The sequence below is a fragment of the Ciconia boyciana genome, chromosome 2, assembly GCF_034638445.1.
Source record: "Ciconia boyciana chromosome 2, ASM3463844v1, whole genome shotgun sequence".
Lineage (NCBI taxonomy): Eukaryota > Metazoa > Chordata > Aves > Ciconiiformes > Ciconiidae > Ciconia > Ciconia boyciana.
The window spans coordinates 65,588,069-65,732,247 of record NC_132935.1 but is presented as its reverse complement, the minus strand read 5'-3'; the positions used below and the strand labels follow the sequence as shown (position 1 = coordinate 65,732,247).

The 144,179-nt window shown below is 43.1% G+C and overlaps 1 protein-coding gene across 3 annotated transcripts; it reads left to right on the top strand.

Moving 5' to 3' along the window:
* Positions 1 to 25,131: 25,131 nt before the first annotated feature.
* Positions 25,132 to 130,155, top strand: ZNF516 (zinc finger protein 516). 3 transcript variants are annotated; one of them, XM_072852847.1, is made up of 7 exons: positions 25,132 to 25,296; positions 43,050 to 43,163; positions 71,725 to 73,755; positions 116,216 to 117,694; positions 122,599 to 122,703; positions 123,611 to 123,678; positions 129,933 to 130,155. In XM_072852847.1, exons 3-7 carry the CDS (start codon positions 71,850 to 71,852, stop codon positions 129,990 to 129,992), a joined length of 3,618 nt encoding a protein of 1,205 aa, XP_072708948.1. In that variant the 5' UTR covers positions 25,132 to 25,296; positions 43,050 to 43,163; positions 71,725 to 71,849; the 3' UTR covers positions 129,993 to 130,155. The 3 variants fall into 3 exon arrangements, with proteins under 3 accessions (XP_072708948.1, XP_072708946.1, XP_072708947.1); XM_072852845.1 differs by lacking the exon at positions 43,050 to 43,163; XM_072852846.1 differs by lacking the exons at positions 25,132 to 25,296; positions 43,050 to 43,163 and adding an exon at positions 25,303 to 25,444.
* Positions 130,156 to 144,179: the final 14,024 nt, after the last annotated feature.

The window sequence follows — 144,179 nt, the reverse complement described above, 5'->3', positions numbered from 1 at the left end:
GTAAATGTGATTTTTTTCTAACAGTTAAGTTGGTGGAACTAGTTGAAAAGCATTGAAATTCTGCCGCATAAATTTCCATTAACAATGTGGTTTATTTTTGTTTGGCAGTTGAAATTTTAATGTAATTTTCTGCTGAAATTCTGAGATTCAGTCAGGTTTTAACAAGCTACAGCTAGAAGGAGATTGCATTATTTTTTATGTATTTGTTATTAAAATTCTTGATAAATGTTGCAAAGATTCTACCTGTGAGCTGTTTTTCACTCTAGCTGATGTTAAATACTTGCCACCAGAGCTGCATTTTTGATAGTGATTTGTCACATGGTATTATTTCTGCTCCTGGAGTGGATGAATGCAACCTTCATCAGGTTTCTTGTCTGAAGCCTCACAAGAAATACATTTCAAAATGAAAGTCTTCAGTATGTATGTGCATAAAATTTTCCATAAAGATGTGGTAGTACTATTTTCTTGCATGAATGTTTATGACAAGGGGATGTGAAGACTTTCAGGATGGGTGAAATGGATACATATTTTAATACTGAGCAAAATTTGATAGAAAAAGTTTGTTGTTCACCCAACTGTGTTTTGTTTTAATCAGCATTTTTCCAGGAAAAGCTACTCAGGAGCCTTAGAAAAGCCCACAGACAAGGTTCCTGTGACCCACAGTGGCCTTTGGCCAAGCCACCCAGCCTGGGAAGATGGGCATGCGGGGCTGTGGGATACTGCTCCTCAGAGCACGTGAAGGTACAGTTTTAGATCTGAAGGGGAAAAAGCTGAATTTTCTTAACTTTTCTCTGGCGTGCTTTCCAAAGTCTTAAGCTAACAGGATCCCAACTTGCTTGAAAGCCTGGTTGTGGTTGTTCTTTAGGGGTTAAATGAACCCCGGTGCATTTCTTGCATGCAATACTTTCTGCTTTCTTTAAAGCATCAAGTAGTCCTTCAAGAAGTCAGTATAGCGGCACCGTGCAGCCTCCACATGTGCCAACCTGACCCCAGGCCCTCCAGCCAATCGCTGTTATGGGAGATGCTTGCACATCGGTGGCTTTGTGCACCCAGTTGTCCAAAATGAGTGCAAAAAGATGGGTCAGTGATTCTATGTCTGAATATGGGCCTGACCCATCTTCCCTGCTGGGTCCTGTGAGCGTCGCACTTCTTTGAGCTTTCTAGTGATTCCGTGTAATTAATCTTGGCACGCTGTGCTTAACCCTCGGCAAGGACTTGCGGGTGCGGATTAAGTTGTTTGGTGGTAAAACTTGTAGAAAGGGACTGCCAAGAAAAGAAATCTCCCGCACGGTTCTTCCCTGATCACATAAATGGTCACGCAAACTTTAACCATCCTGGGAGCCCAGAGGGAGTACGGTCTGTGCTCTCTCTGACTCCAGTCACCCTTTCACGCTATAGTTTCAATGAAAAATCAACTTATACCAAGGTGGCTGTTCCCAGGATGGACTCCTGGGAGTGCAGACCGGAGTCACAGAGGTATCTGCCCGTGAGCCGTTTCTCCTGCCTGCCATGCCAGGTGGACCCAGGGGGTTTCTGTGTTATCCCGGGAGGGTGGGCAGCTGGCCAGGGGAGCCTGACCGACAGGGGAGAGTGGAGAAGCCTGCAGCATCCTTTCACATGAGTATCTGCTGCTACGCTCTGACCCTTTCCTGTAACTTGTATTAATATGTGAACACGATTAAACGTTTGCTTACAGGTTTTGTATATGTGGCAGCCAGAAAAGGGTTGGGTGTTGGGTTTGAGTTTGATTTGAGGGAGGAGTGGGATCTGAAAGCTATAGATGCTGTTTTAAAGCTTTTCTCCGGTAATGATGATAATGAATGACGTAAGCCATTCCTTAAGACTGATGATTAATCCTAATGAATATGTTGCATACATATGTTTCACAGCTGTCATTAAGCTTCCATTTTAACTGCTCTTCCCCTTTCCCCACTCCCACCCATGCCTGCAATCTGCAAACTCTTATTCCCTGTAGGTATTTTGATAGAGAAACAGACAGGTAACGATCCCGATGTCAGACTATAAGCCATGCAACTGTCAGTTCATATTGTGTCTGACAGGCATTGACAGCTTGCTTCTTCAATTTTACTAAGATTAATATTCTTCACATGTTTTATTTATATTTACTGATCTTGCTGCAGTGAATTTTTAAAGAGACATTTTCATGTTAAAATTCCCTGTTAAAAATCAAATCTGCCTTTTCTTCAAAATTTTGATTTACATTTCATCAATATTGCTTGTGGAATTTTTGCACGTTGCTAATGGCCTGATCACCTGCATGATGCTTTATTCATACAGTGGTCAATAAGACTTATTCTGATAAAACCCCCAGGATCATCATCCTGGGAACCTCCTCATCCTTGGAAACACATCCGCACATGGTTAACTTGACACAAGGCAGTAGCTTCACAGCAGAAGACTACTCAGATGCATAAAATTATTCACACGTGCAAGCATTTGAAAGATTCAGTTTCTGTAAGAGTAACATTGTCACCAGAGTAATGTTACTGAGCTCAAAAGTATTCAAATGAGTAAATGATTGCAAGATCAGCCTTTGTACTCTCTGGTGAAACTCTCGTACTGTTCTGGCCGTTTGGGCCAGCTCACCAGCTCTCTAGATGCTTGAATTGAAATAGCACCACACTGGGATGTTGGGATTGTAAATACAACGGGGGAAATTATACTTAAGCCAAAAGAATTTTAAACACAAAAGATAGAAATAGTTGGAAATTTGGGAAAAAAATCTTATTTTATTACCATTTTTATGTAAATAGCAATAGGTTATTTAACTAAGTTATATGCAAATAATGTTTGAAAAATGTAAAATTATATATCTATGTATATACACATATATTTTTACATTATTTAAATACAAAGACAAAAGCTGAATCTTGATTTCTCTGCTATGTCAGCTTTAAAAAGTGCTCGCCAAATCGTCCAGTCCTTAGTCAAGGATTTTTACTGGGTGTCCTATCTGAGTGCAGGCTGACTTATTTGACCCAATTTAGGGAAATCCAGATCCTCACGTTAAACATCTTTGTATGTTTATGAATTGGAAATTTTCCACTTCAGGACTCCTTTTAACCCCTCTGATCTTTCAAATTGCATGTCTCTCAACTTCACGGATAAATTAGCCAATTCCGACCTCATCTAGCCTTGAGATGACAGCGGTGTTTTATCTCTTTTTTCCCTTCCCTTCTCTCCAAATCTGCATCATCATGTTTTTCCTATTGCCATGGCAATACGGCTAAGTACGCAGAGAAGTGCAACAAGCCAATTGCATGTAAAAAGTTTGCACAAAGGCAGAATTGCTAACTAAACAAGGGGCACTGCTGATACATGACTCCTGCAGGGATACTGGGGGGGGGGTGTCCCTTTTTATCTTCTCTCCTTATCAAGCGATTACAGGTGAAAACGCAAATGGGGAGATGAAAGACGACACGTCAGGATTTCTAAAACAGGTATAGGAGGGGAAATCGGCATAAAATAATAGTACAGTAGGATGAAAGGGTGACGTTTCATTGAGATCATATGGAGCTCTGGCAGCCTCTAATGAAAATATGGGTGATTTAGCACTTCTTTGCTGAAAATAACCCTGCCCTGGACCTCGGAGAGGAGGCGTGTTGTTAATGAAGAAACAGTGGCACAAACAATCAAGGGGACAGAAAAACCACTGAATTGGTGAAAAGCCCCTCCATTTAGCCTGGAAATATTCTCCATATTCTTAGGTGTGAAATGAATAATAATTTGCCTTTCAGTAAGACTTCAAGACAGATTCTTTTTTTTCCAAATAATAGTAATAAAGTAGTTAAAAGAAAGATCCCTTTGATTTTTCCTAAAGTGGGAGGAAACGGCAGATGAACGAGCTGTAGCTTTTTACTTTTCTGGCTTGGTTTCATTTGCATTTAGTTCATTAATTATTTTTTAGGGAGAACAGGTTTGTCTTATTTTCAGCAAAAGGAATGCTGATTGTTCTCCTAGGGATATTATAAGAATGTCAAGGAAAGCCATAAATATTTTATAAAGGCTGATAATAGAGTTTTCTGTGCTAAGGAAAAGTCAACGATTTTTGAAAAGGGATACATAATGATTTTCTGACTAACTGCAAAAAATGAGATGGCAGTAATTTTAATATTAGTTAATAAATATTGACATTAGTATTTCAATGAGTGTAATCAGGCTTTGGTTGGATATTGGAAAGTCATGATTTGTTCAGCAGTATTATTATAAAAGCTTGACTATTTCCACTGAAGCTATTAAACAATCTTTGCAGGAAGCCTCAGTAACTTCTCAGAACAAATCCAGTAAGACTATGCAAGAATTAACATGTGCTCTCTGCATCATATTGTGAGCTCACCTATTTTGCCATCTGACTTAAAAACAATATTGTGCAATAGGTTACGTGTTTATGGCATCCTCATACAAAATCAGCCTTTATGCAAAGCGGTTTGCTTAAAATGACAACACCAAGCATACAGGTAATCTGATGTCTTCAGCATACTTTACCTTGTTGCACCTCACAGTTATTCAGAAACTTATTGGTTAGGAAAAAAAAAAGAGCTAGAAAATATACCCAGGGGTCACCCAGAGTGTGAAATGTCAGCTGTTATTCATGTTGGTAGCCTATTATTGCAGAGACAGTCACGAAGTCATTATTCCGTGATGACTTTTGAGTTTTCAAAAGCTTTTGGTCCCAAAGTTACCATCCCCCCCGCAAGCCAAAATCCAAAATTGGTTTCAGAACTGCTACATTTCTGGTGAAGGATACCCCTGGGATACCCGGTATTTGATGAATTGAAAATGACATCATTCTTGTTGGCTTTAGGGTTGATAATTACTGTCTGCTGAGAACCCACAGCACTGAATGGTGGGAGAGGGAACGGAGGGAAATGAATCCTAGTGCTTTGGTTAGAAGTTCATTAACAGACATATCTGCAACAAACAGACCGAATTTAAAAATTGACTTTTTTTTTCAATACAGACCGTTTTCATCAGAAAATTCCTTAGCAGCAATACTGTTTCCTCACAAAACAGTCCCAGTCGCTAAGCAGTGTATTTTTTAGGGGACAGCACATCCTTGTCCCTGGATGTCCACTCTTGCTTCCGCTCTTCAAAAGCCTCTGCTATGCTGGCACAGATGCCCAGTGACCCGGACTGGGGAACAGATCTGGCTTAAGAATAGCCTGTTTTGGATAATCTTTAGCTGGATTAATTTCCTGATCCAGGTGAAATTGCTCAAAATAAACGGTGAGAGCAGGAGAAGCTGAAGCTGAAGCTGGCTGGTGTAAGAAACGCTTCTCACTGATGGGGGCGATGACCCTGTCTCAGTGAGTGCTACGTGCCATCCTCACCTTGGACTTGGTGACGTGTTCCCAGCCCCTGCCCTTTCGCTGGCCCTGCTGCTCCCCTGACCTCTCTGTGACTCAATTTAAAGTCTCAAACCAGCTGAAAAGTAACCCAGGAGAAAAAAAAAAAAACAAACCTATTTGTTTAAATTGGCTCAATAAGGGGTCAGATAAGCAGCGGTGCTAATGCACTTCTGTGCATCAGCAACATGTGGCATGGCCCAGGGAAGAGGGAGGACCCTCACTAGCTCCACCACTTTAAACTGTCTTGAAACTGCTCCCTGGGATGTCTTGCCAGGGGCTGCGTAACACCAAGAGGAGCGGTTTTCTGCATTGCAATGTTCAGTCCTGGCTAATTTTAAAACGTCATGTAAAAAGGCTTCCTTTCTTTAAAAAATGGGGTTTGTGACACTTTCCTTTATAAATATGCATGCACACAGACAGTATAAATTAATCTGGAAAATGCGTTGATTTATATAGTGGGGGGAGCAGAGGGGAGAGGAAAATTAAATTATCTCTTTTAGTCTTGCTAATATCAAGAATGCCAAGACTGGTTTTCCCCTGATTGGGGATGAGGAGGTTGGAGGCTTTTGAGGAAGGGACTGGGATCTTATTATGAGCTTTTTCACAGTTTAGATGAACTGAAAGGGATACTAGAATTTTAAGAAAGGGGTTTTTTCCTCCTATATGATTTTGCATGCTGAAGTTTAACAGCTGTTGCAAGCAAGAAGAAAACATATTTTTCCCACTACATCTTTTGATTCCACCAGATGAACTGAATTTCTTTGGCATTATTTCTTTTAAACAAAAATTCAAAAAACTAGGCAGTTAAATTTAACCCAGATATAATTCCGCTGATTTAAAATTACATTAAAACAAAGGTCGGATTTGGCCAAACCTTATGACCACGTTATTTTCTGTCCCCCTTCCCCCCCCGCCCCTTAACTATTTGTCCCATTGTTTCACTAGGGCTTGAAGTTAGATTTACTGGCTGGCAATTACAAGGATTGCTCTTTTGCCCCCTTGCCCCTTTCCCTGTTTTAAAAAATAACAAGGGAGGGGATGGGGTGGGGGGGAGGAGAGGGAAGCCTCAGAGGGGTTTGTTTGTTTGTTTTTTCCCAGTCTCCCTGTAGGTTGCTGGTGCTATACCGTGACTTTTTAGGAAAAGTGAGAATACAAGCCAATCGATCCCCTTCAGCTCCTTCTGGGACCGCACTTTCCTGGGACACCACAAATATCCAATTGCCCTGTGAACCGTCCTCTCTCATTTTATTAGATTTGGGTTTCCCTGTGCTATTGTTTATCTTCATTTTTATACATATTTGCCCTTATGTTATATTTTTGCTGTCAGCTAGAGCAACAAATGGGCTTTTATTAGCCTGTAAGCCACATGCAGGGGAGCAGGAGTGGGCAGCACCCGGCATACAATCTCCCCTCCTGCATTACCAAGCCCCCCATGCCACAGTGGGATTCACTCCCTAAAGAGATAAAGTTCCCACCGGGTCCTCCTCCCCCTTCAGACTTTCCACTGGCATGAGTGCAGGCATTTGCTTTAGTTTATGACCATTAACAGAGGCTGCGGGGGACGTGCCGGGTCAGCACGCCCTGTAACTCCTCCGGCCAGCAGAACCAATGTCGGGGGCTGCTGCAATTCCCAGCTGGACCTGGGAATGGCATCAGCCACAGAGGGCTTATGGTTGGTTTTGGTTGTGGCAAATTCCTCTACCAACAGAATTCCCACCTCAGGGGTCACCTTTGGGGGTTTATATCATCATAAGATAGCACCAACTGGGATTGTATCTGACCCCCTATTTATGTCCAAATAGCACATAAACCGGCAGTAAAACTGCAGGCAAACATAAATAACACATGCTTACACATACTCTGCTGCATTGTGATCCCAGTAATGCTGAAATTGGTGTCTGAGCACTTCAAACTCCAGTTTTAGAGAATTTGAAATGCATCTATTAAATTGCAGCCTTTGCTGAACCTGTCAAGAAGGGTTTCTGCCCCAAATGGAAACTGTCCAAAAAATTATGCATGGCCATTTTAAAGTTATGCAAGGTCAGAAAATACAAACAAACCAAAACAAAACCAAAAAAAAAGCTGGGCGATTGAATGGCCGCAGGACAAAACTGTGAGCTAGGAGAGACCTTTCCCTTCAATCATGCCCACTTAACCACGTGAAACCAGGGCAGCAGTGAGTTACACGGGACTGAGGTGGGGGTCATCCTCCCCCTGAACCACAGAAGTTTAGATTCCAGTTTTCTAAGTGTTTTCCAAGTGTTTTCCATCCTGACTTTATTTTAGGCTAATAGCTGGGGCGAAAACAAATGCTTTATTGAACTGGGTAGCCTTGAAGGGGTGGGTATGTGAAACGGTCCCTTCTTTCCTGCTATAGCAAGAGCAAGCTGTGGGGAAAAGGGGAGACAGGTGGGGTTTCAAACCCATGGCTGGCTGGGATTCAGGGCTCACATCAGGACGTGCTGCTGCCTGCGCTAGCAGACAGGTGTCCCAATACCAAAAGCCCATCCCTTTTTTCCCCCAAACACTAGCCACAATAGCTAGGCTGAGGACGCAGCGAAATATTAAGTGTACTCTGATTCATAGGTGCCTTTTCGGAGTTGGGTGCACTGATGAGTTATGGGGGTGGCTAGGAGAGGGTCGTGATTCCTAGCTTTGCTGGATCTGTTTTCTGGGATACTTCAAATGGATGAGTCTCCAGAGCCATCAGCAGCCCTTCCTTCCTTGGAGCCCCCCTTTCCCCACCCCAGTCCCCAGACTGGCCCTCTGACATACATTGCAGTTCCTGGTTTTCAGTGATTTTCCCTTTTGTTAGTTGAATTCTAAGCTCAGTTAACCTCTGCTCGGTGGATTAGTAAAAACTTTTTTGTCTTGTTGTGAGCTGCACTTTTTGTGATCTGTATTTTTGAATTCCCAGCAAGCAAGTTGGAAAGGAAATATTGAAAGTTTACTGGCTATGGCTGTGAAATCAAATCAACCACAAGTGACTTAAAGTTTTATCGATGAAACTTGATAAATGCAAGGTCTAATTTTTCTTTTGTTTTTTTCATTTAAGTGAACTCTGAAAGGGTTTTGGAGAAAATCTAAAACAACCCATCTCTCTATCTAAAAACATATCTCCAGAGAAAATTATCTCACAATACAAAAAAAAGGGTCAAATAATTTAGAACTTGTGGGTTTAACTTCCACTGAACGTGACAACCATTTTGCAAGCTGAAGGCACTCTGGAGCCAGTGTAAACCAAAAACACTGGGATGTTGAAAGTTAAAGCTCCAAGCCTGAGTACAAAGTGCTTCCCTGTGTACATCTGACAGCACAAACAATTCCTTGTGTTGGGAAAACATCACTCCCCCTCTGTCCAGGGAAGCCTGGAAGACATAGCGGCAGCAGGACACGAGAAGGCTGGAGTCTGAGCCATAGCTCTGTCGTTACCTCCCTGCCTCTCATGGAAGGCAAGTCCCTCGCCAGGATTTACAATACTCCAGTTTCTCTTGGTGTAATTTGATGAACAACTTTTCAGGAAGGCTGCCAGCAACCTCCTCTCCCCTTTTCCCTGCCACTGCTTCATGTTGTCCTTGGCCTTGTACTAGTTTGTCCCACCATGCGGTGAAATGGGTGAGGGAGCTGAATCCCTGGGAAAATCACCATTTATTCTTATATTTCCTATTTATTTGTGTATTTTATCTTTTCTGGGTGGTTTTTTTTTTCCCAGGGGATCAGGTCCACCATCCAGCCTGCTGCACAGCCAGGACAATACTGCAGGAGGACACGGGGAACAAGTTGCTGGCCAGGGCCAGAAATTGCCCAGGGCAGCTAAAGCATCCTCTGGCCCATCGGGTGCCAGATCACAGCTTTAGTCCATTTGGAGACCGGCTGCCCGCTATGGCTATTGAATATATATTTATCAGCACATCTGCAACCGCCGATTCTCTGCTGAACTGTCCCTAATTTACACCAAAGCAACGCGAATGCAGCACATCCACAGAACACTGCTTCCTGACTGCTGTTTTGACTTGCTTTGCACGGCTGTGAATACGTGGTAGAAGGCAGTGGAAAATCAGGAACAGAATAGCTAAGGATGTTACAGACAATGTCTGTGAGGTTAATTAAAATTTAGCTTATGTTTCTCAAGAGCCATTAATGATACATTGCTTTGTATTCTTAGAAATGGGGGGGGGGGTGTATCCAAGTAAATGAACACTGTTATCAAAACAACAAAAGAAATCCCTGGAAGGGGTTTAGAAGCAGTTTGAACCAGGTTTCCCAAATAATGTTAATTGTGTTCTTCCCTGTTAGTGTGTTAAAGCATGTACACGAAGATACAAGCAATAATAACAGAACGCATGAAGTCGCGTGCACGTGATGCGCTGCATATTCTTCTTGCTCTTCTTCCTCTTCCTTCACCGCTCAGGGTACTTATATACCTGCTGCTCTGACCTTACTCCTTTCAAAGGAATAATTGCAGACAACAGGCTTCACTCTTTGGTTTATTGGCAGCTTAAGGCGCTCGAGTACTGCACGGATTAAGTCTTACATTTTGAGGGACACCTTTCTGTTTCATGTTCTTGGGAAAGGCAGTGGTTATTAGAGATGTATGGGCAGGTGTGTGACTGCCTTAAAAATGAAAGACTTTTTTGAATGACTCAGTGTTTATTTTATTTTTATATGTTTTGACTTTCATTTAACTTTCCCTCAAATCCTTTTTCTTCCAGATACTCTAAGAAAGGTGCAAGTTTCTCTAAATGTCACCTTAATCCAACGTCTCCTCCCCGTGCTCCGCTCCTCGGACACAGCACTGCCTATCACTGCAGAACATAATGGACAAATGCTTCTTATTATACCATAGTTTAAAAGGTATTTTCCAATTACACGAGTATATAACATCTTCTAAACAAATAATCTAATTTTGTACATGTAGGCAGCTTTTTAATAGGATGCCGCAATCGAAAATTACCATACAGTTCTTAAGGCCCAGTATCGCAAACATGTTATTCATCTCCTAATGAAAGCATGTGAACTGCTCCATGCTTCACTGTAGAAATCCCTTTCTTTTTTACTTTTTACTAAGTGCAGGTAGCAGATTGTTTTGGCCCATTGGAAACAATTAAATCAAAGTCCATGGGGCTTTCTACAGCTGTATTTAATAGAGAGGGGCAGACTCCTTCCTGCTGGTTAAATTGGTTGCTGCGATGCACAGCTATTTTTATTTTTGTGTGAAAGTGAGGTTTTGAAACCTTAAAAATAAATGATGGACTTGGCAGGGGAAAAAATACTTGGTTATAAGTCAGCACAAATGTAGTGCTCTGTATTTACTCTGTGGTGTGTATCTAAATTTCTATTTTGATTCAGGAATTTACCCTGATAGATTAATCTATGTTTAGTGAGAGAAGCAACTCATGCTACCTGTTTCAACAGTGAATTTGCATTAAATAAGATGGGTAAGAGGAAAGCTGAATACCCCATTTGCACATTAAAAGCTGATCATTAATCCTATATTTTAACTCTACAACTGTCAGGAGCTATTATTTCCCAGAGAGCCTGACAGTTCAAGGGATAAACTGGAGAGGGTCCCATTATAAAGGTCTATGAATAGACGTCAGAATAGTTTGCGCATCAAACCCCAAAGGCTATTAAACGTGAAACTTTAAGAATCAATTTGTAGCTAAATTGAAGTGGAGGGATGTGAACCCTAGGACAGATTTTAATAAAGCAGAAAATGTAACATATAGAGAGGCATTTTAAATACAATTAGGCAGATGTAAAGATTTTAAAAAATATGTATTATTAACCATAAAAAAACCTCAACATTGATTTTCAGCCTAGTGCTTGGAAGACTGTGCCACAGTTCGCCACAGCAAAGAGATCGAACGAGGAGAGGTGCTGAAATGCTGTTTTCAAAATTATGTTTTCAAGTGACTCTAGAGCAGATCAATAAGAGAGCTGATAGCTTATGAGCGTCTGAGACAATACAACAAATGCGATGCAAGAAAAGAGGACCAAAGAGCTGTCTTTGTACAAAAAATTTAGTTTCTAACAGGACATCCTGCTGAGTTTTATCTGAGTTCATTAGGCTTGAAGACTGAGATCTGCTAATTCCACATGAAAAGTTCCAGACATTTGCAAAACCAAATCAAATGTGATGCTGTACTTAAGCCTGTTAAGAAGTTGAAGTTAACACTAAAACCTACTTAAGTGGGCTATCGGGAAACACCGCTGCACAAGCGGTGCCATACTCAGCTTTTCAGCAAGGCAAAAGAAATCATGTAAGCTCAATGCAGTTCTTGTGGGGCTTTTAAGCACCACACTAGGTTGACCCCCCAAAAAATAAATGTTAGGAAAAGAACATGATTCTCCAGTATGTTACTTCTGTTTTCCCCAAGGGGTCTCAAATGAAGTCAGGGAATCAGGCCCAACATATATAATTACAAGGGCAGGAGTGCAGAAAGACTGACAACCTCACTGTACTGGGAACAATTCTGTTCTCTCACACTTATTTCTACAATTTCTTTCTCTTAAGTAGTTTATATCCTGAAGTCCATGAAACAGGATGTGCTTTAAAAATTGTATGTCTTTCTCTGCGCTCTGGAAGTTAATAGTTGTTTATTATTCGAACTAGGCTACTGAAATAAGATCTTATAAAAATGAAATCACAGTTAATTTCCATAGCTGAAAGTGGAGCTCCTCGCTGACTGCAGCTGGAAGAGGTGAAGACAAAGAGAAGTTTATCGCAGACAGTTCCCCCTGGTTGTTCTGTTTAGAGCTAGCTGAGACATGAATGGAAACTCCAGAAAGCCCCTCACTTCGTACTTCACTGGTTATCACAGATTTTAATATTCCGAGGGGGGATAGCTGAAAGCTCTATGCTGTGGGTTGACCATAATGTCTAGTAAATCATTGTCTCCGATAACTTCAGATTAGTTATTCCTGCCTTTTTTATATTGTCAAATGCAATTAACTATTAACCACTGCATGGTCCACCAATATTTGATTATTTTGAACTGCAGGCAAGCTGTCTATAAGCATGCGTTTGTGTGAATGTATAAACACACATTAAAGGAACTATGTTCTTTACTGTGTTCTTAAGTTGTGTAGACAAAATGATATAGAAAGTGCCAATACTGAGGATGCCTGCTCACTCAGCCCCTTATATGTATGCTTTATGGCATCATCTTTAATTGCACAGCCACATACTAATTTTATTGCAAAGCAGCATTTAAGTTTCAGAAATTAGTAGTAATTCCATATTTTGTTATCTTCAAAGCAGCTTGTTATCCCATGCCTTATTTACCGTATGCTTCTGTCAAAAAGGAATAATTAAATTCCTCGTGAGATTTTCTGTGGTGACCAGTTCTGCAATATTTGAATGCTTCATGAACATAAATTAATTTACCTTCCTCTTAGCAGTTGCTGTTGGAACTGATCCCAACCTTACTGCTCTGAGTTCTTAGTATAGTGAAATTTTGGCTGTGCCCCTGTAATCTATCCTAGAATAATATATTCGAGCATGGAATAGCGAGGACACTAGTCTATAACTGAGGACGTGGCATATGTGGTTCAGTTGGCGCTACCAGCTGTGAGAAACCTGAGCATCCTCAGTTACAGCAGAATCTTCTTAGAATTTAGCAACTCCAGTTGAAGAGGTAGTGATGGAGCATGTGCAAACTGTGATTTTTCACAGACTTATAACACAGCCAAATGTATAACGAGAATAGCAAAAGGCAAAGCCCTAGCACAGGGAGCCTCTTCAGATTTTTCAGACTCTGGCTTCAAATTGTGGAGGTGCTAGAATAATTCCCAGAGAAGATCCAGAATGTTTCAAGGTGGGCAAAACAACCTGGTTTCTGTTAACCTCAATCTCAGAAACAGCTATAGTTTTGGCTGAAATTTTCATTAAAATTTGAGCCTGAATCAGACACTCTGCATGCAAATTACAGCACAAATGGCTAAATGCTGATAAAATTTAGCTGCCTGCCAAGACAGGCTTATAAAGGCAAAGTGTAGGGCAATTTTGCCTTTTAGCACCCTGCATATACACAAATGTAAAATCTCATTACGCGTAATGCCATGCATGGGGTATAAATGTGTAAGTGCCGTGTGGGTGCAAATGTGCTTGTGCAAATATCCGCGAAGATCAAACGTTTTGTCATGTTCAAGATGATCGCCTACAGAGAGTCACCACGTGTAATTCGGGATCAGTTATGCAAGCACACAAGCATACTGCTCGTGAGCCACTCGCCAGCAGCGCTACCTCTGACTTCGGTAAGAACAGGACGGTCAGCATGATCATCTTATTAAAGGAGAATAGATTCAGAAATCATGTCCTACTTTTGTTAAATGCAGCACCGGTAGGTTACATGGATTGCTTATGGTTTGAAAAGCTACTTACATATCTGGCTTGTAAAAATTATGTGATTCATTTGAGAAATATTCTAAATATTACCATTAAAAGAAATTTCTTCCTTAGGCCCATAAATCCAGGTATCTATTAAAAAAAAAGCTTGCGTTTATCTCCTGTGAAGAAGTTCTTGTTGTCTTTTATTGCAGAGAGCCAAGTGTAATCGCCACGAGAGGAAACAATCCAGTTGAGCAGCAGCCTCAGCAGGAAAGCTGACTGCCAGGTGCGTGAAGTGTAAGAATATCTGTGCTAGCTCTGGACATGCCAAGGGTTTGATCTGCATTAAAACAGTGCTGAGTTGGAGGGAAAATAATGACAGAGAGGATAGGTAGGCACCTACCCCACCACTCCGTCTCTGCCTGCTGAAAAGGTTTGGGTTTCATGGCAGAAACACAAATACAGCATGAAGCTAAATAATTAAAGTCTGGCATTACGGGCCAAAGTCATTTCTTGTTATCGGGAGGGTATTTTTTTGTGCGTAACAGACAAAGCTTATTCTGAAAGATTTTAAATGCGTTCCTGAGAGAAAACATAATCTCTTCTAGCATTCGCAAAACTTATATTACCCCGGGAAAAAAAAAAAATACCCGACACCCCTGAGCACATGGGCTTATCTGCAACCTAATACTGTTATTGTAAGCGTTTGTATAGCTCACTTCCTGCCTTTAGGCTTACACAACAGGATATTTAAATTACAAAGACAATGAAGAAAGGAGGCAAAATGCTCTTGATATTAAAAATATTCTAGTTGCTTTACTGCTCTAATTCCCCACGAAGTGACTCGCAGAATTAATGAGTAAACACAAGGTCACTCCTAGAGTCGCGCTGCCTAAACAAACTACAGGCAAATTAAAGGCAGCCAGCAGGCAGGTTCGGCGTTTATCAGCTGTCCCACTACGCTGTGAAAAACGTATAACTTACTACTATAATGGCAGCCACTGCCCCTTACTACTGGTAACTGCCTGTCACTGTTTCCATTGTTAACTTGGTCTTCGGGGTTTAATATCTCACCTGTATCCAATTGCATCAGGTTGAAACTTGGCACACAGGTGTGTCTGGATGGTACGCCTTTTTTTTTTTAAACAACAAAAGTAAATTGTATCAATCAGGGCTGAGGAATATTTTTTTTCCTTTACTTTCAGGCACTGTTTATTCACTTCCCAAATCTGAACACAAACAAAATTTTAACTTTTCACTGAAAAAGTCCCTAAGCAGAGGTCCCAGTCGGTCCATTGAATCTGTTGGTTCCTATTCAGTTTGCATTGACAGGGCTATTTTTATCCTAGAGTTCTTTATCTGAGTGGGCACTTCTCGGCTTACGCTTTCCTGACCTACCACCCTGGAGTACTAAAAGAAACCAAACTAACCCATACTGGATTGCCATTAGCCCCTGTTTTTTCTCTGGCTTGCCTTTGGGACAGACTTTGTGCTCTATTCAGCCTAAATTTATTCTCTTTTAGCTGGGTGAACGCCTCTCTCCAATTGCACAGCCAACTCAAGGAAGGTGCAAAACTGCTCTGGCAGAGATTGCTGAATGGATATAATCCTTGCTACGCACTGTGTTACGTCAAAATGCCAAAACACAATTCCAAGCACAGGTACCATGCATGACTTGTGCCGTGGCTTGCTCTGCCTGGGTCAGGAAAGGTGTCTGAGTATTTCATTACAGCAGGAGTGAGTGCAGCTCTCTCATAGTACCAACCCATTTTGCAGCTACAAAAAATGAGGCTCAGAGAGAAAAGCTGACTTATTCAGCGAGTGAGTGGAGTGCCCCCGCAACCCGTACATACGGCTGCAACAGGGGTCAGACCCAGTGCAGCGCCTTGCGAGCAGGGGAGAGATGCGCTCGTCCTGCATCCCACGCTGCGGCAGGCTGCAGGCAGCGCCCGCAGAGAGGAACATGGTGCGTGCCGTACCGCAGGCAGGTAGGCGCAGGTGCAGCCGCAGTCAGCCAGTAATCGCCTGGGATCCCGATCAGCCACATCAGCTCTGCCGGGTGGCACAGTCCTTCCTCTCTCCTCCTTCATCTGCTCAGCAGCGGGCTCTTCGGCCGGGCCTGCCCCTGCGCTGGGACCCAAGCTGCGCGGGGTGAAAAGAGGACAAGTCTTACAAACCCTCGGTACAGACTGAGTATCTACTCGTGCGCAGCTCATGTGAAATTCAACTTAGATTAAAAGTTGGAGTTCTAAACCCGTTCTGCATTAGCGATGAAAAAAACGCGCTAGTATGTGGATGAATGTAACTCATTCATGGGTTTATGGGCCCAAAGGTCGGAGTGGAGGACTCTGCAATAGCTTTGATCATTACATTCTTCCATTCATATATCTGATTAAGTTTAAGTGTAAAACTCACAGAATTTCCCATTAACTGTACATCTGAGGAAGCTGCTGAATGCACTTATGCGAGTCCAGATAAGCAGAAACTTTAGGTTATACGAAGTAGTCACACATCCCCTTGCTTTTGGTAAAGCAGAAGGAGGACAGTGGGATTGTATGTGTGCTAAATAAATGGCATTAGATGAAGTAATGCCTTTTTTGGACATTTTTCACTTTGCATTTGGAAGTCAGGAGGATCTGGAAAACCACTTTTTTTTGAAATATGGTGGGAAATGATTACGTAAGAAAGTTGCTGTCAGTCTCTTGTGTGCAAATCTCACAGGGTCTGGAAATCACCAGCAAACTTTGGAGATAATTGTACCCTTAATATGGACTAAACACATTTGGTAGTCAAGGAGAAAACACTTGGCTACCAACCAAGCAAATACTTCCTTTTAAAAATGTTCCAGTGAGCAAGTGAAAAATGAGGTCATTCATGCAAATATCCCATTCACTGGCACTTTTTTAATAACCAGATTATGGCTACTATGCCTGCCCTACAGCAGAGTGGTGTGGACTCTGAGTAGAAAACTCTGGAGGGTAAAACTAATGTGGTTACAAACTCCTTGCAGAAGCACTTGTGCTCACTTCCATTCAGTTGGAAGGGGCCACACGGAAATGCGGAGCGTGCTAAGGTACTGTTAACGCTGTGCCATGCTGCCTCCTCCAAGAGGCAGAGGTGGGAACAGAGCAGGTTTCAGGAGCAGACGTCGAGCCAGGTGGTGGGCAGGGGTCTGCAAAACCAGCCGGCTTTGTCCCGGGCCCCGCAGCAGAGCAAGTCCCCATCCCCTGGCTGAGGTCTCAGCAGCCACCCGTCTCCGGTTCTTACAGCTGAGGGCAGCGGGGGAGCATGGGTTCATGTCCAGCTGTTCACACCAGCTTCCAGTCGCTGACCTCACGTGGATTTGGCGCTGGGACCACCGTAACGGTGCTTGGGCTTACATGGCAAGAGAGCGCTGCCAGAAGGCTCCTGGCCTCTCTTCACAGTCCCTTACCTCTTCTTCCCATCTATGCCTCATGCTGTCTCTCCTATGGACCACAGACGTACAGACGCATGCGTTAGGTCAATTCTACCTAGCGGAGCCTTCAGGGAGTTAAGCACCAAATGGTGAACCCAACTCTCTTTAATTCTGTAAAACAAACAAACAAACAAACAGAAACTTTAGCTTTAGTGACTATGCAGGCACACCAAATGGAGTTGCCAGTACACACTCATATGCATCCTTCTTCTCTGGAGAGACAAAACATTGGCTTGGACAGTACCGACAGCATCATTCTGTGAGCATTTTTGGCAGCATTGTTACCACACTTATTTTGCAATGTATTATTTTTATTACACCAAGTCCCACCAAAATAAATAGGATCCTGGACTCCTTAGGTGATAGAGGGATTTGGCATGAAATGTTCTAATGTCTTGGGGAAAAATATGTGGGATATTACATGGCACCATACTTCATAGCAATAAAAGTATGACTAGTGGTACATCTTGTATTACGAGAACATTGTCGTACTACTGATGTGAAGAGCAGATCTACCACATTTGACTTTATTAAGCGTAACCCTTTTATTATATAAAGCCCCTAGGAGTGAACAGGATGCTTGCACCATTGATATTAATGGGATCTTTTGCAATAAGAACAGTACTCGGGAATCTTTTGCACAGCAGAAAGAATCTAAGAGTTGCTGGCGTATGTGATAACTGCTTTATTGAGTGAGTACATGGCTGCTTTTGTCAGAGAAGCAAATGAAAATGTAAATAGAAAGAAAAAAAAGATGAGGTATTTCTCCACAAGAACAACATCTAAAACGAAGCAGTATCTTCCAAATAGCCTGTTCAGCTCCTCAGGAAGCGAGATAAATATTTTAGAATAAAAGTGCTGCTTATTCCCGAATGAGGCACCCACATAGGGAACTGCTTTAGTTTGGTTATTCTGCAAACAATTCCGATAGCAAAAGCTATGCCAGCCGGCTTCCTCGGAGAGGCGGGGGGAGGAGGTCTTAACTACATTAGGAGCCTTTTGTTGGTCTGATATGGCTATATTCCCCGCCGCACTGGTGTTCAGCAGGGTTTCCGGGATAAAACAGAAATCCAAATACCCCTTTCTGTCTGCTTGAAAGTTTGTTCTGATTTGAACAGAATTTGTGTACTTACCGGACAATTGAATAGTGTAGTTTAACACTCGGCCTTTTCTGTGCTCATTTTAAAACATGGGGGGGGAAGCAAAGGGGATTATACTGTAGGAAACAGAGAAGCAAAAGTGCGCGTTCAAAGTACGCTGCATATGACTAAAATATCCTCAAATCCTCACCACAGAAGTTTCTCAAAACCTCGCCGTCTCTAAGTAAGGCCTTTGTTGACATGAGTGCCTCACTTGTTACTGAATGCTCCGGGTTTATTAGCTTTGGAGTTTAACAGAGGAAAAAGGCAAATGCCTCGCAAAGTCTGTAGCGGACCGACTTCCCTAACTCACTTCTGTCTTCCGAACCCAATGGAAGCAACAAACTAGAAGACTTCTGCAATTTTGTTCTTAAAAGTGCGGATAATTTTATGCCGATAATTTTATGCTAATGATCCTGGGTGTTTGTTTCAGCCTCTTTCTCTCAGTAGAGTGAATTCACTTGGTTGATTTGTGGATCCAAACGTGGAAAAAAGAGTCGTGAATTTTGCGTGATTTATGGGGAAATTAGAAAAGTAGCCAATTTGGCATAAAATTGTACAGGGAAGAAAAATGGTCTATCAGCAATGAAAGAAATAGTGGGAAGTTTTTGGAAGAGTTCCCATTCTCAAAATAATTTTCTCCAGAATTGTGCATCTTTATTATGACTTACACTGTTGCAAACTACTGCATCTTCAGACGTAATCGTAGTACTTTTACTCATTTTTAATTTATGCCCGTTCAGAAATACAGGCTGGAACACACAGTTTTAGGAGTAGCAGATACACAGCAACATCTCAGCTACCCACCCTAACCTAGGATTGCGTGATTTGACTTTAAGAGGTGTGCAGCAGTGGCTAATGCCACACATTTCTGATTCAAATGAGATGCAGAAGGTGGAAAAAAAGTTTGGGAGCTTCTGAATCCCGAGTTTTTGTCTGGCTCATTGAAAGGTTAGAAAGCAGTGGCAAACTTTTTCTCCAGCCTGTGAATGGATCTGTACGGATGGACCTCAGTACAGGTTGCAGCATCTCTGCAGTGAGGTAATAAAATCTGGGGTTTAGACTTGAAAGCATCTCTATTTCTTATTTGCAAGTTCTCGTGTGCTTTCACCAAAATAAATATCTGATGCCGGTTACGTTTTTTTGTTTCTTCTGCTGCTCGTCATTGCAGATCCACATCCTAGTACTTACGGCATATTATGTTACAGCCAACCAACTAACTTCCTCTTAAACATGTTACTTCTACTCTGTTGCTCGTGATATTGATGGCTATTTTGACCTTTGCAGTTCTCTAATTACTGAAGCCTTAAAATAGTACACGTCAGGTAAAATATTCTCTTTTTGAAGTTCCTTTTTCCTCGCATGCCTGAGCTGAAAGACCATATAAACCGAGATTATTCAAACACTTAGACCACTGCACAGAGCATCAAGGGAAATTTTGTTAGTGAGAACAAGTGGCTGTTTTGTTCCACTTTTACTTTTGAGGTATTTTTCACTCAGCAGAAGATGATAGTACATCAATGCATTTACCACGGTGTTACAAAAACCGTTCAAAGCCTTCCCCTTACTAAACTCCAGAAATGAACATTTGTGGAACTATTTTTTCTGTATTCCTTTATTTCAAGTTTGTGAAACAGCACCAAATAACACGTCGTTTTAGAGCTAGCACCCAGTTTCCCCAGTTGTATCGAGCAGCACATTCGCTGTCTCATCAGAGGTCATTTTTAGATATTGTACCTCTTTGTCTGGTCCAGTTAGAAAAGCGCACAAGCACGCCAGTACTATCAGTTATGCTTGGAGGAACATAAGAAGGGCGAGGGGGAGGGGAGACGAAACCAACTCAGAAATAGCCCGTTTCTTTGCTTCGAGAGAGCACAGCCCGCTAACAGCCAGGTCCAGCCTGCCAGAAAATCAGTGTACTGCGCTATTACGATCGGGAGACAGCATGAAAAATACCCAGGCCACAGAAATATGCCCTCCCAAAGATCTCTTAAAAAAAAAATCTCTTAAAAGTGGCATCCTTATTGAATTTGTCTTCCTTGAAATTAATTGTACGTTGTGGCCTAGTTCTTTTTTATTTCTGAACCTATTATGGGCCACATCTGTGGAAGTCTGTATCAGCTATTCTGAAACCAGCTGCTGCTGAGATTCTTTCAGTTAAGCTGAAATTAAGAACAGGTTTGTGGGCTCCCTACCTGCTGTGAAGCCGTGATGTAGTTTATAAAATTACATATGGGTGAGAAAAATCTGACTGCCAGGGCTGGAAAAGTTGGTACTATATGCAGCACTTAGCATGAACCCAAAATAACCATGTACACTGGGGCTGTACTTACTTTGCAATATTAACTTTTTCTGCTCTCTTCCTCAGTGTCTTTGTAAAAGTGATGTTGAATAACGCAATGTAAAAAAAAATGTGGGTTTGAGAGGATCAAAGCACAAAAATCAAAATCAGGCCATATCCTAGCAACTGTGTTGACGGTCGGGGCAAATATGAAAGACATTAGAGTTAAAAATGTTGATTTTTCAAGAAAAGTCTCCGGATTATTATTCATTAAAAGTCTCCTCTGCCATAAGGAAAAGCTCATTACGTGCCATAAATGAGATGATGGAGACAAACACTGATCATCTTTTATCATTAAAGCAATTCCATTAATAGCAAGGGGACAACTTGTATGAGTAGAAGGTAAAGAGGATATGACCACATCTCGACACCCCATACAATTTGTCATCAGATATGCCCAAGTCGCTTACTGTGGTTACATGTTAATAGGTTCTTCAGATCCCAAAATATGTGCAGCTCTCCGAATGGAAAATTATTTTCAAACCCATTTGCTAGATTTATGCCTGACTAAATTAACGGGGCGCAAGAGCTTGACCTCAATCCATGCAGACCCAGAGTACACCGGCGTGCAAAACTTTGCCGGGTCGTGGTGCGTTTTCAATAGTACCAACTGTGGGAGCAGCCTGACACCGCGCAGCTACTGAGGCACGATTGAAGAAGAGAGAAAGATTTTTGTGGTGCACATGAGAAGTCGATGTATTTTATCCAAGAATATACGCTTGCTATTGATTGAAACCATTTTGTTTCAGAGCAAAATTTGTGCCACCCACATAAACTCTGAAAGCACACCCGCGTTAGAGTGGCCCATTGTAATTGGAGTCAGAAATGCTAGTTTCTTGTTAAAAAGCATCACTGGGAATGTTTCTGTGCAGTGATCTGCAGAGGTACAAGGGTATTAGAGCCGCCTGCGCCTTCCAGTTTGTAACTGCTGCACATGCTCTTTGTATTTCCAAATATACCAAGGAAAAGTCCGGCTTAGAATGTAAAGACCAAGACAAGATTATTTGTCACCAGGCTTTGCGTGCTCTTTTTTTCTGACCCACGCACACTTTGAAAGCAAAATCTCTGGTTTAGATTAAAATAGATACATACTATTTTATTGGCAGAACTGGAGAATTAACTATAAAGCTAAGGGCTGTGTTTAGAAAGGGTCGTTGAGAGACAGATACGACGGGAGACCCCAAGGAAAATGCTGGTCCGAGTCTGGAGATGGAGAGACAGATTCCTTAAAAAAATCAAGAGCCCTAAGCCATCCTGGATCAGCATTATTTAGATACATTCTCTAAATTTCAGATAGATTTTTAACAATGAAAAATATTCATCGGCGCAAAACCTGAGTAACTCTGAGCAAGCATACAGCGAAAGCTGAAGTGACTGACTCCTCCAGGTTACATTTCACTGAATGGATCTGTGTATGTGACATGTATACACACACACACACACACACACGCGCACATATATAAAATGTAATCCAAACTTGGCTTGTTTGCCTGCCTTGAAGTATTTATATATGCTTTCAGCTTTGCTTTTAGAGAGACGGCCTTTTTTCCTTGCTATTCGACGATGGTGTTTCTCGGGAACCTTTTCTTATCTAAACTTCCACCAATCATTCCTAAGGCTAAGTTATGCAGACAAGTCATCGCACAGACTTTCATCAAAATGCCATTTTCCTTAACTTGAGAAAGCCTGGTCCCAAATGCTGAACAAATAATTTATTAGACCATAGCAAAAGTAAATAAATGTTTTCCTGCTCCAAGTATTTCATTAGCCAGAGTTATTATACATGCGAGTCTATAAATAGCAAAACACGTATTGAGCCATTAATATCGCTGACATTCTAATACGAAATACTGTAATTTAAAGAATTTGAAATGGGAGGACATCTCCTGGAAGATTCCTGGCAAAGATAAAACGGGTAAACAGTGTCTGTGAACAGATTAATCACCCATGGTAATGGTACGTTACTAACGATTTGAAAATTAAGAATATCTTCTCTACCTGAAATTTCTAACAACATTGACGACATTATGCAAATACATTTTGCCTATCTTTTAAGTCTATTAAATTCTTATACTGTTCCAGTTTTGCTTTTAAAACCCAGAAGTGCTGGACTCAGCAGAAGAAATGTGAGAAAATCTCCTATTTAAAATTACATGGACAGAGGAACTCTGCTAGTGACTTTCTGTGAAATTAATATACCGCTTGATTGTTTTTAAAGTCTCTGCGTCTTCTGAATTTTTAATTGCCTTTCCATTAAAGTGGAATACCCCTCTCTTACTAAGCCCGAGATGCGTTCTCCAGTCCTTTCACCCCCGGTAGCCTCAGTATCCTATTTTTTTATGGGAACAAGGAGTGCAAGACTGGGCCCTGTGGAAGCAAATGTGGAAAATATTAAGCATTTCAAGCATTATGGAATAATAGAGCAAGCACTATGTTGTGTATTCTCGTGTTTTACTGTCTAAGGAAGAGAATCTCGACAGAGTATGAGAGAAAAGGAGTAGGTCGTAAAAATCACATTTTTACGTAGAGGAGTTGGGAAGTCTCATGCACCTTTCATTGCTCCGACTTGTCAATTTTTGCCATATGGAAATTATTAGCTTAATACTGTAGTTCTAAATACTGCCCAGGAATGCTGATTTATAATGGATTTCTTACTCTTTGTGTAAAGAAATGCTGAAGTGCTATATAAACTGTGATTAGAGAATCTACACTCTTGTGTTACAGGCGTGTGCCTGGGGTGAATTCTTCAAGTTTAGAGAGGCGACGTCCGCTCCGGTCCACTCGCAGGTAAATCCGGCATCAGCGAACTCAGAATTCCCGCAAAACGCGGCGAGTCTGGAGTAACTGGGAACACGGTTTGGCCTGCGATTGAAAAAGCGTGCAGGAAAGATGCTGATGCATAAGGAACAAAATCCAGACATTCCAGATACATTATTTACTATCGAGGCATTTAAAAACACCGCCTTCATGCAACGAAGCTGCCTTTGAAGGACAGGCAAAGCGCATTTTTTAAAGCGCGTCCTCTCTATATGTTGACCAGCTGCTACGCACGTCCGATGATTTTTTTTTTCCCCCTGTGAATTAGAATTAAATTTGATTGTCCCAAATACATCCCACTCAGGCATTCATGCTGAAAGCAGCAACAATTGTCAATGACCTTTAACACGCCTGCTATTCAAATTAGTGCAGATCATTAATCACACATAGCTTACATTTTATGATTCGTGTATCCTTCATTACCAACTTTCCCTCTCGCTCGCCGGCCCCCACCCCCGCCCCTTTCCTTTATTCCCAGGGTTCTGGTAATAAGCACTGGAAAGGGCAGGATTTAAAGCCTCCCCCCGCCGCCCCAATTCTGTGCTCTCCTCCTTGCCGGCGGTGCCGGAGCGGTTTGCGTCCCAAGCGCAAGACGGGGCTGGAGGGGAGGCAGGAGCGGGGCCGGTGCGCCCGGGCAGGGCCGGGCCGGGCCGGGGCAGCCCCGGCGGGGGGCTCGGAGCCGGGGTGCCCGGCGGAGGGCGGAGGGGGGGGCTGCGCCGGCCCGGGGCGGTGGCCCAGGGCGCTGCGGGGCGTCGAGATAACACCGACCCTCCGTCAAAAGTCCTCCTTGTCAATTCTACGTCATCGCACATTACGAGACAAAGAAAGAAGGAGAAAAAAAAGCCTCCACACCCTTGATGTCTAGCACCGAGCTTTAGCAGATTAAATTAGGCTTTCCAGCCATAGACTAAACATACTCCCCTCGCCTATGGCACGCATATTTGGCGTGATTAAACCGGGCTCCGCAAACACGCAGGAAAACAAGAATTGAACTTTTCAGGCATAGGAGCGGTGGCGGTGGGTTTTTGTTGGTGTGTGTTTTTTTTTTTTTTTAAAAGCCATATGGCAGATTGATTTGTTCGGAGGTCTTTCAACTTCCCCAGCGTGGCTGTTGAACAGTATTCCTCTTTGATCTCGATGGAGGACTTTAATGTTGTTGTTTCTGCGCATTTCAATAGATCCATAAATATTTTACCAGCGGAATTCGCCCCCCCCAAAAAAAAAAAAAAAAAAAAGAGCACAAGGGGAAAAAAAGTTTCTAATAGAAACGCGTCTGGGGCAACTCCAGCCCGCACCTTTCGCGGCGGAGGTACGTGGGAACCGGGGCGGCGGCGGGCAGGAGCGCGACTCCGCGCCCGCACAACGCGGCGCCCGGCGGAGGGGCGGCGCGCCCGGCTTCGCCCCCCCCGCTGCCGCTGCCGCTGCCGTTCCCGCTGCCGCTGCCGTTCCCGCTGCCGGCCGGCGGCGGGGCCCCGGCGCCCCGCGCCCCAACTTTGCGCCGCGGAGACAATAGTGGCCGGCGCGTGGGCTCCGCACCGGCCAGACCATTGCGGCCGCCGGGGGACGCGCGGCGGCGGCGGGGCGGGCGGCGGCGGCGGCGGCGGCGGCGGGGCGGGCGGGGCGCGGCGGGCGCGGGCGCGGCGCGCGGGCGCGGCGGGCGGGGGCGGCGCGCGGGCGCGGGGCGCGGCGGGGGCCGGCGGGCCGCCCCCGCCCGCGCCAGTGGAGCCGCTCGGCGGATCATGTGCAGCGCTGCCGCTCGCATGCGGCGCGTGGTTTCACCTTCAGGGCGGCGGGTGGCTCGGCGCGCCCTTCCCCAAACGTTGCCGCCGGCAGCGGAGGAGGTGAGGGGCGGCGGGGCGGGGGGCTGGCCCGGCCCGGCCCGGGGGGCGGGGGTCCTCGGGCTGCGCCCCTGGGAAAGAAAACTTCGCGCCCCCCCCTCCCCCCGGGAGCGGGGACTGTCCCCCCGGTCATCGGAGCGGCTCCAAAATGGTAACTTTGCGCTGTTTCGCGAGGAGGAGGAGGAGGAGGAGGAGGTCGGTTTTACTGCAGTGGTGGTGTCGGGGGGGGGCTTGCGGGCTCCGGGAGCCTTTTGGCTTTGTACGCGCCGTCAGGGGCGGGGGGGGGGGGCGGACTGCGATATTAATCCATTAAGAAACAAAGAACAAATTGCCTCACTTCAAAGTGAAATGCTTCGGCTAATGAAGGTGGGTGATGGGTTTTCGAGCCCCCAGTAGCCACTTAAATTATTAAGCGGGTCTTCTTTTTTTTTTTCTTTTTTCCCCCTCCCCGATAGTTACCGATTGAGCGTGTGCGTGGAATGCCCGATGCGTGGTTGTGTGTGTCGTGTGTGCCCCCCCCCGTTGTTTTTTAGCCACTCTCCGCTCCGTTGCGAGTTGGTAGCTGCGTGATCCCCGTTAGAGAAGTACACAGTTTATCAAAGGAAGTTGGGGGTGGGCGGGCAGAGAAGACAATTATTCACATACAGACAGCGAGAAGGGCTCGAAGGACAATGTCTCCGTAGCGATTATTTCCAGAAGAGGAAAATAGCCCATTTGATGCGGGTGGGGTGGGGAGAGAGGCAGGGAGTTTGTATGTTAAAAAGCGGGGGGGGGATCGAGGGGAGGGGGGGAAGGAGAGCGAGAGAGAGAAGAAGAATAGAAATAATGCAGTTCCAGACATTTTGTGCTATAAAAGCTTTCCTCCTCCTCGTCCCTCCCTCCCTCCCCCCGCTACTATCTTCGGTGATAATTAGCATAGCGCCTAGTCGCGATCCTAATGCGACTTAAGTACTTGGGCAAGTTGAGGAAAGTTTGGATGGGCAAACTTTGCTGCGAGGGAACAAGGTGGGGTGCTAAAAGAGGCAGTACGTGTGGGGAGGCGTGCGGAGCATGACAGCCGGCCGTTGTTTTTCCCCTCCAACCAGCTAGCCTCTGCACTTAACTGCTGGAGGCAAACCCTGTGTTTTAAGCCGAAAAGTCTCGGTTTGGAGTCAGCACCATTTATTAGGAGCGTTAATAAGCTCCCAGCAGCAGACAGGGACCTTCTGGGGAATGCGCATTGTGTGTGCCCGCAGCTTATCCTTTACATTACCCCTATAGATACGGAGGCGCTCGGGCACTGGGCGTGCAGATATAATTTTGCTCGGACTACTTTCTAAACATTAATTCTGGTCTTTATTTAATCCAGATGCAGGGTTCCCCTCCCCCCCCCCCCCCCATTTGCTGCCTTATTGTTGGTTTACATTTTCTGAAAAGGCGACTGGTGTAACCTGTGGAATTTGAAATGCAAATAAAAGCCTGTGGGAGTTGAGGCAGAACAAATCAGCATTTATAAAGTGAAAAAAGATTTAATGTCTTTGAAACCATTGCGAGGTTGTTTTTTTTTTTTTTTTTAATAAGAACTGAATCGTGACGTCAAGTCGTTTGGGAAAGATTTTATTATTATTATTTTTAAATGTCTGAAACGCGGGTATGCGAAGTGCTTACAGGAAAAACAGATTACAAGATTAACATCTGTTAACATGATCGTTTATCTCCAGCCAAAAATAGGTCAGTCCTTTCTTAAGGAAACACGATTGCTGGGCGCATGATTAAATAATGAAATTAGGCTGATGAGTTCATAAACTAGACGCTGTGCCGACGTGCGTTAGGATCCGACCTGTGACAAAAATGTGTAATTCGAGGTCCGCCGGAGAGCGGTGCGAGGTCGAAGTCCCTTTTTGGGGAGAGGCGCAACTCTCTCGCCTCTTCCTCCTCCTTCTCCTCCTCCTCCCGCCCCCCCCGCTCCCCATGGCCAGGCGCTCCCCGCCGCCCCCCCCGCTCGCCCCCAGGCCGCCGGCAGCGTCTCCTCGGCCGGGGAGCCGAACTCTTTCCCTGCGAGCGGAGAAGTTTCCTCGGCGGGGAGGGGCGCGGGGGGTGCTGGGGGGGGGGGAACGGACAGACGGACGGACGCGCCGCGGAGCCCCCGCCCGCTGGCGGTCTCCGCCCCGCCGGGGCGGCCGCAGCCCGCGGGCCCGCCCCCCGCCACCGCCCGGCCCGGCCCGGCTCCGCTCCGCTCGGCCCCGGGCTGTCGGGGCGCGGCGAGGCGAGGTGGGACGAGGAGCCGCCGGGCCGGGCCGCTGCCCGCCCCCTGCCCGCCCCCCGCCCCGGCGCTGTGCGCATCCTCCGCCCGGCCTCGTTAGGTGTATCCCCTCGCAGTTTGCTTCTGGGTGGTGGGGTTGGGCTTTTTTTGGAAGTGGGTGCAAAAGTGCCCTTATGGAAAAATGTCCTCGGGCCTGGCGGTGCCATCGATATTTTAATTTTCTTTTTTTTTTTTTTTTTTTTTTGAGGCGGGTTCACTGATTTCTAGAGGACGATCGCAGCTCTTCAAAATTGTGGGCTGGCTGCTCTGCTCTGGGCTGGCTCCTCGGCGGTCGGGGAGAGGTCCCAGAAGCCTGCCCGGCAAAGGGCTGCTGCGCTTTGGCCCCCTGCCATGGACTTTATTTCATGCTTGCTGCACTAAATGAGTTAACAGCCAAAGGGTTTTTCATTAACTCGACTTGGCAACCGTGTATTTGGTTGGCTCTCCCCCCCCCCAAAAAAAAAAAGAAAAAAAAAAGAGAAAAGCATAATTTCAAGCAGAAGCTGAATGGCAAAACGTGGGTTGCTTTTGGGGGGGTCTGTTTTTCAAGCTCTTCTGTCAGATTTGCTTTATGCCCCCCTCCCTGTGCATGGCGTGTGGGTAGGTTGATAGCTGAGAGTTTTATTTTGTGGGGGGTGCGCGTCTTGATTTTTGACCATTGCTTTCCCGCGGTGCATTAAGGCCCCACATGTCCTGGAGGGGACCAGGCAGGAGGATGCTGACCCTGAGGGAGGGCAGTGACCTGCAGCTGCTTCCCCTTTTTATCCTCCCCTCACCCCCACGGGAGGTGTGTGGATGGGGCCGAGGGGTGTGTGTGTACGTACATGCGGGGGGCACGCTGTCGGACGCAGGGCAGGTGCACGCGGGGCCGAGGGGAGTTGTTGCAAGCGGGACAGGTGTGTGTGCATGCATGCAGAGCCAGGGATGGGGTATGTTGCATTGCTGCATGTGGGCCAGATCTGTGTGCCTGTAGGTCCTGCTGGGTATGGGGGGGCCGGGTATGCGCATCCACGCTGAGATGGGGATCGCATGGGTGCAGGTGTGTGTGTGCACATGTGCAGGGGCGAGGGGGTGCTTCGTTGAGGCAGGTGCATGTGTGTACTCATGCACGTGTGTGTGTGGCGCTGGTGCTGTGCCCCATGGACGGGTGTGGGTGGTAGTGGGTGCTTGGTGCAGTGGCATGCCTGCTCCTCCAGCGAGGCCCCCGCTTTTGCCCCCCAGGCCGGCTGCTGCTAGTGGGCCAAAAATAACTGTATTGCAAGAGGTGTTGGGTGTTTCGGGGGGAGAGCAGCGCCGGCGAGGGGTGGTGGTGATGAGAGCAAAGTTTTGTCGGGGCAGGGAGTATTTTGGGAGTTTCGATCCTGGAGTTTTGTCTGCGGCGGCTGGCCGGGATGAGTTGTCTCTCAGTGAGCGCTGCTGCTTTGTTTCCCGCCAGCATGTCCTTCAGCTCTGCCACAGCAAACCCACGGCCGGCCGGCCTCGTCGTGCGCTGCTCTGCACACCCCATCTTGTCCCGCCAGGCGGTGAGGAGGGGTGGGCCGCGGTGGTTTTCAGAGCTTTCCCCTTGGTGAAATGGGAAGCTGAAGTTGTGTAGGAGCACCTGTGGTGTAATCAGTGTTATGATGCAGTTACTCCAGGAGACGTCTTTAGTTTCACAAGAGTAGCTGCCATAGCCGCCTTGAATGAGCTTTGTACAATAAAGTGATTTGTGTTACTGGCATGGTGTACACCTTCACTAGCTCCCAGTGTAACATATTTTTCAGGTATCTCCAATAATTCTTGCCTGGGATTTGTTTTCAAGCCTTTAGTTCCTATAAAACTGAATGATGTTGAAGTGACATCTAGTTAGTGGTAAATACTGTGTGGTCTGTGTGAACAATAGGGCATTATAACCCCCCTCTAAACTGTTAGTGTAATATGCAAAGATAATGCTTACCAAAGAAAAAAAGAGAAAAATTAAACATCGGTGAGAATAACATTGTCTTAAGGAATGATCTGACAGAAGGGCATCCAAAGACGTTTAGGGGGAGGAGTGGTATTTGTTAGCACGGCTCCTATCTAAGCTCAGCACGACCTTCTAAATTGCTGTACACGACTAAAACAATGTGCGCCAAGAGCTGCATACCGTCCCTCTGTGAATGCGAACGACTACTTCTCTGTGCATCATAGGAAGGAAAACAGTTTACATCACTAAGGTGAAAGCTACCTCTTGTTATTTGCAAGTGACCTCGGTAACAGGATAGCTGGCTGCCATGGACCAACAGCAGTGGCGTTCAGCTTTTGTAGATTAAAGTTTTCCTGTGACAGGACTCATGTCTTTGCTTTAAAAATTAGGTTCATCATATGTTTTTATAGTTTGTCATAGTATCGTGCTGTCACCAAAAAGTAAAATAGCAATTATCAGTACAGAAATGCACGTTGAAGGGGTGAAAACGATTGTGCCATCGTTCTGAATCTCTGCCTGTTCAACTGCCCCTAAGTGCAGCCATCCCTCGTTTTAACAAAAAGAGATGTTTCTGTCTTAACATGTTACAGATCTGCTTCGGAAGCGGGGATGTTGGCTTCAGTTGACTGAAAAGTGAGTACCCTTTAAAATGCACCTTGCTGTGGGTGCTTGTGTAGCTGGTACCAGAGCGGGCAGCCTGGAAGAGTATCATCGGATGAACAATGTAGTCACCAACTCCTGCAAACTTCGGGCAGTCTGTTTATTCCGATTTTTTTTTTAAAGGTCTTTACATGCAGGTGACTTCAACAGAGTTACCTATAGGTAGCTGTGGTCTTAACTGGCAAGTTTTACACTTGAGATCCCACCTAATGGGGGGATCTATTTTTAGTATGATCCAAAACCTGTCAACTTTGAAAGACCTCACTTCTGTGAAGACTTAAATTCATGCCAAGTACTTCCAGGACTTCTTAGGGATTACGTACAGTGTGCAAAATGAGCCAATGCATAAGCTTTTGTGAGACCAGTGACGAAGTCTGTATGTGTGTACTCAAACTGGAAAGCTGGGTTTGACTGTATTGTTTCTTAAAGTCATCAAAATAGAAAGCTGAAATACAAAGTGATTGCATTTTACAGGAAGCAACTTGTCTGAGCTTGCAAATTTTACAAGTAAAATGTGCCTGTCTAAGTTTCTGAGGCACAAGTATGAATTTGTAGATACATACCTTTTAAGCCTGAATGGGCATAAGATTTCTGCTCAGAAAGGGGAAATGGACTACTGCTGTTTTTCATAGCTGTGTGATGTTCCTCAATTGGGTAAGAGTGTGTACAACCATCCTATAAATTGACTTGTTGCTTGTGAGCCCAGTGCTGTCCCCTAATAAGCGTGCTTGCCACTCCCATTGACTACTGGGAGTTGCATGAGGGTGTCTCTGGGTGGAATTACAGTTTCTGTATGTGAGTCTGAAATCCTTAACAATATTGGCGGTTAATCAGCTAGAACTTACTACAGTGTGGTTTTTAATTTTTTTCCTTTTTTTTTTCTTTCTGTAGCCATAAACTTAATCCAGATAATTAATCACGGCATGGCAAAAAAAACCAGGAAAAAAAAAGTCGCATTTATTTGATTACATATCTGCAATATAAATATTTGAACCTTGGAGCAACGTTGCTTTTTCAAAGCAGACATCTTACATGCTGCAAATGTTTATACACTTCAGTGCTAGGATAAAGCTGTTCTGACTTAGTCACTGAAGGCAAAATTCTGTTTTTCAGTTACCCACTGTAACTGCACAGTAACTCTCTGGGCATCATCAGTACAGTACTTGGGAGTTAGAAAGACTTAACAAATAGCAGTATTTCTTGATTGTCACTTGTATGTTAAAAGTAAGTGAGACTTCCTTTCCTTTTCCAGCAGGAGAGATTCTAGTAAATATTATGTTAGTGAGCCCGCATTAAAACATGCTAGTGGATTATGGTCCAGGTAGTTAACATTGCCATGGCTTTCATTAGGATGACGACTTCATTGCAAATGTTTACTTTCATTACCTAACTGTTAGTCAGCAAATGTTCCGTCTCTTGATCTGCTGAACCTGCTTTGCTATTTGAAGCCAATGAGCTCTGTTTTTTTTGATGCGATGATTACTCAACTTCAGTTACTCATTTTTTGATGTTGTTTACATCTTGGTTATCTGTAGGGGCCCATCAGCGTTGTTACACACTTCATGTTAGCAGTTTCTCCTTGGGTTCCTGAAACTGTGTTATGGCAACAGGGCTTATGCAAACGGACTCGGGGCACTAAGCATGTGTTCTGATATTAAATTAGTGTGCGGATGGACAACAGTTGCATCTCTTAAGTTGCTGCCAAATTACTTATTGCCTAATAAGTTGTAGCAGGTATTTTCTAGCAGTAGCACTGGGCTGCTGTAAGATAATGCATTTGTTTACTGCTCCCGAGTTGTGAGCTAGCATTCCAAATAGTGCCTGTTGCAGGGACAGTGGCTGTTTACAGGGTGACAAAGTCACATCTTAATGAAGACACTGGTCTAAACTGTTTTAAGTCTTATGTCGTGGAGGAACAGAGGGTTTTTACTCTGGATTCAAAACCACTTACGTTCTGATGACTACTTAAAATCCATTTTTGCTAAACTTCATTAGTGATTGCTTACGGAAAAGCATTTAATTTGTATCAGCAGGATATTGCGTAGTTTAACGCTTGTTCAACGAAATCCACGTTTCATTACGGGCTGCTACAGAAGCCAAAGGCCAGGCGTTGCTGTTGTACAGTTGTCGTAAACCCACGGTAACTTCAGTAGAGTGACTCTGAATTTACAGGGCTGTGTGCAGGGATGAATTTAGCACACAGCACTTAGCTTCTACTTAAAGCTTATAGTATTACATCCGTAATCAGGGCACTCTTAGAATCTCTGAGAAATTACTTTTTTCTTTGTCTACTCTTCTCCCTTTCCTTTCTTGCCACCGTGCTGTATGGCGTTGGGAGCTTGCTTCACCGTGTTGGGGCCGTCATATGTATGTCCCAAAGGAAATGTTTCCCAGCAGTGTACTCCAAATTGCAAAGTAGAACAATTTTGTGGCTCCCTGAATCTTTAAGGCCAGTTTCTAAAATGATCTAGCTTTTAATCTTCTTTTCAAAGTAAAACAGAAACTACAAAGCATATGTAATTACAATTTGTAGCTATTTTTAGACTCCTGACGTTTTCATTTATAGTATAATGATAAAAACAAATACTCAGCATAGAGGCTAGACAGACAATTTTCAAACCAACAGCATCCGCTCCAGCTACCCTGAGTGTATTTCATACATGTTTGCTTTGGTCCTTTTTTTTTATTTTTGTTCTTTCTGGTTGGGAGTGTACCGAAACTGGATGTTTCAGTACATGACTAGGGGCTGCAGAGAAAACGAGATTTCTGTCTATCGGGCAGGTCCTGTCGGGAGTGTTTGCTGAAAATTGGATCCTATGTCAGTGAGTTTTAAGGTATTGCATAGACACACGCATGCTTTGCTTTTCCGGCAGGTAAAATAAAGGAAGAACGGTGAGTTGGCTTGTCACTATTTTTACACTGCATGGAAATGCTCATGTTGGCTTATTACAGGGATAAAGCTGACTTAATAGTAATTTTTCCTTGTCTTTTTTAAAAAGGTGGTGAGCAGTGAAGTGGTATTAGTTCTCAGTAAAGAGAGAGAGAGAGAGACTGGTGGAAATTGAGGTGTTTTAGTCACAATCGTAGCCTCGTTTTAAAATAATCACATTTATTTATTTAAAAATAGATTTGGGAAAGAAATTAGCCATGTTCTTTGTTTTTAAAAGGGTAACGTGTGTGCACTCACCATATAGTAGCATTTAACCCATATTGTATGCGCTGACAACAAGTCACACTTATGCTCTGATTTATTTTAGTGTTTCAGAATGTTCTTTTTCTGAAATCTAGTACAATAAATGATGCGTTTAGGATTGTGCAATGTGACTGTGTCTTTAGCTGTTTTGCTTCATTGTTATAATGATACCAGGTTTGTGAGTAAGAAATTCCCCCCCACCCTTCTGAAATAATTTCCTTAAGAAATAGTTGGGCTCTGAATGTTGAAATGATTTGCGGGAAGAGTTATGAACAATAGGCAGTGACACTGTGTGTTGTAAAAGGATCGCGGGGCGAGGTGTTACGGTCTCTGCTGGCTGAAACTAGAGCTGCTCCTTTGATGGTTGAGGATGTGCTTGGAAAGACATTCTCCCCCCTTCCTGCTCCAGTCTTTGCACAGAGGTTGCTTAGTTGTCTATTTTAATGGACTCATTCTGGCTTCCCTTGCGGTAGACTGTGAGGCACCTGTATTGGTGAGCTGGTACCAGTATTGGCAGCCACAAGTATGATAAAACCATGAATTAGGCAGCTTGAGGATTGACTTAAACTATGCAATTAGGGAAATAAGGTCTCTTGTTTTCCCTTTGGATTTGGAGCCCCTGGGAGTTGTATTTTTAGGCTTGCTTTCCCCCGTGCCATCCTAGCTATGTGTATCTTAAGGGTTTCAGGAGATGGGGTTCTGCTCGGAAGTCCCAGGGCGCGCAGTAAATAGGAGTTAGCCCCATACGGTGCGTCGCGTGAGAACTTCCACAAGTCGGTGGTATTCCTCGGTGAGGTACCAGTTGCTCACCATCTGTCTCTTAAAGTCGTTTCTTTTAACCTTGGAATACAAAAATATTTAAGCAAGTTTATTCACGTGTTCGTGTGAAGTGTCTATAAGCGTACCGAAAAACTGCTAAGCTTCTAATTTCAACGTGATGTTTGAATACTAATGTATACCAATTAGGAATGGCTGACATTGTAATTTATAGAAGTTGAAAGGAGCATTAAACACCACCCTTCCAACACTAAATACAGCTTTTCCTCCTGTGTGTAGCTGCTTACATGAAACCAAGGGTCTGTCTTCCAGATTGTTGTGCTAGCACATTGATGCATCCTTGGATAAACTACCAGTCTCGTGTGTTATCATGTCAACCCCTTTGCAACATCCTGTGTATAACTGTACCTTCAGCTGATTAACACAATACTTTCTTGGTACTGTTTTTAATGACTCTGTGAATGCTTATTTTAAGACCATTTTTAGAGAAGTGCTTTCATCACTACTGAGAAAAGCTGTACAAAATCTATAAGTACTTACTTTAATTAGATTTGCTCTGTTTGTCTCTTTTTTTCTTTCCCCCAGATAAATTTTACCTCTGTAATGAATGCTGTGATCTTCAATGCATAATTTATATTGACATTAATAATGATATGTGGAGAATGTTTTAATGCCAGTTTGAGAAAACATGACAATTTATGTTGATAACCCCAGTCCCATTAAATTTGAACAGATTTTAGTAGAGAGAGCCATGACTATCGGTGGTTTAATGAAACAGTCCACTTCTCATTGTGGCAAGCATATTGGAGAATTCATCTTATCATGAACGATACATACCAGGTGTCAAGTGACATGCCAGACACACAGCTTTGCTTCTGAATGACTCCTTCCAATTAGAAAGTAATGGCTTCAACGGGATCAACTGTGTAATCGGAGTCTCTCAGTTCTCCAGTGCCAGGAGGTGTATATTTGCAAATGTTATTTATTTATCTGCTCCTTAATGAGTTGCAAAATTGTTGGTAACTTTAGGTGAATTTAGTGGGGGGAACACTATGTGGAAATTGCGGGATTAATGGTTTAGCACTCGGGATTAAAAATAGTCTCAGCAAATTACCCTGTTGATACTGAAGCCAGAATCTGTTAATGGGGTTACAAGCAGATTGGTTTATCAGTCATTTATTTTCTAGGTTGATTAGGGATTATAGGTTGCAATGTATTTGTATCACAAAAGTAAGTGGTGCAAAAGGCAAGGATTGCTAATATTTCACTTCAAAGTTTCATGCACTGAAGAGGAGGGTGTCTGCAGCTCAAAAGTGTCTTCTAGGCTCTGGGCCTTTTCCCCCAGATTTTGATACTCTGAAGTGGATGTCTAAGGAGCCTGGGTATTGTAAAGGGGTGCCTTCGCTTGTTAAAAGTCTGAAAAAGGGAGTGAAAGCAGTAAGGTAATCTGTGAAATTCATGCAGGCCACTAAGCACCAGGCCACGAAATTTTAAATGCCTGTTGCTGAATGATCTGCTGTTATGTCTCCTACAGTTTCAGTGCAGAACCTAGGGCATTTTTTAGTCACGATAATGTATGTGATGTGCAGTCTGTGTGATAGACTGATGACTTCTGCGTGTCCTGTTCTAACCTGCAAACAAACTGTCTTCATGTGTACCCTGCATAACAAAATCTTTTAACTCCCACCTCTATATTGCAGGTCACGCATTTGTCTCTGAGCTAGGCATAGAACTGCAAACAAGGGCATCCCCTCTGAGTCTTCATAAAAGATGAGAGCCACGATGGAGTCCTTTAGATATTGCTCTTATCTTCTGCTATCTAGCTCAGGAGACACTGTGGCTTTCACACCCTTCGCTACCTTGGTCTGGTGTACAGCTTGAGATAACCTAGTGGTGTTTATTGGCTTTTCCATACTTGCCAAGTGAAATGCAATGAAATGGCAGGTGAAGATGATTTCTGCAACTTTTTAGCTAGATCTGGAGGACTGGAGAGGATTGGTGGAGAGACTCGTAACTGTTTTTACTTCCTTGGCTCTGATGGAAAATAAGGGGGAGAACAAAAAGTTGAAGAAGAGAAATGCTGAACTGGTTTGAAGGAGGAATGGAAGATATTAGCTAAAGAGAAATCCACTGGGGACTGGTGAGTCTGGCAGGCTGAGGAAAGGGAAGGAAATGGGATCCTGCAGATGTAAGAAAATGGGCTAATTCCTTACCCCTCTAAAGCCTCAGTCCTCTTCTCCCTTTGCAAAAAGCTTGTCCAAGCCTCCTGCAGGCTCTGGGACTGGTGTCCAGGGGTCAAGGCTTGTATCACCAGACTGGAGAGGAAGACAGATGGTTATCCCCTTAACTTGGCTTTTCTGTGTGTGAGTTTTGTGCTCCCGGAGGACGGGAGATGGGAGAGAGAGTGTAATGGACGTGGTGAAGGACGAGCAGCCCAGGGCAGTGGCAGGATCCAGAAGTTTGTCTGAAGTTTGGTTCAAGTCCTCTCTGTTCCAGGTTGTTTTGTAGACCAGCGCAGGTTACCCTGCAGCATGTAGGGACCCTTGGCCGTCCTGCTGGCTCAGTAGGGTCTGGGAACACTGCTGTCAGAGCTGGTACTTCCCCTGCACAGGAAAAAAACCCACCCGTCACTCAGGAGAGTCTCTGTCCTCTGTTGTCCCCATGGAAGAGGATACACTCTCTCTTAACTGTCTTCGACATTTAAGAAAAAAGACAAGATGATCAGAAGCGCGAGTCTGACAGCTAAGAAGATGCTAGACATGAAACAGATTTTTGTTGTTCTTACAAACCTGGTTTATTCTGCTTTGTTTAGTGTATTTTACACTGTGGAGAAGAGAACAGTATTTGAAGGGCTGAAATCCCAGTTTCTCATTCTAATGTGCAAAATGAAGTTTTCAGTTTGAATTTTCTCATTAATCTTTTAAAGAAAATATCTAGGTATAAGAGGTATATGAATGTGGAAAAAATATATGAAAAATAATTTTTGTGGAGGAGCAATAAAAATGCTCTTCACACAGTCATCCCTACTTCCACGCTGTTAGGGTCTAGTGGATTTTTACTAGCATAACTCGAGAGTTTTCTTGTGGAGTCTTACAACAGCTCTGCGAAGTTTATTGAAGACCAGATACACAGAATTACTCTTCGTGTAATTCTACCCACAGGGTTACACCTTGCGTTCGAGATAGCAGAGCTGTGGCAAGATGAGCTGGTTGACTTGTTAAGATGTCTCAGCCGTTTCAGGGCTGGCATCATCGTTGGTCTCTGCAGAGGCAGTGAAGAGCTGGTGTGGGCAGCAGCATGGCAAAAGCTGGGGGACAGGAAAAGGCAGGGTGTGAAGAGCTGAACACAGCATTAAAGGAAGGGAGGGTGTAACAAGACCATACAGAAATAAGGGGAGAAAATGGGTGTTTGAAGGAGCCGCGGATGTCCAGGAAGGCTGTGCAAGGCGGAGAACCAGTTTCCCCTGTACCTAGGGACGCTGGGTTTCTGTAGGTGGGCGTCTTTGTTCTTTGCTTCATCAGAAGTCACCATGGCAGGAATCTGGGGTTATCTGTGTTAAGGCAGTAAAAGGATCATTGCCCCTTGGTGATGCTTTTCTTCATGAGCGGTGAGGCTGAGGTGGCAGCTGGAGCTCCCTCCATCATCATGTCCCTGTACAGAGTCGCTGGATGCCACTGGGATGGGTTAGCATGGTCTAACTGAGATCTTACTTGTTTTATTTCCCATGGCACCGGCCTGCTGGGTGGTCTCTGCCATCCTGCAGCAGCATGAGAAGAGACAGGGAGTGTGCAGAGCTGTGGAGGAGCAGGCTATGGAGATACCTGGTGTTTGTCTGGTGCCTAGCATGTGCAGTCCTGGTCCATCACCAGGGGTCCTGGGAAAAATTACGGAGCAAATAATGGTGGAAGGGGGGGTTATAGAGAGGAGATGTTAAGCAGAAGGAGAAGAGGAGGTTGGCCAAGCACATGTGTTTGCATGTGCGTGAAGTAACTGAATTTTTGTTTTGTGTAGTTACTTAAGACTTGGTTCCCACTGCACAAATCACCATTTATCATAGACCCTTTTCCTGCCTCTCTGTCCCCCAGATCTGCTTTGCTCTGCGGTCCCCCTTTCCCAGCTGCTGTCCACTTCTGAACTTGAGCTGGTGTCAACATTCAAAACCTGAAGGTGGCGGAGACTTGGGATGGGTGGGTGGATGTGGCATGTTGAGCATGAGAGTTTTTGGAGGAGGAATATGAAGCGGAGCAGGTTTGCATTCAGGATGAAAATGGGAGTGATCCGAGCATTGCAAGCGGCCCGGGAGAAGGATCGGGCTATGCTGAGAAACCAGGCTGTGGGCACTGGAGGCTTGGGAGGGTGGCAGGGGGGATGCTGACAGCCACCTAAGGCTGGTTAATTTTTAGCACTGGCAGCAAACTTCCTTAAGAAAGGAGACAAAGAAATTGCTGTGAATGAGTAGAATTTGTTAGTACCAGCTAGGTTTGTGAAAGATGCGTGTCAGCAAAACCAGCCATTAAAAAAAAGCACTTGGGAAGTCTGTTGTTCATCCCCTGACTTTTCTGTGGCTACTCGTGAAAATGTGCCTGAAAGCACATTTTCTAGACGTGACTTTTACTGCTACGACCTTAACTCTGATTACTTTTACAAAGAATGTGCTGGGTATAATGTTTCTGATCTCTTAAAAAGAAGTAATAACTTTTATGTTTTAAGCATTATAGAGGAGATAAAATGAGGACACGAAGCAGTTCCTTTTTCCGAACTTCTGTAGTTGTATTCAGTTCCTTTTGCTAACAGTCGTCCTCTAAGTCAAACCACAACACGATGATCAGCTAAAGGTGTGTGGGAACATGCCGGGCATCTGTTTTTATCTGACACAAAGTCAGCGGTTTAGGCTTACCAAAGATGATGATTTATCAGGACAGTATAATTATAGCTGTTGTCATATGGTGGCACCCAGTAGCAATGATGATCTGTTGCTGTTGTTCCAGGATGTGTACAAACACATAGTAAGAATCGGTCCCTGGACTTGATTGTATCTTCTCTGTGTACATGTGGTTGTATGGATCCATTAATGGGTCATTAAAATTCTTCAAAGCATATTTACTGTCAAATTAAATGCTAATAAATGCCTGTTAATTATCACAACCCTTTTCACAGTAATAAGTTATTACAATTGAATTTACTGTGTGTTTTACTAGAGGAGGGGGGAAGCCAACTTCAGCATTTGATCCTCAGCTGGCGTTTGAATGTGTATCCACAATACAAGGCAAAAATTTGGCAGCAGTCTTCCTGGTGCTGAAGGCTGCCTGTGTGTTGATGCTGTGGAAGTGCTTTCTGCTCTCCTCCAAACTTGGGTGGTTTCTGTGTGGGGACCATCGGCACCATCCAGTCCTGCCCCCGCCTTGCAGGAAAGCACCACCGGTTCCGCATCGCTCTAGGGGTGCCTAGAAATGTGATCAATGCCAACGCACCTGGGTCATCACAGAAATTAACCTGCCAGCTACCTGGAAAAATAAAGGTGGTTCACCTGTATGTTAGCCCTCTTTGTATCTTTTACAGAGGGGTAGTAGTGAAAAAATGAGTGTGAAAAGTCACACAAGAGGTGAGAGCAACCAAGGAGGAAAAAGTTTGGCATGCCATGTAGCATGGGTGTATTCATATGAGTACAGCGCTCGCCTGTGGAGTAAAGTATTGTTTATGCAGTTTTCCTCCACTGCAAAGATATTCTGCTTTTGCAAACAGCAATGGCAACTTTTTGGTTTTGGTAATTCAGCATATTAGTAAGAGCTGTGTGGCATAGTAAATATGCACAGATACAAAGTGCACTTTTATGTATCTTCTGAGCAGTGCAGCTAGGAGTAAAGTGGTGCCGTATCCCATGGACATGTAAATGGCTTCGTAATTTCTTCTAGATGCTGGTCAGAGAATGATGCAAATTCCATCGCTTTAGGACCTTGTATCACCTTGACCCCAGAGACTAAGCCTTGCTCAGTTACTCTGAATTTCATTGGTGTTTCTCCACTGACTTCAGTCATGTTAATTTAAACTTACATCAGCATATGTGAGACCAGAGGTTAGCATGCAGTGTGCTAAATACGCACTGTGGCATAGAAAGCATAGCAGGATGGAAGGGGAGTGAGCCAGCAGAAGGAGAGATGCTAATGGCATATATCTTGTGCCTCTGTACAGTTTTACTTCAACCCTGTACTCCCCAAGTCATGCTTAGTCCTGGTATGGGTAGGTACAGCCTACGCTGAGGTTATTCCTACATCAAGGTCAAGGTATAGGGTCACTTATCTCACTTTCAGACTGCTTTTCTCTGTAACCCATACTGCCTTGTAGGCTGGTGATGATTTCATGGCTTTCATGTAGTCATGTCTGCTCCTGTGCATGTGCACACACACACAGACACACACACACACTACTACAAAACCAAACCTTCAAAGCCCTCACTGAATAATCTGTACTGACATCAGTGAGCACTTCTTACTCATCTGAGGAGTCTTGCTGACTTCAGAGGCACTTTCTTGTGAGTAAGAGTTTGCTGGTGCTAGCAATAGTTACCCAGCCTGGCCCCATAGGGTGGTGGTGTGACTCAGTCATCCCAAGCTTGGCATTGCCTGGGCGTGCGCACAGACACACACACACGCACAAAGTGTTGGTATTACCAGGCCAGGACTTGAAAAATGTGAAATTGTTGGTTTCACTTCTGTTATTGATGCTGGCCATCTCTTTAAAGCCGGGCAGACAGGGTACCTAAAACCTCATAGGTACAAATGCCTCCTTGGCCGTGCGTGGTGATGTAGAACACTGTGTGTTTATGACGGCGTGCTGTGATGCGCTTCTGTCCCCTTGCCTCCTCTTCGTCCTGGTGGACTGGATTCTCCTCAACTCTTTGCTATCACTACTCACTGACGTGGAGACTTCAGGGGTGCAGGTCTGGCCAAGCTGGTCCTCTGTATACAGGACATACACCTGCATGCTCTGTGAATATATTTGTTTAAAGTACAGGTCAGTTGTTAAGAGAAAATGGTACATGACTTGTTAAGTAATGGGAAAACAAAGGCAATATTGTCATGATGATGACTTTAGAAACAGAGATTGTATTCTGTAGTCCCTCAAATATGACAGAAGATGCCTAGCTAAGGATTGTTAAAAAACATACTTGCTCCCTAGAACAGCAGCGTCTGATAGAGTTAATGCCAAAGGGAAGAATGCAATTTAATATAGGGACTTAAGAATCCTGTAGTCATTCACTATTTATGCTTCTCTTAGAAAGAGCAAAAGGTTTCCTTTTTTTTCCTTTTTTTTTTTCCTTCCCGTACTTCCAGTTTTGCAGAAGTAGGTTGTTTGTAGTCCTCTATAGTTTTGAGGGTATAGCAAGCATCGTATTATTAACCCTTGCAAGTCGGTGTTCATTTTTTGTTATGTAAGCATGGTATATGCCTGTACATGTGGGGAAAAAAAAGTCACAGATTTATTTTAAAGCTGTAAAGGTGGATATCTGGTGCTGGCAAGAACCAGAGTGTACCCTAAGGCATCCTTACATTGCCAGTTGGGATTTGAGCTTTTATACAAGTAAATTTTATTGTCTAGGTTAAAAGCCAAATTCATTGAACCAAATTAATCTCTGATTCATTTCCAGTGTTGGCAGAGTTTAACCAGGGACAAATGTAGCTGTTTGGTTAAACATTAAAGGATGTTACTGATTTGATATTTTTAAACTAGTATTAGAGTGAGCTCAAAATTAATTAGGTTTTGAAGTTTTTGCATGGGGTTGCCATGCTGCCAGTAATAAAATGGATCTAACTTTATTTATTCATTTAATCAACATACTTGCCATGGGTACAAAGCTTGTAATTTAACAGTTGTCCTTGGTCTGGCAAGCAGATCCATGTAGGCAGATGCTAGTGACTGCTGTTGAACTGACTGCGAAGATTTGCTCATGTGGGTCAGTCTGTACAACTGGGGGTTTAGTTTCAGAGGCAATTAACGATTCACTATTGCCAGTTTTAGAGCTCAAATAGTTGCTTTGCTTATTCAAGAGAAGAAACACTGCTTCTCTTTGAAACGTTCCTAACTAGGGTGTAAAACCAGATAATTTACGTTAAATGGCAGGAGGAAGTTTGTCTACTGCATGAAACTGCTATATTTATGTATCGGTGTAATCCATCCATTAGTTTATGGCTTCAGAGTCCTCCTGGAAGTGTCACAAATCTGCAGTGCCCCCGAGTGCTAGATTTAGCACTTGATGCTCAGATGTAGTTTTCCAATCTATAAAGTGTCTGGATCCTTACAGCTCCCCATTGGCTGTGTTTTTCAAGATGCTCAGGTGCTCGGTACCCTTCCCAAGTCAGTTGTAATTTATACTGAATCAGGGGGGTCTCAGGCAGCCCAGATGATAGGATTATAATTATCCTAAGGCATGCTGTCGTCTTCAAGGTGGCAGCTGCCCTGTCCAACTTAAAAGCCTAGTTGGGTATATAACACAGTATCAGTGTGCAGGCTAGCCCTGCTGCTGCTGCTGCACGTCGGGGGCTCAGGTCCCGGCTGACGCTTCCACCCAGATACCTGCAGGACAGCAGAGTGTGTCTGCTGCAGGTGCAGAGTTGGGAACTGAAGTGTTTGTTGCTGTGGATTTTTGTAAAAGCAATGAGGAGAAAGTAAAAGAAGGTTTAGGAAAGCTAAAATGCTGACTTGGGTAAATGAAACAATTTAATAAATGCACTGCTGACATAGCATAGGTGAGATCTTCTTGCCCTGTTGCTCCACGTGCCCTGTGGTGAGAGCAGGAGCGGTTGAGCAGGGAAGTGTGTTGCCGCTCCCCTCCCCAAATTTTCGTGCTGCAACCCCTATACGGATGTCTTTTGGCCAAAAATTTCTCTCTGGCATCTCTTTAGGAAGCGTGTTTTGACACTGCCCGCTTGCATATGCGCTTTGAGGGAGTCACTGCAGGTGTCACTACAGAGAAGACTCTTCTGTGGTGTGCGGTTGGAAGACTCCAAGGCAAAGAAGTCAGTGAGAATTACTTCTTATTCTTAAAAAAATTAACTAAGTGTTCCTCCTGAAAACAGCATAAATGTTACAAAATTATGTATCAACATTGGGTTTATCTGGGGGGAGGCGATTAGTTTTAATATGAAACGTTTGTTTTGGAAAGTTCCTGGTGAACAACATTATATTGCAAGTTTAAAAGGTTTAGGCTAACCCAAAATGGTATTTTAACATTTTCCAGGAAGTCATCACTGCAGTGTCAGGTACACCCATTTTACCCCAAACTTGGTACTTTTTCATAGACAAGCAGTTTTACTTAGCTGTGTGGTCTCAGTAGGAATGTGCAAATATTAAGCTTATAAGTAAGACTGATGTATTCACTAGATCCTGTTGTCAGTATCTGGAGACACGTATGGACATGGAATCTTCCCTGTTGCATGAAAGGAGAAAAACTTTCAGGCTTTGAAAGCAAAGTCCAAACTCCAAGGTCATCTTCAGAGAGCAAAAACTACACCTTCTTGCCCAGCCAAAAGTAGAGGTGTGGGTGTTTTTTTGTTCTTTTTTTAAGCACAACAGTATATGCACTTGGGCATGGAGATGGCACTTCACCATGACTGTTGGTGGAGAGATGACCTTAACAGAGGTCCTGGCCCGGGTCGGTTCCTCAGCCTGCTGTACCCCTTCTTTCAGGAAAGGGTTGCTATAAAATAGCTGAGTCGATATTAAGAGAGGTGTGGTTTTTGTTTTGTTTTTTAATCCATGTGCGTTGTTTCTTTTGTGGTTGTGACACTGATACCTCTGAAGACCAGGTCTGCTGAGAGGCTTCATTAACATGCTAGATGGCCTATGCAATTCTGCAAGGGTGAGGAGGGAAGGATTTGGTTGGCATGTAGCAATTGGCAAGTATGCTAAAATGTGATAAGGCCAGGTCGATGCAATTACCAGGGCGCAGTCAGATTCGTTTGTCCTGTGCTTATTTACTCTTCCTGTGGTTACTGACAGGTGAGGCATCCTGTAGTGTAGCAGGTGTCTGCATGTTTGAGCTAGGTCATACAGTACCCGATCTTACTGATTTAATAATCTGGAGAAGTTTTACAGCATAACAAAAAGAGTTCGCATACTTCTTCAGATTAACAAGATCTGTCTCTTAAAGCAGGGGATTAAGATGTAATTATTCTGTATTTATATAACAGTCACTTGTAGTGGTGTGTGCTAGGTAGCTTATATAAACTTTTCTTTAGGATTGTTTCTTGTTACTTCATTTTTAAAAGCTATTAGGTGGCTGAGAAGTTGGTTTTATTTTTTTAAATAAAATTGGAAGATAAGATCAAGTTTTTTTTTTTTTTTTCCTCCGTGCATAGGATGTGACCATTGCAGTGGTGCAAACTGAAATGAAAGCATCGTTTGCTTTATGCTGACTCAACAACATGGAAGTTGTGCCTGTTGCTGGAGTGCCTCGTGCTTTGTGGGTCACTTATCCGTCCTTTCAAGCCCAACGGGCCAGACTTCTTGAGCAACCTAATCCCAAAAAAAAGAACCCACGTCCCTCGTGGCGTGGTGTCTTCATTTGTCACGGCGGTCGTGCAGTGGAAGGCAGAGCCTGGGCGGAGGGGCAGAGGAAGGAGAGGTGGAGACCGGGGGGCCTTTATGCCACAGGTGTGGGAGGGCAGGGCTGTGGGGTGGAGGTGGTGGCTCACCTCCGCTGGAAGTGTTGAGATGTTGTTGTTTGAGTTGGGGAGCACTTTGAAGTCCTCTGGTGGAAAGACTGCCTTCTTGCCCCCCGTCTCATCTTTCAGGTGGGTAGGTTTTTCTACCTACACTTTACCAGAAGTGTAGGTTTAGCTGCCGTGCTTTACCAGAAGAAAATGTTTCCTGTGGCAAACAGAAATTGCATGCAGAAACCCGTGTATGATTTCTCAATTCTGAGTCTTTCTGTTCTTTCAGAAGAAAAGGTTTGATGCACTTCTTTTTGTTTCACTGGTTAAGTTTTAAAGATTAAAATTGTACTATTCAAGACCATGTAAAATATTTAACTAATCAACTCGGCCAGCAGAGAAGACCCGAGGGAGTTGGGAGGTGGCAAAGGAAGAGGAGATAAAGATATCTGTCCATGTAAAAATAATGGTGCGGTGAAGTTAAGGACCCTTTAACACTTTGATGCCAGAACTCAGATATGAATCTCATTTCAACTCTTGATTGACATGATCATTGCCTCTGTTGCACCGTCTGACTAACTGTGGGGAAATACCTGAGTATCTCCTGTTTGCTGACAACGTCTTGGTGACCTCATGCAGTCATGTTCCTGTGTTCTCCCATTGGGGCCCGAATGCACACAGCTGCCTGTGCTTTTCTCCATCCACAGGTGGAGAGGTGCCAGACTTCATCTCTGTACTGCTGCCCATCCTCAATTAAAATTGTTATTTCCTTCTCTCGGTGGGTGCAAGTACATCTTTTGGACGTCGAATGCTAGCGTCTTAGTCTTCAGTTAGAAGCGTAGGCAGCCCTACCTACCTCGGGCTTGTAAAAATCTCTACCCCGGCGGGTTTTGTTGGGTTTCCTTCTTCTGTTTCTGTTCGTTCTTCAGCACTTGAAACTTGCCGCTGTTTGAATTTTGAGCGTGAAGTGTTAGTTGCTAAATAAAACTTCAGTTATTCCTATAAATTATGAAGGAAGCAGTAACAGCTTCTTGTTTCTTACTGTTCCGGTTACGCCTGCTAGGAAAGTTTAAGGAAATATATGGAGCTGTCAAGGCTGTTAAAGCAAGAGAATCTTGTTCTTGAAGAGAAGAGACTTGGATGGCTGATGAAATCGCAGCCCTTGGGTGCTGCGGAGAAGTAAATTGAAATCATTATGACATTATGGCAGAGAGCGCCTGATCTGCCAAACTGTCAGCGTTTGATGGACGCGGTATCTACTGACATGATGTTGCATGAGTGCCAGCCAGTTTCTCTTTCTGTCAGCGCAGTGTTGATACTGCCAAGTGCCTGTTATTCCCTCGAACTATTGCACATGTAAAAAAAGCTGCTGATCAATACTATACATGGGCAATTTATGTTTGGTGATTATCAAACACGTATTGATCTGTCTTTTGGTTATGGGTTTGTTACGTTAGGAAATCAGTGATTGAGAGGGTTGATGTATTGGTAACAGATAATTTTTCTAAATTAAAACATAAACATTTGCAACACTTAATAACTTGCAAGATATAAATAGTTTCCTGACAGCTTTCCAGCATCAGTTTCATTTGGTAACTGACTCACTAACACCCTAAAATTGAGGGGAAGAAATCAACAAAAATATCAGGAAGTGATTTTTTTTTTAAATGTTTGGTGTGCTTTGTTTGTTTGTTTGTTTGTTTAACACAGCACAAAGTGAGCATCCCAAGGAAGTGATTTTACAACCCTGCTATGACTAAATGCCTCCAAAATGAGTCTGGAAGCAGGTTCTGAAAGTGGAGATGCAGCAGAAACAAAGGCAAAAGTTGAAAGAGCAAATGCCGACATTATGCAAGATAGCAGATGAGAAATGATTCAATAATGGTTACAAGCATTCATACAAGGGGAAAAAACCCCCTCAGATTCCCACTTAACAGTATTGATTCTACATTTGAAAAATGAACTGCAGCTTATTGCATCCAAGTTGTAGAGAATGCTATCCGCAGATACAGGGAGAGGTATGACAGGGAGGTTTTTGCTGTGTGCTTAAACAACAAAGTAATACAGGAACGATTAAAGGACTTCTCGGGTGAAGTCATCCTCTATTTAATGCTTGTTGAGAAAGCACTGGCATCTTGTAGTGTTGGCTGAATATATTTTGGAGGGTTAAGGATATTTCTGCCACTCTCTGAGTGATTGTTAAAAAGAAGATCAAAGCTCCAGTCTTCCATTGGCATTCTCTCATACAATTCTTTGAAAGGGAGTTTGCTTTTTTTTTACTGTGTCATAATTTCTAGGGTTTTGTGGGGGTTTTTTTTTTGGTGTGATAGTTTATCATCTCTAGAACAATGCACAAATTACTTATTCAGACAAAACCTGTAAAATATGGATGACCTAATTATAGATTTCTAAATTTGCACTCCTGTGTCCTGTTATTAAGTATTCCCTTACTCAGAAGAGCTGAGTACTTAGAAATCCCATTGCAGTCAATGAGAATTGCAGTAATAAGCACTTTGAAAAGCAAGCTCTCCTTGTTAAGCACTTAAACATGATAGTTTATAGAGATACCTGAGACTTGAAAAGTGTTTGCCTAAATTAGTAACCTAGTTAATACCTCCAGAGCCAATTAACTGTTCGAAAAATATTTGCACATCATTTGGGAAATTTCAGGTTTAATTTTACATAATTTTAAGTATTGTGGGTTTTTTGCTTAGAGCAGATGAGTAGAATTTGATCAAATGTTTTAAGTACTGCCTTTTTGGAAGAAATTTTGAAGTTTCACACTGAAATCTCTGATTTCACTCTTTGTTAAATCTACTGTGACATGATTCTACTCACACTTAATAGGTATGAGTAGCTTTGAAAATATGAGTAGCTGCACTGGACTTAATCAGATTATTTATGTGTGTGAAGTTACTCGGTTGCGTAAGTGTTTGCAGAATTGGGGCTTGTGTAAAGTTTCAGTTAATGACTTAAGTTTCTTTTTGTTCCATTCTTAATAACCACTTTTTTTTTTTTTGTTTAAGATGTCTGAAAAGCCTGTATTTACAGCACAGCCCATCCTCTGCATTCAGTTTCAGAAAGGAAAATAATTTTAGGTCAACTTTTGTTCTTCTGGAAGGAAAAAAAGTAATGTGGAAATAGAACGGATTTTGGCTTTATGCATTTTTCGTCAGTGGTACAATGGATTCATTCATAAACCTTTAGTAAGATGTACTTTGATATTTTTCCTCTCATTGTAAAACATAGGTGCAAGTTTTCCTGGAGAATAACAACACAAAAGCTTTAATGTAGAGTTATAATTATGAAATGCTGACTTTACCATTTGGAGCAGTTTAATGGTTTTATGTGGAACAAGGAGATGGATGAGGCTTTCTCTAATGCAGGCTACTTTAGGACACGATAATTTATGTGCATCAGATATTTTTATTCAGGCAGTATACAACAAAATGTGGAAATGCTAAGACTACATCTTTTAGGAAAGTATATTTATAAAATAGCAGTTCTAAATACACCCTGTAATACTACCATACAGTTTGGACAAGCTGTGAGGCTCAGAACATCACAGATTTCCTCAGACAATATAAAATACTTCTTGTTATTACATTTTAAACAGGATTCACTATGCGTCCTTTTAAAAAGCCGCTCTGGATAATACCTGGAAGTTTAATGGTTTCAGACACTTTTTGGCATGCTCTGCAGACAAAATAGGGCATTTTCAAAATAGCAATTAAAGCATACTGAATCCCCATGCACTAAAGGGTAGACCAAAAAGTACTTCCTTCAAAAACTCACTCTGTAACCTCTCCCCCCCCCCCCTTTTTTTTTTTCTTTCTTTCCTCCTCTGTGCAAGAGCGATTTTTTTTCCTTTCTGGGTATGCATTCTTGAGTACTTACCACTAAATTATCTGATTAACCCTTATACAAAAAAGCAAATGAGTGGACTTGCAAAAAGCACAGCTGAAGTTTTCAAAGGAACCTCCAAAATAAAATGCCTAAGTCTCCTTGGCTACTTTGAAAATTTCAATTTACACCTCTCTCTTCATCTGTCTGTCTAACTGCTGTGCGCCTGTGCACATGCAAGTATCTAAAATTTACTGTATTGTAAAACTGGCTTAACGTCTCTTTCAAGTTAAATGTAGGCATTGAGGAAAGGTTGCTTTAGGCTCAGGTTATTTTACCAATATTCTACACTGAACTTATATTCAAAACTAATACTGCCTGTAACAGTTTGTGGAGTTGGAGCGATGCTTGAGTGAAAAGAGATGTCTTAATGTGGCTGGGTGCAAGAATGAGCTGACCTCTGAAAGGCCTTTGGAAAGATCTGTGGAACTCGCTATACCAAGATATTATCAGAGTAAAACATTACAGCTTGGGCTAACTCATGGAGAGGTTAATGGCTTATGGCATAAGAGAGCTGCTCAAAGCATGAAGTCAAGAAGACACCTTTTTGAACAAGGATGCTGTTGCCTACTTCAGAATTACTTTGTACATTCTAAAGCCGGGGGCATTGGTTTCGTCTCTTAGGGCTGTTCTTACGATGAACCGATGGTGCTGGTTTTAGAAACATTTTTTTTCCTATGAGTCACTGCTATAGTGGCTCAAATTTTAAGGAAATGTCCTCATGATTGTGCACGCTGTTATCTTGGTACCAAATATGAACAGCGTACATCATAAAATGACTTTTTACTCCGATAAAATCAATTTTTAAAAGCCTAGTGTAGCAGTTAAGCTCTAGGTCAGCCAAAGTAAAGCCACAGAGTGCTTGCAATGTCACTGAAACTACACTAGCTTGTATGACAGTGAGTGGTGACCTGGGGGCACTTGCACTTGATTGTCTTCAGAAATTTTTTTTGTCCAAGAGACTCCAGTTCATATTAGAAACAAACACTGCAGTATTAGGAAAGCAACACACTACTTTGCTCTGCAATTTACTTCTCATGTGCTTCATTGAAGAATAGCTTTATTAAATCAGCCACTGCTTGCAGATCTTCTCCAGCAAGATCAATTCTGAGGCTTTTTTTAAATTTTTTTTTTCTTTCCCTCAATGATGAAACAAGCAGAAGCAGGCAGACTCACTGTTGGTTCTCCATTCATGGAAAAGATGAATTCAGAACTATCAGTCTAGTTTCCTGTTTAAATTGCTGGGTTTTTTGTTGCCCAGAACTGGAATTCAGATGAAGCAAGAACCAACTATTTCTCCCTGACCTTGACAAGTGTTTGCTTTTCTTGGCCAGCTGAAAAAATGTCAGAACAAACTTCATGGCAAGACACTAAGAGAATAATTAAAACCTTGAATGAAGTTTTTCAGTTGTTGGTTGCATTTCTTCAGCTAAGTGATTCAAATAATTATAAATAAAAATAATCGTAACCCTCCCAGGAAATTTTCCTGTGGGTGCTAGAATTGATGGGTGAAGAACTGTGCTTTTGTGCATGTTTGATTGGTATTTGATCATTGTGGAGACTCTCCCTGGAAAGATTCTATTGTGCTGAACGAATGAGACCAACTTTTGGCTTCAGCTTTTGTTCTGTAAGTAAGTGTCCTGGTTTTGGCTGGGATAGAGTTAATTTTCTTCCTAGTAGCTGGTATAGTGCTGTGGTTTGGATTTAGGATGAGGATAATGTTGATAACACACTGATGCTTTAGTTGTTGCTGAGCAGTGCTTACACTAAGTCAAGGACTTTTCAGATTCTCATACTGCCCTGCCAGCAAGGAGGCTGGATGTGCACAAGAAGCTGGGAGGAGACACAGCCAGGACAGCTGACCCAAACTGGCCAAAGGGCTATTCCATACCATATGGTGCCATGCTGAACAAAAAACTGGGGGTAGTTGGCCGGGGCGGCATGGCTGCTGCTTGGGAACTGGCTGGGCATCGGTCTGTGGGTGGTAAGCAATTGCATTGTGCATCACTTGTTTTGTATATCCTTTTATCATTATTACTATTTTCCCTTCCTTTTCTGTCCTCTTAAACTGTCTTTATCTCAACCCATGAGTTTTATCTTTTTTCTGATTCTCTCCCCCATCCCACTGCAGGGGGGAGTGAGCAAACGGCTGTGTGGTGTTTAGCTGCCTGCCGGGTTAAACCACAACAGTCCCTTCTGGCACCCAACGTGGGGCTTGAAGGGTTAAGATAACGACAGAACTGACCAGAGCGTGTTAAAACAAATTTGTTATAAGCATTCATTATATTAGGTTAATAGTCACTGGCTGCAAGGTTGATTTATTTGCTCTCAGAGTTGTGCTTGTTCTGAGTGTTGTGCTCTGTAACGCCTTACTTGCTGTGTGTGTTCCCTGTTGTGCTGTTTATCATCTCTGGGGACTGGATTAAGGTTATCATTTTGCTGTACTGGGTAACACTGGCTTATGATATGATAAAATTACTGGTCGTGAGACTAATCTGGCATTTGTACTCAGCATTGCCGTCATCTGTGTACTTCAGGAGCCATCTTTCAGAAACTATTAATAATTACACTCTTTACCTTTTCTCCTTGGAGTGCCAATCTGTGCTGCCCAGTTTCCCGTGGGCAGTTCCCTGGACAGAGTAGAAGGGCTGATCTTACTTCTGATTGTAATGAAGCAACTCCTGACTTGTATTTCCAAGAAGTGAGTAATGGATACTATGACCAGGGCTAGAGGGGCTCTGCCTCCAGCCAGGTGGAGGAAAGGGACAACTGGGTTTACTGGACTGTGTGGATTCGATGGCCTGGCACATCAGACCCACAGGAGTATAAGGCTTTAGTGGACACCGGTGCACAGTGTACCCTAATGCCATCAAGCCATAAAGGGGCAGAACCCATCTGTATTTCTGGAGTGACAGGGGGATCCCAACAGCTAACTGTATTGGAGGCCAAAGTGAGCATAACTGGGAATGAGTGGCAAAAGCAACCCATTGGGACTGGCCCAGGGGCTCCGTGCATCCTTGGCATAGACTGCCTCAGGAGAGGGTATTTCAAGGACCCAAAAGGGTACCAGTGGGCTTTTGGTGTAGCTGCCTGGGAGACAGAGGAAATTAAACAGCTGTCCACCCTGCCTGGTCTCTCGGAGGACCCTTCTGTTGTGGGGTTGCTGAGGGTCGAAGAACAACGGGTGTGGATCACCACCACAACAGTGCACCGGAGGCAATATCGCACCAACTGAGACTCCCCAGTTCCCATCCATGAGCTGATTCATCGACTGGAGAGCCAAGGAGTGACTCAGCAAGTCAGCAAGACTTGAGTCAGCAAGACTCGCTCACCCTTTAGCAGTCCCATATGGCCAATGTGAAAGTCTAATGGAGAGTGGAGACTCACAGTAGACTATTGTGGCCTGAACGAAGTCACGCTGCTGCTGAGCGCTGCCGTGCCGGACATGCTGGAACTTCAGTACCAACTGGAGTCAAAAGCAGCCAAGCGGTATGCTACAACTGATACCACTAATGTGTTTTTCTCAATCCCTTTGGCAGCAGAGCGCAGGCCACAGTTTGCTTTCACTTGGAGGGGCATCCAGTGCACCTGGAATCGGCCGCCCCAGGGGTGGAAACACAGCCCTGCCGTTTGCCATGGACTGATCCAGACGGCACTGGAACAGGGTGAAGCTCCAGAACATGTGCAGCATCATCGTGTGGGGCAACACAGGAGAAGATGTTTTTGAGAAAGGGAATAAAATAGTCCAAATCCTTCTGAAGGCTGGTTTTGCCATAAAACAAAGTAAGGTCAAGGGACCTGCACAGGAGATGCAGTTTTTAGGAATCAAATGGCAAGATGGATGTTGTCAGATCCCAGTGGATATGATCAACAAAACAGCCATGTGTCTGCCAACTAGCAAAAAGGAAACAAGACTTTCTGAGGCATTGTGGGTTTTTGGAGAATGCATATTCCAAATGACAGTCTGATCGTAAGCCCTCTCTATCAAGTGACCTGGAAGAAGAACGATTTCAAATGGGGCCCTGAGCAACGACAAGCCTTTGGTCAAGTTAAAGGGGAGATAGTTCGTGAAGTAGCCCTTGGGCCAGTCCGGGCAGGGCACGATGGTTAAACAATAACGTGGAGATAACTTATTATAAAATGCATAGATGTTGTTTCACTTATCTGCTCCATAGGCCGGAGACATGGGCGTATGAACCAGTGAAGCAACAAGCATTCTTCTAATAAAGAAGCATTTAGAAATGAAATAGCTTTTAAATTCGGTACTTCTGCACTGTGCTGAAGATATGTTGTGGTTTTATGCCTTGGAGTTTAGTATGTTTATGTCAAAAGGCTATCGGAGGAGTTTAAATATTTTTGGGTTGCAAATCCCTTATAAGGAAATGTAGGGTGATACAAGCTGTTCATTCAGTTGCGCTTTCCAGTTGTTTAATGTATACGGAAACATAGTTCACTTTCAGTTCTGTGAAAAATATCAGTCTAGTAATATCAGTATGAAATGTCTTTTCTCAAAGCCCCACGCTGTGCAGTTAAAAGTAAGTTGGACTATAAATCGTTGTTTTTGCCACAGAAGTAGCTATAACGTAGGATCTCACAGCCTAGCAACAGCTCCGTATCAGCATAGCTCACCGCCTTAATTAGCTGCTGCCGCACAGGCGTGGCAGCAAAGGGTACAAACTATTGCAAGCACATCCCCGAGTTTGCATGTGTTGTTTTCGTTTACAATGTTAATGTAGATGACAGACATTATTAACGTAGGGTAATTAAAGTGCGCATCTATAACTTTCTGACATCTCTGCAGTTTGTTTTATTTTAGGTTGCAGGAAGCATTATGAACTCTGAAAAAGCTGTAAAGAGAGGTTAATAGAAGTTACTGAAAACAAATTGAGATTTAAATGGGAAAGCCTTTAAAATTATTGCTCTTTCTCTTATTCAGATATTTACATCTATTTCATGGTTTCTAAACTACTTTTTTGAGGGCTTATATAGATTCTGGGTTAGGAGGAATACTTCAAAATGACTGTTGGGATGAGTGTTGATAATAGATGGGTCCGACTCTTTAATGATTTAAAGTTGTTATTCCGTTAAATTAGACCTCGCTGCACTGATACACATCTGGTCATTACTTTCTTTTGGCAGGATTTCCCTAACAGTTTGCCTTCATTAACAGCTACCAAGTGACTCTTTGAAAATAATTAAGATTTCATTTGATGGTATTTGTAATACGATGGCTGCATTGTTGCTGGAAAGTGAAATCAAATGCTTGTTAGCCACAAAATCTCTGCAGATGAGTTTCACTGTCAAACAGAGAAACTATTGGTCTTACAGTGAAAGCTGTGGAGGCTAGGGGGGGTGTGTGTGCAAATACCCTGATGATCTCCTCTCTTTCTTCATAGTAGCATGCCATTCACTCAAGAAATCTGATGGTGTTTGGGTACTGAAGCCTTTTAAAGCTTAAAACATCTTTTAAAATGTCATTGCTTAAGAAAACAATTTAATTAATGTGACTTATTACATATGTATTTTCCTTGATGTCTGTTCCTCCCCTTTGGGTGCAAGACACTTGAGTTGGTCACTCGAGTCCATTCGATGGAGGCACAAAGAGGACGTCTCTCGCGCTCCTTGTAGGCAGCCGCGGTGGTGTGTGGTTTGCAGTAAGGAAGCTGTCGGTGTTCCTGACAGCCTGTACGGTGGGAAGCAGTGACACAGAAACAGAGCAGGTAGCAGAGTGGGAGGAAATGTGTGTGTTTTTAGAGCTTTGCTTTTTTTTTTTTTCCTTATGTCCCGCAGAACCAGCGCTATTTGCCTTCCCAGCTTGAAAGTTGTGTTGTCAGCTTTTCTGGAGACTGTTGACCTCTCGCATATGTTCATAAAAAGGCAGGGAAGGGAGTCAGCTTTACCTTGGCGAGGCGTGTTCCCACCGCTCTGCCGGAGATGCTGGCTGTGCGCTGGGCGGCTGCAGCGCTGGCTGTTTTGCAGCTCGCCATGAAAGATAAGGCTTGCTGTGAAATTCTGCGGTCACATAAAAGTGACTCCCCCCCTTCAGCTGGAGGTGGGTGGGCTGTAAGACCTGAACACGGGGAGGCCTTCAGCCTTTTCTTGTACAGCAGCAGATGGCTTGAGATTTGTTATTAATAGCCACGGAAACATAAGTGGGTCTGAACTGGGTCAGGCTGAAGGTTCGTGTTCTCCAGTATCCTCCCTCTGACAGCGCTCGGTGGCGGCTGCTTGGGGAAGGAGCGTGAGAAGTGGGACAAGCCTTTGGTGGTAACTCCTCCTGGGGTACTCTCCCAGTTCGACCAGTTTGCAGCTCAGTGACTTCCTAAGCTAGAGGTCATGTCTGTGTCTTTTTGGTTTCTTAGCCCGGGATGGGCTTTTCTTTCATGAGTTTGTCCATTTGCAAATGTTGAGCCTCATTTGAATTAGTCGGGTAGTGGTAAGGCACTACGCGAATTGGGAACTTTCTTATAATTTTGGGCGCCTTGGTTTCCAGCTGATCTGCACCTCGTAGGCTCAGGCAGGGTTTAAAAAGAAGTCTGGTGCAAAAGGAAATAATTCCAAATGTATAAGGAAGGTAAATGGCAGCCTTGCACTTAAAAATAAAAACTGAAGGGCGGGTGTCTCCCTTCTCGTGCGGGTGTAAGTGTGCGGTGACTCCGCTAAAGTCGGTGCGGTAAGTCGGGATGGACACCCATCTGACTCAGGTTAGAATTTGACTCACAGTTTGTAACCAAAAAGCCTTGAGTGTGCCTAAACCTCCTGTGAGCCGGTGATCTCTCCACTAGCCCTGAGATGAGAGATCCTCATGGAATGAGAGAGCTGTGTAACACTGCTGTAATGGGGCTCCCAAAGAACAGGTGCCTCATGCAAGAGATACCATGTTGCCCCATGGTGGGGCCCCGTGGTGGGCAAACCCTGCTTCAGAGGCTGGACCAGCCTCGGTTGGTCCAGTCATCTAGAAGGCAGCATGAGGCAGCATGTAGGTAGCAGCATGAGACCACCCTTTGTACCTTTGGCTAGTAGTCTGCAGCATACAGAGGAACGTTATCCTCACAAGTTTGAAGGTGATAATACGCTGGAGAATAAGATGGTGAAATAGATGCTACTCCGGACCTTTATTTTCCAACATTATTGGTGTGTCTCAGAGGGTTGGCCTGTTGACTTCTCTTTTACAGGATACCTGATAATTTGGGTCAAAACAACCCAATCCTTTCCTCTTACTGGTTTCGGTGTTAGCAGATGCTGCAGCTGCCTTTAGTTGTACCCAAGACAGACCCAGTTTTGCAAATGACAAACCCAGTGAGACACAGTGGGGTTTGCCTGCTCCCTCAGAGCTGTCTGGTCTTACAATACCATTATCACCATCTATTCTACTTATATTCAGGGTTATGGTTTACTAGAAACATTCTGGCAGAAGATCAAAGTATTTTTAGTACCATTCAAGGTTTTGCAACGTTTGTGCCACGTTTGCACAACAAGGGACCTGGCAGATATAACAAAGGACTTGTGTCCTGATGGAGAAGTAGCTGGGGCCAAGGAGTATATGGCACTGGATATCTGTCAGCGAGTACCTTGATTTTTTTATGGTTATACAGGGTCATCAAATTCAGATGGTTTTTAACACTGTATTTTATCTTTAGTGTTCTTAATTTTGTTACGTCTAGTCGAAAGCATTAAGGAAATTATTTATGAACCTAGATCTCAAACGTTATATACTTAAATATTTTTTTTTCTAAACCAAATAAAATAGTTTGTTTTCTTTTGCCTGATTTTTTGGTTACATGTAAATCCCATGGAGTAAGTGGAGGCTATGCATGTTCTGTACATCTGACCATCCACCGAATGAGTATGTGGAGGGATTATTCTGTCCCCTTGTGTTAGATGTTTATAGGTATGCAGCCGTAGCCTTCTGAGGAGTGTTTTATGGGTGAAGCGGAGGAGGAAAGCAATACCACATCTGTTTGCTTCAGTTATGGTGTTCCCACTTCTTACGATTTTGTCAGTGGAGAAGATAGGAATCGTTTCCTGAAGCATGTTTTTCTGCAGTCCGGTGGTTGCAAAACAGAAGATGTAAGCCTCTGAAAACTGAGAGTTCCTCAGCTTCACGGTTGTTGGAAGAAGCTCGAGACATGACGGAGTGTACTGTAAAACCTCAAAAGGCAAATAAGAGAATCCACAGCTAAGTTATGTTCTAAAACCTCTCCTAAGTCTTTGGATGTATCATATTTGAGTGCTTGAACCATGAGGTTTAGTGCTCTGAGTTGGCAGTACTATAATCATCATTTTTATTGTCCTTTCTGTGCAAGTTTTAACCATACCTGGTTTTGGATAGTGTTTTTAAGTAACACCTTGACTTTATATGTGATTGAATTAATCACGTGGGAAGTTCAGGAGGTATTTGAAAGCCTATCAGTAGAGAAGTGTGATAGAATGAGGAATGATACTTAGCATTTAGTAGTAAAGCTGTATTTTAAGAGTTATGATGTTGAAAGGAGTTGTCCTACTTGATTACAAGCCTGATGTATGGATTTTATTAAAAAAGTTACCTTATGTTTAGAAAATATATGATTATAGATAAGGTGCTGTACTTGTGACCCCAGACACAGTAGTAATGCTATGTGTGTTTCTCTTTCAGGAATGTGTTTTTTCTGTTAGTCAAGTTGTGAGGCTGGGAGTTTGTTGGTTTTTTTTTTATATGGCAAGTTTTTTTCTTGTGAGGAAATCTTCTCTTCAGATTATAAACAGTGACTTTGATAAATGTACCCATTACCTAAGGAAGTAAATACGGGTGTGCTTATCTAAACCTGTTTTAAAAAAAAAATAAAACCCAAAATCCTCTAAAGTATTAGAGGAGCATTGTAGCTGATTATTGTAAACCTGCCAAAATTAGATTACACCTGCCTAAAAATGTGCTTTTAGTCAGGCATTTTTTATTGGTTTTGCTTGATATTTCTCCTGAAATAAAAACCTCCTCGGCGTAGATTGCTTCTTTTTATTTGTACGCTCTGTGTGTAGCGCTGCAAGTGGAATACCCATGGAGTACTAAAGATAATATATAGTTAAACATGGTTTGTTTAGATAGTAAGAAGTGTCAAGTAACTGTAGTGCAAGCAGCCATTTATATACAGAGCAAGTACAATAATGAGCTGTTACATCATTATTATTTAGCACTCTCTACGGTGTAAAAGTGTATTAAATAGGGAGTAGGTGAGTAATAAATGGGTGAGATGCAGAAAAGTGAAAGTGATAAATAAGATGCGTAACAAAAAATAGGAGAACGGTCTTTATGTATGTGGCTAAGACAAACGGCGTTTGTGTGTTAGGAATAGCGTCACAAAACATCCCATAATGAACCAGCCATGCCATAATCCATGCTTATTTGTTGTGTAACAGGTTTAAGGACTTAACAGTGTGGCTCAAATTCTGCTCTTGGAGTTAAAGAGTCACAGTTACATTGTGCTTCTCTGGTGGAAAATCTACTTGCTTCAGCATCGCCCTGAAGAGTATATTTCTATTTGCAAAATGGTAAAATGTGATATAAAGAAGCATGCACGTGCTGGAGGAAAGTGAGTTTGGAAAACTTTTAAATCAGACTTATAGTCCCAGGTGTAGAAAGAGACTAACCCCTGTAAGAAGAATACCTCACTTAAGTGAGACTCACCACTAGGGATCTTATACTTTAATTTGATGTTCCATATAGCCCACTTTTTCCTAGTTGCTTGTGAATTGGAAGAAATGGAGAGAGAAGTGTTTATTTTGGTGGTATGTGGCACTTGAAACTTACTTGTTATTACGCTTCTTACTTGTTGTTATTAATATCCTGTAAAAGGATCAAATTGGCTGGAAACCAATTTTAAGACAAAGGCAAACAGACGAGAGGTTAGTGACGTGATTTATGCTTTGTTCGTTTCTTTACTATCTGATGGTCCTTTTGGTTCACGAAGAGATGAACTCTGGATAGGCAGAAGAGGGGATTAGTTTACTTTTGGGACTCATGGGAAAGAATCCCTGTTTCTCAAATTCTGGCTGTGCCTCTGATGAAAAGAGGGACTTTGACTCTTTGAAAAGGTGAAGCTTGACTTTATAATGATAATTTGCTCTTAGAAATTATTTGAAGTCAGAACATTTGGCACTGTATAAAAGTATATAAAAGAGCACCTATAAAAGATGTCAAGTCCCTGCCTTGAGGAATATACATGCCAATTAGAACATAGCAATATGTACTACACATATTATGCATTAGGAGAAAAAAAAACAACAAAACTGAGAGATGGATTTCATTCTGGAAAATAATTTTGAGTCATTTATGGAAAATATGCTTTTAAGAATGAATAAAAAAATAATGAAAAACCAGTTCTAAATGCAGTGTCAAAACACAAGGTCGTAGGTGGGAAACCGATACAAAAGATGCATGAGGGAGAGTGAATCACTGCCCACGCAAAAGAGAGTAAGGTGGAACTGTGGAGGTCCTTGAAAGAGAAGAATGGCACTTGAACCTGACATGCGAGACATTTGACTTGGGTGTTGGCATCCTTTGATTTTTGGAAGAGCACTATGCTCTTAGTGGCAGAGTTACTTGAACAGACCAGAGGAGAACAAGTTACAAGCTTGGTGGCTGGAGATGACTCTGTAGTAACTGAAGATAGAAAAGCCTGAAGAACGGGCATCTTCTAGGGAAGAGGACAGAAGGGGCAAGGAGGAGGCACTTAAGCTCGTGCTGAAATGTCCTGGCAAACAGGGAGCCAGTGAGCAGGGACTGAAGCCGTGCAAGCGAGGGAGAGCCCAAATGGAAGAATTAGTCACGAAGGGCCCAAACAGGTTTGAGAGAGAGGAGGTGAAGGTGCTTCTGGAAAAAGCAGAAGTGTTGGGGAGAACTGAGAAAGCAGAGGCCAAAGCGTGAGCAGACAGAAAGGGAGGAGTGGGGAAAAGAAGTGGCCTTTAAACTGTCTGCGGGATGGCAATGGCCAGGGAAAGGGACCAAGCGCCTGGCAGCTGCCTGCAGGTGATCCAGAAGGGATCTGACAGGCAGGCGGTGTGCGTGGACGGCTGGGGCTTGGAGGCACGGTGGATGGCGGAGGTGGGGTGGAGCCGGGTAGGAGAGTGGAAATAAGGAGGTCAGTGCCACAGGAGTGGTGTGGCCGCGAGTGGGGTGGACAGGGACGTGCGCTGTGGCAAAGATGGAGTGACATTGTATATAGTAATGACGGCGTGTTGAGTTCTCTGTTGCGAGGAGCGTGTGAGAGAGGAGGGTGTTGCTGTGTATATGGTACATAGCCACATTTCTTTGAAAGGAGAAATAATGTCTGACTATAGTTGTGCTGGTCTTGGCTGGGGTAGAGTTGATTTTCTTCACAGTAGCTAGTATGGGGCTATGTTTTGGATTTGTGCTGGGAACAGTGTTGATAACACAGGGATGTTTTCGTTACTGCTGAGCAGCGCTTACACAGAGTCAAGGCCTTTTCTGCCTCTCACCCCACCCCACCAGCGAGTAGGCTGGGGGTGCACAAGAGGCTGGGAGGGGACACACCCGGGACAGCTGACCCCAAGTGATCGAAGGGCTATTCCATACCATATGGCGTCATGCTCAGCATATAGAGCTGGGGAAGAAGAAGGAAGGGGGGGATGTTCGGAGTGATGGTGTTTGCCTTCCCAAGTAACCATTACACGTGATGGAGCCCTGCTTGCCTGGAGATGGCTGAACACCTGCCTGCCCATGGGAAGCAGTGAATGAATTCCTTGCTTTCCTTTGCTTGCATACGTGGCTTTTGCTTTACCTATTAAACTGTCTTTATTGCAACCCACGAGTTTTCTCCCTTTTACTCTTCCGATTCTCTCCCCCATCCCACCATGGGGGAGTGAGTGAGCGGCTGGGTGGGGCTTCGTTGCCAGCTGGGGTTAAACCACGACAACAGTATTTGGCGATGCAAACAGATTTATGTTCTTGGTGTGTGTAATTCATGTTTGTCTTACCAGTAGATAGGTCTGTCTTGCAAGTTGTAGTTGTAGCGTATGGAAAAATAACCAAACGGGCAATAGCCTGTGCAGCAGATTTTCTTCCTTGCAGGCTTGTTTGCTTGCTGTCCTGTCATTTCAGGGGGCTTGTTTTGTTTTAAGTAGGTTCTCAGCATTTGTGTGCTGAGGCTGTAGAAGAGCTTCTAAGTAGGAGGTGGGTTTTGTTCCTTTGCTTTTTTTCTGCTCTTAGCTCTACCTTCCTGTTCCCAAGGCCAGCAGTGAGCTCAGGAATGGTTTTGGGGATGGATGTCCATCCAGGCCCTTCTCTTTCATGGAGGATGTAACACAGAGTAATTTTCTGCACTTGGCTAAATTTCTGTCTGTCTTTGGATTTCGGGGGAGACGACTCGTACACTGTAGGTGAGGGATTGGCCTGAAGATTCAAAGTCTTTGATTAAATGGCAAGGGGTGGGGACATACATGTACCTGTTTACATAAGGAAAGTGGAGTAGTTCTGAACAGAGTTGTCAGTGTTTATCTTGTGATATCCACAATGTCCTGACCTGTCAAAATCTGAAGCATGCATTGTGTGGTAATGAGAGCAAAGTTAACAGTGTTCGTAAAATGTGCCTTGAAATTGTATTTATAAGCAGCAGATGGAATCTGTTTGTCTCTTTGGAAGATACATTGCAGTGATGTTCCGCAGAGATAGTTCAGCACTTCATAACAAAATAAGCTGGACCAACTGACAGCTGAAAGATTTGATTTTGCGTTTAGTTTCTCTTCTCGTGGCTGGGAGCTTTGAAATCCAGAAAAAGTCATCTTGTGCTTGTATTCCTTCGATATACAGAACTATTGCTTTCTCTCCTTCGTGTTTAAAAAAGTAAATAAATAAAAAGAGGAGAAAAGTAGTTGCTGTGTAAGTCAGCTCATGCTTTATGGTAACGTCACTTTTGTTGTACTGGCTATACCTGTTTGCTTTTGTATGCTGACAGTGATGGGCCAGTGCAAGATTGAGTATATTTCACAGCTGGATTTATCACATACATAGTGGAAGTAGCTTTTAATGATGCGAACTACAGAAAACTATAAAATGAATTAATGAAGTAATGAAGCAACAGCAGACATCTCTTCTTTAAAACTGGTGGTGAACTTAGAAACTTATGAACCCCTCTTTAAAACTACTAGCAATCACCTGTCTTACTACCAAGTGTAAGACAAGCTCATCACAAATTACACTTGTGGATGAAGTGATCTTCAGGGGTGCTGTGTACCTTAGCAAAAGCAGGTGAAATGAAGGTATTTCTGAGGCACTGGCTATCCACAGATCAGCCTTCAGCACTGTTCTCTGCCAGTTTGGGGCTGGTGCCACTGAGCCAAAGCTGTTTAAGCCCTGCAGTGAGTCCTGAGTCTCAGCTGGTGCAGAGCGAGCTGCAGTTTGGCTGGTTTGGGATCCCTGAAGTGCAGTGTGTCTGCGCTCAGGCCTGGGCATAGTCTGCGTGCTTGACATTCAGAAATGTTGCAGAGAATGGAAAAACTGTGATTGAAAGTCTTAATTACCTGCTTAAGTTCTTAAACGTTTAAGAAAGGTTCCTAAAATAGAGCTTGTCCATGTTGTTTTGTGCTTTGCAAGGGCTTTCAGTGAAATATTTTTTTTTTTAATATACATATATATAAAAAAATAAGTAACCCAACAACCGAAAATGAGGTTTGGGTTGTGTATATTTCATGAGTTTTGTGTTGCTTCTCAGCGCTAAACAGTGCCACCTCAGAAGGTAATGTTTAACAGAATGCTTTTATGGCTTTTGCATATGATTATCCCTCCTTGTATTTCAGGGCACAGTTCCTCTCCCTTTCCCCTCTGCCCTTCCTCTCTCCCTCTGTCGTCGTCATCCCCCCCCCCGTCCCCCGTCCCCCCCCCTTTAATGCAATATTTTAACTCTCTTAAAATGGGATTTTGAAAAGAGATAAGGAAGTATAGAACTATAGCCCAAAAGCTTGTTTCAGTGCTTTACAATGCCTTTATAATACGGGGGGGGGGGGGGGGTAAGCAAACGACTTGCTGGTGTTACTTCAGAAACAATTTTTTATTATGGTAAGGCTTTAATAGTTAATCAAACAACAGTGCTGTAATTCGAAATCTGTTAACAGGTTAACGCTTGGCAACACTTGTATTTATAAGGTAATGATTTTACTGTAGCAATTTGAGCAGTACGATATATTAGGTATAAAAGAAAAGAATTTACTACCTTGAATTTCTTAATTCTCCACACAGCTTATATCATAGCAACGTATCGTAGAAATAATCTTTACCTTCCATTGACCTGCTGAACGCATAGCTGTAGCTAGTAAATTTGCTTGGTATTAACCATACAACTTTTTCCATTTGAGGTCTGCTATGGGCAAGTCGTTACAGCACTGTATGTATGTACTAAAGCACTGAAGTTTGTTCCTCACAGGTGTAATTGTTAGTTGTGACAGGGAGGAATTTGGGCACTTAGGACAATGTTGCTTCGTGTAACTTTTTCTGGGGTAGGAAATAAAAAATTCAAAATATGTACTCTTAATTATGCTCATGTTTTTCTTGCATTCGAGTCTTGGTTTACACAGCACAAAGGCGTTCTGGTTTTAGCTAGCAGTATAGCTTCTCATTCGATACAAATTGATCTTATGGCACTGTGTGCACTTACGGCAGCTGAGGATGTGGTTTGTGTTAGCTTGCATTGATGGGGCAGATGAAAGAGGCAGCAAGAAGGGGTGGGTGTATATGTGTGCGATGTACTGCGCTCCAGTATTTTACACCAGCTGATGATCCAGTCCTTATTCTTCTGCAGATAGTGTAAAAATAATAAAACTAAGTATTTCCTTCTCATGACACTGGAAATAACACATACATTTTTTTTCCCCATTTTAAGATGCAAACGGAGCAGAACATAACAGAGCATATTAGCAGGAAAATACCTTGCCCATACAGTTTGAAATCAGCCCCCACACTGCAGATTTAAAATGGCCGTGTTACAACTTGTGTAAATTGGTTTGCAGTGGAAACCCTAACAAGATCATTAAATATAAAAGCACTGTTGGATGCTGGGAAAATACTGTGCTGCCCATGTATATGTGCATCTCCATAGACATGCATGAATAGACAGCATCAATGCCATCGATTTGAATAAGGAGGTAATATACAATATTGAGGTGACTTTGCTTGTATTTGTAACTGACTTATTTTTGGTTTGATACTGTCAGAATTGTGGATTTTTCTTCAACTTTTAATTTTTAGTACTTGAGAATACTAAGACACTAAAGTAACTCACTTGGTGGGTGTGGCCAAATAGGAAAACACTATTGTTAAATTGAAGTAAAATGGAGGGCTTGCTTTGTTTGTTTTTTAAAGATTTTTTTGAACCCAAGATGATGCTTATATTCAGAATTAGCGACACTATTACAGTGTGTCAAAATAAGAGCTTTTGACTTTCCAACATATATCATTAATGACCCTAGGAAAAAAAAAATCACATCTGCACTAGTGCAGTTCTTGGCTTTTCTAGGGCTGATCAATAATCACATTGTGTATTCATTCCCCCAGCCCCCCACCCCACGAGGTCAACTTTAACTACTAGTCTTTATATTTCAGAAAAAGGACATAGAGTGCCTTATGCATTAATAATATTGGTCTCAGTGTTTCCTTTGGATCTAATTTACTGTTACCCATCAAAAAATCAGTAACTTTTTTTTTTTTTTTAAATTTAAATACTTTGTAATTTTTCAGGAGAGCTTTTCTCCTCTTCTACCTTTCGGTGCTGTGTTGAGAGGTCTAGGTAGGAACTGGACTGAGGATGCTGAGGTTTGCTATGGTTTTGCTATTTAAGTGGATCCTCTCTTGATTGTATTGTAGCGTGTGACAGTGACAACGGGAGAACAACAATTTCAGGGCCTTGTGTCTGGACAGTAACACAGCTGCTGCGGTAAAGTCTTGTTATGGTTGACCAGTCACATTTGGACAGTTATTTCTAATCAGAAGTTCTTATTTACGTTGCATTAGAAAACAGTTTGAAGCAAAATGGTAGATACTTGGATGAAGTTAGTTCATTTTCTCCTCCTTGCCTTGAAAGATTAATGGTGCTTTTTTGTTTTGTCCTGCAGCCAGTACAAGTGGTCTTGAAAGAATCTTGCCTTTAAAATAAGCTTTTTAAAAAATTGTTTTAATTTTTTTTTTTTATTTTGGACTATAATGTAGTGGTCTCCAGCAACTGATGTAAAATAAAGGGTTATTGTGGATAGTTCTGTCAGTGTTAGAAATCACCACTAGTTTCAAGTCTTGTGATGGCATTTTGTGATTTCTGCATTGTTGTTTTTTCCATGAAAGTACTAGTGATACTGGTTCCCTTTTATTCATTTCTTCATATTAGAGGGGAAATGTAGTTTGTTCATAATGGATTATTGATTGGTCTGTGAACAGCAGAAGCCCCAAGGCCTTGTCATCAATGGTACTTACTCTCCCAATAGTGAATGCATCGCTTCATGCAGCTATTTGCAACCCCAGTCTGTAGAATATAAGCCCATAATTGTTACTCTTGTGCAGTGCAGTTTTTAGGGAGAGGAACTCTTCATTGTCATTATGGGATTTTCCCCCTCAATTTGTTCAAAGAATAGTCCCTTTGTTTTGGTAGCAAGATAAAGCTTGTCCTGGATGTTAATGATATATTTCAATTCATTGCTTAGAATACTACAGTGTAACTACTAAAGTACATTTCTTTGTCTCCCAGAAGACAAACACGCACAGTATACTAAAACACAAAATATGTACTGAGTGGGTGACAGCTCTGTGTTTCTCAACATACCCCGTAGCAGCGCAAAAGCAAACTCCCCCCCCCTCCCCCCTTGCCCCTGAACTGCTTCTTGAGGAGCCACAAAAAAATCTGGGTTACGGAGGTTTTGCTGACTTTGTTTTGAGAGAGATCACCTCGCTGCAAATGCCTACCTCCAGCCTTTTCAGCATTAGTGTTTTTATCTTTATTTCAGCGTATTGTTTCCCCTGCTAAGGGTGTGGCATTGGTTAAGAAAGGTCTGACTCTGCTTTCGCAGCCCTGGCTGCTGCTCCGAAGCCTGCTGCAAAATGTCATTAGCTCATGGAGGGAGAAAGACACAAAAACACATGATGTATTTGGAGAAGCTCAAGATAATATCTCAAGGTTCAGACAGCAAACTTTTCAAATGGGAAGAGCTTCCCCAGCTGCAGGGGAAGGCTGGTTTAAAATAATTAAACAAAAAAGTATTGCAAAATGCTGCCGAAGGATTTTATAAAGCCTAAGCGGAAATAAACTAATAGAAATTCCTTGTTTGTTTTTCCAGGAGCTTTTTATTTTTCCTTTCCAGTCCTGTGTGGGTTTTGGCAGGCTTAAACAAACTTCAGGAGGTCTGTTGTCAAGATTGCCGCTTCTAGTAACTGAATACATGTGAAAATTTGAGAGTCTTCTACAACTGGCTCGGGATTTTTGGATAGCTTTTTGCTGGGTTAGTGTGGATTACTCTCAGAAAATCAGTTCAGAGCTATGCTGCCTTTACCTAATGGCAAGTTTAGTCTATAGGTTGCAGAATGCCATGATTTCCCGCGAATTCAAGTATGGGCTTACTATTTAAAGATACACTCGCTCTTCTACCCTCCGGTGTAGTCTGAAGGATGCTATCAGCTCAAGGCAGTAGAGGGTCTATAGGCTAGTGACGTGGTCCATAAGAGGCATTAAGAGGCATTTAGGTAGGACTGGTGCCTCAATGAGGACGGCAGGATCGAGCCTTTAATCAGGGTGGTGGACTGATGACCCCCGTGGGATCCAGGTGTTCAGAAGAAGCCACGTCCCCTCACAAAGTGAGGAGGAGGGCGTGCAGGTAGAGCGAGGCTGGTGTCTATGAAGGACGGTGTCTCTGCAGCCTGGGGAGAGGACGTGGAGGGGGAGAAAGGTGTCTGCGGGTCAGTGAGCACGAAGGCTGGCGATGCAGTTGTAAAATGTTCTGCTAAGTCCACTCTTTTCCTGTACTTCGCTCTCTTCTGGCCTCTTTACTCTGAACAGCAAAGTCTGTTCAGCTCTGGGGCAACCTGAGCCTTCTCCAGTCAGGAGAGATCAGCTCTGCAGGTTGCAGTTCTTTGAAAGATACAACTTCCTCAAATCCACCTAGATGTTTACGTGCTATGTCCTATCATTTCATCATCTAGAAGGAATTTCAGTAAGATATTTTTTCCACAAGATCACCCCTCACGGTCGTTTGATTTTTTTTTTTTTTTTTTTTTTTAAAGTCATTGTTGCTTCTGGCAGAGGAACATGGTGGAGTGATTGCAGTGTGTATTCAGACCTCTTGGAGTTTAGAAGAGCAATATTTCTCCAGTGCATTTATCTTTCAGATGGAACTTGAAATATTCACACACAAACTGAAAGCACTTTGTTTTAAAATATACACTGTGCTGTTTGAATAGGTCTACGTAGCTTCCCAGATTGTATTTTCTTGTTTAGTACTTAGTGAAGAGTTTTCCCTTCTTTCCCCTACAGCCCATGCAATATGATTTTTAAAGTCAGGTTTAATTGAAGAGAAATAAAAAAATAATGTATAGTCTTCTGTATGTTGGAACAGGAATAATTTTCTTGTATATTTTCCTCTCAGTCTGCACTGCAGAGGATATTTGTATGTAAGAAATGAATTTGCAGTTACTTTTTCAGTGTGGTATCTCTTGCATTCTATCTTTCAATTTTCTTGTGTTGTTTATTTTCAGTTTCTTTTTTTATTAATTGTTTTCCAAGAGGCACAAAAGGTTCTTAAGAGGGTCTGTCTCGCCCTGCGGGAGTCCTCGCAGCACACCTGGTCCTCTTCCAGAACATGCAGGTGGCATGAAGAGAAGAGTAATAGCTATTTTAGAGTGCTCCTGTTTTATTTGAAGTGCTGTTCCCTTGTACTTTTACGCATGCTTCACTTCAAGGCTACGTGAGGGTCTTGTGGAAGTTGCGAGGATGATGCAGCCATGCACTGACGGGTGTACCTGCCACGCTGCCGGCACGGACGGGCTACCATGGCCTCGCTGGGGAAGCTATGGCTGATGCTGGGAAAGGCATCGGCCGGGGCTCTGTGGTGAGAGCAGGTCACTTTGGCCAAATGTGTTTTCTCTCAAGCCAAGAACTCTGTCTGAATTATTTTTTAAAACCAGAGAAGTTTTGATGCCTAAATGTTTGAAATAGAGTTGATTCTGACAAATACTTGGTTTAAGCTTGTAGGAAAGCTTGTTTTCCCTTCTGGGGGGGAATAAAAAAAGTTTATTTGTATTTGTTCCCATGTGGGTCAAGGCAAAGGCTCTCTGTGAGGCAATGGGTGCAGGAACAAGCCTTATAACTAAAATATTTGGCTGAGCAAAGGCATTTCTCAGCACGCCACCCCTCCTGTTTTTGGGTCTTTGTTCATCTTTCTGTCCCACCTTGCTTTATATAGCAAACCTGCATGTAAACAGTGATGATATGAAGTGCCTCAGTGTATTTTAAAGGGGCTGAAAATGCCTCCTGGCCACTGGCCAGTGGTTTCTTACGTGAACTGCTGATCCGCAGTTCAACAAAATGAAGTGAATCTAGTTCATATGCCCCTTACAACAGAGTATCAAATCCCCCTCAAGGAGTTATGTGGCATTTGGCATAGGCTGCAATGCCATTAAAACACACAAAATATTTTTAAAGACTACATATTAATTTACAGTTTACATTCACTTGCATTTCCTTGCTGCTTGCCTCTGTGCTAGTGGGGATCTCTGTGCTGTGACAGTCTGGGAGAAATCTGCAGGCTGGATGTGACTCTGCTATGGATTCTGTGTGACAAGGCAGTGCTAAGGAACTGCAGGGCAAACTTGGACCAAAGCGATGAAAGGTTACTGGCTACCACCTGAAATTACTGGGAGTTGAAACATTTTTTAGTAGCCTTAGGGTAGCTGGAGGTGGCCGTGTTCCATGTGTGCTGAAAGAGAATTATTTCAGAATACTTTCAAATTCGTAATTATTTCAAAATACAAATATTTTTATCATCGCAGTCAGCCAGAAAGAAACAAAAATAGCTATGGCAAAATTTTACTCACAGCAGAAGAGTAATCAGTGTGGTTTGATTTACCAGTTGACGTCTTCCATCCCTTGTGCCATCTTTGATGTTGAAATAATTGTTTAATACTAAGGTGGAAATTATTAAGCCAAAATGTTGTTTTCTATTGGTAGGATTCTTTACAAGTGTTATTTTCCTCATTTTGTACATTCGGTCTTCTGAATTCAAGCTTTTTTCAAAGTTGTCATTTTTATTTTGTTTTTGCTGCTTCTTTCCAGTGAAGACTGGCTTTGCTGTTCTGCAAAGAGCCCTTCTAAAAGAATTACTTTTAAGTGGCACTCAAATGATGTGAGGAGGGAGTTGTAAGTCATTTGTGGATGTTTGTGTCAGTCGATTTACCAATGAAGACGATAACGCTTCCGTTAAGTATTTTAGACTAATAAGATAATTTGGTAATTTTTTAACTCTGACTTTTTACCCCCTCAGGCCTAATTTCATATAGGGCTAGGGGGATCTCTGCAAGTGGCTAATATCCTTCTTATACGTAATGCTTTCTTCATACCCTCATTTTTGTAACTAAATTTCATTAATGAAAATGCTATAAATAATTAAAGTGAAATATGTCAAGACTGAGCACAGGGAAGCTGTGGCCAAGTAAACAAAGGGACTCGGAAGCTTTGGATTTATATGTGCTTGAACTGCTGCATACAGCATTCTTGTCTAAGTTTGGCTCTTACAGCTCTTTTGAACTTTCAGACAGGAAACACTGTAGAAAGTTGAATTAAAATGGGACCTACATTTAAAAAAAAAAAAGTTGCTAGTCTAAAAGTCAGCCTACCAATAAGCAGTGTTCTCACTGGTGTAAACTGTAGAAAACACAGAATGTAGAAAACATTGTATAAAATACCTGGAAAAATCTGTCCCCAAAACTTGCTATCTTTTTTCCTACAATGGTGCAGAACATTTCAGAAGCAGCTGTTGCTTGTTCAAGTGTACTATTGTGTTAAATGCAAGAAGTTACCCTGGTATTTCTTTTTATGATTTAATGAGTTTTAGGTTAAGTCTTTGATTTTAAGACAATATGGGTTGTTACTTGGCAGCTTTAGATTACGGGTCAAGTAAATAAGATGTTACTCTGAACTGTTTCATCTGTCCATATGCAGTGTAAACTGCATTTGTATTTGCTGTTTGGCATGTTTGTACCTTCTGGTACAGCCACAACTTCCAGTGGCTGCCCTCCTTTATATACCCAGGGAGTTTCTTCTGGGGCTGCCCCTCAATTTGGTTTTAAGTGGCTAATTTCAGAGATTAATTTAGATACTCTGGTTTGTAAACTTCCTCCTCATATGGACTTCTGAATTTGTGATCTGATGTGATTTTTTTTTTTTTAGGTCATAATAAATTAGTCATAATATAAAAATGCTTCATTCAAGAAATGAAATTGCATTTGTGAAATGTCCCTTAGATACTACTGTCAGCTCTCTGAGGAAAAGGTCGTTTGGGTAGATGCTGTTGATAACTCTTAATATGCTGAACGGATACTAGATATGCAGAAAATCAAACCCAGAAATGAATGGTCTTGTAGCAAATAAGAGGGCTAGATTAACTTAAACATAATGAAGTTATTCTATAGTGTGTAATTGGGATGAGCATTGCATCAGTTTACCTTGCTTTTTGTTAGGCTCATGCTGGTGATGTGGTTAGACTATTTATTTATTTACCTATTGAAGAAACTCAGAGGTGAATACAAAAAGAAACCTTAAAATTTGCAACTGTAGATCTGTAGCTATTTAAGTGATGGATGTGTGAGTATATAGTCTTGTTACTGCTCTGCGTATTTTTAGCTACATTTTAAGAAGCTGATGTTTTCTTAATGTAGTAATAGATTGGTTCTCTTTATTAGAGAATACAGTATTCTTTGATCTTAGTCATGTGGTGTTTGTAGTACTTAATGAGGATAGGAAGGGGGGAAGATTTTTGTTTTACAGTGTGGTAATTGGAAAAGAAACAGTCTATGGAGATCTTAACCATTGGGTTTTGCCATATACAACGTGGAGAATTGCTGGTGTGTTGCATCTTGCATAGCTGAGGTAGATATTGACACTTCCATTTAATCATGACAAGATACAAAAGCTTTTAAACTTCCATTAATCTGTTTTGTTAATCAAAGTTGTTTCTTGTTTTGTTTGTTTGTTTATGGTTAAGATTCTGTTTCATGGAGGTGGGTGGTGCTGTGGTTCCCAGTATGTCTTGTTGACATAAATCACTCACTTTTAAGATCATTTGATACCTACACACATTATCAGTTTACTTTGTTAGACTGAGACTAAATATTACACTTCAAGGGTTTTTTTCCTTCATTGTCCGTCAGGAAATAACTTAGTTTTCCTGGATGCTTTGTCAGGCTCTGGATTCTTGTTTTCTCTCTAATCAAAGTACTGAGCGTCCTCAGCCTCCGCGCCTGCTCTGTGCATGCCACATCAAGCACAGCAGAGCTGTCTGAGACGCAAAGTAATGCAGTTGCCAGCAGGAATATGATACTTGCTAAAGTCTCTAGGAAAGCCTTTTATCTTTGGCAAGTAAGTATTTTACATGAAATTACACATGATGGTAAAGCCACAGATTTAAAGTGTAATAACCCCCTCAAGAAATGTTTTCCTCATTTAAGGTGTATTTTTAGCCACTTCTGCCTGGTTTTAAAACAAAAAATATTTTTAAAGTTTGCACTTTTTTAAAGACACTGTGATGTCAGCGTATGGAAATGAATGTTTGCTCTTTTTTGGATTTCACTTGTTTATTAATGATGCTTGCCATTGAAGTCTAGAATATCAGCAAAAGGAGAAGCTTCTGCTTTTTGGTGCAATAAATTGTAGTATAGTATGCTTCTGACTGTGGGGTGAGTGATGGAATGATGGAAGTTGTTGAATTAAAAATAGGAATAGGTTTAAATACTTTTAAGAATATGTTTACACAATTTCTGTACATTTGTGTGATTTTGTTCTTGTTTCAGGTGATCTATGCCATCTGCTTACAGAGCACACGGAAATAAATCGGCGCTTCGGACTCTCTCGAGCAGCTGAAAGGAGAAACGTTATCCTGAGAATGAAGCAATAAAACATCTCTCTGCAGAACCGTATGATTGAAAATGCGGTCCAGCCCTCCTCTGCTGCCGGACATGCTTTTGTCCTCCTGCCCCACTTACCCGATGTTGCAGTAATACAGATGGATCGTAGTAGAGAGGCAGAAATGGAGTTACGGAGATCCTCCAGCCCAGGCAAGCTAAGCAAGAATGACATGGACACTGACAAGACCATGTGCCACAGCTGCTGCATCTGCGGTAAAAGTTTCCCTTTTCAGAGCTCCTTGTCGCAGCACATGAGGAAGCACACAGGCGAGAAGCCCTACAAATGCCCTTACTGCGATCACAGAGCTTCCCAAAAGGGCAACCTGAAGATCCACATCCGTAGTCACAGAACAGGCACTTTAAGTCAGGGGCACGAGGCAGAGATGGGAGAGGCGCAGCTGGGGGAGATGGGAGTTTCGGAGGGCCTCGGCGGGTGCACCAGCCCCACTAAAAGTACGTCTGCCTGCAACAAGATCTTGAACGGTACCGCTCAGGTAGATAACAGCAAGATCTTGCTGAGAAGCAGCAAGAAGGAGGTTGTGGAGGCAGCCCCAGCCGAGGAGGATGGCAAGCTGACCTCTTACCAGTGCACCTTCTGCAAAAACAAATTTGAAAGGAAGAAGGACCTGGAGCAGCACCTGCACCAGGTCCACAAACCGTTCAAGTGCAGGTTGTGTAGCTACATGACCCTGAGGGAGGAGACGCTGTTAAACCACATAGAGAAGGACCATATAACAGCTCAGGTTCCAAATGGGGAGGCCTACACCGAGAACTGCAAGAGCGAGCTGAGTGCCGGCGAGTTTCCATGCGAAGTCTGCGGTCAGGCCTTTAGCCAAACCTGGTTCCTGAAAGCTCATATGAAAAAGCACAGGGGGTCATTTGATCATGGGTGCCACATTTGTGGCAGGAGATTCAAAGAGCCCTGGTTTCTCAAAAACCACATGAAGTCGCATGGCCCCAAGACCGGGAGCAAAAACAAACCAAAAAATGATTCGGAGCTCATAGCCACTATCAATGACGTGATACAGGAGGAGATGATTGTGACGGGCCTGTCTCTGTATGAAGTTTGCACCAAGTGTGGAAATCTGTTTACAAATATGGAAAGCCTGAAAGCGCATAACGCTGTTCACTATCGGGCGCAGCGGAGCAGCGCCGGGGATAAAGCTGAGGGCTTAACTGATGGGAGCCTAAGCTCCTCAGTAACGAAGCAGTTTTTCTTGCAGTCTCTCAATCTAAGGCCATCTGTAGGGCTGGATAGAGTTACAAGAGGACAGCCTGGGAAAAGAGTAGCTGAGCTGGATCCGGTCAGTAGCTACCAAGCTTGGCAGCTGGCCACCAAAGGAAAAGTAGTAGAGCCCTCTGAGTATGTGAAGTATGTGGGATGGGACGAGGCCCTGGCGGATGCGGACGTGACTTACGACAAGGATAAGAGAGAGTATATCCTCGTCAACCAGGAGAAGCGCAAGCGAGACCAGGACTTGCCCAGCTCTTCCAGCAACCCCAAGAAGAAGAGCTGCACCAGCGGGCGCCCGGAGAAAACCGGCGGTGCTCCACCAGGGGAGAGCTGCCCGCTCGCCCAGGGGGACCTGGACTACCGCCCCGCCTCGCGGCAGAGCCGGCGGGCCACCCAGAACAAGTCTACTGAGTGCTTCGAGTGCGGGAAGATCTTCCGCACCTACCACCAAATGGTGCTGCACTCCCGGGTGCACCGCAAGGAGCGGAGGAGCTGCGGCGAGGGCGGGACGGCCACCCAGCCTGACCGCTATGGCTCCAGCAGCGAGGAAGGGGACTCGGGGTCCGTCAGCGGGCCCAGCACCCCTGGCTCCGCGTCTGCCCCAGAGGACTCTGTCACCTCCGGCCTGGGGGAGGAGGGAGCCGAGGAAAGCTCGGAGGAGGGAGCAGCCGAACCCTTGCTAGGTAAGATTGCTCCCAGCCTTGCCCTGCTCACTGTCACTCGTCCCTGCGTCTCCTGGTGCAGGACGTGGTGATGAGCAGAGGGAGAGATGTGTGAAAGCACGCGAGAGGTTTAAAGATGGTGTGGATGGGGTCCTGTGCCTGCTGAGCGCTGCCGGTTGTCTTGGCATGGCAACTCGTTTTTTCTGGCGTGGGTAATAAAAGCGAGATAGAGGATGTCTTCATAAGGTGCGGGTGAACTTGTATTTTGGTGAAGGACACCTGAGAAGTATCTTAGTTGCCTATAGCAATGCTGTAGGGTAGGTAGTGTCTTCCCTGGACATCTTTGGGGCTGTTTTTCCCTGATTTATAAGCGTCCTGTGCACTGTTCTGCCTGTAGCGTGCAGGTGTAGCAAGGGCACAGCCTGTGTGGTGTAGCCCTGAAGCGCGTAAACTTATTATCGCCAGCGTGAGAGGCGTTTCTCTCCTCTTCTCTGCTTCGCTTCCCAAATTGTGTTTATAACTCCAAAGGCTATAATTAATCTCTCTGGATTAAAGCGGTCCTTTGAGCCTAACACTACTAAATGGAACAAATTATTCTCCAAATAGCAGCAAAGTAAATATTTAAAAGAACACCATTAAGCACTTTTGTATCTTTTTTTTTTAATATTTTATTTTTGTTGTTCACCATTCTTTGTTTATAATACCCTCTTAGAAATGTGAGATTAACCATTCTTTCCTTATTAGTCTTGCGCTGGTTTTTTGTTTGTTTTCTGTTTGGCGAACAATAACTTTTTCCTCTCATTTTCCTTCCTTTTGTTGTGAAGAACATGGTTATCTGTGAGTTAAACTCATTTTCAAGACCATTGCGGATGAAGTAATCTGCACCATTGTGGAAGGGGGTGGGTTTATTCAATTAGCTGTGTTCTTTCAGGATTTTATATAATGTTGTGCTTTCTCCACTGGCTACAGACCCCGCAGCAGCAAAGCAACATTTTCCAGAATTGTGTATTAATAGTTACATGTTTTTCATAAAGTTTCGAAGCAATGTTGGATGTATTTTTTTTGTCATTAAGCTTCTTTCGTGAAAGTCCCATGGTTTTAGAACAACTAAAGTTGGGGCTGACACTGCTTGGCAATATAACTTTCGAAATGCAAGATGGAGAGGGAAGAGAGCTCCAAAGGACTGAAATTGTAAAAAATTAAACCCATCTGTTTGTCCTTAAAACTTACAAGAACGGTCTTAACTTGATTTTGCTACATCTTGGATCAAGTCCTCGATGGACAAATTGGGTGTGCGCTAGAACAGAAATGTAAATTAAACCAAGAACTCTACTTTTTTTAATGCTTTCTTGCCTTTTCCATAAACTACAACTCTAAAAAGTCATAGCAACAAGCTGACTTAAATACTTTCACTGTGATTATTTGCCCATTTAAAAGACTCAGAATTTGACTTTCCCATCTGCTGTTGGATTTTGGACACTTAAAGTTCTTACGAAGCATACATACTTACTTTGTGTGAAAATCCATCAGCTGCCACCTGAAACACCTCCATACAGTTGACACAAGATGCAGTGATAAAACTGCAGCTCTGTCTGGAGTTAAATGGGGCTGCCATGTTTTAGTGGTGTAAAGTACAGTGCCCTTATAGAAGGTGCTGTGGTGGAAAACCGTCTCTCTGGAGATGGGCTGAAAACACCGAAACACTTCTTCACATGATGTTCAAATAAGAAAGCTGTTCTTATGCACTCTCTGTATTAAGCACTTTATTTTTAATAAGAGGAGCTGTCTCATCTCTTTGCCTGTCGCGCTTCTTGTTTCAACTCAAGCTCTCAGCCCTTGTTGCAGGAGTGAAAGGTGCGAGTTAAAGTCACACGGCAGTTTCTCTCTCAGGAATTAAGGTGACTAGCTTAACCAGTGTCACTAGCCAACACCTGGAAACTCATTTCTTTGGGTGCCAAATTGGTCTTTATCTTCTTTAACTGTAAAGAAATAGAAAACTGATGGTCCTAAATAAAGGTCTATCTTGGAAAAGGGATGTGTTTGCATTGGTGGGCTGGGAGGGTGGCTGCTGCATCTTATATTTGCTAACGTCACAGCTGAAGAGCTAATCAATTAGTTAATTGGCTAATAAGAAACGTTTTAATCTTATGGCCAAGAGAAATATCACTGTGTCAATGAAGAGAACATTTTTTACAAGTGACAAAGAGTTTTTGGATTCGAAAGAAAGTTGTTTTTTGGGTTTTTGTTTGGTTTTGGGTTTGGTTTTTTTTAAGGAGTTTTCATAGGCCAATGTTCAAGACTTAAGTTTCTCAATTTTCTCTTTGGTATGCAGATTTACTGACACTGCCCTTGCATTGTTTTCTAAGGGACTGGAGTCCTTCTGTCCAGCAGGCTGTAGGATTAGTTTTACTCTCCTGCAGATTGCTGCTTTAACTCAAGCGGCTTGCTTTCCCTCTCCTATGAACAGAAACTTGAGGTGTACAGTATATAGGCCAAATTCTGCCCTCATGTGTACTCCAGCTAAAATCAGGTGTTCTGATATGGCCTTGAAGCACATTTTGTCCTAGAAGTGCTGCGGTTTGCTATCCTCTGCTGCGGCTTTTTGTAGTTATTCTTGCTGGTGAAGCTTTTCCGTCGAGAGCCGTGCTCCAGCCCCACGGACAGCATCCCTCCCCAGTGGAGGCGGGCAAGCAGCACTCTCGGTTCCTGTTCCTGACATGCCTTCTGCGGTATTATTTTTACTCAGGCTGTGGTCAGGAAAATCTTGTGCTACTCATAAGGTTATATAATATCTGTAGGGTTTTTTTTTACTTTCATATCTTTACTTTTTTCCCTCCCTTTGACACATTACTGTGCTATCCTGGGTCAGAAAAGGGCCTTGAGACTGCCAACTATTGAATGTTGTGGCCTTGACTCAGCTGAAAGTACTTCTTTGTGCGTCTAATTCTTAAGACTCTTAGTAGTCCTGTTGACACACAGTGTCTTGCAGCAGGGAAGCTGGCAATGCACCTCCGTGGTCACTTAGGGCCAACAGATGTTGGGGATGAGGGTGACTGGGCCTGGGAAGTACTGAATAGGGCTTATTGCACCTAAGCAAGAATTGCACCTTGCATGTGAAATGGGGTTGAGAGCCTCCAGGGTAGGCACTTCTTCGCTCTTAACACATCAGTAATTTGCCTCTGCTGTGTACGTAGAGTAACATAATGATTTCTCAGGCACGGGGGTAGTGTTTGCAAACCCAGCTTATCAGCTGCCAGGGGGTGAGCTAGCTGGTTACAAAATGCTTTCCATCTTGTTGGAAGGAGGGTAAAAATCAGTTTTCTAGAGTCACACAGGCGGTGTACCGCCTGATACCTGTCATACGAAGATATATGCATGATGTATATATGCTTCACATGATGGGTATGTGGGAAGAGGTGGCTCAGAGCACATTTGCTCTGTTAAGAGCAGCCTTTAAATATTTTCGAGGTCTTCCTGCCCCAGATGAGTCTTCGTTTTCATTTGGCATTCAAGCCACTAGCAAACTGTGCCTGAATTTCCACCGAGTTGCATCCAAGGCTGTTTGGATCACCTGTGAGTTGTTGCTCAGCACTTCCCCAACTTGAGGCGCTTTTTTTGTGATTTTAATTTTAAACTAAAAAAAACCCCAGAGCTATGACTGAGAGAGTAGAGGGGGATTATGCATGTGCTGATAAAAGTGGAAGGGAAAATACTCTTATTTTTTAGATCTTTCAGCTTCTCAACTAAAATGTAGTTTTAGGTATGCCAAAGAAATAATTCAGCCTGTGTGCATTCGGTGGTTAGTATTTTTAAGGCTCAGTGTGGGCCCCCTCATTGTCATGGAGTGTTTAGCAGTTGAGGGTGTTACAGTTTGTTACATTAGGCACTATGAACTATTTCAGTCCTGAAATGAAGAAGGAAGTATAATTTTTGAGGCTGTGACTGCTGCTGGCAGGTGGGAAGATGAAAAGAAGTGAAAACGATTTAAATACCACTTGGTGCTCAGCAAACATGTAGTAAGAGCACAGGCCTGTGATACCCCAGTCAGTAAGGGAGTGCCATAAAGGTACTTCTTTTTGCATGTAAGTGCCAGAGTGGGCAGGAAGTAAATGTTAAAGGTAATCTAGGGAGGGGGGGAAAAAAGGAGAAGAAAAAGAAAAGGAGTGTTGTTTAGGAATGAAGGAGAGGAATGCTGCTTCTAGCCTGACCTTGCCAGGGAAGGATGGCAGTGACAGGAGAGGATGTCGCACCTCACAGGGAATGCTGCTTCTGGTGAAACCCATCTCCTCCATTTTGTTTCCTTTCTCTCCTGCCTCTTCTCTCCCTTTTCTTTTTATTTTTTTCCCTTCTGTCAGACTCCTCCGGATTTTTGAAATGCTTTAAGGAGAGACTGATTCACTCTTACTCAACACATGCCGTTTTTATTACTCTGGCTAATGCAGGAAGGGGCTGATTGCGAGTGAGAACTGTTGTGCTAGGCCCTGTACGAACACAGCTTTAGGCCCAAGGAGCTCGTAGTCTGAATAGATGAGGTGGGCACAAGTTGCTAGACTGAACAGAATATGAAATAAACCCCCAGACAATGAATACAAAAAACAGTGGTGCGTGGCTGCATTTGGTTTGTGTCAGGAATTACCAGTGGTATGGTGGGACTTCTTCAGGAGAAGATGAGCTCCATGAAGGGGCAAGACAAGAGATGGGGGTAGGGTGCGGGGAGGAGAGAAAGGGGAATGGGGGGAGGCAGAGGGGAGCAGGACCTTGGTGAAGGGCGCTGTGCCATGCGATGAGGTTTCGAAGAGGAGGGGAGGCTGAAAAGAGGTGTGGGATGGCGTTGGGGTGCCTTGGCACCCACCAAGGCAGTGCCAGGGTGTTGGGTGTCTCGCACTGAAGCCATGAGGGCTCGTGACGCCCTGCACTCGGAGGCGGGTAACTCCCAGAGGATTTCCATGTGAAAACCAGAAGGTCTGGAGCAGTCACACGAATGGGAGGCAGCAGCAGCAGCAGCAGCACGCCTTGTCCATGCCTGCCAGTGGACGCACTGTCTTCTTGTTACCCATCTGCTAAAAAGTCTGAACTCTCAGCTCCCTCCTTGGTTTTCAGCTTAAGCAAAAAAAAAAAAAAAAAGAAGAGGAGCAGTGCCTGGTTTTGGAGCTCTTTGTGTTTGTTACATTTTAAAAACTCTCAGAAATCCATGGCCAAACACTGATTTAGTATCTTTATTAGTAAATTGAAGGAGAAGGGACAGCTGCCTGTGAATTACTTACAAGTTATACAAACTGGGGGATGTAACACATACCATTTATCCCAGGCATGTTACAAGAAAATCCTATACGTAGATTGGAATGCTTGAACAGAAACGTAACGACATTAGTAACTTTTGTGAAAGAAGAAGAGTAGGAGAGATTTATGAAGCATAAATTTGGACTTTGTTTTGGTCAGATATAAATTATAACAAATCCAAGAGCTGGAATTTTAACAAAAAGTGCCTAATTTCATAAGGCTTTTGATTTAAAATAAATCAAAAGTAAAAATTGTCCAGAGTTGCTTTAATTTTCCAGTAAAATAGCGAGTCTGTAGTTTGGAGGAGGAGAGGAACAGTAAGAATAAAACAGCTAAGCAAGTGAAAACAGAAAAACAAAAATGTATAGTAACTCCAAAGAAGAGAGGAAGATAGTCCTAGTAAATGTATTCTGTTGCCAAAGTGAGTGCATGAAACACAGCTGCCAGTATCCAGTACCAGGACTTCATTGTTCTGCTTAGAAGAAAAAATGTTCCTCTGTGTGCAAGGGAAGTCCTCTCCACTGCTTAAAAATCAAACATTTTTACTATATATCTTAATCAAATAATTACACTTCAGATACTTCTCATGTGAGACTCTCACTGTAAATCCCACAGTATAATGCCACTGAAGGCAGTGCTGTTGGGACATTTTACACCAAATGAAGATCTTACACCAAATGTGCAGTCTTAAGTATGTTGCAGTTACTTAGCATATTTATTTTGCAGAATAAGCATACAACAAATTGGAGAATGTCTCAGTGCTGGACAACTGGTAACTACTGCCCCAGGCTTCCGAGAAGTGAGGTAGTTTCAACAAAGAACAGTGTCTTGGTGGCTGCTGTTAGATCCCTGCCACAAAGATAAAAATGTTACACTGTGATTACACACTTCACGAGTTAATTTTGGCATTGCTGAGGAGTGGTTGTTGGAATATAAAACCCCCTCAACTTTTCAACCCCAGCTAATTGTTTTGGTTGTTAGCGCCAGTGGGATTAGTGCCAGGACTTTCAAATACAGTAAGCTGATGCTTCAAATCATAGGGGAAGTTGGGCAGAGGCAAGGACCCTGTGCTTGCAGAAGTAGGATCCGTTAGGCGTTGTTTGGGACTTTGCAAAGTTCAGACTGTTCCTTAAAGCAAATTCGGTGGATCAGGACTAGATCAGTTACCTAGTTTGAACGCACCTAATAATACCGGTAAGAAATTTCTCTTTTATATATACCTTGCTGTAATGCACATAGTCCAATCCTGATGCATGTAGCAAAGCCACATGCGGTGTGATATTTTCTCATGATGTTTTCTCTGCAAAGCACTGCAGGTTGGAGCATCATTTTTGACCAGTACAGGTCTGTGTGTATCTCCACAGCAGCACTTCGTTACCTCTTCCCTCCCCTTTGGGCTCTTGTATGCTCCTCAGGACTGCAGAGGATATCTCCTATGTGCGAGTATATTCCTGTGGTGCTGCAATCAGCAATAGCTTTTTATTTTTATTTATCTTTAACTGTGGGTTGACATGATTGGGAAGAAGAACTGAGGGAACAGAACAAAATAGAAATTAATGCTGATCATCCCAAGGAAATGGCTAACAAGAAAAGTTCTGGCAGCCAGAATCACTGAAGTGTGTATTGAGGGGAGAGGAAGAGAGAAGAGCCATAGGACATCTAGAAGTGTGGTTGAAACCTCCCCCGGCACGTGTACCTCGCACACGTGAAGTTGCTTGGCCCTTCTTTATTTTAGGCTGGTGGTGGGAGCTGTGCTTCAAGAAGCTCATGCAAGAAGTGTTTGACTGGAACAGGGCAGCAGTGCTTTGGGAGAATGCAGTCTGTACCCTTTAACGCTATGCATTACCCTGACATCATACCAACTAAGGAACTTTTAACGATTGCCCTGTAGGCATCTTGGGTAATTTCCACTGTGTTCCTGAGTACCATGCGCTGCATTACTAGGTCCTGTTTTACTCAGTCTCATGTAATGTGGGTGGCCAGCAAGAGTGTCAAACAGTAATTCAGGTTCCTCTAGCAACAGGGCAGGGTGATGAGGAACAGATAACACACAGTCAGCTGAAGTCAGAACTAAGGCTTGCTGGCTGAGCTTGAGATACTTCAGTAGATGAATGACTTCTCACGACAGAGATTGCCTTTATTGTTGCTCAGAGAGAACTTCTTTTGCAGCATTTTGAAGTTACTAATGCAACTGAGGCACTGTTTTTATTCCTTGCGAACGTTTCAGTGGGGGTCTTGTTTAAGTATCAAAGAATTTTGTGCAGGGTATTTTGATACAGCATGTCAAAGACACTTCTGTATTTAGCTTTAACTGTTAGTGTTCCTTTTTTGCAGGTTACCATATACAATAAGAAGAGACACAATTAGACAGAAGTATTGTTTAGACAGTTTATTGTAGCTGTAGGTCTGTGATATGAGCGGCCAAAGCGTAGCTCAGTTTGGAAGAAAATTTTGTACCAAGATGCTAAGGGAGAGGTAGGTTTACCCTGCCTTTATTTTATCTGTTAGAAAGCAAGGAAGTGAGTGTGGTTTCTTAAAGGTAGGTGATAGTAGGATAAACTTTGCCCTGAAGCTTATGTAAGATGCCCAAAGCAAGATTAGTTCTTCATACTTCTTCTGCAGCTTTTGGAAATGTCACAAGGGCTGCTTCTAAGGATTGCTGGTGTCTATGTTTAGTCCTCCCTGAATTGCCAATCTCCATTCCGTGCTTACTGAACACTAGCATTTAAAAAAAAATATTTCCAAGGCTGTGGAAAGCTGTTAGCCATCTTGATTTCAGTTTGTGCATTCAAAAATACCCCTTCATGTTTAAGTCAGTTGCACAGGGGTTCCAGTTTTCATAGTAGGCTTTTAGCTCTTCTTCAGCAAGTATTATAAACATCTGCATGCAGGGATGTGCACTTGGGAATCCAGCTGCACAGTAACTCAGCTTTCTCAAAACCCTCACTTCTTGACACCTACCCTGCCCTTGCTGCCTTGTAAAAGCCAGTTTAGCAATTCTGGTATCTCTTAGTACTGGATGTTTCTATTACATCAAGCTATAGCATGTGAAATACTGTTCTGTGACATTTACAATCATAAGATCACATTGTGTAGTGCTTTTATTTTCTAGCAGTTTCTGATTAGGGAGCGAGGACTTCCTTCCCCCCCAGCTAGTAAAACAAGATTCAGGCAATGAAAATTGCAGTGGTAGTGTTTTTAATCTAATTTCCAAATATTTCGGTAGTGCTGTGGCTGTGTTTAGTGGGATTCTAGTGATCTGTAAATGACTGCTAACGAGGGAGTTGTGTAGATGTCTTTGATGTTAAATCTTTTTGCTGCTCTTACCATTATGGTTCACAGTTTGCCCTTCATCCATCTTAAACAGAGTCAGGTTTTCTTTGTTATTAACGCGTTAGGTTTCGCAGTAGATGCTCTCAGTGGATATGGTGGGCTAAATTCTGTGGGAGCTGAAACCTGGTGGAGTCCCAGGGCTGCACAGGGTATAAAAGTAATGTGGGGTTTGGCCTAGTGTTGGTAGATAATTTGTTTTCCGCACGTGCATTTTACAAATACAAGTTTTACTAGGACACTTGACTTCACTTTATTACTTTTTAACCCAGTAGTCTCATTCAAGCACTGGATTACTTTAACTTGAATGGGCCTGACTGTGGTACCAGTCATACCAGTAAAAGTCAAGAGCAACTTAGCTGCAGGCACAGGAACACTTTACAGTGAGAGCATCAATAACTTCATCTTCAGTTTTCTCTTGGTTGCCTACAAGATTTATCAGCAGCAAACCTGGATCTTTGGGGAGATGAAAAGCATATAGTGAATTTTATGGAAGCTGTGGAGGAAAACTTTGAGGTTTTTCATTATAATTTTCAATGCTCTAGTTCTTGAATGAGGCTTTTGAATCTTTGTTGCGCTTGGTGTGTGACTGTTACTGTGCCATATTTTGTGACTGATATCTAGACGTTATTTTCAATGCCCGGAATGGATTTGTAAATGTGTAGGGGACTTATTTTCATGGTGAGTTTTGTTTTCCTTGTTTATAGACAGCACGGGTTTGAACTGGCAAATTGCTGAATGCGTTGGCCCTGATCCAGCAAAACTCGTAACTGCTGGCTTGATTTTAAGCATATGGGCAGTCAGGTTGGAGTCATTATTAACTGCTTTGTTGAACCACTTGGCACCTAATGGTTAGAGAAGAATAGAAAAATCTTTCTTTTCTGTAATCGATGCCAGTGTAAATTGCGTATCCTGAAATGTACTGTAGCATACAAACTTTACATGGGATAAGGCACAGGGGAGGAACAAGTCTCAGAATTGTCTTTTGTGGATACTCTGTTAATGGATTCGGTTACTGTTTAGTGATGCTACGGGCAAAAATCCAACACTTTGTCCTTTTAAAGTGCAGAACCTCTATTGAGAAAGTGTCCATGTGAAAGCCAAAAGTACTCTCTCAATTGATGCTTATTGTAACTTGGATATGGGTGCTTACTTAACATGGATTTAGAGCATGAGATACTCCTCCTCATACAGGACCCATGGGGGAAGATTTGCCCTTCTACTTTTTAGAACTTTGTTTTCCAGGTTGGTAATCTCAAACCTTAGCTATTACTTCATTATCTCTGTTACTTCAAATAACAGAAAAATAAATAGCCATTAAAATTATTTTTTTGTCCTATGACAGCTGTAATTTTAAGTCTTGTTTGGGAACCATAAGTTAGGGGTAGTTACTCCAAGTCAGATGTCTTCCCCCCCCCCCCAAAGGATACAGAATCACTGATTTATTTTATTTATTTATTTAAAGACTAAATTTGGGTTTAGTTTGTAATATAAGACACTCCCAAACCTTGTGTTTCTTTGAGATAACAAATTCATCAGGCAGTTGAAGGCATCAGCTACACCTAACAGCACTTCAGAGGTGTGTGTTATCTCAGGATAGCATATGTCTTGTGATGTCTTGCTGCTTAAATAGCATTTGAGGCAAGCTGCTGTCAGCAAAAACTAAATATTTGGGTGGGAAAAAAAAGCACAACCACAAGGGAAATATATGGGTTCTTTTGGAAATGTGAACCTTGGGTCTCAACGGCTTTTTTTTTTTTCCCCCCCTTCCGTGAAACATTTTCAGTGTGTTTTAACAATAGAGGTTGCACCCCAGCGTCATGATGGTGAAAGGCTGAGTGCAATGAATCGGGATGACAACAGGATGTAAAAGACTTCATCTCTTCCCATCCCCGCTGTACCCCAACGTAGCGGAGCAGATGCTGCATTTGGTCTTTGCCTTCTGCATGTTTTGCTAGGTGTGTAGCACCATTGAACCAAAGGTGTGTTCCGTTTTATGTGATTTAGCCTTTATTCAGTAGGTAGTAAAGCCTTTTTTACTAGATAATGAAGCAAATAGATCCTTCTCTTCCCTTAAAAGAGAATTCAGGAAGTACAGCTTACACTGCAGATGGAACACATTAATCCTAAAACCTCCTTATAATACTTTGCAGAAGTTTCTTGTCCTTGCACATGCCTGTATCCACACGCACAGCAATTTACCAGAAACGTCTTAACCTTAAGTGCTGTTGAAGCCTGGAGAAGCCTTAAGAAAAATAGTCAAACACAGAATGGCAAGTAAAGTTGTAACAGGAAAAAATTAATCTTTACTTGGATTGTTCTGGGACAACAAAATGGGTGCATGTAAGTGAGGATCACTTACTTGCTACTGTGGTGCTAAATATGTTTGACAAGGAAGCCTCAATGCTGTTATTTGTGTGGAAATAGGGAGTGTTGTTGTTTTCATTAGTTTATACACACAGACGTGGCATATTAGTTATAATTCAAACATAATCACTTTATTTTGCAGGTGAAGTTGGTAGGGTTTTTTATCTCTGGTGTTATCAGCATGCAAGTGCCTAATATTAAGGCTCGTAATGGAAATGAGGTATTATTAATGCATAACGAAATTTTTATATGCCGGTAAAATTTTCTGCTAGACTGACCTTTCTTGGTCAGGTATATTAGAGCAAGAATTATTTTTTTTTTTTTAATCTCTTAGGATATATTCAGTAAGTTGAAATATTGAGTTCACTCAACCAAGGCATCATGGAAAGTACTCTTCATACAGTATTTACTCAAATTCCAGTTTTGCAACTTTCTTGGAGGCCTTCAGAAGCCAAAAGGAAAGAAACATGATACCTAGGGAGGTGAAGGTTGGAATGGGCCAAAAACGTAATGTAATTAAAAACTCCGTCAAGCTGAAAAAGGTTCGAGAAAGGCAAGGCAAAAATTCAGAAAATGTGTGAGTGTATGTAACAAGCATAGGTTAATATATATATAAATGGGAAAGGGCTGATGTGTTACAGTTAGAGATGCACCCCAGTGATGTAAACAACTTCTCCTGGAAGCTCATTTATACTTCCAAGCAGACCTCTAAAGCTGACAGCCTTTCAGAGATCCCTGTTGTAGTGGGGAATGGAGGGCACACAAAAGTGCAAGCCAGAAATGTGGTCTTCTGCAATAACTGCCCTATCTGTGAATTTACTTTCTAGCGTGAATATGTTTGGTCTGATGCACAGTCTTGAAAGTATCACCCAGCATATACATTGTAAGATAAACAATCTACATTTATTTTGTTGAGGGTCTGAATTTAGAGTGAGACAAAGCGCCATTTCCGCACGTATCTCAGCGGGGCTGTGGGGGAACCAGGCACTTGGGCTGGTGCTGCCGAGAGCTGGGTGCCATGGGGCGGTGGACGGGACCTGACTGGGGGCGTTTCCCTTTGATGCAGCTCGTTGCGACGATCACGCAGTTGTGAACTGAAGGAAGAGTTGTAGAAGAGTTTGGCTTGAAGGGGTTGGTCTGGATTCAGGCTCTTAGCTGCAAACCATAGGTGCTTTATGTAGGAATGGTAGCAAATGGGAGCCTTAGGAGCAGCCTTGGAAAAAAGCTGAATCAATGGCATAAGGAAGTAAGCTGGAGGTAGGCGTGTTAAGTTTGTGTAAGCGGTGTCATGGCATTAGCTTACTAACAGGAGAAGGCCCACAAGCACGGCCGGGGCCTGGAGCAGCGCGTGCTGCGGGGAATCAGCCTGTGCAGGCACCGTTGGCGCTTGAGAAATGAGTGTTTAAAGGAAGGAAATGAGTGACCGCGGAGCGCACGTGGAGAGAAAGTGGAGCAGCAAGGAAGGAGGTGCCGTAGCTGAGCATCATCCTGTTCATGTTAGGGTGTGGGAGTGCATCGGGACAGGAGGTTACATGGTAGCTCGGCCACAACCCTGCGTGAGCAGTCCCAACACTCAAAGCCGTGCACGGCAGCAGAGCAGGTGAAAGAAAAACAGGTAAAAGTTTATTTTAGGTCCTGAGAACAGCAGAAACTGAAAAGGGAAGGAGAAGTGGTAACAGTGAATTGTACAAATGAGGGATTCTGTTTTGATACGTTGTGTGTCTTAGTGTTTCACCTGGTAAACACAAGGATGATTATATTCCTTTGTACTTTTTCATCTGAGTGTTTGAACGTTGGGAGATAATCATTATGTTTGGAGAAATACTTTGAAAGAAGACATTTGCAATACTTCTACAACTGCTTCACTTCCCTGGTATGCAGGGAAGTGGAATAAATATATTTTTATCAAAAGTGTCACTGAATGGGAAGATTCAGAATGATAAAGTGCTGGACTTCGAAAACATGACTGTTAAAACTGGTGTGTCTGGACCTCTTGGCTTAAATGTAGCATGTCATTTCAAAGGCACTAAAGCCAGATACGTAACTTGCCCCAGATGTTTAGATTCAGTGGAGCAATCACACGTGGTGTTTTGAACAAAGTTGCCTATACCCTAGTAATGGGTATTTTATGAATAATACTGTAATTCCAGACACCTTTCTTTGCCTATATCTTCACACAAATAAGTTGACACCGATGGTAAGCACTGTGTTTGTCAAACCAGCTTCAAAATCTTAATGTGTTGTTTTCTTGTTACAGATCCTTGAAAGTATTTGCTACGTTTCTTTCCTTTAATGAAATTAACAGCTTGTTGAGAGCTAAGGTTGCACGTTGGATTCGTATTCAGTTTTGCTTAGATGGAATATTTTATTTTCTGCCTTTCTTTCATTTCGGGGGCATTTATATAGTAACAGAACTTCCATTAACTCCTGCTGTTTATTCTTTACCCTTAAGCTATAGCCCTTTGTTGCGGCATCGCAGTGTTGACCCTGGAACCAATTACTGTGCATAACAACCAGACAATGATGAGGCTTATTCTGTAGCTGTTGTTTTCCAGTAGTCTCGTGTACGTAAGTCTCTCGTAGTACATAGAGCAGTAGGATAAATGTGTTTAAGAACTTTGTAACACTACCTGGCCAAAAACAACAGTAAAGGCGATACGGGAGAAAATAGGCTCCTTTGCCAATCTCTTGTTTTACAGTCCCAAGAGCGCAGCTGGGAAGGCTACAGCATTCTTCCTGCATTCGGAGAGTCGGGATGTTCTCCATTAGTTTTGATGTCTGTCTCTTCCCTGGAAGTGAGTGCATGTGCAAATGTCATACAGATGTTGTATGAAAGCTTAATTATGCCTCTCTTTACTTTAAGCTGTGGTGCTGTTCTGTTTTGACCCCCACCCCCCACCCTAAAAGGCTTTTCCTGAGAAGACAAGGGAAACCATTTTCCCATTCTTCCCTTACTCAGGGGTTAATTATATTCTGCACTGTGACTGTACCTCAGCAAAAGCTGAAGGGAAAAACAAGACTCTTCTGACAAAAAGGCGGAAGTTTTTAGGCTAGCTTAGATTTTCTGTTCTTTTTTAGGAATTAGAAGTCCTTACCAGTTTCAGCCAAAAGAATAAATCCCACCCTGAGGTTACATTTCATCCACGCGCTTTGCTTCTGAGAGAGCTTAAACCTCTCTGCTTTTTCCTTACGTTTGGTTGCTGGTCGTTGACAGCCAGCTCGCTTAAATTGTCACAGGTACAACTGTAAGCAGCTAGCAGGAACTGAAGAAACTCGGGTAATCCCACTTAGGAAATCCCCTAGTAGCTTGGTGCTCACTTGAAGCGTAAGACCAGAAATACAGTTAGTGGCAGTTAGAAAAAAAGGAAGAAAAAAAATCTTAGCTCATGAATCAAAATTAAAGGGATATTCTTTGCTCTAACTTCTGGAGTTAACATGTGTTATCCCAGCTCTTCTTATAGAGTTTTCTGTCTTCCGTATCTGGACTCCTGAAACCAGTGAAGAAATTGCTTGATTACAGTCTTAAAACTAATACCATACTCTGGTTCTGGGATGCCAGATATGCAGTCAGATTGGATAACCATGTTTATTTTTATTTTGCTGTATTTATTTCTATGTATGCCTTTGTGCCCGTTGACTTTTCATGCTTTCACAATCGCCAATATAATATCTTCCCCCTTTAAACACCCCCTCCAATGCAATAAAATGAAACAAGCCATTCTTTCAAGATGTCTGAGACCTGACTTGTTTATATTTTCAGATGAGAAATAACAAGAATAGTCTCACAATTTTTATGAACAAGTATAGCACGGAATTTTTTTTTTAGTCACCTGAATCATGAGGTAATGAGATTGTCAAAATCAGCTTCTAAGATAATGTGGCTTGTAATTTATGTATGTGGAAGAAGATTAATTGAGCAGATCTGAGACAATTTTGGTGTTTGGCGGGTCCCGTGTCCCCGTCCCCCCCCGAAGTGGAGCTTCCTGTCTTTTTCTGGAAAAATTGTCAGCTTTATTTGGGGGGGGGGGGGGGGGAATATATGAAATGCATTATTTTACATACCATTTAAAAGAAAAAATTAACAACCCTTTCTTGTCCATCAGCTCTGTTGGTTAAAAATACTTTTTTTTTTTCTTTTTCCTTGGTTCTTTGAAGGAAACAGCTTGCATTTTCACACAATTATATATATGATTTTTTCGATTAGAAAGAAGCCAAGTGACAATGTCACAGAATCATTTTCAAGTGGCATGCTTGGCAAAGTCCCCAAGGTAAAAATAAAACTTTAAACAGGGATCAAAACAGAGAGTTAAGGAGTAGATAATGGTGTATCTGAGAACTATGACAGTGTTTATGACCAAAATCTTCCAGCAGGATTTCCCACTGCGTGTTACTATTTTCAAGCATACAGCTGTGTCTAATTATCTAAAGCTGCTGTACAATGCAATTAATGTCATGCGCCTGAAGAGCCAGGTAACAGGGCAGCTGCCCATGTATGTGAACAAATAACCTAATGTGTGTATGCAATGTGTGCATACAAATGCATGAGGAGCAGGTTCAGATGTTCCCAAACCTTTGCAAGCCCAGCTTGTGGGCCAGTGTGGACACAGACAGGAGGAAGTCGAGTGAGAAAACAGCAGAGAGACAGCCAGTCAGTTGGGAGCATAGTGTTTAAAGTCCAGGGAAAGCATTTCTAAATTCAGTTTCAAGCCATAAATAAAAACAATCCGGCAAATAGTTACGGCAAAATTAGAAGCATTGTGACTTTTAAAAATTTCTGACCAGCTGATATCATGACCCTGTATTCTTTGTTATTTATGGAAATGTGTTATTTGCCAGATTGTGAAAATGGCTGCCTGCTTGTATATATATTGTTTTTGAATCGCTTATAAGTCAGCAGCTGCATTTTCACTAAAAGCTTAATGAAAATATAAAAGATGTAAAAGACAACATCTCTTTATTAATACCTAGATATGAAATTCTTTAAATGCTTTAAACATTCAAATCATCTGTGCGAAACAAAAAGGCTGGAAAAGCTTTCCCAAATAAATTACTGTCATCAAAGCTTCTTTCCATATAAGGCTCATATTTCAGATCTAAGCCTAACAAAAAAGAACAGAAATATATGATCATCACATATTAATAAATGACTGCCTTCTGATTGTGCAGTAATTTTACTAGGCTTTCTTTGAAGTGCAATTAGTTTTTTCCTTACATTATGAAGTTCATTTGAGCTCAGATATTGTAAGGCAAAGCTAATCTTCATAATTGATTTACTAAATGTTGCTGTTCATATTTGCCTATCCACAGCAAATATTGTATGGGCCTTTTGACTTTGTAACTAGCCGAGGAATTATGTGGAAGCAGCAAAGTTAGTGATAAGTTATTTGTGTGCAATCAAATCTGTTTCCATCTCTGTTTTCCCTTCTCCCCACCCTGCCACCGTATCAAGGGCTCCACCAATTCAGCTGTAAATTTCTTAGTGAAAATGTTCCATCTCTTCAACTGTCCCTGTCACCAAAATGGTGTTTCAAATTGGGTTCATCCATGTGCCTGGAAGTCTGTGTCCATAAGCCTCAGGAGTGGAATAGCTGAGAATCCACCCCGTCAAAAGCAACCACCGGCTGTACGTGTGTAAGGTGTCTACAGCCTGACCACTGCACACAACCCGTTGTGCAAGAGCTTGGTGTGAGAAAAATATTTTAAAGTGAAGATGGGAGCGGGATTGGGTTTTGCTATTTACAGGAAGCGTGAGAGAAGGGCTGCTGCCGTTTTGTTCAGGCAGGATGTTAATTAGTTTCTAGTCAAAAAGTGGCACCACGGAATTGGTGGAAATGATGAGCGGGAGGTTGTAAGAAGTCAAGTACAAAACCAGTATTACTGATCTTGGAGTCCACAAGACCAAAGTATGCAGGCTCCAAAACTCAGTCAAAATAAACAAAATTTATCTCCTGGTAGGACAAAGTGGAGACTTGAACAAAGCCTTCTTCAGGCCGCTTTCCTAACAGGCTGAGTTGGAGAGAGGATGGCTTTTGGCAAGGAAAGTTTGAGTTTGTCAAAAAGACTGTAGCATTTTTTTTGCTTCTGTCAGACATAAGCTTAAGAACTGTGCTCTCTACAGAGTATATATTACTAATTTGCCAAAGCCCAAACAGGTTTTTTGACAATCCTTACGCTTCCAGTATACTCTGACCTGCCTTATATGCAAAGAGAGCGCCTTAAGGCTGGTGTCTAGACAGGGCCTTGTGTTTTGGCAAAGGGAATTAAAAGCAGGCTCTGATGTCCCTAAATTTGCAGGGAAATCTTTCTTTTGACTACCTGCCTGTCCTATTTAACTAAAAAATTACATTTCTGTTGGGTCCTGGGATGTGTGAAGATAAGGGAAGTGTTTCAGGTGTTGCTTGTCAAAGGATGTACCTATATCGTGGCTTGTTCAAATGCTGCTGATGAGCTGCTGCTGTAAGGAGTAAACAGTGGGGCTGCTGTTCTTAAACAATCCCATTCAATGTCTCAGGCTGTCATTGTAGTAAAGGATTATTCTGACATTATAAACCATACAAAGGCAGCTCAGTGAGCCTGACCTTAAATCTAAGATGAAATTGTGATCTGTTTTGCACCCTGCAGTATGGACTTAGAGAATCCAAGATGGTCATTCTTCAGTTCAGTCATGGTGAACTGTAAATAAATTGCCTTATCTTACAAGGCAGTAGTTAGTAGGACTGTTAGTAGTTATTAGATTCTTATTTGTTGTATTAACCTTGCTCCAGATTTCAAAGGTATGCTGCCATTTGCTGCCATTGGAATTAATGCCATTGTGGAGTAAGTCACTTGGGTAACGGCTGTGTCAAGGTTAATACAGTGTAGGTTGTGTTACAAGTCTTAGTTCCTCAGGTGTCCAGTGTAGTGTGTAAATACAGCTATTCCTGGTTTATTCTTTACTTATTTTAAAAGTAACATAAAATCCTTGGTCCATAAGGATAAGGCTCTTTATTCTTTGATGGTAGGTCAAAGTCACTTCATCAAGAAGATGCATACTAGATGCTCAACGCAAAATATGTAAGGGAATGTGAGGCAAATGCACTTCTCGGCCTTCAACTCAAACAACCAAGCTTTTAAGAGATTTAAGACTGAAATCTCAAGTTCAGATTTAGCTGGTGTATTTTATGCTTGAGAGTAAATTGTGCAAAATAAGTAGGCATGAAATGCTGTTTTGCTACTTCACAAAGGGTAGTGCCTTGGGTCTCAGAAAAATTAAGCTTTTGTTTTCAGTTAACCTGCATTCCCTCATCATTGCTTGCATCATTGAAAATAGTTCTCTGTAGTGCCCCTCCATCCTTCATCTGCAGTGCTCTTTGCTGTTGGTGAACGGCAGGTTTAGAGTTTTGAATAATAGGCTGGGACTCAAATGGATAACCTCTATCAATTATTCATGATAGATCTCAGAGTAGCCCGTGTACAACACTGACAACATTCATACCTTTCTACTGTAATATGAACTGTAAACGATACAGTGATTGATAGACTACAGATGACCTTTGGTCATTTTTATTAATTCCTGTGGCTGAGTTCTGTAACCTATTTTTCATTGCTTATGCCATGGAGCCACTGGATTTTTAAAAACTCCATCTGTCCAGAGCTGGGAGAGGCTCTGAATTTACTGGTTATTATAGATTTATAGTCTTTGGACCAGTTCTCCTTCCTTTGAGGTTAATAGTTGTATCATCAGTGACTTCAGCAGGATCATAACAGGCTTCTTACACATATTTAGAATAATATTAGGTGAATGAAATAAAATGTGGTTGGGGGATTCTGTACTATGGCTGATGGTGAGTAGATGTGAGTAGAGCTGTGGGGAGTTCTCCTCAACAAAAGCAGAGAAAAGAAGGGATGCTTGCCCTTTGCTCATGGCCTGTTTCTTTTTGCCTGATAGCTTAATATAAAAAAACAGATTGAAACAATACGAGGGTTGAGGTGTTTTGCTTCCTAACTGTATGCATAAGGGAGTTCCATTGTGTAATCATACATTATATATACTGTGCTGTGAAGAGCCTCAGATGCGAATTTAGTGTTACAGAATAAGCTGAAGTTTTAAGAGCATTTAAATCAGTTTACTGTGTCCTACTGGAGAAGTGTTTTCTGAAGTCCAAAATGAGAAAAGGCTCTTTAATTTTGCATTTGTTTTGCTTACTGAGTACACCACTTATAAGCGCAGTAATTTGGGTTTTTGCTAATTTGTTTGAGAATATGCTGTAGGTACAGATCTACGGAGACTTAGTTCTGCATTTGAACCTGCTGCTTACCAGGAGTTCACATGAAGGGCGTATTTAGAAGATAAGCATAAAATTCAGCCAGACTTGGAAGAAGTCAACACCGGGCCCTGTACTGGAAGACAGAAGGGGATGGGGGCAGTCCTAGTCTATGACAACAGCCAAAAGTAACCCACAATTGGAAGATGAGCAAGAAACATCTCTTTTGCAGGAGACCTAGATGCACTCTGTGTTGCAGGCTCTCCTAGCAAAATTGTGGGTGTTGGGCTTTATAGCGATGTCACCCCCTGACCAGTATAGGTCTGGCAGAAGGGACCCCTAGTGCAGGTACAACAATGTCAGCCGAGTGGCACTTTTAACTGGGGTTTGTGGAGAGGAAGGGGATTTTGGCTGTAGCAACACAAATAGCAGCCTTGCCGGGATTCCTGCATTCATGCTGACAGTCCTGTGGGTGTCCGGTTTTGGCTTCTGGCACAGATGTATCCTTGGGACTCTTGGCATGAGGATCCTCGCAGTGACACCAGGGCTGTGGTCCCCACCAGACCTGTGAGGCAGGGCTTCTTGGTGAGGGATGACGGGGATGGCGGTGGCTTGCGTTGCAGTAACAGCTACGCCACTACTCCCTTGTGGGCGAGGGTGCCGTTGTACTTGGTGTTTGCGCAAGCAAGGAACAAGAAGTGTTTGGAAACCCTGCCACCTGTGCTTACAAGGTCGCTTCAGTCACAGGCATTAAATGAGGAAATCTCTTCCCTTCAGCTTCATTCAAGGGAAGGAGCTGTGGCAGGCTTTTGCCGTACACGCTGCAGGCGTTCAGGAGACTGAACCCGATGTGTTAGGTTACCAAGCAGTCCTGCTGGCACACCTGAATCCTGATCCGGCTGCCGTGCCTCCCCCAGCAGCCCTGGAGCACTAGGCTTCTCTCCCTGGGGAACGCCAGTCCTTGTGCTCTGCTCCCTTGTATTCGCGACGGGTCTTTAGTATAGCTGAAAGTAGGGCTGTTCTCTACTCAGCAGTCCACCTTAACAGAGCGTTAGTGGCCAACATATTTTGTTGATCAGTGTGATTCCAATTCTGCGATAATATGCAGACTAACCAGATGGAGGCTTGTACCCCTTGTGATTGTAAAATTAACCAGAATCATTGATAGTTACGAGAGTGATGACGGAGACCCAGGCGCTGTCAGAACAATGTGCTTTGAGGCATGCTTAAATCTGTTAGGACAATATTTCGTGTTGGTGCATGCTCAGTACACAATTCAACAACACAGCAAAGCGCGTCTGCCTCGCTCTCAGCTGTGAGGGTGGATAAGGGATGAAGACTAATTGCTACTGAATTTGGCTCAGCAAAGAAGGGGCAGGTCTCGCTCCATTCAGAGGCACGTCCAAGAAATTTTAGTCACAGGTCCAGGTGTCCGTATTTTTAGGTTTTGTTTGTTTTGGTTTTTTAATAGGTCAAAATAGGATTTTCTAACTTTCTGAATAAAATAAAGTTTTTAAATTGGAACCTAGTGTGAGAACTTCCAGGGAATCAGTGAGAAATTTGTAAGAAACAGCTGGAGATAACAGCGGAGGAGGCAGTGCCATCTCTATTCTCTTCCTGCCACACAGCCCACAGATGTAATGTAGATCCCTGTTCATTTACATCAGTGACTAAAGGACCTATTTAAATGAATGAACTTCATGAACTAATAAGTGCGGGGGGGGAAGAAACCTGTGTTACAAAAGGTACTTTGTTCTTAGATGTTGAGAGTAAGAGTTCGGTTTGATATTTCATAACATAGTGCTGACTGCTCTTTGCTGTATTTCGTAATACACCCCTAGTAACATGAGATCGCACCACAGATTCCTGCTATTAAATGGTTATTCAGACGTGTTGCGCTACCAGCAGCTTTTTGCTTGCATATGAATTATTAGGTGTTTGAATTAGCAAAATGTGGATTAGCTAAGTTTTTGCTTCACTAGGGGTACAGCAGACACTTTAGCCATTTGGTCGTCAGCTACGGTCGTTCTGTGTTTGACCTTCTCAAAATAATGCCTGCTAGTGCTTCTGTAATTAAACATCTGTCAGGGTTTTCAAAATGCCCTATGGGTTTTCTTTTGGGGGGGGGGAACAAGCCCCTTCTTTTAGGGGGAAAAATGGCAAGTGTAACAGCAAAATGTATTTTGGCCGTTTTTGCAGGAGGGCAAACTTAGGAGATCAGCAGCTTTCTTCTCCATTTTGGCTGATGTAAATAAGCAGTAAATTTATTGAGACATCCGGCGCTAAACTGGTGTGAGAACAGAACTTTGGGCCTCATGTGGCAGCTTGAGCAGATGGGTGCTTCTTACTATTTCTTAAAAACTGAAATGACAGGGAGATTAGGGTTTAAAAATCACAGCTTCTGTCGCATGCATTAATTAAAGGGTTTTAGTGTAATAATTTTATCTTATTGTTCTAAAGCATACGGTCAGCTACTTTCAATTTTTAAAAGTACTCAGCCCTTCTCTGGGAGCCACGGCTGTTTGTTCAGTTAAATTCCTTCTGATTAAAGCTCCCTGAATAGCCATTGCCTTCATATACCGAGACCAGCTCTGTTTTCTCCATGCTACGCTGATAATGGGGTCACTGGGAGATTTCTGAATTACAAGTTCTAACCGAAGTTACAGTGCTTCAAGGATGCTTCGCTGCTCAGCACAGTCCGATGCGCCTCAAAGTACCATTGGAGCACTTGGGGCAGTGGCTCATACATTTCTTTTCCTGACTTGTTTTGCTCACAGGGGAAGCACTGTAGCAATTTTGGTTATTTCCTATCAGGTCTAAAATACCGTAATATTTTTAATATGGAAAGAAGTTGGAACCCAACCTCTGCAGTGATCTAGCAGTACTAGTGGCTTTCTTTTTAAAAAAAAATTTTTTTTAGAGATGCCTGCAATTGCCTGTCCTTTATCACCTTTTCCCTGCAAAATATAAACCCACAGATTTTTCAAACCTGAAAATGACATGCATCAAGAGTGCCAATTTAGCAACCTCGGGTAGGAGAGGTGGGCCTCCTCTGGGGTCTTAAGCTGATGGGCTGTGACAAGGTCGCTTAAAGAAAAAGGCCGTTATTGTAACTGTCATGCAAGTTTTATTTTAAAACGTCAGTCCTATGGATACTGTGGATATGTTACTGTTTTTGCTTCTTCCAACAAAACTTGACATTCCCTGGAAGAGCAGATGTTCGTGGAATGAACTCCTTCTGGGGAATTAACTAATTAAGAAGGTTGAGCTTCTGTGTTCTTCTAAACCGTGTATCCCGAGACTGCACTGTGCTGTCGGGGCTCTTCCTTGGCAGTGCTTGATAGACATGTAGGTTAAGACTGGGTGAAGACCTGTAACCGTCTGCCAAGCTGGTGATCCAGTGCTGGAGTTCAGCAAGGGAAAGGGGAAGAGCTGCCAGTCCAACAGCTTTGTTTTCCCTTTAAACTGATGATCAGAAGATGTGGTGGAGATGGCATACTGTCCTGGTTTCAGCTGAGTTAATTTTCTTTATAGTGGCTGGTACGGGGCTATGTTTTGGATTTGTGCTGAAAACAGTGTTGATAATAGAGATGTTTTAGTTGTTGCTGCACTAGTCAAGGACTTTTCAGCTTCCCATGCTCTGCGAGGTGCAGAAGAAGCTGGGAGGGGACACAGCCAGGAGAGTTGATCCAAACTGGCCAAAGGGCTATTCCATACCACATGACATCATGCTCAGTATATAAAGCTGGGGAAGAAGAAGGAAGGGGGGGACATTTGGAGTGATGGCGTTTGTCTTCCCAAGTAACCATTACGCGTGATGGAGCCCTGCTTTCCTGGAGATGGCTGAACACCTGCCTGCCCATGGGAAGCAGTGAATGAATTCCTTGCTTTGCTTTGCTTGTGTGCACAGCTTTTGCTTTACCTATTAAACCGTTTTTATCTCAACCCTCGAGTTTTCTTACTTTTACTCTTCCGATTCTCTCCCCCATCCCACTGGGGGGGAGTGAGCGAGAGGCTGCGTGGTGCTTAGTTCCTGGCTGGGGCTAAACCATGACACATCCATTTCCAGCAATTTGCTGGAGAGCCTGTCCTGGTACCAGGTCAGGGAGTGAGTAGACAAAGGTGATTTATCCTTTTCATCTCTGGCCAGCATCACCTGGTAAACATGGGCTTTGCATCTGGGATATGCAGGTATTGTCATCAGCTCTGAGATTGACTTAGTGATGAGTCGTAAAAGGATGATGAACACAAGTTGTGTGTCTCTCTCTTCCTTGCTAATTTTTTTTTTTGGTAAATTTATTTTTTGGCCAAGCTGGGAAGTGCCACTCCCAGCAGTTAGGAGCAGCACCTCACAGTAGCCAAGTTGTTGTTCTTTGCCTTATTAAGTGCTGCAGCTCCCTGTAACAAGCTATTAAGCTGTTAGGGCAGGCTATCTTTAGACTATCTATCTTTAGACTGTATTGACCCATTATCACCCCGAGTCTTCATGTGTTAGAGGACAGGCTACACCAAATAAGGGATTTCTTAGATCCTCTTAGATGCAGGAAGGAGCTTGGTAGAAAAGGTAGGTTGGCACCCACCCTCAACAAGACAATCAACAGTAAAAGGGGCTGTTGATAGTGTGTTTCTGGCTTTGGGGGAATGGAAGACCTCCTCAGAGGGTGTTTCAAAGAGAGGTGAGACTTGTTCAGTGGTGGATCTCCATTTTGAGGGTGAAGCCATCTCTTGTAGAGAGAGTCTGCAGGATGGAGAAAACTAAATCAGCAAGGATTTGGGGTTGAGAAGACTGGCAGAGGGATAGAGACACTTCACAACCCCTCCTGGCACCTTTCAACTTGGTTTATAAAACCCGTCAGCCTAGAATTTGGAAGCAACTGTAACTGAGCTTATGCCGATACATTAAATTTCTCAAACTTAATTTTAAAATGAAGGCTAGAAAAATTTCATGAAAGCTGCTTAAAATGAGTCTAAGATCCAAATATGCATATTTTGAAAGTACTGCTTGTAGCAGGGTGATACTATAATGTTTAAACCACTGCTTTCCACAGAAAATAATTTATTTCTTGTGATTCAGTAATGTTGTTAGACAAAATATTGCTTTGTTTTTTGTGGTTTTTTTTTCAGCCTAGTAACAAGATGACTCAGATAGTAACCTGGATAATTAGGTTACATAGAAACAAATTCTACTAAAAATTTAGGTTTATGTTCTTAACACTACAGCTTAAGTTTGCTACCACTAGTAGTGGATGAATTTTGAACCAAAATAAGGTATGCATAAAAAATTCAGCTCCATTTTAAAGGCACTTCTCATTGTAAATACAGGAGTGCAACATTACAGTAACAATGCATTTTTTAGGTAAACAGAATGAGGAGTTTTTTAGAAGAGCTGCTATAGTACTTGCACTTCCGATTTGTTTGAAACAAGGATTGCATTTTACCACAATATTAAAAGTACTCCATAGTCTTAAATGTTTTAAGTTGTTTCTGTTGAGAAGATTTCCAGGGTAAAAGTCGACTTCACTTTGAAGTCCGACACTAAGCAGCAAGAAAACATCTAGCACAATGCAAGTGCCAGTGATATTCAGCCATATGAAATTCCTGGTAGTTTAACTGAAGTCTGAATTTTATGTTTAGGTTGAGGGAGCATGAATTTCTTGGGCAAGAGTTACTGCCTAAAGGAAATTTTTCGACTTTCCGTAAGCACAAATATAGCGCACTGAAAGTGTTCAGAGATGTTGGGGGAAGGAGAATGGTAAAGAGAATGTAAAGTGCTGTTTGCTTATTTTAAATTTACTTTTTTTTTCATAATGACTGTGACTTTTTTTGCCCTACATAATTACTTAGAGCTTCACTGCAACTAGTTAACTTGAGTGGAAAGAAGGAATAACCAGGCTACAAACTCTCATCTAAATATGCAGTTGTAGTAAATGACAAAGACTGGATATGACGAGGAGTTATGATCAGTATGGCTGTTCTCACTGCGTTACATCTTCAAAAACTGGCGGTGCACCAGTTTATTAAGTTCCCTGTCCTGGCCAGGGCAGATGGTCAAGGAACCACAACTGACCTTAAGTCAGTGACTTTTACTTGGAGAGCTAAGTTGGGTTAGGGACAAATCTCAGTTAGTTGGAGCTAAGAGGCAGTCTCACTTCTGAGTAACAGTGCTCCTCTTCCAGAGGGTAGACAACTTTAATCTCGGAGGGATTGTACAATTTTCTCATGGTCCTTTATAGGACTAAAGTATGTGATAAAACCGAAAACTGTAACTTGGAATGTCTTTGGATGCCTTTAACTACAAAACCATCCACCCTCTGAGATGCATCATTCTCTGCTTCACAAGAAAAAAATGTAAGACAAAAGGACAGAGAAAGATTACTGGTGAGTAGCAAGAACGATGTGTTCGCGAGATACTGGAAGGGTGTGGGGGAAAGAGCTCCAGAAGGCATCTTTATGGTTTTGACTAAGGCAAAACTAGGTGTAAAGAGCTTTTCCACAGGCTGGATAATACAGAAAGATAGACGGGAAGATTCAAATAAGAAAGGCAAAGGAGAAAAGTGTTAGGGTAAAGTCCTTTTGTGGGAACTCAGCGAAGATCGAAAGGTTGTAGTTGAGCTTTGTAGTTGGTGGAAGGTGCTTGCTGCCGAATTCTACGTGCTGCAGTAGAGGGTGGCTTTCACATGTGTGACCTGAAACACAGAACACTGAAATCTAGAAACAATGCTAAGGATTCCCTTCTCGTGGGAAGCCTGCTTGCAAATCCCAAACAAGATGAAAAGAGGTACCTCATAGTGTAGAATTCCTTAATTATAGACAAAAGAAAACTTTAAAGGCTCTTTTTAAAATAAAAAAGGGGAGAGGGGAGGGAAACTGTCAACAGTGAGCTTGGGAAAGCTAGTATTTCATCAACAAATATACAAAATTAAGACAGAGCCTTGGAAAGTCCCTGGTAAGCTCTGTGCTCGTTTATGCTCTGATTTTTTGGAGGAACTTTCATTTTGTAATAATGGAAGCATTATTATGTGAATTAAACCTAAATCTTTAAACCAGGCAATTTAGCTTGAAAGTGATGCTTTTCGTTAAACTTCCATAAAATATCCTTAAACTGCATGTTCTGACTCTGCTACTGTTGCTCTCAATTCCCAAAGAATCAAAGGGAAAAGTGTAGCATCAGAGAAAGAGTCAGTGGTTTGCTCTCATTCCTTGATAGGCTGAAATGGAAAATAGGTGCCAATCAAAGTATTAAGTGCACTTGGGTGCATAGTGACAGGTAGCGTTTCCACATTTTTCAGAACATGATGAAATATAGTTGTCTTCTCAAATCTATGCCCTATGAATGAAAGCATATGAAGTATGTTTTAATGCTAAAAAATCGGAGTACCTGAAATCCTTTATTGCTTTATCAAACCTAGGCCTCTGTATCAGAGATTCCTCCCCCTAAATCCTTGATTTTTTTGCTGAGAATAAAGAGTTGTCTCCATTTATCCTACTCCAGGGCTTTGCCTTAGGCTTGAAGTTGAATTCAGAACATAAAAACATACTTTTTTCTTTTCCGCACTACATTTGGCAAAACCTGAAGTTTTTTATTCACATTCTCTCTCCAGATATTTTAAATTTAATAATGTGTTGCTGCAGCATCTTAGCTTGTCCTCCTCTGACCATAAACAAGCAGTCTGGAGCAGTTTAAAACTGACTTGGTTGCAAATGTTGGATACCATCTCCACAGACACCTGCTTTCTTCTGCACATTACTGCTTATTGTTTTACTTTCCTGTTAGTTGTGTGTAAATGAAGTTTCTCCCACTCCTACAGCACTTTTTAAATCTGCAAGAATGTTCTCTCAATTAGGACTCGGCAGGCAAAGGTTTTTGCATTTGTGAGGTCTTTGTATTTTCTTCTCCCACGTTTCTGTTTTTCCCCAGTGGTTGCGCTAGGAAAGTTCAAGCGATCCTTTCCTGCAGAGAGATGCATGTGGGCTAACTGATTACCATGCATCAAGAATGACTCTCTGAAAAGAAGGATAGAGATTGGCATTACCTCATCCTGCTGCTGACTGCCCAAACTCTGGCTTGTTTTGACGGAGTTCTTTCTACGTAGCAGGACCAGTGAACAAAAGTCAAAACGTCTGTGTTGGGAGGTTTTGTTTCCCCTAAAATGGATGCTTTTCCATCTGCAAACATGGTGCTTCCTGTACAGTAACCTATATTAGCCTATTGGGGTCTATTTATTTCAAGGGAGTTTTGGTTTTAAAAAAAGAAAAAATGTATAATATAGAACATTATGTAGAAAAGCCCATCAAAATACTGTACTTCCTGTCTGTTCCTGGCATTTCTCTAATGACACCCCAAATCACTGGACCAGACACAGCTTCAGCTGCAAGAAGGTTTTTATTCTCTTATTTTCTTGGTGGTTGCAAACGCTTTGACGTAGGGCGAGTTGCTCGTTGTCGTTAAACATGTCGGCACACCTCAGTGCTGCGGGAAGCATTTCTCCTTTGAGAGGATTGGAGCCCCCTCCGCCCCGCAGCGCTGGCAAGCACCCCGCACTTGGTCACTGAATGACTTGCGTCCCCAACACGTGGAGGCATAACAGCGTGCATGGTTTTGGTTATGGATGGCAGAGGAGCTCAGCCCAGAGATTTTCCTGGACGTGGGTTTCCCAGATTCACAGCTGGCAAAAGGTATAATGAGAAGATCTGTGGGATGCTGGCTACCCCTTCCCGGTCCTGTGGTTAGTTCTCTTTTGGCGCTGCGAGGTGCTTCCATCTGTGTCCTTCAGAAGTGTCGTGGTGGGTGCTCACATGTGTGCCAGTGACTCGACCAGCATGGTCTGTGTGATCAGCTCAAGTTCAGTGCAGGAATGGGGCTGCCCCGAGCAGGTGGTGAAGCAGGGAGGAATCCCACTGAGGACTGCCTCTCCTGGGAGCGGTGTCCTGCATGGCACTGCTGTCGCTTGGGGGCACGGCTGCAGGGTAATCCCTTTTTTTTGTTTATTTTTTTATATATATCTGTTCTCCCCCCCGCCCCCCCCCAACTTTGAGGTGTTCCAGGTGCAGAGGACCCAACTGAGGCCGTGGGTGCTGATGGCAACTTGAGGGGTGCATGCGAATGGAGGGGAGATTTCCACCTGCGCTGGGTTAGCCATGCTTAGGGCAGGTGGTCCTGAGCAGCAGCTGTGGGAGCGCTGTCACGGGTGGGTCTTTTGGGGTGGGTCTTTTTTGTTCTTGTTTGGTTGGTTTGTTTTGGTTTTTGTTTGTTTGGGGGTGGTTTTGCGCTGTGGGTAGGGTTTTGGGGCAGGAGGCCCAGGCAGCACAGGGACTGGCGCAACACAAAGACAACGAGGCGCTTTGGCCAGAGGTGGGCGGTGGGTTTGGAAACGGGCTGCAGGCCGCGCCGGCTCGGCCCCTGCAGCAGCAGCAGCAGCAGCAGCAGCAGCAGCAGCAGCAGCAGCAGCAGCTCCGGGGGGCGCGGGCGGCGGCGGCGGCGGGGGGCTCATCCGCTGGGCGGCGGCGCCACCTGGCGGCGGCGGGCGGAACGGGCGGCGCCGAGTCCTCCCCCTCCCCCTCCTCCTCCTCCTCCTACCCCTCCTCCTCCTCCTGCCGGCCTGCTCGCCAGCTCTGCAGTCCGCAGTTGCCCGGTGCTTGCTTGCTGCTGAGCCAGGGACTGACATCGGCATGCAGGGAAAATAACAGCGCCTTTAACGAGAGTGAAAATACCAGAGTTTTCTTGTAGGCAGCGTACTGTAAAAGTCTGATTTAACTGTGTTCTCTGGGACACAGGAGCTACGGTGGTGTGTTCGTGGCGGGGAAAGGTCAGATGTGCTGCACATGATGATAAATTCATAGGATAGGATTTTAACAGAGCGCATTACCTGTATGCAGATGAAGGTGCCAAGGTGAAGTACACCTTAGTAGTGCTGAGAGTGTATTACTTAATTCATGGGGATAGGTAACTCTGTTAGCCACATAACCTCTCTTGTAACTGCTTTGAATCACTTTGGAAGCTATGCGTTTCTTTTGATTAAAGAACTAAAACTGAAATCAGCTTGATGCAATCTCTGTGCCGTAAAGACTAGTTATCACCTGGACCTTGGGTGTAGTCAGGTGTACGGGTGGATTAAGTCATGATTAAATGTGTCTTAGTGAATAGATTTAAAATGAGGAGGATTTTCAAAACACTTTATTTTCCGGATGTTGGCATAATCTCTATCTTTGCCAGAGTGATTGTGGTACTAAGTACTTCTTTGTGTGATGCTACTGGGGACACACACGTACACACATGCATTGCAATTGTTTACATCTGTCTTTCTGGAAATATCTAGGCAAACATCTGTTTTTCTGTATGATTTTCTGCTATTTAAGCATCTGAATTAACCAGATTAATTTCCTAAGCCCATTCTTCTTTAGGCAAGTTTTATTTCTGTCTGGAAGCAGTCTTAAGCAGTCAGCTGTGGTTGGGATGGGGGTGTCCTGCCTTTTGTAACCGGAGGGTATGGATAAATGGCAAGTAAGTGATGTAGGTGATCTGAGGAGCTCTGTCTTTATTGGTAACTTAATCCTTCATATTTCTTTTTTCTGTAGAGTTTTATGTGCATAACAACAGCCCCTGCAACTGACACATGGCTCGGGCGGTGCGGCGGGGAGGTGGTTTGGTTACCTCAGTTCCCCCCGTCCCTCTCCAGTGCGTTGTTTAACACTGCTGGAGTTGCTCTGACCAGACCCGTCGTGCGCTGCTGGGAAAGCAGATGGCCTTCCTGAGTTTCCAAAAAAATCAGGTCCCCGTAAGACCTGAACACTGGGGAATAATTAACACTTAAGCTCCTCAGGAGGAGAGGTGTCAGTACTGCTTCTTGCAGAAATACACCAGGTCACAGCCCTCGCCCAAGAACTGATGCAGCTTGTTCCTTGTTCCCGGCGGGGTGCTCTTCCATCCCACCGGGTTTGCACGTTGGAGGAGAAGAGCTTTGCACTGAAGTGGCAGGCATCTTTCTGTTTAAGGACACCTCATGTAGATAGCCGATCATCGACATTTTAAAATCCTCCTTTGTTAATCCCGCGGCAGGCACAGGGATTTTTCATGCGGCTTTCTATGGGCTTGCTCTCAATATGGAGGCAAAGGACAGCAGTGAGGTTAGCTGAGCCTCTTGCCCAAAATGGTGTTTGCACACTGCTGCAGGTAGATGTGTAGAAGCTCTTTTCTAACAAACCAAGTTTGTAAGTTGCCCTTAAACCTATTTTCCTACTTTTTTGTAAGGTACGTAACAGAACAAGGGCTGGGGAAAGGAAAAAACCTGACATACTTTCTAGCCTTTCTGGATGTGTGTGTTTGTTTTGGTTTTTTTTTTTAATCCTTTTGAAAAGGAGAAATTCCAAATTAAGCCAGCCTGTGGCAGTGTTTTTCAGCATTTCTTTTGCTTCTGCTGCATTTAAAGCTTAAGCTTTGGTGCTAATTGGAAAAGTTGGGAAGCTTCCTATATGCTATATGCAATAGTTAGTTTCAGTATTTAATAATGTTGTAGCATTTTAACACAGCTCTTTACTTATTAAAATGAGTGTGTGGTAGAAATAATCATGACTCACAGGTGCAGAATTACTATTTCTTTGTCTATGGAGCTTATTTTAAAAGTGATGTGTTGCTATTGCCATTTTTCAAATGGATTTGATTTTTCCCCCCCATCCTCCTTTAGCATAATAATATTACTATTATTTGAAAGATTCATTAAAACACATTTACAGCTGATGGTTCTTTTTTCAATTCATCTTTGAGACATCCCCTTGTCTCCTGACCTTTCTGAGCTACATCATGCACCGTGGGATGATTCTCGTCTGACTTCCTTTCCAAACAGAAGGCATCTTCTTTTTTGAAATGGGAAGCCTACACACCAGAGATGAATAGATGCTGGAATTTCTTACATCTGTTAAATTACATCTTAAAAATTATTTTTTTTCTTACTCATTTTCCAGATTAGTAAGACTTTAAAAAGTAAGAAGTTCAGCGAGCCCAGAACTTTGGTGCTCTCGTGAGCTCTCAAATTTACCTCTTGGTGTAAAAGGAAAGGTGTCAGGAAAAATGCTAAAACTCCAAATCCCTTTTAGAGCGCAGTTCGCCCGCAGGCAGCTGCCCTTTCTGCTGCCGTGCTGGTGGTGGTGGGTTCCAGCCTGCTTTGTCTATTAGCTCTTCAAGGGGATTATGGAAGTTGCCGGTAAACGGCTGATGTCTTTAGTGATCTGCGTAAGGCGGTCACAGAGTTGTTTCAAGCCATGTCTGAAAGGCCATTTACCTTGCTGGAAGTGCCTCCCATAGTTACTGTTATGGTTTCCTCTGTTCCTACACAAAGGAGCAAGGGAGGGCACTGGAAAGAAGGGGAAGGGGAAAGGAAAGGCTACTTACCTAGCAATTAGCCAACCTGCGAATGCCGCTGCCCTGTGCGGTCAGTAGGAGCAAAGCTGCCGATGGCGAGCGGGAGGCTGGGTGGAGGCGAGCTGGCTCTGGCAGGCAGGACCTCGAGCCTCTTCTCTTGAGGCCTTTGGCTCAGGGCTCCAGGTTGTGTGGCACATGTACAGCATGTTTGGTGCAGTTCAGCTGCAGTCCGTACTGAGACGGTGGCCATGGGCAAGCGGCCAGAGGCTGCTCTCGTGGCTGCAGCCACATGCTGCCTGCTAGCTCTGGTTCTCTTCAGTCCATCCGGAGCAGAGCTGTTTAAATCAACTTTTGATCTGTCAGTAGCTTAGAGCCTTCCTGTACCTTGAGGAAACTCTGCCCATCCCACACCCTCCTGGGTTCAGCCCCTCATCTCTCCTGCCGCATCCTTGTGGCACCGCATAACAGTGATAATTACGATCCAGCAATCTCACCCTCATCAAGAGCGTCCAGTTTCCAGTGACGATAGTTCAGTCTGTCCAGTCCATGTCTTGGATTTGATCTGACTTGCTTCTTTTCCTATTCCAGCCCTACTTTCTTCCATTCTCTTTCGAAACTCCTCTTTCCTCTGAAAGCCTGAAAAAAAAATGTTAACACAAGGAAACAGATTTTTTTTTTTTACCCAAGTACTGTATAACTAGAGAATCTTTAAGTAACAGTAATAATTCTAAAATTACAATCTACGTTCACTTTTCTGTGGTGTTGCACTGACTGACATGACTGACATGCAGACTAGAGATCCTTGACTGCCTTAAGTCTGTGAACAGAGCCACCAGCCATGGTAGCGTGGCCTTCAGCAGGAGAAACAAGGTAAGTTAGGTCATGCAGAGCTATTTCCATAGCTGTGCTACCTCTGTTACCACGCTGGGCTTGCTGGCTGTAGCTTAGGTATTTCTGCAGAACCCTAGCCTACAGCACAGCTGTCCCCTCTGTTTTTAGACTGAGCAGCTCTAGTAAAGGGCTTTATGATGTATGGCAATATGCTACCCACACTTAACAAACGATAGGAGAAATGAAATACTGGATGAGGAATGTTAAGCTGTATGGGGTGGCTGCCAGTCCACAGTCCTGGCCTGGAAAGCCTTTCTCCTTAATGTACTTGAAGGAAGAGGAACAGGTGGTGTTCAAGAAGACGCTCTGGAGCAGACATTGCGGCAAGTCTGACTGTTGGAACGAAAGGGAAAATCTCCAGGAAGATTTACAACTGTTTGGGTCTATGTTTGGAGTGGCTGTACAGGCAGGCTGCCACTTGCTTAAAAAAAAAATAATAAAAAATATCTGAGTCATAATTTTCCATCTCCTCTGCAAGTAGTTTTGATGCATCAAAACCAACTGCACTTCTCTTTCTGTGCCTTAAACTAAAAAAAAACAAGCCCAAAACAAAAAACACAACGCCCCCTACTCAAATCCAACCCTCTCAAATTTAATTATGTATCCTGCTGTGTTAATGGTCGTATGCCCTTTCTTTTTCCTCCTTCTACCTGCACCAAACTTAACAGGCAGGGCCACACACGCAGAAATGCCTAGCAGCTACAGAGCGTACTGGAAGTACTCTGCTTAGGTTTTGGACCAGTTCATACAGTATTGCTATTAACTCTGGAATTACGACAAAGCTGTGTTAGAGTCAAATTGGTATCATCTGGCCTAATCACTTCCTAATTTTGCAGAGCATTCCAGGGGTTTTATATCCCATAATTTTCTTTAAGTGTATTATGAGCAGCAACATTTAAGGCAATGCCAAATTGTACAGTTTTCATTTTGGCAAGCAGTCCCTGCAAGTATTTTTGTATTGTACATACCTGTGTACATATTCACACAGGATGTGTACATAATGTGTACATAATGTGTACACATCCTGTGTACATATTCATCTCTCCCTCTGTTTTACCTGTAATTTATAGATAAGTACTTACCATTCCCTCACCACCTTCCAAGATCCAGACAGTGATGTGGGACTGTGAAGGTGCTTGTACTTTTTAAGCTGATGTAGTGCCTTCGCTCCGGTTTGGTCTGTTAGTGGGAGTGATGGACCCTTTCCTCTGCATCCACCTGTGCACTTTGGCGTTATGTTTCCTAAAGGAAGAAAAGCAGGTTTGAAGTTTTGTGAGGTGGGGACAGAATTGCAAAAGCCATGCATGATGTGGACAACTCACTTGGGTTTCTTGGCGCTGTGCTTTGCAGGGCTGTAGCTGGAGCAGCCCTGCATGAGAAGGGAAGACATTGGGATGCTCTTGAAGCTTGCGGGGCAAAGAGGGGCTGTGGGGCATGACTGGGAAGTCCAGTCCTAGAAGGGGCCATACTGGGCATGTGAGCAGGATGCGGCAACAGCACGGGGATTGGATGCGTTAGTTGCAGCCTTGCTATGTGAGGCTGGACAGACCGGTGTCACCTCCCGTCAGCTCTTTATTTAAAGGACAAGCTTTCTTCTCAACCAGCAAAAGCCCCACTGAAGTCTTAACTATGCTTGGGTCAAGCTGGTGTGGAGGAAGGGTGAAGAAGGCACTTGGAAATACTCTGATAACAGGAGCTACAGTTTCGCCCGCAGATAAGTACATGTTATTTTGTGGGGCTTTTCCCCTGCCACTAGGCAGAGATTACCTTCGTGGACCTCTGTGAGAAACGTGGAGGTGAAAGGATTGGTAACTCATTGTTAGCTTTGCCACTGCTTAGAATTCCTATGCACCATGTATATAATGACTTACAAAAAAGTCCCACTGAGGAGGTGCAGAGAGGCGTGATGAACACTGGAAATGTCGTGTCTGTGGCATGCTGCCAGCAGCAGCCATTTTACCCACACGTGCACTTTCACTTCATTCCATGCTCTGCTGTGGATGCTTTCCTTCCCTCACCTTCAAAGAAGGACTGTGTTGACTCTGAAAGGGCTGATAGCTGGGAGACAGATCCCAAAGCACCCGGCACTAGAAGAGAGCTTGCGTTTGGGCTTCAACACAAAGCTTTTTGCACTTGATGTGCACCTGTGCGAAGCCGAGGGTGATGAAAAGATACTACGCGAGGGGAGAGTGGAGTAATTTGCACATGGAGCTGCTCTTTGCAGCCATTTGGCCATTGGAAGGCTTGTGGCATCGGTACCCTAGATAACAAAAAGCCAAATACTCTTTAAGGAAAAGTTATATACAAGTAGCTGGAAAGAAAAAGTTTACTGTGAACTTTCAGGCTTGTTTTTCATCATGCCTCTGGTACCTAACAATGTGCACTTCAGCCTGACAGATTTTGGACCTGATACCCTTTCCTACCTAGTTCCTCGGTTATTTCGTTGGTGCCTATTCGCTGATTGTGCTTGAAATTCCAGTAACCCTGCTGGTGTGCTGGTGTTTGCATCTGTGGCTGTGCGGATGGGGAATGGTTTCAGGCCTCTCTTTTTTTTTTTTTTTTTTTTAAATAGTGATCCTTGAAGTGTGACATAACTCTAAAGCATTTCTGCTGTGCAAAGGAATTTGTGATTTTACTGAGCTAGGGAATACTTTGTAGAAAGAGGTCTTTTGTGTGCTATACCTAACTGTTCTCTGACTCAGATTTCACTCATCTTAAAAAGTTGAGTTTCAAATTTAATCAGCTAAAATGTTTGTGGGGTTTTTTTCCAATCGCTTTGGTGACCTTTCAGATTCTTTCCAAAATGCAAAACTAATGCAATCAGGATCTCTGATGATAATAACAGTGATAATCTAAAATAATTTTAAAAAACCCTCAACATGTGCAGTCCAGAACTGAACAAACTTTATTGAATTAGTTTGATGGTTGCCTATTCATGTTTTTTGCTGCCCGGATTGTAAGAGCTCAGTGGGTTTTGTTTTCACAAGCAGCAGGTGTCCTCCCAGACAATGCCAGAGAGATTAGTCAAATGGCGACTGGGGAGCATTAGGGGCTGTGTGCTGGGCTGGCCTGTCCCGCTCTCGTCCCCTGCAGTGTCCCCCAGTTCTGCAGAGGGAAGGAGACGAACAATATAACGGGGCCCTTCAGCTATTCGCACACTCGGGGCACGGCGGTGCAATGTTTTAAGCGTTCAACAGCGAGGGTAGAAAGTAACTTGCGGGTAAAGTTAGGGATTGTGGAGGGTAAAGTTAATGAAGTGAAGCAAACGGGATTTTGCAATAAATCCGTATGTTGTTGTTCCAGGAACAGAGGGAAGCCTGAAAACAAATGTGCAAGAACAACAGTTGAAAAATAGTATGGTCATAAAAAGAGTTGAATTTAGGGCTCCGAGCATTAGTCATTTAATCATCGTGGCAACAGCGGTAGTACCGTTTGGGAAGAAGAGAACGTAAGGAAAAAAAGCTAAGTTTCGTTACTCTAAGGTGCCTAAAAGAATTAAAATTGCTTTGGTCAGCTAATGATTTCCCCTCCCTGGGCCCACTCCCAAAAAACAGGGATACAAAACTGCAGTTCTCTCTCTGCTTGTGAGATCGTGCTTCTTCGTAGTCGGCATCCTTTCCCAAGAAACACTTGGTTGAAAGCTGACAGTTGCCATAATGCATCCTTGTCCTGAAATTGTCGGCCATGAGACTAAAAAGTCATTGAGAAGTCATTTTAGGAACTGCAAGGTTTAGATGTAGAAAAGGAGAATGGAGGCCATGAATGCAAAGTATACCAAAGGGCTGCTACTTCTGATTGGTAAACCCATGATCTGGGTTTATTTGCTGAGTTTGGAAGTATAGTGTTGTTAGATCTATATAGCTGATCACGTGGAATTGAAAAGGTAACTCCCCAACATCTAGCCACAACAAAAATAGGAGAAAAAAAATGCTGAAGAGTAATGAGGAAAAGCAGCGCGGTATAAACCAGCAACACCTCGCTCATGGCCAGACGAAAGCAAGACTTCTTGGGGCGGCTGGGACTTGTTCTGCGTGCTGTGGGGCTGTGGCGCAGGACAGCGTCGCTCCCTTTCCCCGCGCGTAGCCGACGTGGAAGCTCTGCGGGGCGGGGTGAGCTGCCTGACTCATCGACCGTCTGCATCAGCCAGCATCTCGGTCTCAAGAGCTGTGTTGGGTCTCTGCCCTGTTAAAAACCTCAAATCTCAGCCAAAACCACTCACCGTCAATTCTAAAATTAGTCCGGGAGGAAGCAGGGGTATTAGTTGACCGTGTGCTTTCTACCCTTCAGTATCACCCTCTTACCTGCTAGCCTGCCCCATCCTGCAGTGGTGAGTACTCCAGTCTAATCCTTGGTCATCTCTTCTTCTGAATTATTGGGGAGCTGGTGTAGCTGCATCTGAAAACATCTAACAACATGTAAAGCAAGATGAGCTTTGCAGATGAGAAGCTGGATTTTGTATCAAAACAGCATAACTTTTTCTCATTGCGGCACGTGGCCTTGGTGCTGTAAGAAAACCTAAGAGGATTTGCAGGAGTTGTCTCTCACCTCACGCCCGCTTTCCCACCATGTTGGGGATCTGCCGAGTGACGCAGCCAGAGCAGAAAGCAGAGGAGGTGGCAGATAGCATGTGGAGTATAACAACTAGACATGCAGGCAGCTAGAACAGGGGTCGTGGCTGGTGTAAGACAAATCATCCTCTGCAAAACAGATCCTGGGTCTCTTTGAACAGACTGACCTACGCTCAGATGATAAACCTGCTGCTAAGGAGGGTCACGGGCTCACCGTTGAATGCTTCAGGAGTCCTTTCCGTAGCTAACCACATAGGGAATTAGTATGAAAGGAAGGCTGGTTTTGGCATATGTCTACAATGCAGTTGTAGTGTGTGGATATTAGCTTACGAGGGGTTGTGGTTTGTTGTGCTGGCAGAGCGAAGGGAAGGAGTAAGTCATGCTTTCTGCCTCCCTGTGAAAAGGATGGATTTTTATCGTGCATTGATAATCCATGGTTTGTCTGTATAGGTTTTACAGTCCAAGCAGTGTTCCACCTCTTCCCTTGACATTTATTCTGCAAGCTGCAAATACACATAATTGGTTTTTTTTTCTGTTCATCGTGAGTTTTCCTGCATGCAATTATATCTGATTGTTGTGATAGATTCCAGTGCTCAGGATGACATAATTTTCTCTTTTGGAGCTTGGCGTTCCTGGGGAGGCTGCAGGTGTTGGCCTGTCACCCTCCCATCTTCCCTCAGCCATGTGAGGGACACTTAACTCTTGGTCTTTATTTTCTGGTTGGTTACTTTTCTGTTGCAGTTCTCTGAACTCCTTCTCACTTGTCCGTATTTGCAGATCTGCACAGATATTCTGGGGGCATGGAGTTTTTTTGTTGGTCCTTCCTTTCACAGGATAAAAGACCTCGATTTACTGCTGCAAACATGCTTTTTGCTTTTTTTCCCTTGCCGTGTCCCATTGTAGTGTGCTTACTGAGGGCTCTTAACATAGTGCCCATTATTATGGTATATATATTTTTATATATATGTGTGTGTGTGTGTGTGTATATATATAAAAAAAATAATGTGACCAGGATGGCCGTCATGTAAGTGTCTTCTTCAGAGGGGTAGTTTTATTTTTATCTTTATAATGCGTACTTTTATTTGTGAAAGCTAAGCTGAAGAACCTCACCTAGAACGCTCATATTTAACTTGCCGTCTACTGTAACATCTGTTATTTTCAACATTGCTGCTTCCCAGATTTCACCCTCCCACTGCATAGGTTTTTTTGGATCGTTTCCCTTCACTTATCTTAGCCTGCTTTTTTTCCAGAATGAATCTCATTTGATTATTTTCAGAGTGCATTTCTATTCTCTCTAAGTCCCTGTGCATTATTTCCTTGTCCCCGTTATTTTTGCAGCTCCTCCTAATGCGATATTTCCTGGACATTTAAGTTAGCATGCTGTCTAGAGTCTCTTCTGGATCATTAAAGAAAATACCAAGTGAAATAGGACCTAATACAGGTCTTTGCAGTATTGCACCTTCTTCCAACGTTATCCTTTGCTTTTATCATGATTTATTTGCAGCCAGTTTTCAAATTGAGCCATTCATCTCAAAGTGCAAATCACTATCAAATGTTTACTAAAAATCAAACTCATCACATCTGCTGCTTTCCCTTCGACTCCTAGTGCTGTAATGCTAGCCAGAAAAGGGGCCAATTTTTAGCCAGTTCTGCTCTTCTGAATAGAAATCATGGTTTCATTGTCCTCAGGCTTGTAGCCTGGTTTACTTTATAGGAAGCCTCATGAATTAAAACAGCTGTGCGGCCCGTTCTGAAATTCGGTTTTGTGGAGAAACAGAGCTGGGGAGGAAACAAGTGGAGCTTATGCATGTGAGGGGGAGAAAGAGAGAAGAGGGATGTGTGTGGGGGGGGAGAAGGGGAGTCACTTTTATCTGCCTGTGTAAGAGATGTAACTAAGCGATGGCAATTAGCTATGTCTCTGAAGAACTGGTCGAGTCCCTGAATGTTCCTTTGTTTCTAGACCATGGCTTCCCATATAGTTAAGTGTTCCATGCTTTGCTCTCCTGTGGTGTGCGATGCCATCGGTATTTGAAGCTGTGGCCAAACTGAAGGCACGAGATGGCATCAGCAGCCACCTCCTAGCTGGGCACCTTGTAAAATTTGTCCGCTTCAGCTGTTGACTGGGTATCCCTGACACAGAAAAACCGTAGCACTTCAGGGATGTGGTGAAAGGACCTTTCTCACTCTTAAGTGCAACAGGTAAACGGCTGTTTTGGGTAAGACAAAGGAATTAAGACAAACGTGAGGAGATGACAGGGACTGTAGGATAAAAAGTGAGAGCATGCTTAGCCAAGAACTCTTTCAATGGCGAATGTGAGTTATAGTCCCTGGAGATCATGCAAAAGGCGTCCCATTCATGGCTTTTTGCTTTGACCTGGCCGTAATAAAATCTTGAAAGTTTCTGGTGACAGTAATGCCTGCACTACGCTGGTTACAGCAATATTTTATACCAGTGATTTAAAAGGATTGTTAGTACCCCTTTTCAGCTGGGGCAAGCGGCTGGGAGCAGGCAGAAATAAATTTAATCTATTTTTCTAAAAAGGCTCTGCCTATATTACGGGGTCAGATACCATCTCCTCTTGCTCTTGCCTGCATCCCCTCTTCCCCCCTGGCTTTTGCTACCTGCTGGCAGCCCAGCCTGGACCACCACCCGTGACAGGGAGGGTGGCACGTGGCAGCGTTTCAGCCTGGGTGTTGGTGTCTGGAGTGCGGGTCCCTGGTGGAGAGCAGGATGGGGCTAGGGAAAAGCTTAGGCTGTGCTTTGTGCTGGTGAAGAAGTATGAGCTGGCCTGCAGGTGAAAAGTGTGTCCATCCAAACCTTGGGGAAGGGAGTAGGGGTGTGATCTTGTTTTGTTTTGTTTTTGCTAGAAGTGCAGCTTGAGCAATTAACACAAATATTGCTATTGAGACTCCTGATCTAAGCTTTTAAAATTACTCCTAGTATGTTTGGTGCAGTTCATGTGAGACATCAGAGGAAATGAGTCTATCAAGGCACTACGAAGAGATGTTAGAAGCTATGTTTTGTAATAACCTTACAAATTTTCGTATATTGTACTGACAGCATATGCCTTCAGCATTGTGGCAACTGCAGGCCTAGATACACCTCAGAAATGCCTTCATCATTTTCCTACTCTGTGCTATATTTTCCAGTTGGAAAATCCCTTTTTCTTTGATGGCTGCACTAAAGCCATAGGGTTAAAAGGACTGTAGCCACCTCTAGGTTTGCAGTCCCAGGCTTTATACGTGTGGTTATTGGGGCACATGGGACTGTCTCTGCTGCCCCCTCCTCCTTTTCCTCCTCCTCTCCCCAAGCACAGACCTAAACTGAACAGTCCAGACCTAAAGACGAAGCCCAGACCTAACCCCTGCCATCTCATGGTTCATTCAACTCTGTCCTGTTTGCTGAAATGGTGCAGTACGTAGGTTTTGACCAAGTCAGAAAGCATCAAGGAGTATCTGAGGTAGGCAGAGCAACCTGGGAGTTGTGGGCATCTGCCCATCATCACATCTAATGACCAAGGAGCAGCCGGAGCCTCCCGGCTCCGCAGGCCCCGAGAGCAGGGCTGGCAGTGGTCCCCCACCTCCCTCCCCTGCCCGCTCTGCTCAGCGTACCCAGTAGGTCGGTTCAGTCTCTTCCGAGTACTACCACGACCGAATGATTTGTTTTTGCTTTGCTTTATTATTTACTACGATGATCAAAGGAGCCACTCCTTGTGATCGTAAAGAGAAGCCTTAAAATCTTATTTAAGAGCACAAATATTTGGGGCTTTGACAGATGTGCTTTGAAAATAACACAGATGTGCAGTGTCAGATTTCACTGCTGCATGCAGTGTCTTTGTTTCAAACTGTAAATTTGGCTAGTAGTGCTGGGCATGTGCTTTCCCAAAGCCTTGCCCCCTGCAACACAGGAAAAACAAGTTTCTGGGTTGTGGGGTTTTTTTCCTCCTGAATTTACCCCCTTAGAGAGTTTGAAAGGAAAATGATCTTAGCAGAGTGAGCACTCAGCCTTGCAAGGCTGCAAATCTATGGGTTATTTTTAACCTAATTACCTCAAATTAAACAAAAGCTTAAGAATTTTTTGCTTGAATTGAAGGCGAGGCTAAGTAGACTTCATTTGCAGTGAAACTTCAGCCAAAGACATGCTTCTTCCATTGCGCCGTGCAGAATAATGCCCATGGCTCTGCACTGCGCTAACGAACAGCACTTGATTTTCTGAAGCACTGGCTTTTATGAGTTGATGTGAGAGGATATGCAGCTCTAGAGCAGTTCGCTCCTTTCCCATTCTCACCCTTCCTACAGATGTGGTGATCACTTTGGACTGGTGACATTTTAGATGGAGCATGGTCTCCTTACACTTGCCTGGCAGTGGCTCATTAACTGCCTGTTAATTTAAACTGAAAGTTTGTCAGATGATTCAATTCTGTTACATGTTAAATGGATTCAGTGCAGTAAGCGTTACTGCTGTGATGAAAATCTCCGTGAAAGTGATTTGTGAACTGATTTGGAGGGATTCAACGGCTTCATCAGTGGCTCTGAGAGATCGGCATTGGGAGAGCGGGCAGAGTTAGCCTTGCTCCCACCAAAACAAATCTTACTCTTCTCTTTCCCCCTAAATGGCTTTAATTACTACCCAATATGTTCCCTTTCCAGGACATGTGTTAGGTAGATAAATTTACTCTGGAGAGCTGAGAAGCGAAGAAGAAAACGGGAAGAATTGAAAGTCTGGTTTGAATTCTGTAATCTAAATGGCTGAAAATGTTGAATTCCTTATCTCTCAGTGGACTGAGCGGTCATAAAATTGTCCTAAAGTTTGACTCAAATGTAGAAGTATGTTAAAAAAAAAAAAGTATCTGCTTTAAACTAACGGATGGAAGATTCAAAATTTACATCCTCCATAACTCATATTTTATACTTGGCCACTGCAGAAGTCCCTCTTAAGTGAGCAATTTATTCTGTATGCTGTACCTGCTTATATGCTTGGTTTCTGTGTGAAGCCAATTTTTATTGCTGAGTTATAAACCCTTTGAAAATAGGGGCTTGTAATGGAAGTGCTGACAGACCTTTAACTAGGTCAGTCTTATCTGGCTCCATTATCTTTGCTTTTGTTAAAGTATTAAATGGTTGCATATTTGTTTATTTTTCTCACAGTCCCAGAATTTTAACATGGGTATATTATTGAATTGTTCTTTCTTCAAAATGTCATGAACATGCAGAGTTAGAGAGTTTATCCAGACTTTGCAGTCATCTTTAAAAGTAAATTGAACTGTTTTGTCTTATTTCAAGATTTTCTTGCTTATACAGTACATTTAGTCTGTAGCATGTCATTACGATACTAATACCAAAGTTTGCTTTTTCTTCTGCTATCTTACTCTAATCTTGAATTTTGCTCTGTCTTTTGGGCTCCTTTCTGCATAAAATGACAGTGTTTTTTTGTTTGTCCCATTCAGATGAAAAGCCATACCACTGCAACTTTTCTGAAGAGGAAACCCCAATGGTAACATCTCAGTTGGATGAACTCCCAAAGCTAGGAAGCCGCAATGCCAGGGAAAACGAGGCCAGGGAATCTAAACCAGAGATTCCTGCCCTGGTGTCAGCACTGGAGAGTGTCATCAAGGAGCCCTTTTCAAAATACCAAGATCTAAAAGGTTCTGCAGACATAAAGATGCCAGCATTCCACCACAGCCAAGGGCTTCCTTGCTCTAGTCACATTGCTAGTTTTGCTTTGGATGTGGGCCAGACATCTTCAAACATGGTCATGGACTTGAAGACGTCACTTGAAGTGCAGGCTAGTCGCACTAGAGAAAATTTGCTAGACCTAAACAGGGAGCATCCTCTGATAGAAAAAGGTGCTGAAGCTCAAGAGATAGCTCTACTTGATTTGAGTGAAAAATCAACAAGGGATAATTCATGCAATAAAAATCTGAATACATCCTTGCAGGCTGCTTTAATTGTCTACCCGTGTCCTTTCTGCAGTCACAAGACCTACTACCCTGAAGTCCTGTGGATGCACAAAAGAATTTTGCACAAAATCAGCTGTAACTCGATGGTCCCCCCTTGGGTTCAACAGAACGGATTCAAGAGTATTAAAAACAACCTGGTCTTTCTGGCGAGGAGTGGGCGTACTGGCCCCCCTCCTGTTCTTGGCGGTAAGGAATGCCAGCCATTGCCCATTGCCAGATTTACGCGCACTCAAGTGCCAAGTGCATTGCCAGGGTCCAAAAGCAGCTCTCTTTCTGTTGGGATGACTGCGAAGTCCGGGAGTACGCATCAGTCGAAGGACAGTCATGCCTTTGGCCACTGTGGTCCACGCTTATCAGGTCTGGATGGGTACAGACAGCTCAAGTTAAACCATTCCCAGGAGCAATACAGCATAGCAGCACAACAAAAAAGTAAATATGAAGCAAATTCCAAACTTATGCAAATGGGAGCCTATAGCAGAAGCGTGACGCCTACTCAGATGGTCATATCCAGGCCTAGCACACAGCCCACCAACAGTAAGCAAGTGGAGAAGTACATGGTTCCCCAAGGAAGTACTAGTTTTGCCCCTCCAGGTAAGCACTGTGCATCTGACTCCATGAAGGCCAAATTCAACCCACCGCCGCAGTATCATCCTCTGTGTAAAAGCGAGCAGTACACTAAACATGAAGAGCCATTGGTGCCTCAGAGGGAGTCTCACGTGAAGGCTGGGAATGAGATGAGGACATTGGCAAACTGCACAGCGGTAGCACGAGTGAGTCCACTGCTGCAGCCCCAGCCTAGTGCCGCGGGAGTTTCTCCGGCTTTACACTCCAGCAAACAGGATCCGGGATCAGACGGGCATGAGAAACATTTGGACCTTTTAAATATCTTTAAAACATATATTCCAAAGGACCTTGCTTCATTGTACCAAACCTGCGGTGCCAACAGCCCTGTCCTGGATCACACAGGTAAGATTTTCACAAGCCCTTCCATAGCTGAGGACGTGGCTTGCTTGTTCCTGCTGCATTCGGAGCCATGACACGCTGTTTCACAGTTTCTTCCTTCACTCCCTTTAACGGTTGGGATTACAAGTTCATTGTTTTTATCATTTCTGGATAGGCTTGAATAGGTTTGTTTACTGATCTCTAACATTGCAGCATCCCCCCTCGTGCACTGCGTGACGTTTCTGTCGCAGGTTAAATGTATCTGGTTCCACCTGGAGTATTACTGTTCCTTTGTCCCCTTGCTTCAAGCAGGCTAAAGTTACACAGATGTGCTGTCACACAAAGATCCCCCTGATATGCTGGTGCTGGCACACATCATAATCCTTTTGCTTCGGGCAAAATAAACATCCTCTGGGGCTTATCTGTGGTGTTATTTTGGAGGTTTTCTTCAATTTCATCTGCAAACGAGTCTTCTAACAACAGAGATAGATAATTACTTGTCAGCGTCCTTTGTCTTCCTTGACAAAAGTCTTAAGATCTTCCTTGTCCATATCAAAGACTGCTATTGTATTTTTCAAATTATTCTTTTGATCTGTTTGTATGTTTATAATTAGAAAGAGGTGGGGCCAAATACATGCTTGCTAATTCATGTAAGCAGGAAAGGCAGTTGTGCAAATAGCCAGTTTAAAAGTTCAGGGACTAAAAAAGTATCAGAGGTCTCTTTCTGTCTCTTGCCAGTCAACTGCCGTGTAAAAAGAAGGAAAAAAAAAAAAGTTCTATTTGCATTTTAAACCATACTCTTCTGACTATCTGCCAGAATTAGTTTGTCTCAGTGGAAACTGAAAATCACACTGTTTTATTACTCTTGAGATGGGTGTGTGTGTGTAGGGGGGGAGAATGGGAGCCATAGTCCCAGCTCTCACCATTTGTAAACCATCCCATTTTTTTATAAGCTGCTTCTCTTAGTAGAAGTTGTGCAAGAACTGAATTCCACATGGAAAGAGCACACATTCCAGATCGGTGTTCCAGTGTCCTCACCTGACATAATGCTCTCTGTTTTGTCAAAAGCATGTGTGAAATGGAGCTTGTGACCCCATTTTGCAAGTGGGATGAAACCCAGGACATTCAGAAGCTGGTACTCTAAGGACAGCCATGGTCTAGTGCCTAGAAGGAGTGTGCAAGTTGACCACTCTGGCAGCTGTGAGGCAAGGAAGGAACCATAGTATTTGATCAGGTCTTGGTGGAAGTCCTTTTGGAGAAGACAGGAAGGCAAAATCTATCTGAAATAGTCCATGAGGTGCACCTTTCAGCCACTCCATTGTCAGTTTTGCTCAATCATTTAAAAAGTAATGCTGCGTAGGAGCCGACTGTTATTTATTACTGTTGAGTAGATCGTTTCACAGGTGGTTAGAGGCTGTGTGATGATTGCAACTAACATCAGGCTCCTGGTTTTTGTTAAGGAAGCAGAGGAGGACATGCTCGGTTTCTAAAACTGCAGGGTCAGTCTTCCTGTTTTGGTCCGGCCGACTTTGCTTTTGCCATCCAGTGCCTAGGAATGTTGTCTAAAGTTTCTCCCTGCCCGCTTCCTGCTCTAAATATCAGTTAATTGTTCCACGATCAACTTGGGGTACCTTCATGTGGATGCCCTCCTTGATGTTATTTAATACTACATTGTGTCAGCCTGCTCAGAGAAATCTTACTGATCCAGTGAGCTCCCAGCCGTGTTAAGAGGGATGGAGAGAAACAGTGAAGGCTAGGAAACTAGAAGCTGACTTAGTGAATGCAGGCACCTGAAGAAGCATGAGGACTGCTGGGCAAAGTAAAGTAGGGGCAGGGTTTCCAAGGAAGTCTCTATTTACCTGTTTTCTAAAAGAGGGATTTTACTGCCAAAATGTTTTTGCTGGGCAGTGATTTCCAGAGACACTTTAACTGGGAGTTATTTAGTGCCCATCTCTGCTTTGAAATCTCTTCTTTCATTCCAAGTGGTTTACAGCAATCAAGTTTTCAGAATTTGAAACTTCATTTTTTATGTAGCTTGTCTTTATTTTATATACAACTTCCAGGTTGTTGATGGTTCTCCAAACCAATTGGCATGATGGCTGTTTTTCATAGCACTAAAATAAAAAGCTGCTGCACGCAAAAGGAACAAGATCCTACCAACTGCGAATAGAGGAGGGTAAATGAACCTTGTCTGAAATAACACATGGCCCTAGACTGAGCCCTCTGAGTCAGTATGCATCATACAATTAAGTCTTAATATGGCAATGTGAATATAGCAATTGTGACATAAACAACAACAAAAAATCCCACTTGGGTATACTATTTGTCACATGGGTTTTTTCCTAATTGAATGTTCCCAATAGGCTTTACTTGGGTGTTTGGTATACTACCTCATCTTGGATCGTAGTAGAATATTTTAGTGTGTGGTATGGCAGTGTTCAACTTCCCTTAGAGTGACTGGATTTATTTCTGGGATCCTTTCTTCTACATTGGTGTCTGTTCCAGTGTGTCCTTGGAAAAGAGTTGTATGTACTGTTGTGATACAGCTGCAAACACAAAGCTTGCTGTGTTTAGGCTAGGTTTGTTTCACACTGCCCAATCTTCACGAATGCTTGTAGAGAGAATCTTATTGTTTTATTTAATAGTGGTTATTTATTTTATTCGCGATATTTACATGAATCACCATATTAGGAAAGGTTGGGTTATGGCAGCAGATGCACTCTTTCCCTGGGGCTCCTTTGAGACCAGCTTTGTGCATTGGTTTTGCAGGAGCTCCCATTCAGATAGTCACGTTCATTTACCTTAATTTGCTAACACCTGTAGTCATCCACCCTCTTTTGTTCACATATAGGATAACCTGAGTGATGACTCACAGGGGTATTGCCTTGCGGCAGCGATGCCCATAGCTCAAAGCTCTGAACTATCAAAAGCCTTATGGTGCTCCTTAGGAAATGCAACAATGGCAAATATACCTGGAAGCAATCCATTTTTTTCCACCTGTTTTTTAAATAACTATGATAAAGTGAGTACTAGGGAGAGGTTAGATGAAAGTCCTAACCCACTCACCTTCGGCTTTTGTACAGGGTACGTTGGCTGCATCCTCAACCTGCCTCATGCACGACTCAAGGGGGTGCAGTATTTCCATGAAGGCTGTCGGATCGGGCCCATAATGGCTGCCGAGACAAGCGTATTCACCTTTCACAGAGGGAGACTTGGGGTATAGAGAGATTAAATGTCTTTCCAGAGGTGACAAAACCACCTGAAGAACCCAGGTCTCCCAGGCTCCACGGGAGCCGCTCTGCCGGTAGCAGAGCCCTGCCCTGCCTGTCTGGCAGTGGTCTGGCAAAGGCCACATCTGGTCTCTCAACGCACTTCGCTCAGCTTTGCTTTCAAGCTTGCAGCGGTAGTTCTGGCCAGTGAGGGGAAAATGCTAGTAGCAGACAAGAAAATCTGCTTTAATCTTGACTGCCTTACAAAGCAAATCTGACTTACTATAGTACGGTGAAGCTCTCATTGAAATTTATGTGACTTTGGGGTTTTGGGGGGTATTTTTGTCTCTGTGTGTGGGTATATGTGATCTGGATTTGCCCCTAAATCGTGATCTTGTATTTGACTGCCAGGAACTTAATTGTTGGGAGTGAGTGTGTTCAGTGACATTACACAGACTGTGCTGCCATCTGCAGGAGGTGCTGTTATAGAAAGGGAGAACAATTTGTGAGTGGGTTGGGTTTTTTTTGCAGCCAGATATTTCTTTTCAATATATGCTGTGATAAAAACCATCACAGGACACTTGGTGCCATACCAGCAGAGTAAATGGCAACCTGTCTTCTTTTCCATGCATTTTCAGGTACAGCATCTGTATTTTGGATGAGCCCTCTGGGATCCTGCAGTTGATTTCTCAGTTGGTGGGGAGGGGGGTTGTTGCCACTTTTTTCTTCACTATTTTATTCTTTTAAAATGCTGTAATGGGGGGAAAAAAAGGACAGCAAAGCTGAAACTTCACTTCCGCTGACAACCCCCTGAGTATTTCTTTAAAAGCCAAAGTATTCCAGTGGCAAATGGAAACATCAACTCTTTCCTTCTGAGGAGGGCGTTTTACCAAAATAGAAAAGATGATGTTCAAACATATTTTTTTTTTTAAACTAATAAAAAAGCCCAATAAAAGTCAAATGTGTCTTTTTTGATCAGCAGCAAAAAGACAAAGACCAGCCCTTTAAGTCAGATGCTGTAAACTGACCTTTGGAGGTAAAGGAGAGGTTTGAGCGGTTTTCCACAAATGCTAATGGCCTAGAAAACATGTTTATCCAGGGCTGGGGGAAGGCTGCTGCGCTGCTACCAGCTCAAAATGTCCGGAATGACACTTTCATTCACAGATGTCTTTCGTCTGTGCCTCAGAGGTCCGGGGTCAAAGCAGCACCGGCAGGCAGGTAGGCAGGGGCGAAAGGTTTGATCAGTCTGTGATGGCTCCACTCGCTCTGCATTTGTCTCTGAGGTATTGCCGCCCGGGGGGGACAGTCGGGCTCTGGTCCTGCTCACTTCCTATTATCCATGTGACTTGTCTCCGCCACGCTGGAGTCACTTTGATTTGCCTGATGTACTGCTTGACAAAGCTGGGTGATGGCTGAGAAGTGGATCCAGCTGCTCTGAAAAGCGCACACCTGACATGCCAGTCCTGGTGCGGGCACATCATGGGGAGCATTTTTTAATTCAATGTAATTTATGCATTCTTGCAGTCCTGTGTGTGCCTGGCCTGTCAGCCAGTGCCTAGATGAAGGCTGACAGTTGTCATCCAGGGCCTGAAGGTAGCCTCACATAATGACACATTAGACATACTAATGATGTTTTCTTCTGGCATAATGTTTTCTTCTCAACTTTCCTCTCTCCTCTCCCCTCCCACCCCCTCCTCCCTCCCTCCCTCCCGACTACAGGGATGCTCAGGACACAAACACGCCAAGGAGACTGCGTCTGCAGAGAATGTGGAAAATGCTTTACCCAACCCAGTCACCTCAGGACTCATCAGAGGTCCCACGCAGGTACCTTTTCACACTTGCTCTTGCTTTCTCCCTTTCCTGCTTGCCTGCTTTCAGATCCAGCTAACAAAATGCCAAGAATTACATTTCACATACCATGTTAACCTAAGTAATTCCAGTACCTAAATCTAATAGACAGGTTTTTTATTTTTACGACTGTTGCTCTTGTTCTCCGGATATTGCTTACCTGATCCCTGCCCGAACTCCATAAAATTGCAATGCATTTAAGATAAGTCTGTTTGCAAATCTTTTATTTTAATTAGAGAGTAGGGTACTCAGAAATGAATATGCTAATGAATTCTGTTGCCACCAGCACAAATTGAAATCAAAGTACCCCTTTCAGCACAACATAAGGCTTTGTTTTGCCTCATCGTTGCTGTTGACAGGAACATTTTTGTGGGAAATGAGATTTTTCCACAGACCGGTCAGCCCTAAAATGGGAAATCCCTACCAGCCATTTTTAACCTGGCACGGTCTGTGGTTGAGGCTGTGGGAGGCTAAAGCCACCGGTGTCGAGAGACCTCCCGAGTATTGCATGAGACAGTGAGACTAGCGGGTTCCTCCTGAAAAGTGTGAATGATGCATACATAAGCCAGTCTGATGCAAAATGACAGAGGCCAAATGGTAAGTAATGCAAGAAGAGGGTCCCTTTACGCATACACTGATAATTAATGTTGTCAGTGATTGCTTTCTTCAGCGCCGAAGTCTGAATTAAAAAGGGCAGTGGCCCTAGGCTGCCATTAGCACAGTCTCTTACAGTAAGTGTTACGGTAAATTGGTATTTTCCGGCCACAGGCTAGTAGCTGGTGTCTTTTTTTGAACGTGGTTAATCTGTAATGGTCTCAAATAATGTACACACTCTAACGAAGCTTGAATGTTCATCTGTTAACAAGCCCCTTTGTTCCCACAGTGGTATTTGAGTCTAATGGACTCCGAGGTACTGAAGTTCACACCACCTCCGCAGATGCCCCAAAACAAGTATGTTTTACAATTAATTGGATGTTTGGCTTTTAATGTGGTAGCTGGGAAAAAGTTGCACAGTGATACTCATCACTAAAGTGCTGACTGTTTTATAACATGTATAAATAATACTAGTGTTGCTTGATTTTTAGCTCTTAAATTTTTTAAGCGTTTTATCAAAGGCTGTTATATAGAGAGTCAGTTAATCGTAGAGCAGGTAGTTAGTGTTTAAATAAACATGCTACCGGCTTACTGGGGAGTGGGTGGGATAGGTAACTCTGTAATGCGCAATGCTCTGTAATAGTGAGATAGTACATGAAGAATTCCTAGAAATAATTTGCTTTTACAACTAACGTGTTTTCTGCTGCAACAATACAATTAACACTTAGTCTGTATTTTTCTGAAGAGTATTCGTACCCTGATATCCAGTATCTGGCCTTTGAAAGGCACTCATCCTCCAGTTTCTGTGGACTCTGTGTGGCGGTGTGCTTTCCTGTTTCTAGTATACAGAGTTTCCTGTCTTAACAAACACTTCTCAGAGCTCTGAATTATACATGACAAAGCTGTTACATAGAAAACCATTAAACTGAATTTGTTTCATCTGTCTTATGTCTTTGGAGACCAGTGTCATAACCTGGACCTTCCCACTCCATCTTCCAGCTTGGCAGGTGGGTTTCAGGGTACAGCTTCTCATGGGCATTTCTCTTTCATTGTGAAACTGCCTCCAGCATCACTCACGTTTTCTTTCATCCACGTTTTTAGTTTAACTTTGACTTACAGCACTTTTCCTGTCCTCCTGTCTCTTACTAAACGATTGCACATGGTTTCGGCCATGCTTAGAGAATGCATCTCCATGCTAGTCCTACTTTCATGAAGTTCAGGAGTTGCTTTCTACTTGCTCAGTAAACATCCTCGCTAGGCAGCACCACATTGCATAGTTCATATGCTGCACCCTTCATGGAGACTCTTAGGACCTTCTCTGTTGCATTTGCACCTTTCTGGCCCAAAGGCTACTTGGGGAACCCAGCCACTGCCACAGGAGTATCTGAGTTGCCGTCAGGCCGTAGGAGTGGCCAACAACTCTCCTCATAAAGTATTCAAGATGGCATAGCACTCAGTAGTTGTTGTTGTGGGCAGTGTTTGCTTTGCTTTTGTGGAACAGTAGCAGCAAAGTTATGCTATAGTTGGAGAACTAGATGAAAGTGCTCTCCTTATGATGCTTATGTAGTAAAACTGTGCAAGGACATACCTCTCAGTAGAAGTATGTAACAAAGTGAAACACTGCAGCTCTGCAAACTAGCTCAACTACTCTTCAGTTCTCATTGGTTTAGTAATGTAGATTTAGTAAACCTAAGCGTCTTTAAAATGCTCTTTGATCTTTTCATGCTCATGGTTTTATCTCGTGTAGTTGAGATCAGATTCTGAAGGCATCTGGGCTTTTTTCCTCTAAAAGACAATGTAAGGTCAAAGTTGGAAATACATTTCCAAAGAATTCTGAAATGGCTGTATCTATCCAAAAAGAGATGTGGCAGCTCAGTCCACATCTGGACTCTTTTTGTAATTCGGGTTATATTACTGCACAATAAATTTACTCATAATCTTGTCTTTGTAAACTACTGCCATGCCAGAATTTATTGACTAACTTCTTCCACGGCAAATGTAGTTTGCTCTTGCAGTCTCAGTCCGTGTCAATCTGTCTTCAAAGTATTTGATTAAATTACAGCATCTCTCAAGACAGCAGAATACTGAGTAGGGGTTAGCTTCATGAATCGCTTCGTCTCTTGCCAGTCAGTATTTCTTCCACAGAAGCTGCGGTATGATTACTTCTCCAGGAGATCATTCCCTTTCTTTTGTCTTGTTTGCTCCTCGGTATCAGCCTTTGTCTCAGTTTGTCAGCGTCTGTGTCGGTTAGGATTATTCAGTTGTCTGCCGTTTTGCTTGTTCTCATCACGAGCAGGCTTGGCGCTCCCCCAGAAGACTCCACCTGCACAGTCCCTGGGTGTTAGGGAGGGAATACGCTCATTTCTACCTGCAGCTGTAGGGGCCTTTAGAAGCACAGAAATGAGCTCGCACCGAGAACGATGCTTGCAGCATTCTGGTAACATTACGATTTTCCACTTTAAACATTGTCACTCCGTGTCTTCATTTCATTTCTTAATTGGGGACAGATCTATTCAGGAGAGTTTACAGTGTAAAGTCAGTTCAAGTTACAGAAGTGCCGTGCACATGCTCCGAGCAAGAAACAATAGTTAGCACGTACGGTAGCTTGAGAATGAAAGGGGGTTTTTTTATGTTAAGTGGAAATGATTCACTTTACATAATGTTTCCTCCTTACAGGTAAAATATCTTCCCCTGAGTAGTCTGCTAAAGAGTAAAAATATTAACATTAGTATTTCACGGTTCCCCCATTCCCTTCAGTAGTCAACCAGAAGATCATCTCTAAAGGTTTCCTTTATGAAAGAATGTTAGGTAGGGCTTTTACAGTCCCCCAGCATAGTAGCTTACAACAGTGCTACATTATATAGCAGTTTCCTCACAGAATAATTTTAATTCGGCATGTTAAAAATAGGGTCTAAAGCCAGGCTTTTTCAAAAATCAGCCAGCTAAATCTATATTTAGGTGTCTAAATAAGAAACCTACTTTAAGGTAATGAACCACCAACCGGAGACGCAGGTGTTCAGCATCACTGAAAAGCAGGCCACCTATAGGGGTGTTTAAAGAAGACCATACACACCCAGTTTTGATAATATTAGCACTGGGCTGTGTTTCATGCTTTGTTATCAGTACCAACGAAATATAAACAAAACATAGGAAATAAGATGTTCATCTCCTTCATAACATTATTTACTGTGGTTTCTTACTTCTGCCTGAATGCTTTAAAAAAAAAAAAGGGACATTTTTACATCAAATGAATTTCACGTGAACTTTGGAATATTTCCTACTCTTCTTTGTCTAAAGGACAAAAAATGCTCATTACATACCCCGAGTCAATACAATCTGTGCAAAGTCATGTAGATTCTCTTGAAATGCTGCCATATTAAACATACTGAATATTCTGAATATTTTTATAAATGCTAAATATCCCAATATATCCATAATTAAGCTTGCTTATCCACAATGAATATGTATCTTAATTTGGAATACACTAAGCAGCATCCAAAGATCTGATTTAGTAGGCATGAATTCGGGGAGTGCGCTCCAATTGCTTATGCATGGCAAGACAAAAGCTGGCTCCCCTTTGGAAGGGTCCCTGCGACCTCATGTATCTTGAAGCTGCTGGAGCTCTTAAAGCAAAGCTCTCCTAAAGCATGGGGTCATTTCAGAGGCACTGCCTGATGCTGCAGCATTGCAGCCAGAAGCCCAATTCCCAAGTGCATTCAGTGGCACAGGAGTCAGTCTCTAGCCTGCTTTTGCAAAATGGTGACAGCAGTGGTAGCAATTTCTAATACATATGCCTTGCGTTTAACTTCTTCTGTTGCATTTTTAAGAACATATAAAAACTTGGCCTGCTTTAGGAATACAGTTTATCAGTGCTGTGTCAAAGAATATGTGCTAAACATTTTAGGGGACGAGTAATTGGGTGTTCAAAAGGCATGATTTACTGGAAGAGTTCTATCAAATTGAGAGTATATATATGTGAAGCATACTTGCAGTGCTGGAGCCAGAGACGCCAAGTTCTCTGCCATTTGTGTGAGTGAAACGAGCAAAACCCCCAAAAATCCAACCTTTGACTTCTCTGGAAAAATGGCCTTTTACTCACGGAAAATTAATTAAAAGCTAAAGCCCACGGAAAAAAAAATGAACTGTTGGTATCGTGGATAGCTCTGGCTGAAGCTTTCTGCATGCCAGGAGGCAGTGATGGTCCTTTTTTGTGTGAAAGAGCTGTGGACACCACAGTTCTTGGGCCTCATTCACTGAAAAGAGAGGTGTGCAGTAGGTCCTTTGTGACAGGGGTAAACCACCTTCATTAAGGAGTCCAATAGCCTTAATTTTCTCCATTATAACTATTTTTAAATATTTCTCGTAGTGTTCAATATTTGACATAGAATAAATGTGAATAGTCAGAATTTGGGGGATAGACAGACTGGAATGAACCGTCAAGAAAACAATATACATATTGCAGAGGGGCTTGGGGGAAAGGCTGGGGGGGCATCTGTTAGCTCTAATCTTTTTATAGACCACGTACAGTACAGCCCTGCGTGTCCTAAAGCAACTTTGGAGAGAAGGGGAGGAGCAAAAAAATAACCAGATTAAAAAGTTACTTAAACCCTTGGTTTCTGGGTTTGGTTGAGGTTTCTTTTTTGCATTTGAAATTTAGCACTGTCTGTTAGAAGTCCTATTTATGACATTTGTTCATATGAAATGTCTTGCCCCAGTTCCTTGCAGAGGTTCTTCTAAAGATCATGATTAATAGTTCAGTCCTCATTATTGCAAATGTTATTTTTAAATAGTTATTCTGAGAACAAGAATTCCATTAATCAAAATAATAGATAATGAACAAATAAATGGCAACCTAATTTGTCTCGTTCATACATATGGAGATTATAATGCAAACAATCAAGGCATCATGGAGGCTGCTGTACTGGCATCCGAGTAGTATGCATGTACTGTACGTCCATTAGTTTATGAGCATTATAGACAGGATTAGCAGCTGTAGTTCTTGTCCCAGCACCTTCCCCTTGCCAGCAAACTGGAGCGGTATCTGTGCTCCAAACCAGTCATTGCAGTTTATTTCAATGTCACGCGATAATCTGTCTCCAGTATATTAACATGCACACAAACTGATTTTTTCCTGTTCACTGGTGAAAAGCCCTAGAAGTTGGTATGAAAGCAGCTTCTGGCATGGAAGCTATAGGTTTCACTTATGGATTACCCCTTTCACGGGTCCGTGGCTGGGTGGTGCCCAGACCGGCAGGGCATGCCTCTGCTGTCCAGCAGCCCGCAGGCTATCCATCCCAAAAAAGCACCCCTAGCTGCACCTCTTTTTTTAGTTCTTACCTAGGGAAGCTGGGGCGAGGCACCTGCCACCCCCTTCCCTCTCTCCCTCCCTCCTCCCCCGGCTCGGCAAAACCCTGCCGCGCTCCCCCATGTACGTAGAGCCGGTTCGATACGAGACGTTTTAATGATGAATGCCTCCTCCTGGAATTGTGGCTCTGTCTCTCAGGCATGATGCAGCCGCGCAAAAATGTAAAGCATCTTTCTTGGTTTACTGCAGGAAATTCAGCATCCAACTAAGGAAGTTTTATCACATCTCTCATTCAGTTACTGTTTCCTACATTTCAAATATACTGCTGTCTGTACAGCAGCTTTTTTTTTCTTTAATTTTGTTGCAAATCTTTCCGACTTAAACCAAACTTTGACTGGTAAATGTCATGAATCTCGGGCCAGGTTTAATTAGGAATTTTCTAAATCTATTAACAAAAGAGATGCACTTAATACATTATGTCAACCAGAGCTGGGCTTTCTTTAGCTATTTCGAGGGCTGCCATAGGCACAGCTTGAAACTTGCTTGGATTTTACATGGGTGCCGTATTTTATGTTGCATTAATTTAAAATGGTCTGTTTCACTTCATCAAGACTTTAGCTTAAGGATAATGCATTTATGTAAGATTAATCTTGCCATGTTGTTTTAGGATCAGGATTGTAAACTGCATTGTTCCGACAGTGATGTTCTAAATGTCATTTTAAAGCTTTTCTTGGGAGCTGCAGGCTCCCACTTATTCATGATGTTATCTTTAATTTCGCTTGATTTTGGAATATCCCTGCTATTTTTTCAACATGGTAATTATTCATGAAAATTGGCTAAAAAATAAAAGAAAGATGACAAGGGAGAAAAAAAAAGCTGCCTTAGCATTTGACAGACCTGTGCAAGAATTCAGTTTTTCTTCTTTTAGCTGCCTCTGTGACCTCAAACTCCAGCCTTTTTAAAACGCTGATCTACTTATGAATCCCTTTTGGCGAGCTCAAAGTTCTGCTTTTTGGAGGCCTCTTCTTCCCCTCCTTGTTCTCAGCTTTCTCTGAACTGCTCCATCAGACGCTATTACTTGCTCTTCTAGTCCGTCAGGGACTTTATATGGGCCTGACACACTTTGTCTTGCTGGAGATGATTAAAAAAAAAAACCAACCCAACCCAAAAAACTTCTGATGTGGTGGGCCAGAATGAATGTACGTGATGCTAATAAAGGGTAAGGAACACCAGCAGGGCTTGCTGGAGGGTTGCGCGTGGGAGCAGAGGCGAGAATGAGCTTTTCCCTGTGTCGTCCTTCTTGCAGGGGAGAGACCACGGCGGTGCGGAGGTCGCCCACACGCTGCCTCTCCGGAAGGGAACCTAGAGCCCCGGCGGCGGAGGAGCCCCCGCGCAGCCGCCCCGCGCCCCCCCAGCAGCCTCCCCGCCAGCCATCGCCTCGCCCGGAGCCGCTGCGCGAGACTGAAACCAGCGCTCCGCGAGGAGGGGGGTGCCTCTGCGCTGTTAATCATTTTAAAATAAATGAAGATGCTACACAAGATATATATAAATTGATGTACTAATCAGTCCCATGGTTCCTTATTTCCTTTATAATAAACAGTGGAGTTGGCAAGCACTGTGGCAGCACAAGGCATCTATATTAATCAAGAGAAGTTTGAGACACTGGAAAAATTAAACTTTATGTGATTTGGACAGCATGAAGAAGTTAAGCACTGTAACAAAAACCTCCCTGATGCTCACAATGACTATTTGATACATTTGAAAAACAGCGGTGGATTCGAGGGCTGGAGAAGTATTAATTAATGAAACTGCCACTGCCTGTCATGCTGAAAAGCAAATTAAAAAAAAAAACAGAGAGAGAGAGGAAGAGGGGGTGCGGGGAAAAGGTGGCATTCAGTGCTGAGAAAGCAATGCTTGATGAAGGATTAAAGGGACTAAAGAGAAAGACCGTCATTCTGCAATGGTTTGTTTCATTACAGTTTGGGGACCACTTGCATTTCTAGTGCTCTTGCTCTTGACTGCGCACCATTAATAGTATGTGAATATGGAAATTGAAACACTTCCAGAGAAAAGCTTCTATTCAGCTTTGGAAAAGAAAAGCTAGTCGAACACTAAGAAAAAAAAAACGGGCTTCTGTGTTTTACTCTCAGGACCTTTTTTTGTAACAGGGCTACTTTCTTCGACCTGATCACAAAGGAAGTCTTCGCGTTTTAAAAAAAAAAATAATAAAATAAAACGCTCAGCTGTCTAACGCCGCTGATCTGTGTGTTTAGAAGAGAAAAGGTGTCGCTGAACAAGTTCGGCAGCCCTGGGCCCGTAAAGTACTCTCTGCTCCTGCATTTGCTTCAACAGGTTCACCGCTCCTCCCTGGGCCCGGTGACGTTTTGGAAAGACGAGGAACTTCTTTTGTGGTGGCAGGTTAATGTTCGTATAAATGTGTCATGTCTTGTACTTGGTGATCACTGGTGGTGTTAGGAAAAAAAAGAAAAAAAAAAAGCTTTATATACCTCTTCTACAGTAACTCTTTAACTGCAAGTTTTCAAGGTGGGGTTGTGGCACATAACAGGTTGTTAAACCATGCAGTGTAAGCAATTAAAAATGTATTCCACAGATATAAATATTTTCTTTTCTTATTGCTGTGACACTATGTGTGATGGTAATATTTCTGAGAGTTTCAGATTTTGCACATATAATTTTATGCATTATCAAAAGTTACTGCTGCCTTGAAAGAAAATGTTCTGTGAAAATTTTTGCAAAAGCTTTACTAGTTTTTTTTTTTTTTTTAAATTGTAACATTTTGTAAAGGCAGGAAATGGATTAAAAAAAAACCTAGCATGCTAAATATATTTTTCAAAAAAGCAATAATTTTACATGTACAGAAATGATGCTAACCTTTAATACAGGTGAGAGCAACAGTTTACTTAATACAATAATGGAATAGTGCTGTTTTTGTAGAAATGGGCTTCTGACACAAAGATTTGTTTAAAAAAAAAAAAAAACAACAGAAAAAACCTTAAAGCGTGATCTTTCTGTTCTAACAGTTTTGGCGGGCGGGGGGGTTGCTTTTTTAAAAAAATCTAGTCAGTAATTGGTTCTGGATACTACTTGTTACTTGTTTTAAATTACTTGACAGTTTTTGTTACTTCGCAACACTTGCAACAATGCAAATTAACTTTCTTATGTATTTTTTTTAACTAGTTTTTCCTTATGCTATTACACCAGATGTATACCAGAATTCTCTGTAAGTCTCGGTGTAGTTAGGAACGTCTGTGCAAATACTTACAAGTGACTGTAATTAACTGTTCTGTGAAGTTATTTTGAGGGAGGTCGCATAGACACATTCCATTGTACACCAAAAAAAGAAAAAAAGGAGAAAAAAAAAAGAAAAAATGAAATATTTTGCCGTGTTGCTTAATGATTATCATTTTGGGTTTGCACTAGCTTTCTCAGTTTGTTTTGTTTGGGGTGGGGGTTTTTTTGTTTCGCTTTTGTTTTGTTGCTTTTCTGAGTCATATTTTCCATGAGTGAAAGTAATGCAGTTCAGGAATGCACAAAAGCTAGTTGCTTAGCCTATTTGTTTGTGTTTTAGTTATTAAAAACTCTTCTGTACCCAAAATGGCACAAAAGTGTAGTGTACATTTGTAATTTCTCTCTTTTTTTTTTTAATTGGGTTTGGTTTTGGTTGTTTTTTTTTTTTTTTTTGCAAGCTGATCTAGAAAATCTGAGTTAATATTTAGAGCCAAAAGTTTTTTTCTGGAGGTTTTCTTCCAGAATCTCTTGACAGAGAAGCTAGTGCTGTCACTGCCATTACCAGGGTACTAATCAGCAAAGTTTACAATCATAATTTAGCTCCATGAAGAACAACAGTAGGGGAAATCAGTTTAAATAATTATATGCTGTGTATAGCACAGAAATGAGATTTTCACTTAATTAAACAAGAAATAAGAGTGGGTGGGGGAAAGCAAACCTTAAAGACCATTTGTTTTCAGAAGTGAATCCCACAATTTCTTTTTTCTTCTTTATCATTGTATTGTATTGATTTGTTATTTTAGTTAGGCCATAGTATTTAAAATGAGTTGTGTTCCTTATTTATTTAGTCAATGGGCTTTGGTCAGCTCTTTTAAGCAACGTGATAACTTTTTTTGGCATGACGCGCTCCTGTAAAGCCCTTTTATGACTGTTACAGGGACTTTCTACTACCTCTACCAATCTACTGTTTCTTCTTCTTAACAGGTTTTTATGGTGTTGCAAGTCTAATGTAACTTAGACAATAAAGGGTTTGATTATCTACGCTGCAGATTCTCAGTGTATCTGCCATCTCTCTCTCTCTTTCTCTCTCACTCTCTCTGGTTTTTATGCGGTTTATTCTAGCTGAAGTGCAGAAGACCTTTTTTATTCCAGCTAAAGTGAAAGATGACCTTCCTTGCCGGAGTATTTTTGTATCCTGAATGTTGTGCACTGACCGAAAGTCGAACTTGGAGAAACTTTTTCCACGGAGCTAATCAGCTATTACATTGCCATTGTGCTGTTTGCATTCTTGAAATTCCTTCTGTCAGAAATGCTATGAATAAATGGGTACATACTGCAAAACAGAAAGCAAATTAGAAAGCCAAAACGGTTTTTAGTTTTGTATTTCAGAACCACTTAAAGTCCTTAGTGAAAAGCCTTAGCGTAAATCGCCACTCCTATCCTGTGGAAGGCTCTGCTTATGTGAAAACAACTAGTTAAGAAAATTATGCTTTGGAAAATAGCATCTTCTTGTTGGTGCAAAAAAGTGTTCTGCTGCTAACTGACTGTCAGATAAAAATCTGTCACTGGAAGGATTTCCAGGCATTGACATCATGCACATTTCGTGGTAATCCTTCTAAACGTGTTGCCGCCTTCTAGTACTTTGGGGTGCTGCGTGTCGTGGAGCGCATGCATATGTCGTGTCAGAGCGTGCGTGATGTTTTGAGCCGTTTTATAAAATAGTGTCATTATAGTGGGAGTGCTTCCCCCTGTTTGCTTGTTTTCATGCTCAAAGGGTTCATGACCAGGCCTGTGTTTGGTTTTGTTCTCCTTCCTTGCTGTATTCCCGTGCTGGGCTACTTAAAGCATATCTCAGCAGCTCCAACAGGAGTGCTAGAATTCATTGACGCATTTGGGGATTTCTCCTTGAAAAACCAATCTGTCGCAAGAAGACCTGGAACAAAGCAAGAGGCAACTTCTTTATTAGGTTCTTGCTACATAAAATGTGTTGGGTTAAAAGTAGGAAAGGTTGCATTTTACGTCAAGTCAAATTTCCCGCTCCCTCTGCAAGACAGTATTTTTAAAACAGCAGTTCTGTGCAAAGCACTGAATTGCAGAGAGTCCTCTTCCCTCGTGCTCACTCCTTTCTCTTTTGCTCTGTTTGGCAGCCCCATACTTCAGGGCAATCCAGTATTCAGAGGCAAAGCTCACGTGGGTTCACTGGGAGCTTGTAGGTAAGGAGTGCCTGCTTGATCCCAATATTTAGAGAGTAACTCCAATAAAATGGAGTACGTTAATACATATACGAATTCCTTCTACTTTAATTTTTCATTATAAATTATGAAATTATTGTTTCTGGAGCAGCTAGGGGTGTAAAGCAGTTGAAGATCGTGAAAGCATAGACATATTCTCCTATTAAGTGCTTTCTATGGGGCTGTGTGTGTGCTGGCATTCTTGAGAGGGACTAAAACCATGTCTTGACATCCTTTGCTGTCTCAAGGTAGACAGTAGCTGTTACAAATTTATTTATGCTTATATTTTTTTCTTCAGGTTCATTAGTGCTGCTTTTGGGAGAAAGAAAAAAAAAACAACAAACCAACCCTAAACCCCAGAAAAAATTGCCTTTCATTCAAGGCTGGTGGACAACAGGCAAACGGTAGATGGCAAAAAAAAAAAGAAATCCATCTGTGTTGGGTATAAACAAGTATTTCCAAGCCGATCACCTGTTACTAGTCAAAATGAGGGACACTTTTGGTATTGAGAGAGAAAAGGATGTTGTGTTGGCACTAGGAAGCGGGCACAGAACAGGGGACCATTTTGTTGTGGCTTGGGTAAAGGGATCAAGAGCATTAATGTGACCCAGCTCTATGGGCTTGAATACTGAGGTGGATGTTGCCCATAGGGCCATAAGAAAACGAGATGGAGAAAGCATGTGAAAGATCAGTAAGGGGCGAAGTTTTGACCCTCTGAAGTTCAAGTAAGTAGACGGAAGGCAGTGTCTGAGAAAGGCCAAAGCTGAGGACAGGACCAAGGAGAAGCCAGGAGTGGAGCGAGGGGTTTAGAGGAAAATCACCAAAGACTGGAAAAGTTGCCAAAAAGGACAAAGTCAACAGTACGAGAGATCAAAAGGATGTGGAGATGGAGCAGAAGCTCTGAAACCTAACCAGGAGAGGTCTGTCCCCATTGCAAAGAGCTTCTGTTCGGATGAAAGGGAGGAGGGATATGCAGGCAGCTTCTGGGGAGACAGATTGGAAACTTCAGAAAATAAGCATGTAATTTAAACTTGGTGAATCATCTTACTCTGCAAAAACGTTATTTTGTGGCATGAGCCTGAATGACGTTCTGACAGAAAATAAGGGAATGCCTTTTGGGATCTTTACTGTCTTGACTGATGGGTGAACCAGAGTTAGGACTATAATTATGAGTAGTTGAGGCTGGACTGAAGGGTCTCTCCAATAGCCAAGGGGTTTCGAAAAGCATATTGCTCTTTTCGAGAAACAAGCAGACTCTGATTAGCCCCAAGCAGAAGGGGAAAAAAAAAAACCAAGGCAGGCAAGAAGGCATAGTGTTTTTAGCAGATGCTGAACTGGAGCAATCCTTTGAGGATGCTGGAGGGTACATTCAGATAGCATTCTCTAATACAGAATATTTTAACATGCCTTGTAGTAGGTTGGATAAAAGAGCTGAGGATGCTCAAAACTGTTAAGAAAAAATGTCCGATATTAAAATGGCTTCAGACACTTGGCTCTCTCCTTTGTGAAATCCTTTGTGTCTCAAATTTAAGTTGTGGTTCATGTAAGATTGGTACAGATGGCTTGATCTGATTGTTCCTGTGTCAGTGTTAGCTACAAAGGTGAGTTACTTGTCAAGAGTTTAGAAAATGTGAGGTACCCATGTTCCCTTTCTGTACGTGAAAATCTCTGCATGTCATATTTCATCATCATCAACCCAAGTACCACAGGAATCTTAGAAGATTTTTCTAAGCAGAGAAAAATGATTTATTTATCTTCTAAATATTAGTTGTTCTGGTGTGACATAAAATAAAAGGGACACTGGCCCTCCAGTTCATCTTACTCCCAGAATTCAACTTACTTTTCTGGGACAGGGCAGTGTTGTCCTTTGCCTGGGACAATTAATGAGCCACTAGTGGTTTCTGAGACCTACGGCTTGCCACAGGGTGCTGGAGCAGTGCTCCGATAAACACGCTTCTGCTAGGGATCTCCCTTGGCGAAGGTAGGTCGCGAACTGAACCATTTCTCGCTTCTACCACAAGTTTTCACAAGAGTCATGCTGATGCTGCAGGGGCACTGGGTCTGTTCTGCCAGATGGGAGCCAGCGGTGGGAGTTCGCTGTGGTCAGCTCACCCATGCACAACCATGGACTGAAATGGTAACTGGTTTGCTGGCTACTGCTTTCCCAAACTTTTCTTCTTCATGTGTTCCTCTCCTCCCTCAGAGAGCACAGATGCAGGTGGTTGCTTGCACCATGGAGGAGGTGACATCTCCAGAGCAGGGGTGGGAACAGGCAGCTGGGAAGAGTTTCTGTCAGCAAGAACTCCACGTCAGGGGCCTGCCGAGAGTCCCGTCCCCTCTGCTGGGGCTTCCTCCCTGCCTTTCCTGTCAAATGGCAAATCAGTTGTTGTGTGGCCGTGCTCCCAATAACGTGCAAAAGTCTGCAGTGGATATGGGAATGATTGTTTTTTCCCAAGTTTTTTTTTCTTCTCAAATATTGACAGAGTAGAGAGCATCCCTGGACTGCACTGTTAGACAGTCTGGAGGAAGCCTAGTGCAGATGCAATATTAAGCACATTTTATATCTGTAGGAATGGTAGGTCTACTGGCAGGCTCAAGGGGCTCTTTGCAGTGGCAGAGTTGTGGAAATTTGCTAACTAGAAGGTGGAATCATGTGGAAATTTGCTCAGGTGCTGTCTTTGGTTGCTCACCATCCCTCCCTTGAGAGGGCAAGGCTGTCTGCTACCACTGGCCCTGGGCTGGTGCTGGGGTGGTGAGGGGGGACACGCACTTGCTGCTTCCCTGGCAGTGACACACGTGCATGGGTCTTCCTTGGGCTCCCTTGCCCGCTTACTTGCCCAGCTCACAGCCAGCAAGCAGGGGGAAGCTCTGCTCGCTCACGTCTTGTGAGCTGCATCCACCAGGACAAGAGGCATGAAGGGAATCGGGACAGGTCTGAGCCCTGCCATCGTGGAGGCTGTATTTTGGGGTTTTTTGTTTTGTCCCAACCATGCAATGGGAGCAGCCCTGGAGCCAGAAGCCCTGAGCTCCTTTAGCTGGGGAGATGTTCCAGGCCTCCCTGGAGGACCCTGCACGTGATGAGCAACTGGGACTCTGGGCAGGGATTTCTGGAAAGGCTCATTGCAACTCTGTGTTCACCCTTTGCAAGTAAGGGCTCCCTAGCATTTGGCCAGGGGTCATTTATGGGCAGAAGTGACCTGCAAGAAGCCTGTAGGAACTTCCTGAGCTAGGCTGACTGCAGCACTAGGGTTAAATCCAAGCAGACCTAAGGGAAATTCCAGTGAATTCACCATTTGTTGTTGCTGAAGATAATCTGATGGGTGATTTTATAGATCTGGTTCTTTGCTCAGTGTTGTACATGATGTTTGACAAAGCAATTTGCCAGTTACAGTATTGAGGGTAGGGGGAAGGACAGGTAGTGAGCAAGTGTCAAAAATGACATAGGCTTTTCACGTGCTGTTGGAGAGGCTGATGATTTACTTCACAGCACACTGTTTATGGGCTACTCCATTTCCTACACTGCCCCTGGAAGTTTTAGTGCTTTCAAGGTTAGAAACATCTAAGGAATTCCCTGCAAGGTTACTTAAGTTATTTTTATTTTGTCTCCTTGTCCTGGTTTCAGCTGAGATAGGGTTAATTTTCTTTATAGTGGCTGGTATAGGGCCATGTTTTGGATTTGTGCTGAAAACAGTGTTGATAATACAGAGATGTTTTAGTTGTTGCTGCACTAGTCAAGGACTTTTCAGCTTCCCATGCTCTGCCAGGTACAGAAGAAGCTGGGAGGGGACACAGCCAGGAGAGTTGACCCAAACTGGCCAAAGGGCTATTCCATACCACATGACGTCATGCTCAGTATAGAAAGCTGGGGAAGAAGAAGGAAGGGGGGGACATTTGGAGTGATGGCGTTTGTCTTCCCAAGTAACCATTACGCGTGATGGAGCCCTGCTTTCCTGGAGATGGCTGAACACCTGCCTGCCCGTGGGAAGCAGTGAATGAATTCCTTGCTTTGCTTTGCTTGCGTGCGCGGCTTTTGCTTTCCCTATTAAACTGTCTTTATCTCAACCCACGAGTGTTCTCACTTTTACTCTTCTGATTCTCTCCCCCATCCCACCGGGGGGGAGTGAGCGAGCGGCTGCATGGGGCTTAGTTGCCGGCTGGGGCTAAACCACGACACTCCTCCAACAGCACATGATGTGAGAAATTACATGGCTTTTAAGGTGAGGCAAGTAGAAGGGGAATAGTCCAAGTGGCAGCAGTGTCGCTGTCCTAAACTGCTACTTTTTCAGAGCATGACATTAAATTATTTGGTAACTGAGTTTGTTCTCTTTTGCATTGGTTCTGTTAAATAAACAGTTAAAATGAGGCACAGCTGGAGGCACCATTAAACCCACGTGAATTCTGCTTCTCAAGTTGTATTTTCTGAGTATTTTGCAGAAAATGAGTCTTTATTAAGATTTTGAGAGTTTTTAGAAAAAGAAAAACAAGCTCCTAAGTTTAGAGAAATTCTTTTGGTTGTAGCCAGAATTACAGTGCTTCAGGAATTTGAACTTGGAAGAAACAGGTGAACGCTGAGGTGGCATGGGTAGAAGCACCAAGACTGTAAACCTACCTAGATGTTGACTTGGCCACGTTATTACCGAGACTGGTAAATGTGACTCCAGGGAGTACAAGTGCCTTGTAGGGCCTCCTCTGATCATTTTTCATACTACTTGTGGCAGAATAATTTTCTTTGTAAGATTACAGTTTTCTTTATTATATAAAGGGCCTTTTAGGTAGGTGTCTGTCTGTGCTGGGCACACTATGGTAAGAGACATTTCCTGATGCGAAAGCTGCATGTGGGTTGCCATGCAGAAGTGACTCTGAGCTGGGCTTGAGGGCGAATTCACCCTCTGCCCACCTCACTTACCTGCTTGAATGCCTGTAAGCTGCCTGTGAGGCAGACTAGCTGCTGCTTTGAGAAGCGAGGTGCAATGCACAGGGAACACACACGGTGCTCTAAAGGCATTACCTGCCGTGGGGATGGGCCCTGGCACTCTTGGTTTCAGTCAATCTGTCCTGAACTTCTGCTCTTACTGCAACCAAGACATGAAACAAATAATGGCGGCTGGGTGGCAGACATTGCTTGCCACAAGCAATGGGATGTGTAAGCAGTCTGGCTTCAAGCTAAGCCCAGGCTGCCTACCAGGGCAAGTTAGATGCGAGAAAGCAGGATTTCACAGCTCAGGTAAATGCATAGGTGTGCAGGAAGGCTATGGAGGAGCCTCACCCCGCACAGCTCCTTGCATAGTATGGTATGCTGAGCCACAGACAGCAGGGAATGAGTAAAGGACATGGTGACAATCTCTCTGCTGGCCAGCACAAAGGAAGAGTAGCTGCTCACTGCCCTGCGGCCATCCGTAAAGAGAGATGTTGTGTCCTTTTTATGCTTCCAAAAGATGCTCTAATGGGAGGACGTTGAGCTGAGGCACAAGAACTTGACAGTCTTAACCTGCCCAGGTAATGATGTGGAAAGTTTGATACTTCGCTGTTTCTATAGTGCCTTTAATTGTTTTTAATTATTCTGTCTATCTGTGAGTCCGTGTCACTTTTGTACTGTTGGAAGGATTCAAGCTGTTTCTGAGAAGAGATGGAGCCTCTTGGAGTTCCTTTGGAGTTCTCTCCATCCTTTGCCAACATGGAAAAAGGGCAAACTATCTTCTCCTCCTCACCTGCGTGTATTTGAAGCAACTGCATTAACATCAGTGGGATTTTTGCATAGTTGCATGGCTGACTGTGAGCACAAATTTGAACTCCAGTCAATGATGCACGGAAACTTGATATATGCCTATTTGCATAGTTATTTTATGAAGGGAAGGGGTTAGAACAGGGTTTGCAGGATGATCGCAAAATGGTCCTGCTCCCTGCACGCATTCGGGGAAACTGTGACACCAGTCCTAAAGCCAAATTCTAGTTAAATCAAGACATCACTGTGAAGCTGATGTCATACATTAGCTCATAATGTTTTAACTGGTTTCTTCTTTTGGCAAGAAACCCATCTTTTAAAAAAAAATAAAATAAAAACCAACAAAAAACTTGTAATAAAGTAGTCTCAGAAGATGAAGGTAAACAGATGTAGTTGTCCCAGTGAATCAATTGCAAAGAAGCAATGAAAATGATACTTAATATACTTTAAAAGATTTGGCTTTAGTATGGAAATGATACCAGTTGAAGTGAAAGCAATACTATCTATGTGGGAAAGTGGCATTGAAATATTCTTTCTTTCTGCCGCCTTTTGTCAATAAGAGAGGCTTGAATTATGCATTAGCAAGCTATAGAGTTATGGAAGATAATACAGCAAGGTTATGAACCCAGAACAAAAGGAGGGGAAACTAGGTTCAACTCGGTAATATATCACTTGGAACATATATAAATGGTTATAATGCTTTGCACATTATAAAGACAGTAGTCACATATTTAAATGAGAACAGAGCCATTGCTTCAAGATTTTCTTCAAATATTAATTTGGGCATTGTAATTAGTTCTTCTTGGGAAGCCTTGCAATGTTCCGTATGTTTAGAGTTTTGTGGAATATTCTGGAAAATGACTCTTAAATAGACGTACTTGAGATGTGGGATTTTACATAGATATCAATTTGTATTCACATAAATGAAATTTTGAATCTCTGGCTGTGAATAGTCATCTCTTGAAACGGGAGCGATCTTTGGACAGAGATGGCCAAAGCAATACTAGTTCTAAATACCAAATATTAGGAGGAGAAACCATAAGCGAAGAATTATTCACAGCATTTTTTTTTTAATCATTAATTTTTTTATAATGTGCTTTGCTCCCTAAATTGACAAAGAGAAAGGGATGCAAAATCCATTGGCTAATCGATTTGCTATCTGCTGGTAGTTATGAAACGGCGCATTTCTGCAAAGCCTTTCCCCTGAGTGATGTCCAGCCGCTGTTACCCACCGGGTGCTGGTGCTTCTCCCGACCTCGGCGCCCACTCCAGCTCACGAGGCCTCGTCCAGCCCTGCCTGTGCAGGGTACTTGTCTGCAGCAGCGGGGCAGACAGAGAAGCCCGCACGTAAGCCTGACCTCAGCAGCCCCGGGTTTATTCCTTTTGTTGCTCTGTATATACACAGGAGGTGCACCGTTCCCAGGTCAGTTTTGTTTGGAGCTAGAGCGCTTGCTTTCCAGTTCTCGAAGATGGAGCAGCACGGCGTGGGGGAACGTTTGGGGGGACAGAGCTGCCGTTGAAACATCGTGTTTCCCAATGGTCAATTGGATGATTCAGCTGGTGCTTCTCTGGGCACGGGGGCACGGGATGACCCAGAGAGTTTCTGCAACGTCAGCTTCGAGGCCCTCGGCTGCCCCACCACGAGTGGCGCTTGGGCTTGGGCAGATGTTGGAGCTGGGTCACTCAAGTCCTTCTTCTTACCCACGTGGAGCAGATTCACTTCATAGTCGACATGGAGCAGGGAGGCTGCCGTTAAGCCTGTTGAGATACAGCCTTCCCCTTTCTTGCCCAGCTTTGGAGGCAGGTGGGAGCCTGGCTCCCTCGGCCCTCCGTGCTGGGCTGTGGCCACTGCCAGTCCTCAGGGTGCCGCTGCCCGCAGGTGCAGGCACGGCCACCTCCTGCTCCCAGAAGTGCTCTGCTGCTGAGGTTGTCTGCCCTCCTCCTGCAGCACAGGGAGAAATGATTGCATGTTTTTGTTGCTCTTGCTAATAATGTAGCTAAAATTTAAATTTTTTTTTAATAGGATTTTGGGCAGAGATCGAGTAGAGAAAAGTTTACTACAATTTTGGTTTGGTTTTTTTTTAAAAGAGAATTGTGGACTTTGAAAACAAGGTCTTCCGATGGCTGAAGCTGTTTACTAAATCAATGAGAGACATCTGATGTGCACTCGCAGTTCCCTGAGCTGTATCATTAAACAAGTGTAAGTTAACCAACCTTCAGTCCACTGTTATTTGCTTTTAATCACATCTGAGGAGCTGCTTAAGAAAACTCTTGGGAAAAGCAAACCATTTCTTGAAGAGAGGAATAGGGAGTCCAAGGTAAGCATTTACCAGTTGCCAAGAATCTTTAGCTCCATTTAGTGTCTCATTATTTGGTGAATAAACCACCTGGCATTGCTTAGAAAAACATCAGTATAATTCCTTTCCAAGACAGACCTAATTGTATAGCAGTGTGTGGCCATTATTTTCTTCCACACCCAATCTGAGACTGGGAGCACATGCCATATAGTTTCATTCTCTTTTTGTTTCAAAAACAATGTCCTTAAAAAATGAATAATCGTGGGGAAATGGTACTATGTTTGGCTACTCACCCTGCCTGCCTCGCTTAAGAAAGGTGCCAGCTGAACCCTTAGAAAAGAAGTAAAAATACACACACTTGCCCCAGCATTATTGTGCTCTGCAGTGAATGGTTATGATGAGGAAAACAGAGGAGACTTTGGTTTTGTCCTTTGAGCAGTTACTTTTTGGTCTCACAGATGAGGGCTCCATCACCTTGAATTAGTCATCAAGAAGCCTCTCATTTTCTTCCTCCTCGTTACACAGTTGTAGACTGCCATGCACATAATCATGAAGATTGTGGCTCTTGGTTACGAGAGGAGAGGTAATTCCTGACATTTGGTCGTTCTCACTACCTGCAAATTTTGGAAGCCAATTCTGAAGAGCGTTGGTGGGCGCTGGTTGGGTTGTTGCAGGGCTATACATACAGTTCCCTGGTCTTATTTAGTCGAGGGACTGCTGCACATTGCACTAGGCATGGAGGCTTTTAAATTTGGGTGTCACTCCTGAGCATATGGTGCACTGCCAGTAATTAAGCCTGACAGTCATGGATGCACAGATCACTTTGAGTAAGCCATTTCCACTTGGAAGAAACAACATCTCAGGGCCACCTAGGGAAAGAGGTAAATGCATCCTTACCCTTATTGTATAGCAAATACCAGTAAAGAGCGTAGCGGGGCTGAGTTCTCAGGTACTGATGTCCTGCAGGTGTGAAGGTCACTTCATCCAGCTGTTTGCTTCTGCTTGCCTATCTCCTTGTTGCTGAGCGGTAGTTCCCACCAGTTGCTTTTTGGTGAGTTTCTGGTTTCAGGCAGGCTTTGGGAGCATTGGGAAATTCTGACCTGTGGAGGGTTGATGGCTTTTTCTTGACTATTGCAAGCTGCTGTGGTACGCAACGTCCTCTGGAGCTCGGAATGGATGCGGAATAGAAAGCATGAGAACATACAGCCTGTGCACCCTCAGGGTGCACTGTCTTTGGTGCCAGTGTCCATCCATGAGAGGCTGGCGCTAATTTTCTTGCTACACAGCCCGGATCATATTATAATTTTCATAAGATGTTTAGAATTTTCAAACTCTTGGGAAATTTGTCAGTTTAACGGAAGTAATGTTTGGTCCATAAAACATAACACAGCTTAAAAAAAAAAAAAAAAAGGGCAGTGAGGATACAGAGAGTTTCTGGGTAGGGTAGAAAGTAGTTCATAACTTGAGTGGTTTCAGACCAGTTTTGGGTCTCCTGTAGGCTGAGGAAAAAAGCTGCTGCTGCTTTCCATAAAAGTAGGAGCCTGTCCTTGCTCTTCATTTCCAGTACTTATTATTTTTACCACATTCATATTTTTATATTTTGCTTTTGGAAGACAGAGGGACAGAATGATACTCCCTTCGCCCTGGTCTCACTGTGATTATCTAGCATAAATCTCCCTTTATAATCCTATCACTGGGCAATTCGGTTATTTTAAATGTGAGCCTTCTTGCCCACTAATCAGTTCATCTTCAGGTTTTTAAAAGCGCTATTTCATAATTCTGCACATTCCAATGGCTTCTGTGTGTCCAGCCCAGCTCTGCCTTCACTTATCTCCTTCTCCTTCCTTTCCGACAAGGCAGGCTCTTTCTCTCGCTCACAGTCTTCGCATTCCTTCCAAGTTGATGCACATAGTCATTTGTAATCAAGGCTGTAAATTGTATTTAAAGCTGTACTCCACTATCCATGGATATTTGAATCATAAATGAGAGTATTGTCCTGCCTGTACTCTCACTTATTCTTTCAGCCGTAATAGATCCTTTCATTTGTGCTCAAT

What these genes read in the sequence shown, in the direction of transcription:
- ZNF516 (XM_072852845.1), top strand. Translation starts at nt 71,850, where the DNA reads ATGATTGAAAATGCGGTCCAGCCCTCCTCTGCTGCCGGACATGCTTTT. An exon ending in AGCAGCCGAACCCTTGCTAG is followed by an intron (nt 73,756 to 116,215) that starts GTAAGATTGCTC and finishes TGTCCCATTCAG; the next exon opens with ATGAAAAGCCATACCACTGC. An exon ending in CCCTGTCCTGGATCACACAG is followed by an intron (nt 117,695 to 122,598) that starts GTAAGATTTTCA and finishes TCCCGACTACAG; the next exon opens with GGATGCTCAGGACACAAACA.